The 126,165-nt window shown below is 40.9% G+C and overlaps 1 protein-coding gene and 1 pseudogene across 2 annotated transcripts; one reads left to right on the top strand and one right to left on the bottom strand.

The window, feature by feature from the left end:
- The first annotated feature begins 3,407 nt into the window (after nt 1-3,407).
- On the top strand, nt 3,408-3,522 carry LOC136852045 (5S ribosomal RNA; annotated as a pseudogene).
- Nucleotides 3,523-26,862: 23,340 nt separating this feature from the next.
- Nucleotides 26,863-108,086, bottom strand: Atg13 (Autophagy-related 13). 2 transcript variants are annotated; one of them, XM_067126485.1, is made up of 10 exons: nt 107,954-108,086; nt 93,989-94,445; nt 78,478-78,696; nt 66,363-66,492; nt 61,529-61,721; nt 55,681-55,794; nt 48,247-48,460; nt 38,356-38,499; nt 29,196-29,449; nt 26,863-28,670 (listed from the first exon to the last, which is right to left on the bottom strand). In XM_067126485.1, exons 2-9 carry the CDS (start codon nt 94,139-94,141, stop codon nt 29,234-29,236), a joined length of 1,383 nt encoding a protein of 460 aa, XP_066982586.1. In that variant the 5' UTR covers nt 94,142-94,445; nt 107,954-108,086; the 3' UTR covers nt 26,863-28,670; nt 29,196-29,233. The 2 variants fall into 2 exon arrangements, with proteins under 2 accessions (XP_066982586.1, XP_066982585.1); XM_067126484.1 differs by having other exon boundaries at nt 26,863-29,449.
- Between the last annotated feature and the right edge of the window lie 18,079 nt (nt 108,087-126,165).

Below are 126,165 nucleotides of genomic sequence, written 5' to 3'. Positions count from 1 at the left end.
ATGTCACGGTTTTCACATTCTATTATCCGGCTACAGTTGCCTCAAGGATAACTCCTCTGTTGAATGGGTAACTAGCATGAAAATTGTGGTTAGATTTTGCGACCCTCTGCCATGTACTTTGATGCATGACAGGAACCACGTAGTTCATGGGACTATGAAATAAATTCTCAACATTGTCTATAAACTTATGAAAGAATTCCTAATAATCTAGGATATGTTTATTTGTACTTTAAACTGCCCAAAACTATGGATATGTTAATTTAAATATTAAACCTGTCCACAACCATGGATATGTGTAGTTAAACATTAAACTGTCCAAACTATTAATTACAAATGAATTGTTTTAGTTGCAATAAACTGTCCAAACTATTAATTAAAAATGAATTGTTTTAGTTGCAATGCTGTCGGTGCTCCCCTTAAATAGGATTCTTATATGTAATTACTCAGAAGTAAATATTAGTCATGTGTTATGCTTTCAAGCATAGTTGTATCAAGATCAGTGGGGGTAAGTGATTGTATTGATACCACCTAATATGGGTGTCATTCTTAGTTCTTGAAGTTTGGGTTAAAGAGAGGTAGTGTTAGACTGTGTGTGAAGTTTTAATGGCAAGACTGTTCAGAACCAGTCAACGTTAAAAATATAGTGACTTCTGAGATTTATACTGAAAATAATGACAATTATTCAGGGCCCCATTAAATATTTTTTTTACATATTATGATAGAGTGGCTGGTTCCTCTCAATTTTCATAAGAATAATCCATATAGTGTACTTTGCTAAAATCTGAGAGTTGGATGACTGTATTTAAGAAAAAACTGGAAATTTAAAGGATTATGAAAAAGCAATAAGAAATTTAATTTGTTCATGCAACTTACCTGTCAGATATATATATAGCTGTATTCTCCGAAGTCCGACAGAATTCCAAAAACTCGCGGCACACGCAGTGGGGCCAGGTGGTTAATACCCATTCCCGCCGCTGGGAGGCGGTATCAGGAACCATTCCCATTTTCTATTCAGATTTTCTCTGTCGCGGTACTGTCAACAACTGTTTTCAGTACCTCCGTCTTTGGATTTCAGAAACTCGTTATTTTCCACTTAAGTATTCTATTTGACTTTTGGTTTTGTCTTTGGATTGTGGATTGGCATACGCTTTTGTGGAATTTGCTTTTGATTGCTCTTTGGATGATGTCTGGATCTAGTTATGCTAGCTTCAGAGTATGTTGTGTGAATGAGTTTAAGGTGAGGCTACCAAAGCTTTGTAGATCCTCACAATATATGCATGAGGTGTAGAGGGCAGGTTTGCTTGATAAATGATCGCTTACTCTGCCTCCCACCCTGCTAATTTATTAGTTCAGGATTTCATTCTCGCACTAATAGTGCTCCTTTTGCATCTGGAAGATGGCTAACAAATATTATCTATTGAAGGTGCATAGATTGAGCGAGTCTAGCGATAATAAAGAAGAAACAATAGTAACGCTGGGTCAGTCAAAGTGCACGTCGTGAAAACGGACTCGTAAAGCGGGCGCTGAAGAGGATATGTCCAATAAAGTTTTCGTAACTATGTTGTTACAACAAAATCAAACACTTATGGAGTTATTAAAGGAAATGTAAGGTTTGTTTTTGGAGATAGTCTACCGAGCAGCGGGACTAGAGTGACGTCACGTAGGCAAATGGCTGCCTCCTAGTAAAAAAGTAAACAAACGCTTTCATGAGTTCAAAGTAACACGGTAAACGTTAAAGATGCCATAATTTACTCAGGTCGGTATCAAACATTAGTTTTTAGTCAGGGTGAGGAGATAACCTACCATAATTTTAGTTAAAACGACGAGAATAGGTTTTATCTCGCCTAGACTGATTTAAATCTACCTGCCTAACGTAGGCGAGCCAAATTCTAGTACTCGTAGGCTAAACGGGAGTTGAGACTTCCCAAGTAGGTAGCCTATTTCACAATATATTGACTGGGGGGCCTTTCTGTCAAGCATGCTTCGTCTCCCAGTCGTGTTCACCGCTCGCTGGTTCGCCATCGTGACGCTCTGCTGCAGCGTGACGCTCCGCAAGCAGCTATTCTGGACGCTTCTGTAGCTGCTCGTCAGGACGCTCCTCTCGCTGCCTTGCAGGACGCTCGGCTGGACCGCCATCGTGACGCTCCGCAAGCAGCTATCCTGGTCGCTTCTGTTGCTTCGTCAGGGCGCTCCTCTCGCTGCCATGCAGGGCGCTCGGCTGGACCGCCATCGTGGCGTTCGCATGCAGCTATCCTGGGCGCTTCTGTAGCTTCTCGTCAGGGCGCTCCTCTCGCTGCCATGCAGGGCGCTCGGCTGGACCGCCATCGTGACGCTCCGCCAGCAGCTATCCTGGGCGCTTCTGTAGCTGCTCTTCAGGGCGCTCCTCGCTGCCGTGCAGGGCGCTTCGGCTGGACCACCAGCGTGGCGCTCCGCAGCAGCTATCCTGGGCGCTTCTGTAGCTGCTCGTCAGGGCGCTTCTCGCTGCCGTGCAGGGCGCTCAGCTGGACCGCCATCTTGGCGCTCCACAAGCAGCTATCCTGGGCGCTTCTGTAGCTGCTCGTCAGGGCGCTCCTCTCGCTGCCGTGCAGGGCGCCGGATGGACTCTCGGGAGGGCGCCTCTTTGGTTGCTCGAAGTGAAGCTTCAGAGCAATCAAAGTCTGGGAAAGCGTAGATCCCATCTGCGTGTTGGACCGCAAGGCCTTCGTTTCTCCCATTGAAGAGGAGAAGTCTCTTGTGAGTCGGAGCCTGCAGTCCTTGAGCAGCCTCCCCCTTCTCGTCTACGGACTACCAGGTGTTAGCCGGCCTTTCTTAAGGACTTGTTTGGCGACAAGTTTCAAACCCTCGGCCACTCTCTCTCCTCCTTCGCAGTTTGCTTCGTCCTAGACGAGGAGAGCGCGGGGTTTGTCAAGATGACTTCGTCTCTGGCGACGAAGAAGCCTTCAAGAAGGTTAACACTTGGATGGAGGAAGGAAGACCCAAGGCAAGACTTCTTTTGCCCTGCCTCCGTACAAGCTGAGCGGCAAGGCAGGTATGTGGTAAGAGACCGGGAGGACGTTGGCTCAAGAGTTCCTTCGTTGTCCCAGGAGACTTCGCTAGCTTGGTCGACGCGCCTAGAAGGTCCCTCCTGTCGGCTGCCAAAGTGTCCTGGACTATGTCGGAGACGGATCACCATTTGAAAGGACTGTTTCCGAACCATGGAGGTCTTCAATTTCCTGGACTGGTGTTTGGGGGCTCTAGACGTCAGGATTAGGAGACCCGACTCGATCTGCCTGGGGGAGCTGTCCAGCGTGTTGAACTGCATGGACAAGGCAGTCAGGGATGGCTCAGAGGAACTGGCTTCCCTCTTTTATGGGGCCTCTTGAAGAAGAGGGCCTTGTACTGTAACTTTACAGCCTTTGGCCCTACCAGCCAACGGCCATACCACGTTAAGCACCGCTTCGTGCGATCAGCGAAGTTAAGCAACGTTGGGTCTGGTCAGTACTTGGATGGGTGACCGCCTGGGAACACCAGATGCCTTTGGCGTCATACTTTTGCAAAGTCAGTTTCTCCGTCGCAGAGGGCAGAATTGCTGTTCTCCCCGTTTTCGAGCCATCTCTTCCCCCCAGTCCTTGTTCAAGGATCTCTCCTCCAGCTTGAAGGAGGCCACTCAAGACCTCTTGGCCCACTCGTCAAGACGCCCGGCAGTCCCTTTGATGTCGTTGTCGGGTCAGACCTCCAGGAAGTAGAAGCCCTTTCGTGGAGGAGCTTCTTCCTCTAGATCTTCTCCCCGAGGTAGAGGTCTTTTCAGAGGCGGAGCCCGCGCTAAACCTTTGGGGCAGGAAGTGATTTGCAGCGCCTCCAGACACCTGTAGGAGCCAGGCTTCTTTCGTTTGCGAGAGCCTGGAGAGTAAGAGGGGCAGACACCTGGTCCCTTGAAGTTATCGAGAGAGGATACAAGATCCCCTTTCTCGACTCACCACTTCTGTGCACGTCGCCCAGGGATCTGTCGTCCTCATTCCTTCAAGAGAAGCAACAGATCCTTTTCGAGCTATTAGAGCAAATGCTCGAGCCAGAGCTGTGGAGCAAGTCCTGGAGCTGGACTCCCCAGGATTCTACAACCGACTGTTCCTAGTTCCGAAGCAGTCGGGAGGATTGAGACCAGTCCTTGATGTCAGTAGACTGAACCGCTTCATGGTGAAGGAGAAGTTCACGATGGAGACGTCCCAGTCTGTTTTAGGAGCTTTAAGACCAGGAGATTCGATGGTCGCTCTGGACTTACAGGACGCTTACTTTCATGTTCCCATACATCCCCAGTCGAGCAAGTATTTGAGGTTTGTACTAGGGGGACGAGTGTTTCAATGCAGAGCTCTTTGCTTCGGGCTAAGCACAGCTCCCATGATCTTCACGTTTATCATGAGAAATGTGGCGAGATGGCTTCACTTGGCGGGTATTCGTATCTCGCTTTACCTGGCCGATTGGCTCATCCGAGCCTCTTCACAGTCAAGGTGTCTGGAGGACCTGAATGCGAATTTAGAGTTGACAAAGTCCCTAGGACTTCTAGTGAACGAAGAAAAGTCCCATCTGATCCCGACGCAGTCCATCGTCTATCTGGGGATTCAGATGGATTCAGTGGCTTTCAAGCTTTTCCATCCCAGGAACGTCAGTAGCAATGCTTAGAAAAAGTCTCATCCTTCCTAAGGAAGGAAATATGCTCGGTGAGGGAATGGACGAGTTTGCTGGGGACCATTTCCTCTCTGGAGAAGTTTGTTTCCCTGGGAAGACTTCATCTCAGGCCGCTCCAGTTTTTCCTGGCGGAAAACTGAATAGACAAGGAGAATCTAGAGGAGACCCTGAAGATCTCTCCCGTTTTCAAGATTCACCTGAGGTAGTGGCTCGACCCCTCGAGGTTGGCGGAAGGGGTTTCTCTATGCCTTCAGAGCCCCGACCTGGTGTTGTTTTCCTACGCTCCCAGGGAGGGATGGGGAGCAACACTAGGAGGGGAGAAAGTGTCAGGCATCTGGAGAGGGTAACAGGTGTCCTGGCACATCAATCTCAAGGAATTAGGGCGATCCTTCTGGCCCTTCAATCCTTCCGAGAGCCAAGTGTCAGGCCGAGTCGTACAAGTAAATTCAGACAACTCCACAGCCCTGGCATTCCTCAAGAAACAGGGAGGAACTGCGTTCCGGGTCCCTGTTCGCCCTGGCGAAGGAGATCCTGCTTTGGGCCCATGCGCGGGATCACGATCCTTGCGAGGTTCGTTGCAGGAGTGGAGAATATCCGCGGGACCTTCTCGGTCGACAGCGGCAGCTTCTACCGACCGAGTGGACCCTTCATGAGGAAGTATGTCAGGAGCTGTGGAGGTTATGGGGCGTCCTTGGTAGATCTGCTCAGGCAGCCCCATTTCAAAGGTACCTCAAAACTTCCCCGCTCTGAGTCTAACTGCATTCAGACTATCAGCCGACAACAAGGATCTTCACGATCTCTTGAGATCCTTTGAGACTGTCAAGGTACCTCATTCCAGGACGCCTCCCTGGAACCTGGATGTCGTCCTAAATTTTTATATGTCAAATACCTTGAGCCTCTTTCTTGGCGTCTCAAGAATGTGACGAGGAAGGTTTTTTTTTCTAACTGCTCTGCCTACGGCGAAGTGAGTTAGTGAACTTCCAGGCTATCAATAATCATGTAGGTTTTAGAGGCCATAATGCAGTATGTTCTCTAAGCCGTATGTTCTTGCTAAAACGAGAACCCGTCTACCCCTTGGCCCAGGACCTTCGAGATTAAGGGTATGATGGAAATTCTCGGACATGAACCAGAAAGAGTCATGTGTCCTGTCAGGGCTCTCAAATTTTATTTGCAGAAGACTGGAAAGTCGAGGTCCTTCGGACAGTCTGTGGTGCTCTGTCAAGAGGCCGGTTTGCCTCTTTCTACGAATGCACTGGCGTTCTTTTTAGAAGCACCATTTTAGACGACTTTCCGACGTTCAAGACAGTGACATGAGTCTTTTGAAGTTAAGGCTCACGAAGTTAGAGCCATTGCAACCTCGGTGGCTTTCCAGAAGAACATGTCCCTTTGCGATCTTCTGGGTACCACCTTCTGGCGAAGCAATTCGGTGTTAAACTTCACATTACTTGCGGGGACGTGAAGACGACATACGAAGACTGCTATTAGCTAGGACCATACGTTTCCGCACTCCAGGTCGGCCCCATAACTCTTCTAGGCCTGGACCTCTGTCGGACTCCCAGGACCAGGGAGAGGGCAAGTCGAAAGCCACAGGAGGGTTACGGGGCTTCCCACCGATCTGGCGTCCCTTCGGCAGGACCTGTTGTCGCTTCTGCAGACACAGTGTTGCGGGCAGGAGCGATACTCATCCTATCCTTTAGAGGTTAGGAAGTATATTTTAATCTTGATTTTGTTTTTTTTTACATCAGATCGGTCCCATAACGCTTCTAGGCCTCCCGATCTGGCGTCCCTTCGGCAGGACCTGTTGACGCTCTAGGTTCGTTGCTCCTTTTGCCCTCACAGTATGGCCTTATGGTCTAGTCCCATTGTGGTCACGCCCCCGTGGACAGATCATCTAGAACTCACCAGCTATATAGGTCACTACCTTGCTGGAGACTCTAGTAAAGCAGAAGCAGGCTTGGGTGACAGTAATCACGAAGTCAGCTATGCTAACATAGGCCTGGACCTCTGTCGGACTCCCAGGACCAGGGAGAGGGCATGTCGAAAGCTGTAAGTTGGTTACGGGGACTTCCCACCGATCTGGCGTCCCTTCGGCAGTTGATGCTCTCGGTCAGGTGGTTGGTCGTTGCTCCTTTTGCTCTCACAGTATGGTCTTATGATCTAGTCCCATTGTGGTCATGCCCCCGTGGACAGATCATCTAGAACTCACCAGCTATATAGGTCACTACCTTGCTGGAGACTGTAGTAAAGCAGAAGCAGGCTTCGGTGACTGTAATCACGAAGTCAGCTATGCTAACAAGTAAGGAACCAAGGCGTCAATCGTCTACATATATTTGTTTCCTAAATCCTATTCTGTCTCTTCCCACCTCCAATGGTGGGATTCAGCTATATATATATCTGACAGGTAAGTTGCATGAACAAAATGATATTTTAATGATAAAATAAAGTTTGTTCATACTTACCTGGCAGATATATATAATCATAGTGCCCACCCTCCTCCCCTCAGGAGACAGTGGCACTAGAAAATCTGAATAGAAAATGGGAATGGTTCCTGATACCCGCCTCCCAGCGGCGGGAATGGGTATTAACCACCTGGCCCCACTGCGTGTGCATGAGTTTTGGAATTCTGTCGGACTTCGGAGAATACAGCTATATATATATCTGCCAGGTAAGTATGAACAAACTTTATTTTATCATTAAAATATCATATTCTTGTAAGGTCTTTTACTTTGGTTGTCTCATTTTTCACAACATTGGTATAAGTTAAGGTACAGTGTTATTTTTGCGAGTATGTTTTATGTAGAAAATTCAGGATGGAGTGCAATGCATGTATGTATAAGTTGTGCGTGTGAAGCAAACATTCTTCCTTGTCTTATGTAAAATAAGTGTATTATTTACAGAAGTAAAGTACCTCAGGTTTTATAGTGAAATACTGTGATTATGATGAGGTGAGCTGTAGAAGACTAAATGAGCATCAGTTCTAGATCCAGTTCTTTGAAGGTAATATTTTTGAAAAACAGCCACTGCAAACATCAGTACATAAGTTACTAAGACTGATAATATGTCACCACCATGTAGGTTGGGCAATGAATATTTTGTTTGTTATTGCTCATTGCAAGAGTTGGGTAGAAGTGATCAGTAGAAGAAGGAAAAATCTTATTCTTAGGGTTTAAATGCAGATTGTTTGTATTACGATTGTGCTCATTAAATAACAAGCAATTCCAGATATGATATATCATGTTCTGCTACCCTTGAGCAAACAGATGTATTTTAATGTTATGTTGTATGTGTGGTAAGTAATATCATGGCTAGACAAAATAGTATTAGCATTACAAAGTTCTCCATGTATCAAGAAAGTTATACGTAAAGGTAGCAATGACAGTTCAGGATGTGTATTAAATTTAAACTTGGACATAAGCGGAGACAGCAAAATTCTTTGCAGTACAGTAAACCCCCCGTATTCGCGGGAGATGCGTACCGCATCCCCCTGAATAGCTAAAATCCGCGAATACTTAAAACCCCTCTAAAAACACTCAGAACTGCCTATTTTGATAGTTTAAACACAAGAAAAACCCTCTAAAAATGCTTATACCTGAGTATTTTAGTAGTTTTATCCCAAAAAGTGCATTTAAGTCATGAAAATATGAAAATACAGTAATTAGTGAATATTTCTCTGTGAAAGATACTGCGAATGGGCGAATTTTCCGGGAATAATGGGTAGATACATTCCACAGAGAAATCCGCGAATATGTCAGTCCGCGAGTACGTGAGTCCGCGAATCGTGAGGCCGCGAATACGGGAGGTTTACTCTACAGAGCTGATTTTCTGTTTAAAAAGAAGGCTTTGAATGCTTCCTTATTGCTTCCTGACTTGCATATTTTTAAAAGTAAAGTTGTTGATTTGAATTACTCTTTGTATTTGCCTGGAAGATTTAAAAACTGTTTGGTCCATATGGTGATATTTTTGTGTTTTCTGAATTTGGATTTGTACTTTGTTTTATTAGTTTAAATTTGGTAGCATTTAACTGAAGTATCTGTTTTGATGAATTTTTGATGTATGAGTATATTTTATGTATGTATTTGTGAAAGAATCTGTAGATGGCATCCCATGTGCCATTTTTTTAAAAAGTAGTGACACACAGCCATACATGGAACTGTCAGACACACAGATAAGTTGATTATAAAAACAGTTGGATATTTGATTTTTGCCAGCAGAAACTGGCTCTTAGACAGTGAATAAACAAAATTTCATGCAACTGCCATGGTGTTTATAAGTTGTTTTTTTGTAGTAGCGTAAAAATTTTGTCTAACATGATTGCAGTATTCTTTGTGATCCAGAGTCTAAGATGTTGTGTGGCTGGGTTAGTGGTATTTTATGTGGACCTTTTCAGTAACGGGTATATTTTCACAAAATAGCATTCAGATATTTCTGTTGAATTGAAGACTTATGTCTGTTTATCGTTTTGTATTTTAATATTGTGGTATATAGTACACTGTGGTATGTTCTTGTTTGGATTCTATATGAGGGTTTATTGTTTGCTGTTGCATTTTCTCTTTGGTTCCTAGTGAGTCCTTTTGCCTTTACAGGCAGTCCCTGGTTAACTGCGGGCTCGGTTAACAGTGATCTGGTTTTATGGCGCTTGTCTAACAACGAAAATCAGCATTTTTGGCGCCAAAAATCGCCGATTTCCGCTTGTCGGTGCCGATAATTGGGTATTGGCACCAATACATACCTAACAGAGGTGCCGATAACAGAAAATTGGCGCTTTTTGGCGCCGATAACTCCTGAAAATCGCCAAAATCGCCGATTTTCAGTTAGTGGCGATTTTCGGTTATCATCACACCCTCAGAAACGGAACCCCGCCGATAACCGGGGACTGCCTGTATTGTGTTTTTACCTTTTCCATGGTGTAATGAATTGATATTTATTTTAAAAAAATGGAAACAACGTCAGATGAAAATCACCACTGCTTGTGAGTGTCACTAAGATCCCTACTTGGTGAATTGTTAACCCACATGTTGTTTGCTTCTAACAAGAAGAGTTGGGAGGTGTTGATTTCTTCTCCCATTTCTGTCTTGTGCGTTATCAAAGTCCGTATCTAAAGAATGGATAAATGAATTTGATGAAACCTGGTGCAAAGATTTATTAGGTGACTTCCTCCAGAATTAACTCATTGAGTAGTGATGAATTCTTGTTGATTTGCCAGTGGGGAAACCTTGTCTCTCAATATAAAGTCTCTAGACGTATTAAGCATACTGTAGGTTTATGTGGATATTGTTTTGTCATTCTGTTCGGTTAATGTCATTAGAGAAGCAGTGGAATAATATCAGTGAGGATATTGAATATTTACGTGATCAAAAGGTGAGTTGTCAGCTTCAACATTCTCTCTCTCTCTCTGTTTATGGCAAGGGGTGTTGTGTGGCTCAGGGAAAGTATGCTCTCTCCTTAGTGCCCGTTATATTTGCAGTTAGACACTCAGTCTCGTGGATTTCACGAGATTTAATAGTGGTAGTAAGATTAATAGGTTGTAATGTAAGTGAAAACACTGAAAGAACTTGCTGGCCCTTTGTATTGATAGTAATACTGAACTGTCCTGGTGTGTTCGTATGTGTGTGTGCATCCATAGGTGGGTAGCTGAATGATTCAAGACTTAATAGACAAAGCAGCTTCACCCAGTGCATTTCTGCTCAAGTGGGCGGTGATGGATTGAAGCCTTTACAACAAAATTGAATGCTTGTTTGAATGCATTGCCACTCAAAGTTGGATCTTAAGAACTTTTGTGCATGCTAAACCCTTTCATTTTTAACATTGCAAAAGTGTTTTTTCATTATCTTGTAAAAGAGAAAAATCAAGCTTATTCACTATGAAAATGTAGCCATGCTGTTATGTACACATTTTGTGCTTTGCATACATTTACAGTCTTTGCAAGTTTACACTTTGTTCAATGAGCCAGATTATTAAGATGAATAATGGTTCTCTGAGGCAAGTGACCACAATGTCCTGCTTAGTGTAAATGAACTAACATAACTTCCAACTTTACAAATGTAATGCACTCTTGTTTATGTATATTCTTTAAAATTTGGTATGCTGATTAACCACATTAAGCTAATGAGCTTTGTAAGGTTATTTTTCAGATTTTTAAAAGTTTTTAGAACATTTGTTTAGCATCTGGTATGCTTATTTATAATTGTTTACTCTGTTAAGTTTTGCTTATGTCTCCATTGTCATCACTTGCTTGGTTAATGGACCATCATATATGTTCTGAGATTTTGCTGAGGTACTCTCCACATAATATTTTAGAATCTAATTAGCCCCTGTTCCAATAAACATCTTAAGTTATTCATTTTCATAGAAGTTTAGAAATGAAGCCAAATCCATGAGGCCATTTGTATTTCAACTGAGCGCTGAAATAATTGGTCTGGTTATACAGTATTAATAGTACTGCAAGGAAAAATTTTCAGGTAGCAAGATCCGCCTGCAGTCCTTTACTGCATTATCTTATTTTTGGCCTCTTAAACATTGTTTTCTTTCTGTGGGGAAATTAATGTGTTTCCAATGCAACCATTGCACTAGTCCTGAAACTCGTAAATATTGAAGTTGTGTAAGGTTTCTAAGGGATTTTGTGTAAAGTGAGTGTGAACGAAAAAATAAAAGTTTTTGCATTTCGGGACGTTTATACTCAGAGATTTGCCGAAAATTTTAAAATTTAAATGTTACTGTATTTAATGTTAAACATTGTTAATTGAATACTTAATGAAAGTGTCTCGTAGGTGACATCATACCTTAGAAAAAGTATGTATCCGGAGCATTCAGTACTTATCATAACCACGTCAACCCCGATTCAAGTGCCTCAGCTTTAATTTGTTTAGGTGAAGAAGTCTAAATATTAAGAAACATTATTGTTGTAGTGGCAGGTGCGCCTTAGTACATGCTGTGTTGAGAAACTTCCTCGTTTGTCAGATAGTAACCTCGTGTTGATCTCATAAAATTTTTATGGTGCACTAGTGCATTTTGTCATCTTGGCTTATCTTGTGTATGGAAAATTTTGCTGCAAGGAATATGTTCTTGTGATATATTATTTGATGGAATGAGGAAGGGTTATGTGACTTTGAGATTCAGTGATCTCAGCCAGATTGCTGATAAAGGTTTAGCATTATTGATGTTAGGTTTGCAACACTGTGGTAATAGATGCATTATTTGTAGTAGGTTCTTTCATATCTTCTCAGAAAATTTTGGGAAGAGTTAATTTTTACATGCCTGTCGGTAAGGTTTGGGAATCTATCACCCAGGGTCAAGTTTAGAGACCTTTGGATTATGCTTTTGATTATACTTTTGAATCTTTTATCTCTTGCTTAGTCATATTCTGTCACTGGGATTTCTTTTGAGTAGATGTAGAAGGAATTACAGGTTGACTAAGATATTTTTCTTTCATGTGTGGTTTAGTATTTTTTTTTTCATTTGAAAGGCCTATTGCCCATGAATTCTGAATATTACTTTATGCATGTAGTGTTTCCAAAATGTTGGCACCAAAAATAGGAAATTGAGTACAAGAAACTGAAAACTACTAGCTGTAAAATATATTTGTAAAGGTATAGAATGTTGATTATAGAGTTTTTGTATTTAATTTTTTAAAGTAAAGTTGTAATAATTAAAAGAAATAAGTACAGGAAACTGCTTTTTGAAAATGTTTTGGGATGCTGGTAATTATTAAGTTTTAAGGCATTTTTTATTTCTTAGTCTAATTGGTTATAGTTGTCTGACCTACATATATTTGAAGAATAGCCTACTGTACAACCCAGTCCAGCAACAAGGGTTAAACATATTTTATGGAAATGTCCTAATAAAGATAAAATTATTTATGGTAATAATATTTTGATGCCCAAACTTCAGCCAACAATTGAATGTCAAGGTTTGGAAACAGTCAAGGAAATTTGTTAGAATTTTCATTGTTTTCAGTTTAAATATGCAAAAAATGTCTAAATTTCAGTCATAAGAACAAACTTCAGCTGGTGTAAAGCTATTTGATGATAATAGTATCCAATAATTACATTTTTAAAGAGCTTCAATTTCTTAAATAACCCCTGAGTTCAGCCCCATGAGAGTTAAGAATTTCAACTTGGTGGTCAAGTTAGACTGCCTAGTACAGTAATGTGTGACAAGTTATAAATGTTACTTGTCTTAAGCAGGCTGCCTTAGAAATCCTGTCTGTTAAAGAAATATTAACTGAGTGTAGTTGCTTCTTGTTCTCTCTTTTTGTGTCCTTCATTTTCCCATGTTCCCTTCTTTTAGTGTGAACTTGCATTGTTTTTATCAGAAATCTCCCAGTTGGTTTGTTTTTGTCGACTGTCTACAGTCTAGATCATGGGTGCATCTATTTCCTTTTGCTAATGGGTTTATGTGCTGACATATTTAAGGAAATTTATCCACAGTTTTGTGAATTGTGTTGGCATGCTTGTTTGGGATTTGAAGTTACAGACAATTTACTTTTTCCATGCTTTTAAAACACTTCTTAAGTATTGCTGCTAATGGGTTAAATTTGACTAATTTCAAGAATGGTAGGTAACTCAAAACTTTCTGGGCAGTTTTTTTGTAATTAAAGGTCAGTATGGAGAGGAAATGCTTCTATTATGATGTAAGTTATTGTATGTATGTATGCTCACTTATAAAAATTTAAAGCACCCTGTGTCATGAGTGAAAAATGTTTTTGGAGCATTTCAGTTTGATAACAGTAATGACTGGCATTCATGATTTTAGACTTTTTAAATGTAAAGTAAACCCGTAATCAGATATTCAGTATTGTATATCATTTTGCTTCAGATTTTGATGGGTAAATTTTGTTATTGTTGAATATTCCTAAGAACAGAATATCATTTCCATGTGCATTATTTTCAGAATGTGTTGAAAAGGAGAGAAAAGCGTACTCCATTGTGAATTTTTTTTAATCTTAATTTTTAAAGGTAATTTTGAGACAATAATTGTGTACAAATGTTTAAAACGAGCCTCACATAGTTTTACCTTGAATACCATTTGAAACCAAGAACTTGTATGTAAATTGTGAGGAACTTGTATCTCCTTGGACTAATCTTTATTCCCTTAAAAAATTAGTCATTTTATAGTGATTTAAAATGAAAAATTGCTAATAATATGGTTTTATGAGAAATATAACTTACATGTGATGCCAGTCAGTGTACTGTAGAATTGGTGGTTTGGAAAATTTGATTTGAGTCCAATTAGAAATTTTGCTTGTACACTAGAAGCTTTTATGTTATACATCAGAAAAACTGTTAACTCATGGTATAATGAATGAGCCAGAAATTGAGGGTTTATGGTTGACTGTTATGTACACAAGTGAATATTCAAATTAAATATTTTGAAGTGATCTTCATTTTGCTATTTGTTAGATTTTTAGTTTTTCTTTTTGAAGTCCAGTTAATGTGTGGACTTGGAGATATAGTAGTTGGCACCTCGCGCTAGACGATTTCTACATTTCCACTTTTTACAATAATTGACGTTGTGAAGTATTTGACATAAATACGCTGATATGCATGGCCTAACCATAAAAAGTATTGTGACGTGATCATTTATAGACATGAGCCTTTGTCATTAGTTGCATATGGCTCATCAGTACATTTTTATGGTGTGGTGTATGTGACGTAGCTAAAATGTATAAGAGTGCATTGCTGTTACTGTATTTGACTTTCATCTTAATGTCAACTATTTATTAATATATTTATCATTTATTTACGTTGTAATGTATGTAGAATTGTTGCCATTCTTATATAGTAGTAAGTTTGAAAAGGTTTATGTACTTAGAAATATTGATATACATACTGTAGTGTGGTTAGTACAGTAACCAGTTTAAACATTGTACGTGAGATAGCCTTAAGTTTCTTTGCAGATTTTGTTCGGTTGATTTGAGCTTTCGATTCAGACTCATTTACTGGAGTTATTGGTTCGCCACATGGTTTTTAATTTGGTCACTCATACTTATGCCTATCTCAGGAGTGCAATGGCTGTAGCTTAGATAGACCTAAGACACGTAGCGGTAACTTTCTGATAGTGTTCTAAAAATGCTAATTGTACTGTGAAGCTTTGGATTCTGGTATTATTGCAACATTGCATCTTAGGATATCAGTGCTTACAACATCTTTCTCTTGTGTGTAGTATGGTTATTGTTAGGTTAATGAGTTGTTTTATATATTTTAGAGTTATATGGGCTTGAATATTATATTTTTAGGTTAACCTGAAAACGAGATGCGAAGGCATTATAGCATAGAATATTCCAGGGCTGTTGCATATTAATACCCTATTTTCTTCACTTCAAATAGTATCAGGAATAAAGTGTTAAAGATTGCTTGTTTTAGAAGTATATTCAATTGCCATATGTACTTGTAGTGAGGTTTCGTAGTAATAATCATTAGTTATATATTCGTGCATATTGTATTTATTTCCCAGTAATAATTTTGTCTTCTCTAGTAGTAGCATTAGTAGGAGGCTAGAAACATGCATAGTGTCCTCTCATCGAAGTTTGCGGGTGTTGGTGTTGGCTGTAGCATGGGTTGATGTTCATAATAATGTTTGGTATTTGTGCTGTCATATCAAATGACAGTAATGTTTGAAAATTTGATGTCCCCATTACAGGGACCTTAATTTGATTTTCATATGTATCATATATTCAGACAATTTCTTGAGTAACCTTTGCCTGAATGCTTTTGCATATTGACTGGTACAAAAGTTAATTGTGATTTTCTTATCTCTCCCGTGAGGTGGATGTGATATGAAATAAGTCACCACCCAGTCTGTTTCCCCACTCCACTCACCTGGAAACTACAATACATTCACTATATATTTAAATCACTTTTAATCTCAGTTTCTTGTAGGTACTGTGACATTATGCCCTGTTTTCAGTTAATGTTTGCCAAATCTAAATGCCGATGCAGGTATATGATGTAATCATGGCAGTTAAACATTAATAGTATTTGTTTTGCAAAGTTTTTGTTTTCATTATTATGGTATTGGTTAATTGGTGAAAGATTCGGCTTTTAAGTTTTATAGATGACTGTGTCTAGAATTGCCGGATGAGACGAGTCATTCCCCGTGTATCAGTGAACTTGAGAATCAGTTACATTTCAGTTCTTTTAACGGTGATTTATACCTGTGTGTGACGTGCAGGTGAAGTATCCTAATTTGTGCCTGCTTGTAGTTTTTCCCTTGAGAACTTAAATGAGATGCTAGAGAAATGTCCACAAAAATCTCTTGCTTTCATCTTCCCATGTAGATATTCTTAGCAAAGATTTAATGTACTTTAAGTAGTTCTATGGTCATTTTTTACTCTTCATAAACGAACTTGTTTTCTAATGAAAGTACTTGAATGTTTGCCTTGTCATTTTATTATTGTTTACTTTATTGATGGTATTAGGCATTGTACTTAAGATTTATATAAGAATTTTTATAGGAAAATGCAGATCTTGGTTACCTGGTACTGTATATTTAAAGAAGGGGTTTCTCTGTTGTATCGCATTCATTATGACCTAACAGCAAAATATTGAGTGTAGGTGAGCTTAATGGGTGTTGAATTAAAGTATATTATAAATCCTGTTGTTGAAGTATTGTTTACTATTCTTTAAATAGTGGTTTTTTCACATCATCAATCTATAAGGGTTTTTCATGTGATTTCTTCTTCATGAGGTTAGACACGAAATGAGTTCCCTCCGCTTGTCATGCACTTTTTCTACTTGAATTTCCATTGCTTAGATCTTTATATGCCCTTTTCCCAAGTGTATTTACTGGTCTTACTTTCGTAGTTTCCCTATGCACTGCATTTCTGTCAAACTTCTTTGTTAGTGGTCATGCCCTGGCTGCATGTAATAGTAAAGGTTTTATCCCCTTCACAAAGGTATGCTGTTCGCTAATGGGATATTCTCATTTACTAGAAGTCTAGAAATTTATGTCCTCTGTATCTATGCTTTCAGTATTTCTTTCACAGCCCTCTCAATACCTAACCTACGGTCTCCAAGACGACACAGGTGTTTTACCACACCTAGGCTTTACCCTTCCAGCACAGCTTGTTGCTGCTCCTCATTTTCTTCTCTGTCGTCTCCCCTTAATCATTTGGCCATCAATATATCGTACTCCATGTATCTTTCAATCCTCTTAAATTTTTAAGTTGGAAATTATCAAATATCCTTAGGGGCAGCTGTAGAATTAGGAATGTTAGTTCAGTAGTCTGGTTAAAATATTTTATTAATGATAACAGTCATAATATTATTACTGTTCTAAATTATTGTGGTTAATAAGACTCCTAAAGTCCCCTACGGACATGTAAGGCGCTCCCAAAGGATTTTTTTAAGTGGTGGTTGAAAACTGGACTAAGATAAAGTTGAAAGAAGTTGGAAACAGGAGATCTGAGGAATGGGAAGAAAATAAGTAGGACCAAAGGGATTCTGCAAAGATCCTTAGTACCGTCAAGTGTATACTGAAGGCACTCTTTATTCGATACATATTTCTTGGCTCACCCTAACCTCTCCCACAGCATCCATTTAGCCACTTGACTAATTTACTTGCTTCCCTTTGAATTACTGTATGCCCTGGTTTTCCTAGTGATTTTCTATTCTTTCTATTCTGCTTCTCCACCTTTAAAACTGGTTTTGTCAAACCTCTTCCTTGCTAACAGCTTTAGTTAACATCAGGTTTAATGGGCTGTCATTTGCTTTTTCCCAAGTTCATTATTGAATGTTTAAAAATTACTTTGCACCATAATTCCATTCGTAAATTTCAAACAGATACGTAGGTAATCATTATAGTATTTTGATTCTTTGGTAATTTTCATTGATTTTAAATGTTTTTCATTACTTTATTACTGCCAAAACTTAAGCTTCAGAAATATCATAACATTTGATATTCATCTTGTTAAGTTGTAAGTATTATTTGTCTTTCAAGTATAGCTGGAAAAATTAGTTTAATGTAATGGAATTTATTTTTAGTGTAATTTTTTATCAGGTATTTTCAGTGATTGTCCAATCTTTTACCAACAGTGTATATCAACTTTTGTAAAAAAAAATCCTTATAAGAAATTTTTCAATCTTCATCATTTCCAGTTTATTTCATTGTTAAAATAAATAAGATCCAGTATATTCATTAGCTACAAACCCTTTAGTTTGTTTTTGCCAACTGTGAACAGTGGCTAAATTTTGCCTAATTGGTATTTGTAGTGTTGGATTTTTGTGATGAGTATTCTGGGAGCCAGTGTTCCTAAACCAGTTAATCAAGATTTGTCATTGTATGTTTAAATGTGTACATGTGTATTTTATTTACTTTACATTTACTGTGGCTTGTTAGTTTCCCTCGTTTTATGCATATTAAGCCGAGTCATAGGCCATATGCTTCATATAAGAGATTGCATCTTACTGCTGTGTATTTCGACAGAGCAATGGCATGATTTGTTAGGATTTTATCAGGGAGCATCAACCTAAACCATCCAGTGTGTTTTTCCCATGTAGTTTCTTAAAATGAAGATATAAAGTCAGTCTTCATATACAGTAACTGTTTTTTTTTTTCTTAATGTATCTTTGCTTAATAGATATTAAAAAGTTAGTTTTTGTGGAGGAATATTTGACCACCTTAGAGAGGTTACAAGGTTTTTTTTTTTTTTTAAATACTCGAGGTAATTTTGCAATAGTAGTCTTTGCATCTAGGCTATTTTGATAGATTGACACGTGCCTCATGCTTAGGGAAACTTTCGTCATGTTAGGTACAAATTTTTTTATGTCAACATAAAAATAGACTGTTATCGATATAGAAACCATCTACTCACGTAATGTTATGAAAAAATTAACGTTTTTAAATTAATAATTGATACTGAACATTTCAGGTATATTTCCTCCCCTCTGTTTATTATCTCGAGCGCTGTATTTCTGTGTTTATTCTCGTAGGTTTGCTGCATATGTATAGTTCATTATGTAGTTATGGTATTGTTAGGCAGCAATGGATTCTATAGCATCAAAAGTGACTTACTGACAGCATAATTTTCATTAATGTGAATGGAAGGTTATTATAAGTTAGAATTTTGAGCCTTAAAGATTATAACAGACATTTAATTCCAGATCATAAAGTTTTGTCTATCCTTTTAAGTTGGAGCAAGTGGTATGATAATTGAATTTCAGTACTGCAGACACATTACCACACCATGTCATGTGATGGAGATTATGCTGTGGTAAGAATTCCTAGTGCATGGTAGGATAGGCAACACAGCTCAAGGGTAGACATAGTAGAATACCTTTGGTAGATGTTGCAGTGTAGTTCATATATTTTGGATAATAAATATTAGTATATTTTCCTGGTTTTTAATAATCTTTACCTAATTTGGAAGTATTTTTTACAAGTATTGTATGAAAATCTGAAAAGATATTTTACAAGATAAGTCTGCCTTCTGCAGTAAAAGGCTCGCCAAAATGGACTAGCCTTACAATTACAGTTTCTTAAAATGATGGGAGGCATAAAACAAAGATGGATAAATGAAAAGAGGTGCATACTGTACAGGTTTATTTCAAAATTACCTGATCACTTTTGATACATTTTAATTCCAACCATACCAGCACAATTTCTGTACACAATTAAGATTTCATGAACACTTTCAAATGAGAAAATTTCAAGATCAGCCTACATACCATAAAATTTCAAAATTGGAAGGAAGATAAGCAGGACTGATAATTATAGAAGGAACCTCATATACCATCCTCTAATCAAATCTAAGAGATGCCTGAATAACAAAACATGTTTCCAATCAAATATGAAAACTGAAAAAGTTAGCAGTACTATAGTTGTCTTTCCTTGTATATACACCAATTTGGCTAACACCACATACGCAACAAATTTTGGAATTAAAAATGTTATATTCTGAACACCCACTTATGTTCATGCTTCAGGTAACCTAGACATCCATTGCAGTTATGTTCAGAACCTTGTAAGTGAAACTGCCAAAGGACTATTTCACATAAGATAATAAGCTACCCTGTGATGCTTACTGTGACCATTCACACTGGATAATTTACAAGCTATGCTTTCAGTAGCTTAGTTTTATTGTGTCTGAGAGGACTGAAACCAGTAAATGTGCACAATAAATGAAGAGAAACCAGTAAATGTGCACAATACATGACGAGTGAAGGATATTGTAATTTGGTGAAGCTTCAAGGTTATTATATATGCATGCATAATACACCACACTGACAATATGAAATGTTTGGGTAACTTCATGGAAAACAAATAATCGTACCGAGACTGGAGATGTACACGTGTTAGCATATATAAGATTACACTGAACACTGGCATATTATATTCATGGTTTAGATACGATTCAGTCTACTGTATATGATTCTGAATCTGGGTGCATTCCACCAACCTTTTAATCTTTATTTAGTCAAGTTTTGGGAAAAGCTTTGAAAAACTTTCTTCAATGTTCTCTTGCATTCTGATGTGTGGAACAGCTACTCTTTATTAAGCATTTTCATGACATGAATCAACTAAAGGTGATGTGACAATAAGTAACAATCACTTTCACTTCTAACAGCTTTTTTCACTGCAGAGGCTGACAGGCAACTTTGAAAGAAAACAAGGTAATGAACAGAGAGGGATCTAACCTCAAAGCATTATTACAAATAAAGTCTGTGTAGACAAAACTGCTTCTCTAAAGATACGTTACTAAATAAAACCTGCCCCTTTAAAGATGTTAGGTTATACTTAGCATACAAACTGATATTAAGGAGAGAATTTGAAAGTCTCGCAGAGGGGAAGAAAGTTTCCAAATATTTGCAATCTAAGATTTTGCCCCAGAGTAAATGTAACCAGAGGTGGCCTGATGATATTACAAGAGAAAAGAGACTTTCTCCTTTAGCATTACAGAAACTGCAATGTTATTTTACACTGTCAGAAGTAGAGGCTTCAGAGAAATTGTTCAGGTGGGGTTATTGGTGTCGACTATGTTGCCTCTTAATACAGTACTGAACTAGTTAACAAAGGAAGTGACTAAACAATTCAAAGTATTTCAAACAGGGGGTACAAAAGGTTTAAGAAACAAAGACTGATTTATACTGTTTCTCAAAATACTTCACCGAATTCAAATAATATGCAGATCCTACAATGTCTAGAAAAAAAAAATGACATTTTTTTAAGTAATTTGTATTTTTCCTAACATACAAACCAGAGGTCTTTACATATGGAATTTACTTTCAGCGCAAGCTGGAACAAGCAATTTAACTAAAAAGGTGGTTATTGGTAGCTGGCTGCCGACAGTAGGGGAGGAAGCCCCGCCATCCAGTCGGTATGCATTCACTTTACCTTTTAGCACAGGTAGCAGAATAAGGGGTGGCTAGACGTGGGCAATTTATGTAAAGACCTCGGGTTTGTATGTTAGGAAAAGTACAAAATATTTTACAAATTTGTCATGTGCTCCTCACATATACAAACCTTCGGTCTTTACATATGGGAGTCTTACTTCTTGATGGGAGGACTCTAAGCAAATCTTTGAACTGACTGGTAGTTCGCCTCACTTGGGCCCTTTCTTCTTGGTCATGTATGAGCAAAGGAAGGAGACCCATGCCTCTAATCTGTTGAACATGTGTGATTTTCAACTGCCAGAATTGTGGGCCTTTCGAATCAATGGGATGTGGTATCACTGACTTAAAGAAAGGCTTGGATGAACCCATACTGTTGGGGACAAAGCTGAACACAACCAACAGGTTTATCCATTGTCAGTCCCACTCTCCCCTTGCTAGAGAGAAGGTAGGACTTTCATCTATTCATCCAAATTGAGCTAGATTATAGATAAGATACTCAGTCACCTACAACACCTGCATGCACACCTGTCCAGCCCGTGATGGCTTGCTAGCTGTCCCTCCGCACACTGGGAAAGGAAAGGTATAAAAGAGAAAGGTAGGAGGCCAGTCCCACACACACACCTCTCTTTTGCAGCTATATACCTTAGGCGAAATACCACCTGTCCCTCAAGGGGAGCTGGGTGAACTACATGACTGCTGATCAGCCACCACAGAACCCAAGGAAAACCATTCCAAAGGTAAAAGCTGAGTGTGCTACTGCCCACCTGTGCTCCTGCACTATCAATCTGATGAGATGAAAGGACTCTAGCCCCTTTCTACTTGACTATGGAACTACCTTGGTATCACTGCTTATCAACACCATGCAGCCACTATCCTCAGCTCCTGAGGCTTTTGAAGAGGTAAGAAATTCCAGGATACTGAAGTGCAGGTTAGGTTTAGTTAGGCTAGGTTCAGTTAGGCTGGGTTAGGTTGGGTTAGGCACCCAACCTAACCTGCTGAAGTGCAAGGACACTCCAAGGGAGATACCTGTTGTCTAACTAAGGTATACTTAACTTTTTTAACTAACCATTAGGCTAAGTCCTGTCTCTATCTGAGAGAGGAAGGTAAGGAACGGGGAGTTGACCAAGACCCCTTCAATCTGCACTGAAGGGAATGAAGGAGAAGCTGCCCCATTAAGAACTGGCCTCCCCGGTGATGACAGGTGACCAAGAACAGCTTGCAACTGCTGACCTGGCTGCCCCTGTCGAGACAAGAACAACTTTACTGCTGTATCTGTTAGCCTCGCAGATACTAATTCTTGCTTGGGTGTGAGTTCGGACTACTCAAGTACATGCAACTCTCAGGCTGTGACCAAATCTGAGAAGTTGGTCCAGTCCTAGAGACACTGCACTTGGGAGTTCACCAGGACCAATCGATCGTCGATATACAGCAGGAGACATACCCTGAACGAACATGCCCTAGTCGAAGCCAAGGTGAGAAGTCATGTGAATATTTGGGGAGAGATTGGAAGCTCACAACAAGGATAGTCATGGAGCTGTCTGCTCTGAAGGGGTACAGTCTCCTGGGAAATGCTCACCCATCATTCCTACCACAAGTCTCTCAAACCCAATGAAAGAATCAAGTCAGACTCCCTGATGGTTGCAAGTACGGGGCGAGTCGTTTCTATCTTGAACAGAGTCTGATGAAATGCGTCAGGGAAGAAAGATCTGTGACTGGTTTCCAATTACTCATCACTTTCTCTTCAAGAGAGGGACGGCTGAAGAAATTGGGAACCGGATTTCCACAGCGAATTCATTCAGCATCGCCTTCAATTTCCCCACAGGAAGATTCTTCAGCAAGCTGGAACGAATTTGTGGACGTTGACCGGATGGTTGATAAGGAGTGGTAGGAACTTGAAGGGAAGTTGACATCCTACTGAAAGACATCTACTACTCAGGTTTCAGCCACCGTAATATTTTGTTTAAGGCTACGGGCAATCCCCAACCAGTGGCCGCACGTGGGGGGAAAAGCTGTGTTAGCATTTTATACCTTCCTCTTACCCTTACTTCCTCTTCCAAGAAATGAAGGGGGGTTTGAAAGAGGCACCTTCGATTACTTCTGTGGTCCCAAAGGAACTGAAGAACTTCGTCGACATCTCTTGAACCTATTGAAAAACTTGGTTGTATGCATGGCCAGTGGCTAAGACCAATCCCAGTATGTATCATACTGAGGGTGACTTGAAAGAGATGACGATTGGTCCTGGCTCTGAGGTTTCTGTTTCTACCTGGCACACTCTTGGTTCCCTGTGTATCCCCCATAAATGGATCGGTACTGACAAGTCTCAAACATTGGCACCATACCCTCCAACGACTCCAGTCGATGTTACAACTGAGTCATCGAGAGAGGTCAAGGGAACCAGAGAGGGGGGGGCATAGTATACTTTCCAGCTGATCCGAAGGCTGAAGACTCAATGGTAGAAGAAGGCTACAGACGATCTGTGGAAAGAGGAGACGACCCCTGTACAGGTCCTGGGAACAGTCGTATTCACACGGCCATGAGCAGTGATGCTACGAGAGAAGCAGGCGGCCAGGGGTCATCTCTTATCCGAAAGGAACGGTCCCAATCACACAAGGGTAGCCGGGGCTGCCCCTCAAACACAGTGTCGTCTCCCCTAAGGCCACCGATCCGTCTTCTTCCCGGCTGTGGCCTCAATCTTCATCCTATGAAGAGCACCTGCAGAAGAAGACGCTGCAACTGCATGCTCTCGGGGAAAGAAGTCTGATTGTGGAAGTTGGTTATCAACAAAACACCACAAGATGCACAGCCATGGGGCCTGCACCAAAATGACGCACACACACCCGAACCAAAGTCGACTGGCTGAGTGCGGCCGTTGGCTACCCAATCCGATGGTGTGTTGTCTTCCCTACAGTACTGTGTACCCTTCCTCATGACAGTGGCCTACCCAACATCTCTTGAAAGGACAAGGAAGATGAAGAGACTGTGAAACAGCGTATGATGATGAAGGATGCGAAGGGGGCAATGAAAAACTTCAAGAATAGCTGTCCTGGGACTTCTCATCATCCAGAACAGGAATGGGGGGGGGGAAGCGTAGAAAGGGCTCCCCTGGAGACGGAGTAAGAACCGTGGACAGAACTGGTCTTGGAAAACAACTTGCTGGAACCAGTAAACTCTGTCTAAGGGTCCTGCAACATCAACTTCCACTTCCTCCTTGTACCGAGGGAGAGGGGATTCCATGCCCGAAGGCAAGCAGTGGCTCTCATAAGATGGGTTACGACACCACTACACTGTAGTAACAGAACCCACCTCTGTCTCATGCCTCTCAAGCTCTACAACATCTGAATGACTAAAATATTACAACATTCCAAGCACTTGTGTAGTAAAAAAAAAAAAAAAAAAAAAAAAAAAAAAAAAAAAAGCTGCTTGTTTCAGAGAGAAAACACTTCAGAGAAGAGCTGTAGAACAAGGATGTTCCGTAAAACGAGGTTGAGAAGGGGTCTAAAGATAAAAATGATGATTGGAGGCAAGAGGCAGTCCTTCTCCCTTGGATGTGTGATAGAAATAAATAAAACAATAAAAGAACAAACACCAAGGCTAAGACAAGAGTTGGGTTTGCATTATATTAAAGGTAAAACAAGCGAGAGAGAAAATATCAAAGAGAAAGGCTCCTATGGGCTAAAGCAAGTTGATAACTACACAGCATAACTGTGTAGGAACAACTATGCAGAAAGAAAGAGCGAATAAAACAATATGCAAACATAGAGTGAACATGATGTGAGATTGCAGTACCCGGTTATCGGCTGGGGCTGTGTTCCCGATGGCGTGACGATAACCGAAAATCGCCGACAACAGGAAACTGACGAATATCGGAGCTCATCGGCGCCTCTGTTAGGTGGGTATCGGCACATACCAACACTGAAAATCCAGTTATTGTCGTCGCTAGACAAGCGCCGTAAAACCAGATTGCCGATAACCTGGGACTGCCTGTATTCCCGAAATATTTCAAAACAACAATTATACTCAAAAGCAAAAAGAATTAAGAAGAATGGCAGGCAGCAGAAGATACATGTCTGTCTCAGATTGTGGCCAACAGAAAAGTGAATGCATACCGACTGGATGGCGGGGCTTCCTCCCCTACTGTCAGTAGCCAACTACCAATAACCACCTTGTTTTTAGTTAAACAGCTGGTTCCAGCTTGCAGTGAAAGTAAATCCCATATGTAAAGACTGAAGGTTTGTATATGTGTAGGAACAACTGCTGTTTATGTCGGTGAAATTTGCAATAAGTAATTGTATCTAGTATGTACCTAGTATGTTAAGTCCCACTGGATAACAGGGAAACAGTTATTTCCTCCAATGACATAGCTTCTACAGTATCCAAGTGTGATCACACCTTTACATATCTGATGACATAGCTTCTATATACCCAAGTGTGAACAGACCTTTATGTACAAAGTTTTGCATTAATGCTGCATAATTTAATGATATTTATATATGCTATGTCTGAACATTTTTAAATGCAATTTTCTAAATCTGCATTTCAGTACCAGTCTGTCCTCAAATTCAGGGTAGGTAAAAAACATATTTAAAAATGAACAGTTGGGGCAGTAAAAAGTTCAAATAAAGTTAGGATTACCATTACAGTGTTAAACAAGGTTATCATTCTAAAAATAGACATAAATAAAACATTTAAAAATAATTAGTCATGTATGGCTGTGGACAAAAGCTATATAAATTGATTTTTATATAAATTAGTTTTTTTATATAAAAAAACTGTTCCTTAAAAAGTAATATAGCATTAAAAGATGAACCAATTCAAGCATGTGCTGAAAATCTGCTGCAGACCAATTATTAAAATAGCAGTATCCTTCAATGAACATTTCATCTGCATAACTTTGCAGCAAAGTACAAGTAATACTTGGCCGTAAATATTAACAATTTCTGTTGGAAAATTCTCAAACTCCACATAGAAAAGAACACCAATGCAATAACGAAATGGTTATCATTTACCTGGAAAGCATAAATAACATAAAAGTAGAAAGAAACATTCATGCTACATATGTACCTAAGCAAATTTACTCCTCTGAGATACACTTTTGTTTTCTTTAGACAGAAATTCTGTGTGCACCAGTGTTCCAGGACTTTGATGCATCAAGATAAAAATTACGAAAATTTCTAAATTAAAGATAAGCAAGTAGATGAAATAGCTGCAGCAATTTTAAAACTGGCCAGAGATTTATAACAATTACAAAAATAATTCCATTTACACTGCAACAAAACACTGTCTCTGGCAGACAATTTTATAATTCCTTCCATTTAACGATCTTGTTTTCTTTAACCAGAGATCTCATGAGTGACAGCGTCTTTCGACCTTGAGTCCCTGAGAGCCAGCATCTACAATATAGCCTTAACTCCTTCTAACCTTACAATTCCCATGTTATTCAGGTTGCCTTGATCACATTCCATATGCACTTACGGTGCACGAACAGATGACGTTCGTCAGACTATAAGGTGGAAAATAAAAAAAAATTACCAGTCCAACTAGATTTTACCTTCTGGTCTAAACAAACAGCAGATTCCTAATCATGGAAAACCTTTATCCATCGAAAACAAATAAAACTGCACTACGAAAACTAAAGCTTCACAGCCATAAAGCTAGGGAATCTGAATGTTTTGTATGCAAACATGGGTGGCAACTATCTCCTTTCTTAAGGTACGGGCATGAATGACTCCATCAAAAATTCTTTACTTCTGCAAAGCCAAATGTGTCATTCAGCAACTAAATGTTTTAATTCATGCTAAAAGCAGGTGTCTAAAAACTCATAATAGACAGTGGTCTGAAATAGTTGATACGAATAGTCAGAAAATGTTCAATTTCTTACCGAATTGACTTCAACCTAAGCCAAGGCCAGTTAAAAAAACTAAAATAAAAGATGAGGTGAGAATTAATATACAGTATCTGACCACCCATGTGCATCTTAGCAATTAGTCTGAAAAAACAGGTATTAATGTATGTAGTCTAAGAAATCTCACACTTGCATACAGATTTACATACAAATATTAACATCTTTCAGTATAGCCCAATAGCCCAACCATAATCATCAAGACTAAAGGAAGGTAAACTCTACCACAACCAGTCAAGCCTCGACAGACATATTACAAATATCTCAATTTACATTTATACACATCTACACAAACTTCAGAGTGGAAGCGAATAATTATAATCAAACCATAGGCAGAGAAAGTAGCCTGGCAAAGTGATCAGTGCAATGTACAATGTGCATCTATAACTGATTGTATGTGGTTGTACCCTCAATTCTAATATAAGTATCTACCGCGCTTTAGACTAAATTAATATTCATACTTTGAGGACCTGCCAACTAGTTTTGCTCACTGCTGAGTAAGGAATATGAAATACTGGATGGAATACAATGTGTTTTTGTTTACAATTCTCATACAAATATAAATTCCACAAGTACTGCTTGGAGAATTGAGGGTTTACACACAACAAAATCCTCGGTACCTACTTCTTCATTGTAGAAATATAGAATGTCAGAGAAGAAGTAATTCGTAAGCGACTGTGCATCACTGAGAATAAATAAAAAATGCAATAATTTTCTAGAATTCAAGTTGCCATTCAATCTACTGATGTCTCAGCTATCAAAAAATCCTAAAGTAACTTTCACTATTTACAACCTAGTACACTTTAAATAAAGACACTCTGGCAGAACACAAGAGGTATGAAGCAATATGTGAAACGTAAAATGTGAATGAGAAAAGGATGTGGTTAATCCCACAACTTTTAAATAACTGTATTTTACACATTATATCCTAAATATTCAAACACTCTAAGGAAGGATACACATTGTTGTGAAACCATCATCCCACCACAATACAATGGAGGATGTTCTACTTTACTACGAGACATATAATGACAAGTTGATGCCCTTTATACAACTAAGAACATCAACTCTAAACAGAAAAATGCTGTACTTGCCGGACTAAATTAAGGAACTCTATTAAGAATCTGACCTTGCATTACTATAAGGAACTCTTAGGCAGCTTTTCTCTAAAAAGAGTAAAATAAAATGCAGGGAAGAAACAGATCATCTTGCTTTCAGACAGCAAAATACTTCAAGTTCTAGAATAAACGAAATACGACAGCACTGTCAGTGTCAGAATGAAGTACTGAATCATGCCAATAGCATGGACTGTTGCTACTTTCAGACAAAAAATTACTCACAAAGTTCATGTTATCCCATTGTTATGTCGACCCAAATCCAAAGATGCAGATTATGAAAATCTAAAAAAACAATTACTATAACTGACCTGAGTTATCTAGTGGCAATAACCTACAAAAGAGCGTTCTACTGCCAAGTCGCATGAAAATTTACACAAAAAAGAAAACTTTTGCCCCCAAAACACATGTGAACTCACTGAAGCAGGTAGCATATAGTATTCCACCTAACACCATTAAAATTACTATATTCACTTCTCAACTAGATTATGGCAAAGAACACTTGAAAATTTATGTTCCTCCTGATCAGGATAAAAAATAGAAGACACTTATTATTTTTACTGATATGACTGAAATTGTTTCCATACCAATGGAAATGGTTTTCATCTTCCCGTCTAGTAATGCGCTGGAAAACTGTTGATGGATGAACTGACTCAAAACTAAGACCTGAGAAATACATAAACTGTAACTAGGATAAGCCTTGACCTCAGTTCAAGAAGACCAATAAAATCCTACCAAATTACCTGGCAAAATTATAGATTATCTTGGAAAATTAAACAGGCCTCAAGACTACTCTTACTGTTTCTTGTTTATGAGCAAGATGTCTTATCCCAATATCTGTCTACAGTGATACTCCTCTATGGAATCTTCATAGAAGACTTCATAGAAGACTATATAAGTTCCACAGTTGCAACTAGTACATGACAAGCCAGATTAAAAAATATCAAAGCACACTTTATTACAAACTTTTACACATTACTGTAATTTCATACAAATTGCAATTTCATTACTCAAATTAGCTATAAAACCTTGGAAAAAATATATGCCAATAAACCAGAAAATATTCTGATGCCCTGGTTTGTTCCCAATATACATAGCACTTTATACAGACCAAAATGAAAAAGGCCAATCCTTATACATCCTAATGACAAATATTACTAGTTTAGTTAAATTAGAAAAATTAGTTCTTACCTGCTATATTTATGTAAATGAACTTAGCTTATGACTATTCAGTCAGGACTATTTGGACTGTCAGAATGTAAAGACTTCACTAGTTCGTTGTACTCCTCCACATTTGCTTCAAAACTCAATAGCTGCTCTGTGAGATCACTAATTTCATCTTCGGGAGTGTCAGCAAACATTCGAAGAGGTGGAGCACTTTGGCACTCTCGATAAAAAGCACCGAGATCATTTTCAGTATCACATGGCTGAACAAAAGGTGTTTTCTGTAAAAAAAAAAATGATACCTTAAAGCTTTCTGAAATACATACCCTAAAAGCCCCCAATTTAACCAGATTAGGCTATTGTATTGGCTACCTAAAGCACACTGAATACAAGTAATACTTTGCTCAGCAAGTTACTAGTATACACTAGTTTTTAATATAAAAATATCTTATACAATAAAACAGCTGAATATTGTGTATTGAGCTGCATTCTGGGAGACATCCTTGTGTATGTCAGACTAGTACAGTATTCATATTGCCTTTGAATTAATAATAAGCACGGAAACTGAGCTGACATCAATTTGCTATTACAACAGGATACCAAATGACATACGTATGATGTGACCAAGCATGTACAAAGTTAGTCATGTGTACTGGAATAAAGTTAACTATGAGAAGCCAGTAATAAATAAGGAACCTATCATCACATACGTGCAAATGGGGCCGGAAAGGTAGTTGATTAACTCATGAAACTTTGCAGGCAATCCATACATAGCAACATGTGAATGTGTTGAGCTAAAGGTAAAGATGTAGTAAAAACAAAAGTTTCTGCAAATCTTTAAAACCTAACAAGAAGGAAGGACCACGTGCCACTTACATTTATATGATAATCTATCATCCTTACATTTCCTCCAGCTAAATTACATGGACCAATACTAATGCCTGTCCCAGATAAACTTGGGCCAGAAAATGTATTAAAAAAATAATAATTTCTGCATCAAAACATTACCAATTACAAGTCAATCTGAATAGCATTTCCAGTCACCAAAGGGTATGCCATCACTTTCAAGGCAAAGAAATTTATCTTACAGTACTCTGAAAAACATTGACACAATCTTTATAACATAAGACATTATTTTCATATATATATGATATTTTCATCATAAAATTAAGTTTCATACATACTTACCAAGTAATTACATAGCAATAGTTTCTAACTCGCACAGGTAGCCTCTATTTAAAAAAAAAAAAAAAAAATCGCGGTAGCACTTTGATAGTTTAGTGTAGGTGACAAGCCCTGCCACTAACGGGAGTACTGTACTGGAAACGACTTAGCAGAAAACCTCATTCTGTTTGTGCCTTTATGCTCATGAGAGGGGAGGAGGGCAGACTCTGATTCTGTAATTACTTGGTAAGTATATATGAAACTTCATTCTATTATGAAAATATCATTTTCATATAAGTAACTAACCAAGTAATTACATATCTGAATCTCACACTGAATGGGGGTTGGACACATGGACATATTCTATTCCAAAACATTACAGCACGGTAATGACTCGGAAAGAGAAAAGTTGCTAGTGCTGAAACAATGCTTGTCGTTTCCTTACGTGGTAAGAGAGCTACTGCAGGTGAATACTGCCTTTGGTTGGTGCTCATTTTAACCTGTAGTGGCGTGGTGGCTGAGCCATGGGTCGCCTCTACTCAAGTAGGAGCTCTGCAGCAGAGGATAGGCCTGATCGGTGGCAAAGCATACCCAATTGACCTGGGCACAGTATCATATAAAAAACAACCAGACAACGCTTTCACCTACGCTGAAAACACCACAACCCATCTACTGAGAGAGGTGGATACTCCAGGTACACTGTATCCCCTGGCTCAAAAAAAATTTGACACCTTACTTCTAGGCGAAGAGATAGTATGAGAAAAACAGAGATTCCCATGCTTCCTTCCCCAATACTGTACAATGCCAGCCACTGATAATGGCCCCAAGGTACTGCAATTTTCAAACACTGTTTCAACTTCTTTCAAAAAGTGAGATACGAAGATCGGTTCACACTTCCAGAAGGCTGACTGCAGAATGGAAGTGAGGGACATATGTGCATGAAAGCTAATAAGGTAGAGACTGCCCTGATGTCAAGAGCTCTCACTTTAAAAGTAGGCCAAATGTCCTCCTGAATCTGAGAGTGCGACTCAAAAATTAAGTCTTTGACGAAGACGGACAATGTGTTCTTAGTCAGAGGGCGAGACGGGTTCTTGACAGAGCACCAGAGGTTACTGGATGGTCCTCTGATCTTCTCGGTCCTGCTCAGGAAATACTTAAGGCCCTGGCAGGACAAAGAGCTCTCTCTTCTTCCTCAGAGCCAAGGTATCTGTTAAGGTCTTAATGGAGGAATAACAGGCCAGAGCTTGGAAGGGTCCTCGTTCTTGGCTAACAACCAAGAGTAAAGTAGCAAACTGAGTCTCCTTGTGAAAACAAGACACTTACCCTTTATCAATGGCCTGGAACTTGCTAATATTTTAGTAGTAGCCAGGGCCATGAGTCTTCCAAGTAAGGCATCTCCAAAAAGAGGAAGAGGTTCAAAAGGACATCTTCCAAGACCAATCTTCCTTTCTTTGCTTCCAAAAAGAGGAAGAGGTTCAAAAGAGGGACGTGTCAGCCTCTTTGACACTACGTCCAGGTTCCATGAGACCAATCTTCCTTTCTTTGCTTCCAAAAAGAGGAAGAGGTTCAAAAGAGGGACGTGTCAGCCTCTTTGACACTACGTCCAGGTTCCATGAGACCAATCTTCCTTTCTTTGCTTCCAAAAAGAGGAAGAGGTTCAAAAGAGGGACGTGTCAGCCTCTTTGACACTACGTCCAGGTTCCATGAGACCAATCTCCCTTTCTTTGCTTACACGTATCAAATTACTTGACACAGCCATTAAGATCAGGGATTGACACAAGATTCTGGACCCTTCTGTTTAAACACTGAGCTAAACACAGCTCGATACCCCCTTAATGGTGAGGACGAGAGATTCCTAGATCTCCTCGGATAAAGAAGGAAATCTGCAATTTGGGTTACAGACGTCACAGAAGAGGAAACATTCAGTCTGAGACACCAGCTTTGAAAAATAGCCCACCTAGCTTGGAAGAAGCAGCTAGGAAATCGACGCCCGCATCTTGCAATAGCCTATGCAGTGTGTCTTGAAAACCCTTATGCTCTGACAGGCTTCTGGACAGTCTGAAGCCTGTCAGGGCAAGAATGGATCACCCTTTGGTATCTCTAAAAGTGACTAGACACAGTTTTTAGGGGAAGGAGTCTCAGAAAGTCAACCCACCCACAACCGTAGCAGGTCCTGGAACCATTCTTTCATGAGCCAGAATGGGGCTGAGTGTCATCGTAACGTTGTGATGAGCCCAAGAATTGGAGGGTGGTGAGGCATAGTGGTCCAAGTGGGACTAATCTTGCAGTATGGCATCTGTTGCCCATGCTAGAGGGTCAGGGCCTGAGAACAAAAGAGAGGAAGGGCAATGGTTCCTTGAGGTGGCAAACAGGTCCAATATCGGCCTGCCCCATAGTATCGCACATTCCGATAGACCAGGGGATCCAAGGTCCACTTGGTGGGAAGGACCTACTTTTTGGCGGCTCATTTCGTCCACCAGAATACTTAGTTTTCCCTGACTAAATCGAGTGACTAGACTCACTCGATTTGATCTGTCCACAGTAGAAGGTCTCTTGCTGTCTGGCAGAGAGAAAATGAGTGAGTGCCACCTTGTTTTTCATATGTATGTTAGGGCTGTGGTATTGTCTGAATGGACAACACAATCTTGTTGTCAACTAGGGTCGAGAAGCACGGAAGCTTAGTGAACTGCTTTCAGCTTTCTGACATTGATGTGAAGGTTCTGTTCTTCTGGCGAACACGTCCCAGAAACATCTTGGTTCCCCAAGAGTACTCCCCAACCTAGAACCAAGGAGTCTGAATGGAAGTCTAGGTCTGGGCTCTTAGGATGAAGGGTTTTCCTTCCAAAAGTTTACGTTCGGACAGCCACTATGCCGGTCTGACTTGATCTTCGGGTTGATGGGAAACGCGTGGGTGTGTTTCCCTGTGCCAGCTGGCCTTGAGGAAGAATTGACACTCTCATGTGAAATTTGCCTAACTTGACGAACGTCAAGATGGACGACAGAGTCCCCAGTACGCTCATCCACTGATGGGTCAAGCAAGATGAAGGGCTAGAAACTTGTGGACCGTCTGAAGGCAGCTAGCAGTTCTCTTGGCAGAGAGAAAAGTCCGAAAAGTCAGAGAGTTGAGACTCATCCCCAAATAGAAGAACTCTTGTGATGAGGCCAACTGGGACTTCTGAAGGTAGATGCTATTCCCAGTTCCTGAGGGAGGAGATGTTCAAGTCCTTTGCGCACTTTTCCCTCGAAGGGGATCAAAGAGGCAAGTCGTCCTGATATAGACTGATGTTTATGCCTCTTAAATAGACATTTAGCTGTAGGAGTGAGGACCCGAGTGAACACTTGAGGTGCCATAGAGAGGCTGAAGCAAAGAGCCTGAAACTGGAAGATTTAGCTGGCGCAGGGTGCTTGGGCTGCACCAGGCGCTCCGAGAGGAGACAGGCATTTAGATGCCTGAGAGAGTGTCCTGGAAGATGAACCTTAGATACTTCCTGTAGTCTGGATGGAGGGGAAGTGAAAACATGCATCCTGCATATCCAAGGTTATCATCCAATCACCCTGGTGAAGGATGAACGGACTGACTGGTTCGTCTCCATCTGAACTTCGTCTGTCGGATGAAGAGAATGAGGGCACTTACGTTGAGGACTGTTCTGCAAACCCTGATGATTGGGGACCACAAACAGATGGTAGTAGAAGCCCTCTGACTTGATGTCCTCGACTTCTTCTATGGCTCTCTTTTGAAGGATGAGGAGACCTCCGAAAGGGCCAAAAGTCTTTCCAAACCTCTTGAATGGAATGGAGTAGCCCTCCCTCAGAACCTTGACAATCCATTGTTCTGTCCTTCTGTTATTCCACTTGTCCCAAAATTCATGAAGACTGGCTCCCATTTGTGCATGGAGGACTTCTTGGACTTCATCATTTCCTGTGCAAGGACTTGAGCTCCTCTCAATAGTTCTGGCCGAGAAGCGGACATTGGACCAGGTCCAAGACTGGACTTGGGCTTACTCCTACAAAAGGGATGTTGCTGGAGAGGAGAGACTGCCTTAGGAACAAACATGGATGAATCCTTGGGGGGTCTGAAAGAATGCGCCAGAATATCCACGTCGACTTCTATTGGAGGTCCGACTTATGGGCCTGAGTGACCCCTTTAGTGGAACAGAAGCACAAAAAATTCTCTTTTCTTCTAAACCCCCAAAGAGAAAAGAGCCGCAAGTTCAAGAAAGCCATCCCTGATGGTCTTGTCTGCACAAGAAAGGACTCCTAGCCAGTCCGAGGTGAAGTCTCCAACTAAATCATGCAATCTTCAATCTTCTTGGCTAGCGCTCTCACCATCCAGTCCAAGAAACTGCAAGCTTCAAACTCAAAAAGGTCTTTGACAAGGTGGTCAAGTTCTGTCAACGAAAAACATAATTTTCGCCAACGAAAACGCCGAGCGTTGGGAAGGAGCAGCTTCCCTGGTGGTGTAGGAAAGAAACCTCCTACGGATTAAGCACTAGGGAATAAAGACGAAGGAAGCCTTACCTTGCTCCCCCTTAGCAGAAAATCAAACTGCAATCTCCTTGAGTGCCTTCCTAGAAGATGAGGAAAGCACCAATGTGGGGAGCCCAGGTCTGTCATCTGGATGGCTCCTCATCAGGAAGGTTGAGGTAGGAGAGACCAGGGGCTAGCTGGAGCCAAAAAGGGATGGAAAGCTCACCCGCAAATACTGAAGGACAGCTGCATAGGCTAAGAGATCCGCAGTCGGAAACAGGTGCTTGGCGCTCCGAGCAGATGATACTGAAGAATTGGCGCGGGGCGCTTGGGAGCTGGTGCAGGACTGTGACCTTGGTCTAGGAGAACTGACGGGACGATGTAGTAGGCTAAATACATTTGATTTTTTTTATTTGTTAGTATGATTGAACTTTTGTTTTTATTGTGCTTTATGTTGACAGTAGATGATTTAAATGTTAATTAATAGTTGTTTTTTTCTTTTTCTACTTGCAGTTTGCTTGAGAGTGGTAGGATAGAGTGGACTCCCCTTCACCTGGATGCCCATAGTTGAATGCTTGCCCTGCTTCGCAGCAAGTATTGTCTGTAGATTGCTGTTATGTGGTCATTAACTGGGTAATGGGACACATGCTGAAAACTGATGTTCTGTCTAACATTTCTGTTGGAAATATGGAAAACTCAGTGTGCAACTCAGTTGTGTGAACTGTATTATAAATTGTTTTAAAATCAGTTTTGGGAACAGGAGGTCTGATTTATTCTAATTCAGGAATTGATAATAAAAAACATTTTCAAGTGTTTGTTGAAAGAGATATATTCCAAGGAAATCAAAACCATTGTGAGATGAATCAAAGTGTGAATCAGGCTGACAATGAAATTGTATACTAAATCAATGGTGGACAGTTCCAAGTAGGTTAGGTAAATATTTATCTTTCAAGTGTGCATATTAAGGTTCATATTTTGCACCAGACCATTAATCTAATATCTTTTGTGTCAACATTATTTGGTTGACACTGTATTCAGTTGAAGTATTTTGCTGTTTTTTCTGTAGGATTAAGACTGAAGTAGAATAAGTTTTGAAGAGCAATAGTATTAAGTTAGGCTAAGTTAGTTTAGGTTGTTAGGTAGAGCTAAGGTTGAAGGTCATAGACCTCTGTAATATTAAGGCAATAAATTAGGTTAAGGAAAATCAGGGTTTTATTTGAGAACCTTCAAATTTGTTCCAACATCCTGATCTAACTGTAACTATTAAAAGCCCCTACAGCGAGCAGTCACTTCCCCCACCTGCACAACACTACCACTTGCAGAAAGTGACGCTGTCTGAATACGTTCTCCTATAAACGCCTTCAGTGACACTAGTATGATAATTTTCTTGTGAAACCTAAACTCTAGGCTGGCAATGGCACTGGGTTTGGAAGGAAGGGAGCCAGGCGCGGGAGTAGGTGGATTAAAAGTAGGAGGGCTAGTAGCAGGAGAAAAATTAGGAAGAAGGGAAGAACGAATAGCAGCTGTCCTCTAACCTAGGCTAGAGTAGAATACTAGGCTAAGGGAAGCTCGTTTCTAGGCTCTAGAGGCCGCTTTCCTTTTTCTATCCCTCTCTAACTTGTCTAGCTGAGATTAAGTACCTACTACTCTTGCTAATCATTACATTTAGCACAAGTTTTCTTCCTACCATATCTCTGCCCACTACATTTACTGCAAATTGTATGAGAATCATATTTAGATTTGGTTAATCTAGTTTGCAACTTTTGCTATGATAGCGAAACTAGGTGAGCTTGAATCAGACATAATAATAACCAAAGAACTATAAAAAATGATCCTGAAAGCTATTAAAGGTTGAAGGCTACTCAAATAAGCAATAATACTTCACTGAAATCCAGCCATACAACTGAAAATCAGTAAACAAAAGCTGCAGCAAACCCTCGATGTTACCCGAGAGCCGGCAGAAACAGAATGAGGTTTTCTGCTAAATCGTTTCCAGTACTCCCATTAGTGGGTGGGGATTGTCACCTACACTAAACTACCAAAGTGTGACCGCAATTTTTTTTTTTTTTTCAAATAAAGGCTGCCGCACGAGTTAGAAGCTATAGCTATGTAATTACTTCGTAAGTTACTTATATGAAACCATTAATTATAGCATGCCTTATTTTGTGTCCTGGAAATCTCAGGTTCATCAACTTACATCAAAAACAGAAGCACAATTCTCCACTGTGCAGGTACAGTATATACTATAAGTGCTGGTATGTACACAAACCCAGCTTATTTTCTATAACATCAATGGGGAAGAATACAGTCCATGGGTACGGGTAGGGCACTCACTACGTGATTAATGCCTTGTCAGAGTAGGACCTTCTAATAGTGGGAGGGGCCCCCTGAACAATGGGAATTAATTTCCATGTTCATGTCTAAAAGTCCCCTCCACTAGAATAAAGTGTTGGTTTGAATGGCAAGGAGTGTTCCACTTTCATCATAGTTGGGATTGGGGTAAATGTTTGAAAATAATAATAGGAATTGTGATGGAAGTGTCTACCATCTGCGAATATTAAGATCTGAGATATATTAATTTGACTTGTCATATTGATACTTTGAAGGAAGAATACCTTAAAGTAGTAGTATAGTATTTTGGCCAAAGGCCAAGCACTGGGACCTATGAGGTCATTCAGTGCTGAAAGGGAAACGGAGAGTTGAAAGGTTTGAAAGATGTTACAGGAGGAAAACCTCACAGTTGCACTATGAAACAATCCTTAGGAGAAGGTGGAAAGTAAGATGGAAGGAACAGAATATGAACAGAGGTACAGTAAAAGGAATGAAAGAGGTTGCGGCTAAGGGCCGAAGGGACACTGCAAAGAACCTTAAGTAATGCCTACACTGCACTGCATGAGGTGCACTGATGGGACTAACTCCCTATGGAGGAATTACCTTAAAGGTCAGACTGTACATTCAGGGTCAGTTAGACAACAGACTGACACCAAAAGCAACCTAAAGCAAAACTTAGGAGAAAACAACTACTACTCCCTCTCTCCATCTGGTTCTAATAATAAAAGATTGGAACTATAAGATTATAACAAGAAGAATAAATATGAAAAAACTCCTTGGGTCTTTGTACCTGATTCCCATAATCAATACTTGAACCTGAACTTGAGTACTTTTTTTGACTTGCAAAGTAATGAAAAAAATTAACAAGGAGGAACTAACATATCTATTAATATATATCATAATAGTTCTCATGACACTGACTGTGTGGTTTTACACTGCACTGCAACTCTTTAACCCCAATTACAGGTGCAATAGGTGAAAGTGTTACACCAGAAAACCTTGTTTCCACAAATATTATTATGAGGCATTTTCTGTACTATGAATTCCTAAGGCTTTCAGATCAAGCTTTATCTATGAAATTTGAAGATGGCTGGTTTGACGGTAGGAGAGTAATGGGAACAGATGGGAAGTAAAATGTATAAAACACCTGCTCCAAGGAGTAGCAGAAAAACTGTCAGACAAAGCACACTCTAGACTGTAACCCTACCCCAAACTGAAGACTTACCAGCTCAACCATTACAAAGTCAGCCTCGTCTTTCAACTGAGCAGAGGTTGTTGATTTATGGGAACCATCAGAGGCTGTCATAACCACCTTTTCTCCTGTGTCTGGATGTGGGTTCCCACTTGCTACGCCTCCAAGAATTTTGTCCTGAAAAATAAGAAAACAATTTAACATTGGCAAGATTTAAATTGGAACCTTTATGAATCAAAACAAAATGCAATGAAGCTTAATGCACCTATCAAATGAATAAATTTATACCTAAATACAATGTCTTTACAAAAATAAAACTATTTACCATATAAGCCTATTAATCATGAAATACCATTCAAATGTGCATAACACATCTAGATGCACGAAGAATTTAAAAGAAAACAGTTCCAGTGTAAATACCTAATCAGCTTCTGGATCCTTGTGGGATACTCTACTAATACTTATTTTAATGTGCCAGGCTCCACCAAAAAAGAGAGGGGAAGGAGGGAAGGAGTACACTAGCATTTATGATTAATGAGTTTGTATAAAAAACTGCAGATTGTTAGTGTGAACCCATTAATCGCAGAACAGCCTCAAACACCATTTAGGGAGGGGGATGAAGCACATGGAGTTGAGAGAGAAATACACAGCTACTAGAAGTCCAGTCCCAGGAATAAAATGGTGGGGAGTTGGCCTGAGCAAGACACAGGAGAGCTTCTACAAATAATGAGGTTGCAGTGGAGGATTTTCCTGGAAATGGGCACTTCCGTAAGTAATGGGCTTACAGTGAAAGAGCCCAAAGAAGTGCGCTTACCACACACGAAGTGTAAAGGAAGGTACACCCAGAAATACAGAAATATATACCTCCAACACATCAGACCACTGAGTTATGAATTGCGAGGATGAAGAAAAGATTGATTTAACCTCTTTCCCCCTGAAAGTACAAAACATAATACAAAGATGGGTCCCAGTGTATATAAATCGATGCATTATAAGTGACATCACAAAGATAGAACTTGGCACGTTTTGATGATGCTCTAAGTATGGCAAGAGATCCAATTGTACTTATAAGTCAGAAAAGATGAAAGGGCACAGACTTCACGGATTTAAATTTTGACCATGACAATGACTTCCTGTGATTGTAGAGTAAGTCCTTGTTATAGCCAATAAGAAATAGAAGTTTTGGATAGAGGTTGATCTTGACAGTGCATGCACAGAAACAAACAAGACAGAGATGGATGAACAAACTCTACATTGATGATAAGATTGAAGAGCCCTTACAGGGCATTGAAGAGCCCTTACAGGGCATAAAAGACTGTTCTCTGAGTTGTGGAAGGCAAAGCAAGAATATCACAGGGACCAGAAAAGGATCATCCCTGCTGGAATACTGAGTCTTGGCTACGAAATCTGGGGTAAAAGATAGACCAACTGAGGAAGTGATTGGAGTGCAAAAATTTACCTGAGCTCATTGACATGCTTAGAGGAGGCCAAGGTATGCAAAAAAAGTTTCAAGGGTCAAATCTAAGAGATGTTACTGACAGGATCTCAATGTGATCTAGTACAGCTGCCCAGAACTAATACCATGTCCCAATTTTTTTTTTTTTTATTTGGGACATAACTTTCTCAAAAAGTGAAGACAAGGTAGCAATAACCTTTAATAGCTGAGAAAGTGAAAGCTTTCTGTCATTCAACAAATTAATGGAAAAGTCAGCTAGGACAGAAATACAGGCTTCAAGAGAGTGAGAACCCCACTTTTCATACACATGCCACAAATCTTGCCTATTATTTCTGGTGAACAGTTGTGGATAAAAAACTGCTTTGGAGTGGTAATGGCACATTACTCTGCACCTCATCCTTCACAGAAGCCAGAAAAAATCCAACCTCCAGATGGTAAAGATGACACAAGTCTTGATGATACATCAAAGGCTATTGGGACAAGAATCCTGGTGAAGACCTGACAGGCGGTACACAGAGGGCCAGAATTGGGGCACACAGCTCCACCCAACAAAGCAATGGTACTTCCTGGAAAGTGGGAGAATGGGGATACGGAAATATACATCTCTCGGGTGTTTGGAAGCAAACAGACCATTGTACAGGCTTCACAGTCTCCATACTTAGGGTTGTCAGGCCTTACAATTATCCTGAAGACAGCCCCTGACTGAAGAGAGGACAGGGAACTACAGACCACCTATGGCCACCATTGGCAAGATGAATGAAAGGTGATAAAGAACTACTTGGCCGTAAAGAAACCTGATTTTGGTGGTTTCATGAAATGAGGCTGCTGCCTGGAAGATCAGCACTGGTGATAAGAACACTGAGCCAAGAAACAGTGCAAGCAAACAATGAGGATGAAGCAGCAGCAGCCCCTAAATTAATGATTATGGCTCCGTTTCCAAAAGAAGTTAACTTGTCTTCCAATGCTTGAACCAACTCCTCCAAGATGATGTCAGGAGCTATGGGGTCTGAAACACAGGAAACTTAACTAAGACAGCAAGCTGTAAAGGATCAGCTTGAGGATGCTCTTTAGCCTCACTGAGACTGAGGAGGGCCACAAGACAAAGGGCTCTCACAAACAATAAGTACAACTTGAGAGGACTTGACAGCATACCCAAGAGAAGCTGAGGTTGGGGAGCAACCAAGCTGGGACTCAGGGACAGATGCATCATCAGAAAGACATTAAGCACAGCAGGTGAAAGTACTGGTCAGGCATTAACCAGAGCAGAAGCATGAGATGCAGGCAAGAAAGGGGGAAGGGTAAAGGAAAGCCTGGTCAGTAAGGGAACAAAGAATGGATACATCAGAGTGGAATGAATGGCTGAGGCCAGGGATGCTGCACTACTTAAGGTCATGGGATCACATATATAAGGAGGAATGCAGTTGAGTGCACAGCCACACTGTCATGTGCCAAAGAGTAAGAAAACAGGAGCAACTGAAGAGATTGAATACACTGAAGAGGCCAAGGCCATGAGACTGGAAAACATTACTAACAAAAGTGGCAATAAAAGTGGGAAAAAAAAGGACACGAGACTGGGGGTACAGTGATACCAGAAAAAGCAGCCAATTCTTGAACCTTGGAGTCAATGTTGCTCACATTATCCCTGAAGATCATGGACTTGAGGCTGTCATCTTGTAAAGAAGACCTCACCTGTGGGACTGAAAGTGGAAGGTGGGGGAAGAATGTCCGACTTGAACACGTGGAGAAAGATAAAAGGATGAGTGGCATAAAGGTAAAGGTAACATGAACAGTAGATAATGAACCTGGAAGATCCTTACCAGAGGTATTAAGGAAGCCATCAGGCGAGGAAGACATTACAGTGCCCGCCCTGTTTTTACATGTTTCACATTTTCACGTTTCATTTTGTTGCAGATTTTTGTGGAACACATTATTTACTTGTCTGCGGGTGAATTTTCACTAATTCGCAATTTTTTTCATAGAGCAATACAGTATTCACTAATATACATGACTTCATACATTTTTATGATAACAAATGATGTACTTACTTTCAAATGTTAATAGTAATTAATCTCTCTAAACACAGCAAAATATCTATAACATGTTTACAGTAATACAAATTAAATAAATCTTTAATAAAAATCGTAAACTATTTAAGCTTATTCTAGGGCCCAAGCCAAAATGATAGGTGGGCCCCAGAATGAGCTTAACAAGATATCTCTCTCTCTCTTTAGGGTAATGTAAGATGTATTTGAAATTATATTACTGTACTGTAAAGTGTTTCTGGATGATTGAGCATATTGTACAGTATCTGAAATATTCGCTTATTATTTTAATTTTATTTTCCAGTCTGCTTTTATTGAAATGCAAAAACCTGTACAGTAATTATGCATGGAAAATATGAAAAAATGAATAAGAGTAACATCACATTTATCTATAAAACTATACTGTTCAAAACAAATAAACATACATGCATAAAAAGTCAATCTTTCTCTTATCTGAGAGAGAGAGAGAGAGAGAGAGAGAGAGAGAGAGAGAGAGAGAGAGAGAGAGAGAGAGAGAGAGAGAGAGAGAGAGAGAGAGAGAGAGCTAGCTTTAGTGTTAACATCAGATCACAGTAACTTGCTGGTGATGAGGCTTCACAATGGTTGGGAGGGGAGTAAGAATGTTGAGTGATGCCTACGTGTGAAATTCAGATTTTAAATATTTTTACGGTGAGTAGAGATGAAATATCAACAGTGATAAAATATTCTCTTGTGTACTGTTATAATATGTGATAATCATAGTCAACTAAACTTGTAATGAAATAAGGTACAATAAATCAGACAAAGCAAAAAATATGTTAACACTACCTTCGTCGATCTGTCATGAACTTCCTGGATTTGATTATTTTTGTTTTTTTTAATGTTTATGTATGAAATTCGAATTCTAAATATTTTGATCGTGATTAGATCAATGCAGTATAAATAGATTCTGTGAGTTAAATGTGTTAAAAAATACGTACCTGTACAGTAAATATTTCAAAATCATCTTACAACACAGATGAAAATATCAATATACATAAAATGTATGCCCAGACGATGTGCAGTTACACAGGACAAAGAAAATGTGCGAATCTGAATGATAGGGGATACTTAAGAGTAATACTTGTAGGCTGGTACTTAATTTTGCAACATGACTTTGAAATGATATTAGGGTGTTCTGGGATGATAGTCTGAAGTACATTTTTGTTTGAACTGTCAAAATACAAGAGTACTGTAATGAAAGGTTACTCTGGTGTTTTGGAATGATGGTTTGGGGTGTATATTTTCTTTGAAACGACACTAAATTGTTTAGTATGATAACTTAGGGTAAATTTTTGTTTGAAATGTCAAATTAAGCAGTGAAATGGTAAAAATAGTCAGTTATAAACATTTTAGTTTCAGGGGTACAAGGTATTTGGCAGTTACAAGCATTTTTAGAGGGGATTTTTGCATTTCCGCAGATTTTGCATTTCTGCGGTAGGTTTCTGGAACCCATCCCCGTGTAAAAATGGGGGCCACTGTAATAGGGATGTGATGTGTATTCACCTGGAGGGTAAAGTCAGAGTAAAAACAGGAAATGGTCTACTATAAGTGTCACTTGACTATTGCAGTTGCAGAGTGACAAGCTGAACCTGATAATTCACCAGCTAAGGAAGAAGAGCATAGCTTATACACCATGACACCACCTAAATAAAACCTTTGTTCTATAGACCAATCCTTGCAAACTATGCATACAAACCCCCTTGGCCCCCCTACAGGAAGGGCACTGCAAATAGGGGTCCTTCTCCAAGGACAGCAAAAAAAGGGCTACAGGACTTACCATCCCATCCTGCACAAGTATATTAAGGCAAATGACACTGGGAATTGAATGACGAAAAACAATGAACATAATTGTGGAGCATCACTATATTGTGATCGAAAATAATGAGTAAAAAGCCACAATAATATAATTGATAAATTGTATATTTTCAGACACAAAAATATACAAAAAGGGGATAAAAACGAGGGGAGCTTTCGACCGTTTGCTCAACAGTCCTCTTCAGCCAACTGAATCAAAATACTAGTTTTTCTTAAAAGACACGTTGAAAGAATTTTGGTGATAAATCCAGGAAAACATCGATGTTTTCCTGGATTGACTATCACCAAAATTCTTTCAACGATCCAGGAAAAAAACTATTTTGATTCAGTTTTCCTGGATTGACTATCCCCTTTGTTATTTTTGTGTCTTAAAATATACAATTTATCAATTATATTATTGTGGCTTTTCATTAATGAACATAATATTAAACTAAAACAAAATCACATAATAGGTTGAGAAAATATAAAGAAACAAAGGTAATAGTTACTTTGATAGAGGCAACCAAGAAGGGAATGTCCTAAGCATACATTACTATCCAAACAGTGAACCTATCAAGAACAGGCTGGGGGAAATGGTCATGTTAATAACTGCCCCCTAGCTAAAAAGTAACTCACTAAAAATTCATGAAATATGAGAAGAAAACACACTGAAAATTACATCCTGTAAAGGGTGAAACACTGAGTGCAGTACTAAACCCAGTATAAGATGCTAAGTTCTGGAGAGAAGGTGGGGATATGGGAGTTGGTGACATAAGCACACTAGAACAGTTTTCTCTGAAATGCTTTTCTTTGTGCATGTGGATACCTTATGCTCAGTTAAAGGCTATTTCATCATCAATGGGGTTGTATTAAAAAATTACATTCAAAGTTCAGAAAAAACAAAAACATGCAGTTTTTAAAATAGGGTACAAAATTTTTTCAGTGAATATTTTACATTATTTCTGAAGACACAACAGATGCATCTCAGGACAACTCAAATTAAAACTCTACTTCAATTTCATTAATATTCAATTATTTAAACAATTATTATCAGATCACTTTAATCAAATCACTGAGGTCAGGTTCATCACTATTTACTGGGCATCTACAACTATGACAAATTTTTAAAGCAATTTGTATTTTTCAGAGCTATACAAACCTGACGTCTTTACATGAGGAAGACTGCTTCAGCATAGGTGGAGACTGGCCGTTTAGCTTTAAACAAGGTGGTATATACGTAGTTAACTATCTACTGTGGGTGGGAGTCCTGCTCACCCAGTTGGTATGCATTCACTTTGCCTTTTGGCCCAGGGAGCAGAATGAGGGATGGCTTGAGGTGGGCAATAAATGTAAAGACCTCAGGTTTGTATAGTTAGGAAAAATACAAATTACTTCAAAAATTTGTCATTTGTTCCTACACAATATACAAACCATCAGTCTTTACATTGAGAAGACTACTTCCTCGGCGGGAGGGTTCCGAGTACGCTTCTGAACTGACTGGTAGTTCGCCTCACCTGGGCCTCCTTCCTGGTCATGTAAGAGCAAAGGAAAGAGACCATGCCTCTGACATGTTGAACAAAAGTGTGAATCATTGTGTGTTTAACTGTCAGACATCTGGACCTTTCGAATTAATGGGGTGGAACACTGCTTCGAAAAAGGCTTGGATGAACCTAAGGTGTCGGAGACAACAAAACTAGAGATAACCAACAGGTCGTTTTATCATTAGCCCCTATCTCCCCTTCCTAGGGAGAGGGGAGGACTTGCACCTATTAATTTATCTAAGATTATAGACAGGGTACTCAGTTATGTAGGCTCACCTGCATGACCCACCGACCAGCAAGTGATGGATGGCTACTCACCTCTCTCTCTGCAAGAGAGGAAAGATTAACAGGGAAGGCAGGGAGCCAGTCCCCCACTCACATTCACTCTTTGCCACCGGACACCTTAGGTGAGATGCAAACTGTCTGCTATGGGAGCTGGGCGAGCTACACAACTTGAGCCAACAAGATCCAGGGAAAAGAAGTCCCCTGAAGGTAGAAAAACATGAGAATGGACAGCCTACACCACTTTCTGTCCTAATACCTGTAAAACCGACAGGTTCTTCCGGAGTGGGAGGGATGGACCAATGTCCCCTTCCTTGTGAGGTGCTCGGAACAAACTCCTGGCTGCATGTTGGGCGTAGAATCCGCTTTTGATAGCCTCACGAGGCTAAAAAGGAATTGTGTTCTTGAACACTTCTTTCTTAGTCAAGCCAGAACTAATGAAGGGTTGTCAGCACTCAGGCCTGAGATGTCAAGTCCTCTGAAGATAGTACCGTAGCACTCTAACTGGACACAGTAGTATCTTGTTACGCTCACTACCAACCAGTTCCAAGATGGGGATGAACATGACTCAAAAGTCTTTGCTACGAGTTCTGGAACAAACTTGAGCATGACAGAACCTCATCTCCTAGAGTGGTGTAGTCTTCCTCGAGGCCTAGGCCTCTACAGACTAGAAGACTAAATAGCAGACCTCCTTCTCCAGATGAGCTTACCTGTGGGTCTGCATCACCTTTCTGGGACCCTGGCAGTTCCCATGCTAGATGGTGCACAGGGTGAGGCCTCCAGTGTGCTGGGCCTCCACTCTCGTAAAGTGGGGCCTGGGTCCGTAGACTGGGGGACCTTACTGGTGTCAAGGGAGTCCATGGGACTCTGTGCACAGGCTTAAGTACCTTACCTACCCGGGGAATTGATCCCGGGGCCAATATTGGTGACATGGGGGTCTATTGGAGCCCCATGCACCCCTGGTGACACAGGTGTCCATGGAGAACCATGCACCTCCAGTGACACGTGTATCCTTAGAACTCGTGCACCTGTAATTTCCGTGGCAAGGGGTTCTCTGGAACCCAGTGCAACAGTTGCTACTGATACACAGGGGTCAGAGGAGCTCTGTGCAGTGATGGAAGATTCTTCAATGGTCCAGGAAGGTGACTTCTGGGGACCGGTGTCAAGTGGTATGGGTGTCTGTGGAGACCTGTGCCTCTGTTGCTCCTGTGGGACAGGGACCCAAAGAGCCCCATACAATGGTCCCTGTGTATGTAGATAGAGGATAGCAATTGCGAGATCCCTTTGTCTCTTCTGAGGCCTCAAGATTGTTCCATGGGTGCTGGGAGATGTTTCTACCAATGACCATGGAAGTGGAACGATGGAAAAGCACACTGACAGTTTCTGTTGGGTTGATCTATCGTTGGGAGGTTCCAAAGATTGGGAAATCTTGCGTAATGTCTGGGCGTAAGGGCCAAATCCCTGTCACCTGACACAGGTGATTGAGCTTATTTGCTATTACGTTCCAGTTCCCTGGAATATAACTGGCTAACAGCTCTACTGAGTGTGCAACAGATGATAGGTGAGCCGGTAAACGTGAGCGCCAAACTATCAAATAAATCCTTCTGAGAATGCACTGAATTCAAACCAGAAGATGGTTGAGAGACGTGGCAAAGGGCACAGACCTTGGTCCTGAGACATGCCATGGTTTCCTGTCTTCAGAGAAGACCAATGGACCCAGGGCAGTCCAGAGGGCGGGCTACAGACATAGCAAGGCTCCAACACCTCTCTTGCAGGGGAAACAAAAAAAGGTTGGTCAATATGGGGGGGGGTGCCATCTTCATCCTAAACCTGAACCACAAAGGGAGCATATGAAGGCAGAGCAGAAGGAGTGAGAGAGGAATTAACCTAGGCTAGGCTACCAGGCAATGGAGAAGGAGAAGCAATACCGGAAGAAAAAGGGAAAGACTGAGTAGGCTTATGGCATGTCCTAAGGAACTGTCTACGATATGTATTGACCTCTTGCATCTTCCAATACTTCACAAAACTATTCATCCTCTCATTAGATCATTCCTTATTTTCTTCATAACAAGAAGAAAATGACACTCGTGCCTCAACAGCTAGGGTGACACACACATGGCCATCATGCACAACCTAAACATTCGGTTTAAACAAACTCTTTCTTATACAGGCCAATGCTTTCAACTCTGCTTGCTGTAGATGACATAATGCAAAAACGGAAACCACAATACCTTACAGGAGAAAATCAGTCAGAAATAGTAAAAATTATTAATAATGCCAATTCACACCATCTGCACAAGGACACGGCATGAAGAATTCTAACAAAAACATAAACATTCCAATGCCACCTGGTGGGAAACAGGTGATTACAGAGACAGTCCTAGTGGGTTAGCCAAGCATTATTTTGTTTTATTTTGAATGTCAATCGCACCTAATGGCATGAAGATATAAGCTAACTTTAACAATGGGCAAGATTCATTCCAAATAATATGATCTCCACTCATATGCATATATGCATGATATTCTACCTTTCTGCAAAGTCTGACTGACATCCTTTATGCTGGGTAACAGAAAAGCCCAGGGGAAAACTACAGCCTCCAACTTTGTTGGTAGAGGGATCATAATAATACAAACAACAATAAGAGTAGTAAATACTATATAACATGGTCAAATGGTAATAATATACGCACAATATGTACAGTACCCAATTCCACAGATGATTTTATCTGCAAATGTATGATGAGCTGAGCTAAAGGATTTCTTAGATAAAAAAACTTGCATAACTGACCTGTGCATTTTTATCCTGAGGGGTCAGAGTAGCATCTTGTTTATCCAATTTTTTTTCCTGAGGAACTTCAATGGCAGATGCAAGTAAATTTGAAAAGGGTATTTCAGGCATAAAAAAGTCATCAGGCTTCGGGGGTTTAGCATCTACAAACGCCACTGACACCTTTCGTTCCGGCTGTTGCTGTTGCTGGACATAACCGCGACAACTGCTGTCACTGAAGAATAAAAAAATTCACAATCTTAATTTCTCCTACACAAACACTTAAAACATACAATGAGGTTTTTAAATGTAAGAATGAACTTTACAATGTGGGCAAAACAATTAAATTCCCAAAGACATGGTTGAATGATGTGAAGAGCTATCACACTCAAACCCAAATTAAAATCAACACAGGAAACCTCGACATAAAAACTAATAAGTGATGCTCATCACTGCTTTGTGATAAGTTTCATTTCTCACCCCAAACGACACAGTGTTCCTCTATTTTTACAACAGTTATAGATTATGAATAAAATAGAGAAAGCACACTTTCAAATACAAGATAAGGAACCCATCACACATGAGGAATTCATGCATTAATGGAAAGTCAATAGTTTTTACAAAATGAATATTAGAAATACATCAAGCATGAGCTAGATAACCCATAAATGAAAGTGAACTATGAAAACGTTTGAAATGCTATTTGATCAGACACATTTTGAAAATTCACTTCTCCACTTAATGGCATGTAAATTTCTATCCTTTTAATCTGATACATGTAGAAGAAAAATATAAAAAATTAAATTTTTTTAATAAAGTTTTATATATCCTTACCAAGTAATTACATAGCTATACAGTTAACCCCCCAAATTTGTGTTCTCACGATTTGCGGATTCACTGATTCACGGATTTCTCTAAGGAACATATATATATACACGTTATTTGCAGAAAATTCGCGGATTCGCTGTGTTTTTCACTGAGAAATACTCACTAATTTTTGAATTTTCATATAATTTTCATGACTGAATGCACTTTTTGTGATAAAACTATTAAATTACTTAGGTATAAGCATTTTTAGAGTTTTTTGTGTTTGAACTATCAAAATAGGCAGTTCTAAGTGTTTTTAGAAGGGTTTTAAGTATTCATGAATTTTAGCTATTTCCAGGGGGGGTGAGGTACGTGAATATGGGGGTTTACTGTAGTTTCCTCTTGCATGGCCGCTTAAATTAAAAAATTCGCGGGTAACGCTTCAAAGTTTAGTGCAGGTGACTGGTCCCGCCCACTAACAGGAATACCAGGGACTACTTAGCAGACAACCTAACTCTGTTTACGCCATATGTCCATCGGAGGGGAGGAGGGAGGGCTCTAATCATGTGATTACTTGCTAAGTAAATATAAAACTTTATTTTATTATAAAAATTTAATTTTTATATAAGTAACTTTGCAAGTAATTGCATAGCTGATTCTCACATTGACAGGAGGTAGGATTCATGGACATATTCTACTCAAAAACATTAAGTCATATAATGAATCTGAAATTGACAAAGTTGCTAGCATTGAATACAATGCTTGTACAGGCAGCCCCCAGTTGTCGGTGGAGGTTCCGTTCTGATGGCACGATGATAACCGAAAATTGGCAATTTTCGGAGCGCTTTTTAGGAGATTTTTGGCAGTTACTGGCACTGAAAATCACGGACTTTCGGTTATCAGCGCCTCTGTTAGGTGTGTATCGGTGCCAATACCCGATTATCAGCGCCGATCAGCAGAAATTGGCGATTTTTGGCGCCGAAAATTGCCGACTTTCGTCGCTAGACAAGCGCAGTAAAACCGGATTGCCAGTGACCGAGCCCACCAATAACTGGGGACTGCTTGTAGTTCCTTATTAGTTAAGAGAGCCTGAAGTAGAAAATTGCCTCTGGGTGGTGCTCAACTTAACCTGTAGTGGCATGGTGGTAAAGCTGTGAAGAGCCTCTACCTAACTGGGAGCCTTGTAGCCATGGAGTAGTCCTGTGGCTATCAAAGCATAACTGAAGCTTCAAAAAAGTTCCCTTGCCCTGGGTGCAGTACCACAATAAAAAACAACCATATAACACTGTCACCTGCACTGAAATAAAGACTACGACCCATCCACAAAGAGTGGTGGGTGCTCCAGGTAAATTGAACTCCCTGGCTCTCACAAAACTCAGCACCTTACTACAAGGTGATGAGACTAGAAAATCTTATGCTTCTTTCTGCGATGCTAAGCCAGTTACTAATAATCGCAAGGCACTGCAAAAAATTTTAATACTGTTTAAACTTCTCTGAAGAGGTGAGAAGCGAAAATCGATTACACTTCCAGTAGGTCGATCGAAGGCTAATCAGGTAGAAGTTGTTCTGACATCTTTAGTTTTCACTTAAAAGTAGGCCCAATGCTCTCCTGAAACTAAGAATGGTCTCATAGACCAAGTCCATACATGAAGAACAATGCGTTCTTAGACAGAGGGTGAAAAAGGGTCCTTGTCAGAACACTAAAAGTTATGAATGGCCCTCTGTCCTTAAAATCCAGCTCAGGTAATACCTGAAAACTCCAACAGAATAGAGATCTTCCTACTCTTCCCCAGAGGCAAGGATGTGGGGAGATTTGGTGCCAGACGATCGGAAGCTGGCAGCAGGCGCTGGGTGTACTGAGCTGGCACCAGGATGTAGATGATGCCAGCTGAGCTGGCCGCCAATAACTAATCGGTTGGGGGCTGTCGGGCACTCCTAGAAGCTTGGGGCAGAGCTGGCACCAGGCTGTAGCTAGCACCGTACGAGCTGAAAGTCAGGCGAGGTAAAGGCTTGGGCTGGAGGATGCTCCTGGGAACCCAAAGCACTGTTTCTGGCTGGCTGTCAAAACTTTCTTCTCTCCCATTTAGTTCTTGAGAGAGAGAGAGAGACTGGATCCAGGCCATGGAAGGGTCCTCGTTCTAGGTTAAAAAACCCCCAGGGTAAATGAGCAAACAGCGTTACTGAGCCAGACGTAGCTCGATACCCCTGAAAAGGAGCATGAGAGATTCTATACTCTCTGTGATAAAAAAGGCAATGCTGCCATTGAGTCAGAAGTGTCTCAGAAGAAGAAACTTAAGAGTCTGAGACACCTGATTCACAACATCATTCACTTGGATTGATAGACTGAGCTAGCAGATGATGTCTGCATATTTCAAATGTCTCTTGCAGCACCTCTGAAAAAACCCCTCCATCCTGCCAAGCACCCAGACAGCTCAAAGCCTGTCCGCGCAAGAGTGTACCACCCTTGCTGGTGTCTCTTGAAGTGAGGTTGTTCGAGAAGAAACGAATAGCAATTCAGGAACCATTAACTATGGTTCAGAACGGGCTACGAGGAACGTCATAACATTCTGACTAGCCTTAAAAAGTTCAGCCCTTCCTTGACCATGTCCAACGGTGGAAGAGCTTACAGATCCAGGATGGAACGATCTTGCAGTACGGTGTCTGTTGCCCATACTATTAGATTCCATTAAGGTGGCAGACGGTCAAGGTCGGCCTACCCCATACAAGCACATAACCCGACAGTTCAGGGGATTCAGGGTCCACTCGGGAGTACGAGTGAGTTTCTGACGGCTCTATTCATCCACCAGAAATTCCAGTTGGACTAGAAAAAACTCGATTTATCATCCACAGGAAAACCCTCTTGTCGCTTAGTGGCGAGAGCTAATGAAAAAGGTAAGGACTGTAGTCTTGTCTAAAGGAATACCGCAGTCTAGCAGTGAGCGAGGGTCGAGAAGAACTGAAGCCTTAAGCAAAAGGCTTTCAGCTCTCTGGCACATTTGTGAAGGTTCGTTCCCTTGAGGAGAATCCCAGAAATATCCTGGTTCCTCAAGCGGGCTCCCCCTACTAGAACCAGGAGTGAGAAGCAGTCTAAGACTAGTCTCATGATGAGGGACTACTTCTGAAAGACTCAATTAGGACAGATACTAACATAGGTCCGACTGAAAACCTGGTCTTTAGGAAAAAAACAGCAGAGTCTGGTTATGATTCCTAGTTCCTACCGGCTGAAGTTTATGGTCAGAAAAGAAGACCAAAGAAAGCGGAGCGAGGACTCAGGAGAAGACTTTTGCCATAGATGTCGAAGTCTAAATTCCTGCACTGGAAGACCCTGTCTCATAGGATGGGTCTGAGATATCTTTCAGTCTGCATGTGGACATGAAATGAAGAATCCTACAAGTCCAGGAACACCCAATCGCCCTGGAGAATGGACAACAGGAGTGTTCAGTTGGTCACTGAAGCAAACAAACTTGCAGAAACTTGTGCAGACTCACAGGTTACTAAGTGGACTAGTTGCCAACACTACTGACACTTGAAAGCCATGGACACATGGCCATCAGGGCAGGATCGGCTTCCTAATGCGTTAACGCCTTACGTGGACTCGATGACATCTCATACAGACTGACATGTGCGGAACTGTAATTGGCTAAAAACTAATATCTGACATGCTTATAGGAACTTGGAAAGTCCATAAGATATGCAAAAGCCTGGCCATGGGAAAACAATGGTCTTGAACAAAACCTGGCGTGACAAGTATTGCTCCAGTCAAACCTCTAAAAGAAAAAATCCATGAAAAAGAATTAGGCGTTCAGTGGCGGGAGCCTAGTGTGGTTAGATAGTGCCAAGCGCTCTGGGACAGGAGTCGGGCACTTGGGATTTGGCGCCAGGTGCCAGAAAGCTGGTGCCAGGAGCTCTGAAACTGATTCAGGTGCTCTGGAACAGGCGTCGCTAGTGAGAGAGTTCATGGCGCTTCTCTTCTGCTTGGAGCCCAAGAAAAATCTTTCAACAAAAGAATGCTCATGAGGGAAGATAGGGAAGATATCGTCATTCCAAAGGAAAAACAGATCGAGGATTAGATATATGCCGTCTGAAAGTAACTGTGATTCTCTTGGTAGATGGCTGAAGATGAAGAAAAGGGGGTTGATAGCGACTGTGTGTTTCTCCCAGTAGAAAAAAAAGAGCCCAAAAAGCTTCCTTCTTGCAATCCCAATGAAGGAGTGGAAAACTCAAAAAACTAACTCAACTGTCCTTATCTGCATAGGACAGGACTAAGAGATCAGCCAAAGCGACGTCTCTCGGTAACACTTGAGAGTCTCCTATCTTGTTACCTCCTGCACCTGATGTCAATCAAGAAAGACCTTTACTTCAAAAATTTGACAAGAACTTCAGCCAGGAGAACTAAGTCTGTCTAAGCACTGAGGGAGGAAAAGACAATAAACACTTGTCTTGCTCCCTTAAAACCAAAGTCAGACTCCTAACTCCCTGTAGAGGTGATAGCTTTCTTCAACAAGCTCATAAATTCGTACATAAAAGCTCCTGTCTGCAAAAGACAGTGCTCTGAGGCACTAACTGATGTCACAAAGGAGCAATTCGGCTCGTCTGGAACTTCTAGGCAAAGGTGGAACAGACATCTGGTGATCAGAGATTAGTGTCGGTCACTTGAGAACCAGAGCTAGGCATTCAACTGGAAATTGTGCTCACAAAAAACAACAGTATGTTCTTAGAAGAGACATGCACCGAGCTAAAGAGAGACTGACACCAGACACTAGTAAACTGGCACCAGAAGCATGAGAGCTGGTGCTGGAAGCTCTATATGTGCTATTGGGCACTCAGGTGCTAATGGGTGCTATTGGCTGCTCAGGCGCTATTTGGGCACTCGGGTGCTAATGGGTGCTGTCAGGGGCTATTGGACTAGAACAAAGATGATCACTTGGACACTGGTGATCTATTTGATGCCAAATACTGTCATTCCACAACCTGAAGTTCAGGGGACAAAACGCTCAAGACTGTCCCAGAAGTTACAGGAAGACTGTGGACTACACTCCTGCTCCCTGAGACGTTTACAGGAGAGACGCGATGCGCAAAATCATCTGCCAGTGCCTCTTCAACGGCTGAGATTCACCACTGGAGTATCACTAGGGATGCACATACCTATGGACGCCTTTCCAATGGCTGTCCGTCGATACCTGCAGACAACAGGCTCGACTGAGGCGCAGCTATTCAGGGCAAAGCCCCTTTGGACTCCCAAGGACCGACAGTATGCCTCCTCCCAGGTTTAGGGAGTCTGACAGAGACTGGGTTTGGGAGATCCGAAGGAGTCAGATAGCCACCCTCCTCACTACACATCCAGTAAGACGCCTTTCCAGTAGCTGTCTGTCAACACCTGGGACAGGCAACAGGCTCGACTGAGGTGGCGACTACCCGGGGAACTTTCCACCAGCCTCCATTGGACTTTCAATATGACTTCTCCCAGGTTTAGGGGAGTATGACAATGACTTAGGTCTTGGAGAACTGGTGGGCTGGATAATCACCTCCTCTATTGCACACACTTCACATTCACAGGATTAATTTCCGTTAACCCATACACAAGACTGGCAAAACACAGGAAGGAAGCAAGGGAGCAAGCAGAGAAAAAATAACAAGGGCCAGTAGAAGGAGAGAAAATTGATGTGGGGAGAGAGTTGGCACCAGGAGCTGGGAGCTCTCAGCTGTCGCCAGTTTGCAGTTGGTGCCAGACTAGCTGGGTGCCAGGAAAGGTAGTAACTCGGGAGCTTAAGAACTCAAGTGCTGATGAACACTCTGGTCGCTCGGAGCATGGTTTCCGTCTGTCAAGAGCGGCTACTCTCCTCAAAAGAGCAAGTAAAATTAAAGCACAATTTCTCTCCTTACTATGTATTGCCCTTACACTTTCCCGTTCTCTGCAAAGAAAAGTGTAAACTGTTGTTCAATTAATCCTTTACTGACGAAAGTTTGAAGTACACAGAGTACCATTAACCAGGCATATCTCAATTCCTACCACACATTATTCGGAACTTGCAGATATGCACATCATTACCAAAAATATTGGTCAGGAGGTGAATGCAATATTAACGTTTATTATGCTACTCGGAAAAGGAAAGTTAACCTTTACCGACAGTAGCAGAAGTACAAAGAGTACCTTTATACAGACATATCTCAATTCCTATCAAACATTATTTGAGACTTGTAAATATGCATTTCATTACCAAAACTACTGGTTCGGTAGAGAACGCAATATATATGTTTATTACACTAATCGGTAAAGGTAGTCGCAAATGCAAAGTTTATGTTTAATCAGTAAATTATACTGATCCTGAAAGCTGTAGGCTTGAAGGCTACCCGAGATCAGCGATAATACCTCACCGAAATCCGATATTCAACCGGCAAATGTAAGAACATAGCAGCTATCAAAACTCGGTGTTTACTCGAGCGCCGGCTGAAACAGAATGAGGCTGTCTGCTAAGTAGTTCCTGGTATTCCTGTTAGTGGGTGGGTCCAGTCACCTAAAATAAACTCTGAAGCGTTACCCACGAATTTTTTAATTTAAGCTGCCATGCAAGAGGAAATCTTGCAAACTACAGCTTTGTAATTACTTGGTAAGTTACTTATATAAAATGTAGATATTATATGACATACCTGCTAGTTCTAGATCGTGGAGTTGATGGCTGATCAAGGGGAGAAGCTGTGAAGAATCTATTTGCATCCTGACTATCATCTGAGGTTTGTGTTGCCTCACTACTATCGTTACCCCTGAAAAAGAAAAAAATAGTTATGAAAATAAACTTGATTCTCTAGCATAAATACCATTTGGGTAGCCTGTCAAGCTTCCTTTATGAAAATGATATACAGAACTCTCAAGATCATTTTCAAAGTGCCCAACTAAAACTTCATATTATGAGGCTTTCATTTTCAAGACAAAAGCAGTGTTCCGGTGCATATAAAACCATATTTTACCATCATTCAAAACTAGAATAAATAACAAATACTTTCTCCTTTTCCATGGACTTTTTGTTTATGAGTATTTTTCTCAATTTTAAAAAATATTTAGATAAAATATTAATCAATAAAGAAATTTATATATAATTGTTGGCTGCACGCATGGACAGACATGTCACCTATGGGTAATCATTTTTATGGAAATAACATGGGCTTATTTTTAAGAAAATATATCATATACATTACTGTACTTTACCAAAAATTTAAAATCATAAACATAAAGAAAATAAGAGACACAAACTCTGTCAACACTACTTACCCAGCAACATTAACAACTTGTAAGTGTTGTCATTGCATTAAGTACCACAGAGCACTACAAATTTGTCAGTTTTAAGAGAATACTAAATTTCTGGTAAATATATTGTACAGCAAACAGTACTGCAGCTTATATGGCATTGTACTGACAATAAAAAACATGAGAAAGATATTTGTGCCTTGGGCACAAATATTTGGGCAAACCTACTAGAATGCCTGAGAGTCTATCCCCAGAACCAGACCCCCTGGAATCCATGGTCCAGCCCTGCAGAACAGTTCTGCCTTTGAGGTATCAATCTGATGTCTCTCAGGTCTGAACATTATTGGGTAGTTGATGGTCGTCCTACCACAGTTCCACTACAGGCAGTCCCCGGTTATCGGCGGGGGTTCCGTTCCCGGCAGCGTGACGATAACTGAAAATCGCCGATAACCGGAAATCAGTGATAAAAGCGCCGATCCCCAGCTATCAGCACCGCCGATACATGAAGATCAGCGCCGGATAACAGGAGATTGGTGTCAAAAAAATCCAGTTATCATCATCACTAGACAAGTGCCTTAAAACCGGATCACCAATAACCAGGGACTGCCCGTATTTAGCTTCGGATATAAACCCAATCCCAGCCATGATATCTTTTCCTATTTATCAGGTCCAATAAATTTGACGAAAAGTGGAAAATTCCACATAGTTCAAAGAATTATATAACAATATATGAGACTCTTGGACTTAAACCCGGGAACACATTCCTGGGGTTCACGAGGCCCCCTCACCACCTCAAGGTGGTCCCACATCGAGGGGGGGGGAAGGAAAGGCGTGTGGATTTGCCTTTTTAATGAGACACTACAATCACTCTCAGCCCTTGTAGGGAGAGTGGTTAGTTTGTGCTAGGGTGTAGGAGAATCGGACCCTCTGGGACATTTGCCGTGATTTGTAGGTAAACCTTAAGTGCTTGAACCGGGCATAATGTCTTGTCTGCTAAATTGAGTTTTCTTATCAGAATGGGAAATTTCCTTCTTAAAAGATCCTCATTCTTAGCCAGGAATGATGGGTCACGGGACAATAATTGATGGTCAGCTGTTTGCGTGATGTATCATCCCCGTCTAAGAGAGCCCAGTTCACTCATACGAGTTCCTGATGCTAATGCAATCAAGAAGATAGCCTTTTGTAGCGTGTGAGCCGTGATTGTGTTGGGTCTGCAGAATTGGGGAGTTGATAGAAGTCTAAGCACCTTGTTCAGGGACAAATTAATTAGAAGCTTTTCGGGAGCAGGTCTTTGTAAAGCAAAAGACCGCAGAAGGGAAGTGACTACTTCTATACTAGAGTCAACCCCGAATCCATAAAGCAAGGGTTCTGTTAATGCTGCCTTGTATGCCATAATTGTTGTAACAGCAAGGCATTTGTCTTCAAAAAGGTACAAAAGAAAATTTAAGTGTTTCCATAAAAATCTCAACTGGGCTCTCAGTATGGATATAATCTAACCATATCTTCCATAAGGGCTGGTACTGCCAGATAGGTGATGTCTGTAATTATTACATTTGGTACCTAGCAATGTTGGGTGAGTAATTTTCATGGTAGATATTTAAAAAATCCATAAGTGAAGGTCTTGGCTCAGAAAGGAGGATGAGTGGATGACTTTCTCTCCTACTGTCTGGGATAGAACAGTGGATGGTAGTGGAATTGATCTCTTCGCCTGTTGTTGGCCAATTTGGGGATATTAAGTAAGCTGTTCCTTTTGAAGGTCAGAAATTTGCTCAAAACCTTCGAAATCTGGGAATGGAAGAAAAAGATATATTGTCCTCCATTTCTTCCAGTCTTGTAGGAAGGCATCTCTTGCTATTGCTTGACTATCCAAGTTTGGAGACACATACACAGTACTGGGAGTTTGTGATTCTCGTATGTGGCAAACAGATCTACTTCCGATTGTGGAAGCATGTTGGCTATTAGTTGAAAAGAGTGGTTGTCCAACATCCACTCTGTTGAGGCTGTCATTTTCCTTGGTAGAGTGTCCACTATTGCTCTGACAGACCCTGTGAGGTGAATTGCAGACAAGTACCATTTCCCTTCTTGCACCATCTAGCATTATCATATTGAGAGGAGGTGACTGTGATCTCAACCTCTTGATACAAGACATTGTGCACATGGCTAGACCCACAAAATGTGTCTCTCTTCTGGATGTCTGAGTTTTTTGAGAGACAAAAAGACAGCCATCAGCTCCAGGAAATTGACATAACAATTCCTCAGAGTAACTGACCACCTCCCTGCCACCTGATGATCCTCCCAATGTCCTCCCAACCTGCCAACGAGGCATCTGTGTGTAGTGTCACATACAGACGGAGGGAGGATTCAGGGTAACCTGCTTCACCAGAGATTCCTTCCAGGTCCAAGGCCAAAGTATCTCCCCAACTTTTTTAATCTTTTGATGAGGTCAGTCTTGCATCTTTTTTCTTGCATGCGATAGCAAGAATTTGTTCACAATTTTTAGATGCAATCTGAGTATTGGTTCTATTACTGATGCAAACTGCAGCAGGCCCATCATATAATTGTTGTCTGGAAACTCTGGGCTGTGCAAGGAACCTTTTGAGGACTTGCCTTATTCTGTTTTGAGCATGATGGGGAGAGACAAAAGGCTGTGAAGAGTATTCCAACACAGTCCCTGCCACTGAAAGCATCTGCTGACGTGACTATACAAAACAGTAACTCACTAATGTGTAACCTTATAGCTAGACTATCACTTACTCTATGCCACTGCCTAATCCCAATTATTTATTTCACACTTAATGGTGTGGGTTGCATAAAACGCAATTACCCTAGTATGTAGCCTTAAAGCTAGGCTATCATCTCATCCAGCACCGATTACTATTTCATCTAGTCCTAGTTTACATGGTCTAGGCTAATGATTTAGTCCAATAATGGAATGTTTCATAAAAAGTTATCACTTAACTTAATATAGGTGCTGCCTATATTAAGGCAGTAGTGTACTTAAGGCTTAAGTGTACAGGCTTATATGAAAGGAAAAAATTTTACTAATATGTAGCCTTACAGCTAGGCTACCGATATATTTTGCCCAGATATTGTTATCATCTGATCCTATGGTCCTTGGTCTAAGCTAGGCCACTTTAGGATACATGATCCTAGGTTATAGGCAACAGACAACATCCACTACTAATCTAGTCTAAATTATTCTCACGTACTGCCTAGATTATTGTAGACATCATATAATCTGAAAGGATTTTCTATATTAATGATAAGTTGTCGAACATTTTGTTTTAGTTAAAACATTCTTGAAACAACTTGCATTTTACGAAATTAGCAGAGTAAGAGCCGACCACTGATGGCAAGAAATGTTGGGTTCTGCCTTTGACACGCAAGTTGATTATTAATTCCAAAGGTTTAAAACTAAAACTTTAACTGGAACTTAATATTAACAACTTATCTTGCTATTTTTATGTTTCCATGATCCTTGCCAATGAAATTGGAAAAAAATTTCGAATTTTTTCAGAGCATTGGTAACAATAAACTTCACTGTGTTGACCAAAAAGAGTAATGGGTCTTGGTCTCCACGACGGGCCTGTTGTTGACACTACAGCAGACTGCGCATACGTATTAATCACTTCCTCTTTTAAGCAGGTTTTGATGATGGAAGAACTTGGGTATACATACAGCATCGCTGTAAAGATTTGGGAAAGTGTCCCCTTATCTTTGAGTCCATTATATGCTCCATCAAGTGTTATGGTGTTTATCACTACGACACAATACCCAGCCGTGATACCAGCTTTAAGAGAATTCTCTGACATTAGTTTAGTCACCCATGGAGCTCTGGTAGACCATGGAGGATAACTCCTCGAGGACGAAACAAGTGACCATGCTATCAAAAATAATTATTATTAATAATACAAATATGTCAATACCAAGGACTGGTGACAAGGCATTATCTTGATGAAGCCCTCTCCATTGTGGACTCGTTAATATTCACTTCTAACAGGTTTTGAAGGATCGATGACAAGAGGTATTTGATTTCAACCTTGTGTAGGCTGTCAATAAAACTTAGACTCCCTCAAAAAAGCACCCTATTTTAAAGCATTATTTCTTTTAATCTCAAACTGATGTTTTAACCAGAATTGAAGCAGTTTCCATAAAGCTACAGTATACATATTGAGATATTCTTGGATGTTCCATAATTTCAATTTTTATTTTCTGTTTTCCATAAACTGAAGAACTTTTGGCTACAATTTCTTTTTATATATTAAAAAGCTCATATCTAAAGCTGGACTTAATGGCTTTTCCATATTAGCCTTTACTATTAGCACTGCAAGTCTAATTTAAATTGAACAATAAAAGCTGAGAAATTTAAAGTTTTATCCAAAAAATATTAGTGTTTTGAGATACATGCTTTTAAAGTTTATAAAGCAAGTTGCCAACCAACGTGTACATTACTTGTGTATATCATTTCCACAAGCTACATACTTAAACACCTTTTACGAAGACATCATTTTGGCAACTTCAAAGTTTCTTACTACACAAAACAACTGCTGACCATCCCCTTCCCACCTGGACAGGGCATTGCCATCTCATGGGAGGGTGTCAAACCTGCCCACACTTTGCAATGCTGCCAGGTTATTTTCAGTTCAAGGTACCTTCTGTAGCCTTTGTATTTCTTATTTAATTTTGCATTTTCTTTATGCAGGAAAGCCACCTAAGCTTGGTGAAGCTCTAAACACCAATTCAACGAAATCTGTTCTTAGGGTATAAAAAGTTGTAGTTGAGCACTAATGTTTTTGTAATAAAAATGAGCCGTTTCTTTCCCCAAAACTTTTATCTCCTTGCGATGGGAGACATTTTTGAGTGAAAGCTATCACTGGCATTTTTTAATGAACCCTTTACATACCTTACATAATATTTTTTGGTGGAGATATTTTCATATATTTTCCAACCTTTTATTTTCTCCTTATTTAAGTGATTTTTCCTGTACAAAATTTATATAATTTAGGCTCTTAGAAAATAAACCTCCAATTTCAATCCACCTAGACTATCCAGGATTCCAGATTTGGCATTAACTATGTTAATCTGCATATCTCTAAGTTTAAAATTTCTTCAACACTAAACCCTTTCCCATAAACTGGAGAAAGGTCTAGCAGAGGAAGAGGCTTTCAATAGAAATGGTTGGTGAAGAAGCAACAGGGTAACCAACTCCTTACATTAGGGATAGCAGTGGGGATGAAGCAGAAGAGACCTTACCTATCTGTTCCTCTTCGACAATGTCTGGGGGACACCTCTGGTTTGAAGTGATCACTTTTGAGCATGATGGCATCCTGAGCAGGGCTGCAATTGGGTGGGCTAAATGTAATTTTTGTACGGTAATTGACGCTTAACAACATGGTTGATTCAGGAGTTGTAACCTGGCCTAATCGTGCACGTACTGGATTATCCCCTGAAAGAGAAGGGAAACTAATATAATACATTTCCTTTAACTTGTGTCTAACTTACTTTAACTGAGAAAGCTTTTAAAATACACAATACTCAAAGACCATGCAAAAATATCTGGAATCTTCAGTTGGCTGTAAAATTATGAAATTTCTAAGCGCAAATGACGTACAGCAACATGTCAGAGTCTAAAGACATACCTCAATAAAAGCATCCGTAATACTAATGTTGTGAGCTTAACCTACCCATAAAGGATAAAACTTCTTGACATTACATACTATACTAGTTCACTGGAATAATACATTCACAATGTACACCATTAATCTGATCTAAGGTTGCAAGAAAAGAATGGTATTACTTTCAGAAAAAAAATTAAATTGACTCTTCATAAACCCAACAATTACCTATAATCTAGTTCAATTTTGAGGTCAACAAAATCGTAAAAGCGTAAGTCTCATTAATAAAAAAAAACAAGCCTTGATTCCTCAGTACCTATGACTCATTCACACTCACACAGATCCCAAAAATTTGCCAACTGATTTTCAAAAACTGTTTCCATTTGATTATCAAATTAAGGCATTAATCCTTGATGAAAAACTAATGTTAATGCTTGATTAGTTTATTTGAGTAGAGCAAGCCACTTTTGTTCAGATCTAACTCTCTGGATATTTTGGTAATTTAGAATTTAGCTGCTATTTGGTGGTGTTAAAAGCAGTGGGCTAGTTAATTTTTTAAAGTAATTATTGTTTGATGATAACTTTAGGTTTAGTGTATATAACTTAAAATAAGTTTAAGCTTTGGTGATCTGAATAACTTACCTGTACTCTCCACATTATCTTCTTACTTTGTCTTGGCTTTGGGTGTTATTGACTAGTTCCCATTTACTCAATGAGGAAATGTAGCAGGCCTTCAAAACTTTGGCCCAGAGAAGTCTAACAAACTGCTCATAACCTTCAAACCTTTAACCTCTTCTTTGAGAGACTATGCTTCCCCTCATATAATATTAAAGAATTTCCTGTAATCCTAGAAAGGCAGCCCTCAACAAGCTTGGCTCACAGATCCAGAAGATGGACAAACTGGCTAGAGAGCTACATTTGAGAACCTTGAGAAGGACTTCGCAAAGACAGCACCAAAACAACAATACAATCGAAAGACTGTTAAAGAAATAAACAGTGCAAGGTAATGATTCCTCTCAGGAAAGTAAGAAACGGAACCACACTAAGACATTCATGCACAGTACAGCACACTAAGATATTGATACATGGCACAGAGTGCCGTACAAAGATGGTTACAGTATTACTATGCCTATTCAGTAGATGAAACCTATTCATATGGGACAAGCCTACAGGGGTCATCTGACTTTAAATTCAAGCTTCCAAAGAATATGAGGTTCATTAGGAAGAAGTAAGAGGAAGTAAAGTGAAATACAGAAAGAGCAGATTCCACTTATTAAAGAAGAAAAAAATAAATAAATAGATAAAATGTATTAAAATACAAGAAGAATAGTATTAGGGTAGTAATGCATTGCATTTTTTATTGAACTTCTGAAGTTCCAACTGCACAACATCCTCTGGACGGCTGTTCCACAGTCCAATGTTGTGAGGAATAAAGGACCTCTGTAACTGAGACGTTCGACAGCGAGGCACAATTACTGCACATCAGTGCTGCTGTTCAGCAAATCTGATCGCTCTCAGCAGACAAAGGGGATCAGGGATCAATTGTGAATGTGAAAGATCTCTGTTGGAATAGAACTTATGAAGAGACCTACCACCACAAACCACTCTATCTAAAAGAGATAAATCACTGGCAGAAGCAGACATCCTCACTGGAGAACATATTCCAGTAAAGGAAGTACAAATAACCTAAAACAGGTTAAACTGATTTTATCACTGTTATAACCATATGAGGCCTTATGAACAATACCTAACTTTTGTGCGGCATTTGCCGAAACTTTCATTACATATTTCTCAAAAGTAAGATGTGAGTCAAAAGTTACACCTAGACTAGTTGAAGCTTCACATTCATTCAACAAATTTCCATCCACCTGAAGGGAGGGATAGGGTGGGAAATCTGTACAAGATCTGCTAATCAACAGTTTTTTCATTTTACAGGAGTTCAGCCTAATACCCCACCTACTACACCATTCCCTGATCCAGTCCATGTTCCAACTGAGGCTAAGGGCAGCTTCATTTCTTATGAGTGGAGACTTTGCTACACCCACAAGTGTTGCATCATTGGCATACTGAACAATCTTGTCTTCCAGGCCAACAACCATATCACTTGTGTACATTAAAAATGACAGTGGACCAAGAACACTGCCCTGTGAAACTCCAGACAAAATGGGTCTTGGTTCACTAAAGATCCCATCCACAGCAACTCACTGCTGCATACCTGTAAGGAAATCTTCACATGATCCTAAAACATATCCACCCACTCCAAGATTATGAAGTTTATAAATAAGTGACTTGTGATTTATTAAATCGAAAGCAGCACTAACATCTATTTGAATTACTCTGCACTTGAAACCCTTATCAAGGTTCCCTCACAAATGTCATGTCAAGACTAAAAGAACATCACAGGTACCTAACTGCTTCCTGTATGCATATTGACTATCAGCTAACAATCCTTTAGATTCCACATATACTTATATAGTGGCTTAAAATTTAGTTTTTCAGCAACTTTGGAGAGCACCGGAAGAATAGAGATTGGCCTGTAATTACTGTAGTCTGCAGGTATGCCACTCTTTGGAGCAGGCACTGTATTACTAAGCTTGCACTCACCCGCAAAGGTAAGTACTGCGTCGGCATAAAAATCTGTAGAATCTAGTAATCTTGGAATAAACACACTAGAAACTTTTTAAAAAAACAAAGGGAAGAAACCATCAGGATCTTCCCCACCCCAGTGATCAAGATTATCCAGAATTTTCTTAACATCCCTAGAGCAAAATGCAAATTTTGTAAGAATAGGCTCAGGATGACAAATATCAGGAAGAGGGACATCCTCAGCTAATTGCTTAGCTTCAAAACCTCGATGAAGCAGGCCTTTTTCCTAGGGCCAGTGACCAATCTACCATTGTCTGTTAATAGTGGTGGAGTGGAAGACAAGCCTGACCCAAAGATAGATGATGACAATTTAGTCCATCACGGATGAGGCTGAGCAATTCCTTCAAGTTTCCTCTCCAAAGAATTATCATAATTTCTCTCAGCTGTATGGTAAGCTCTATTCACAGTACGGCGAAACTCAACAAAAATGTGTAATTTTCATTTGAATGATTTTGTTTACATGCGTTGAATTTGGTCTGTGTCATGGTAGGCTCGTCTACGTGTATCATCAAACCATGACTGGCCAATTGTCCTAAATTTGATGACCTTTCTATGGACATATCTTATTGAAACAGCCATCAGCATTTCATTTAGCTTCTCCTTGGGAAGTTCCTCGCTGGGTGAGCGAGTTCCGTTCTCAACTACCACTCTGTTGGTCGAGAGTTCGAATCTCCGACCGGCCAGTGAAGAACAAGAGGAATTTGTTTCTGGTGACAGAAATTCATTTCTCGCTAAAATGTGGTTCAGATTCCACAATAAGCTGTAGGTCCCGTTGCTAGGTAACCAATTGGTTCTTAGCCACGCAAAAATAAATCTAATCCTTCGGGCCAGCCCTACGAGAACTGTTAATCAGCTCAGTGGTCTGGTTAAACTAAGATATACTTAACTTCTCCTTGGGATCAGGATCTAATATAGCAAATGAAATATTAAGTGCTTGACAAGCTTCAATAATGCAATCCCAATTGGCTCTGGATTTCAGCTAGCCCATTTTTCCAATGGTGGAATTAGGAACATACTGATTGACAATTATGTCCATCTCAATAGTGCAATGATCAGAAGTGCCTATATATTCACAGACCTTCGACTACACAACAGCTGGAACATTTGTGAACATGAGGTCTAATCTATTACCAGAAGTGTGCATGGGTTCCTCAATTAGCTGGACAAAATCAGAGGATACACAGAAATCAAGAGGAGACCAGCCTTGTTGATCTGTGGAATTTGAATTTAGCCACTCACTCTGCTTTGCATTACAGTCTCCACAAATAATGAATGAAGCTTTTGTAACGTAATGGTTTTAATACAATGATGACAGGTAGTGTAAAGAAAAAAAAAAAGGCAAAATATACAAAGATACTGAGACATTAATATGGAAGTTGAAGACTGTTACAATGATGAAACATGGCAAAAGTAGAACCAGGATGAAAATAAAAGCAACAAGGGCTAAGATAATGATGTCAAGTACATAGCTCGAAAAACAAGTGTCAGCAATACTAAAATAATGAAACAGTGAAGAATACTACAATAACAATCAAAGGCAAAGAACAATAAAACACGAAAAAGAACTAGCGCCAAGATGAACGTAAATGGCAATAAATGATCACATGCTTATGAGCAATCATGAACAGCATTAGTCATCACATATGGGCTCCTCACAAAATGAGATGCCAAACTAGCACCTAGGCACCTTAATGAAACAATATGACATTTAGATAACTTACTGAAAGCATAGTACTGTATAGTCATACTCACACAAAAAATTCTCTATGGTTAGCACCAATTATTCATAAAATGAAAATGAAACTGCAGGGAAAACATGCTCTTACCTAAACATTCATAATTAGGTTCCCCAAGGTAAACCCTGTAGCATATTATGAAGGAATCTGCTCCTTGTCTAAATGAGAGCTTGTAAGCAGGTGTGATTCTTGTCACTGCAATCAAAGACTTCAGCAGCACCTGTTGAAAATGGAGTAAAACGCAATGGATAAGAAATGTGCAGCAAACAATGTTCAACAACGAAGAAACTTTTTACTTCCAGGTCTTGTTTCTTGCTCTATTTACAGCAGCAGCTTCTGATAAAAAGCTCCTATGTCAGCACTGACATGTAGTAAGTATTTTCTACCAGGTAGTTTCAGTGTTATTGAAAGCTGAATATGAAATTTTTAAAATAATTTGTATTTTTCATAACATACAAGCCTGAGGTCTTTACATATGGGAATAACTTTCAGTGAGCTGGAAATCCAGCCATTAAACTTTTGCAAGGTGGTTATGGTAATAGTTAACGGTGGTAGGGGCGGAAGTACCACCCACCAAGTCGGTGAGCATTCAGTTCTACACAGTCTACCTTTTGGCCCAAGTAAGAGAATGGGGGGTGGTATAAGTGGGCCCTTTATATAAAGACCTCAAGTTTGTATGTTAGGAAAAATACAAATTACTTTAAAAATTTGTCATTTGTTCATACATGAATACAAACCCTCGGTCTTTACATATGGGAGACTTACTTTTGGAGGGAGGATTCTGAGTAAATCTCTGAACTGACTGGTAGTTCAGCTCATTTGGGTACTCTCTTCCTGTTCATGAAAGAGCAAAGAAAGGAGACCATACCTCTGATCTATTGAACAAGAGAGATGTTCAACCATCAGACTTCTGGGCATTTCAAATTAATGGAATGTAATATCCTGGATTCGATAAGGTTTGGATGAACCCAGTGTTGGAAACTGTAAAGCTAAGAATGACCAATTGGTTTGCTCATAGTCAGCTCTCCTCTCCCCTTGCTAGAGAGAAGGAAGGATTTGCATCTACTAATCCAAATAGAGCTAGATTATAGATAGGATATTCTGTCATCTAGATCACCTGGATGCACGCCAGTCCAGCACGACAGCTCGTTCACTGTTCCTCTGCCCACTGGCAGAGGAGGAAGACTGGAGAAAGGGGGGAGGCCAGTCCCACAAACACCTTCTCCTTGCAGCTGCACACCTCAGGTGAGATGCAACCTGTCCCTCAAGAGCTGGGTGAACGTCATTGAGCATCCACCATAGGATCCAAGGAAAAGAGTCTGAGGATCTATGGGCAACATCCCAAGGTAAAAGGAGATGAATATGATCTGCACACAATTACATTCCATCCTAATACTTGACTGACAGGTTCTTCCTGAATGTGATGGACAGACTGATGCCTCTGACTTCGAAAGATTTGGCCCTAAACGTACTAATGTCCACCAGGAAGTTGCGGGGTACACTCGTCTAATCCTCCCACCAGTCAGAGAAATTACTTTCTGAACACTGTTTCTCAGCAAACTCAGAGCTAACGAACAAGTCGTTGGCATTGGGTTGAAAGTATAGTCCTTATGGAGGCAACATAAACATCATACTGTCACTGGCACCGCAGGACCATACAAGTGGGATAATCCATCTCACTGATCACCTTTTAAACATGTAGAATGACAAAAGGCGTAAGCTTCCAGATATAAATGGGTACCAAAGTTGTCTTACTTTATTCAAAGGTGCGAGAAGACAACAGAACAGCCCCAACTTCAGTAAGTCAAGAAATGGACTATGATCAAGCTTCTTCAGAGGCTGAACGAATTCCCAGAAGTCAAGGTGCCAAGATCAACTGTCCATATCTCCTGACTTCAGCGAATAACTGTTGTAATTATATCCATCTTGCTTGGGATGTATGGTTAGACACTGTACTGAATGTTCTTCTGTCTGCTTGCGTACCTGCACTGCAACAGAGTAGATGAAAGGACACTAGGACCTTTTGTTGACAATGGCACTACCGTGGTGTCGTTGATATCACACCAAGGGGTGTCTATTTTGGATCTTGAGACTCTTGAAAGTCTAAAAAGAACTGAGCCTAAGTTACAAGAAAAGAAGTATAGGAGCCTGCCATCCTGGTCAATGTTCCAATGAATGAAAAACCTCTGGAGGAGGACGGTGGAACCATGGCACTATTTTGGTGGTGTTGCTATCAAAGAAGTTCCTATTCGGACATTGAGACTCCTGAAACTGCCTTAAGATCCACATAATATTCTCTCCTCGGGTTGTGGATCAACTGGTAACTGCAGCAGCAGCAGCTACTGCTTACAATTCCCACTCCTCACAGGAGGAGTGTAACCACATCAAGTCAAAAGAATTGGAGCTCCCAGACACCCCTTCTTGACTGAGTAGGAACCAAAAACAAGTTGTCTGAACTTAGTTTGGAAATTAGTTTGGGGGTGTTGATGATCTCCCGAAGAATCAGGCAAAATGAAAGGAAATTGCATGCCCAAGACTTGACTCATGGATGCAAAAGATGCCTCCTGAGAGCCAACAGCATCTGAAGTTTCTAGGAGGTCACTTATCCAAGTACTGACTAGTCCTAACACTTCTAAACATGGACGTGATAGACGTCTCCTAGATGTCAACAGAATCCAGTGCTCCAAGAGGTCACCTATCCGAGTATGGAACTGACCGAAACATTGCTAACTTCGTTGATCGTCCGATCAGAGGTATTTTCAATGTGGCCTGGTCGATGGCTGTTATGCCCATGGTCCACAGAGACAGCGCTGAATAGTACAGTAAAGCCCCTGTACTCGCAGTCTCACGATTCGAGGACTCACCTATTCGTGGATTTCTCTATGGAACATATATACGCATTATTTGCTGAAAATTCACCCATTTGCAGTATTTTTCACTGAGAAATATTCACTAATTACTGAATTTTCATGACTAAATGCACTTTTTGTGATAAAACTATCAAAATGTTCAGGTACCTAGGTAGTGCTCAAGTTATGATAATTCACCTTACAATAATTCAATGGGGGTAAGCAATTACAGTAAAGCCCCCGTATTCACGTTCTCACGATTCGCGGACTCACGTATTAACGGGTTTCTCTGTGGAACATATCTATCCATTATTCGCGGAAAATTCGCCCATTCGCGGTATTTTTCACTGAGAAATATTCACTAATTACTGTATTTTCCTATAACTTTTATGAATAAATGCACTTCTCTTGTGTTTAAACTATCAGAATGGGCAGCTCTAAGTGTTTTTAGAAGGTTTTAAGTATTTGCGGATTTTAGCTCTTCGCGGGGGGGATATGCATCCCCCGCGAATACGGGGGGTTTCACTGTAATATAGATACAACAATATTTACAAAATATTTTTAAATTTCCTGCGGGCGCAGGCAGCAGCGTACAATCAGGCAGTGACAGAGACCAAATTACAATAGACCACCTTCTTTTCATCCATCTCTTTATCCCATCCTCTAGTTAAAAAGGTAAAAGAGAATGATAAAAGTATTGTTAGTAACGTTATACTCTTGCATAAATGCGTACAGCCATAAACAACCGAATGAGAAACTGTTGTTTTGCTTATAACCAAATCAGATAACAACAGCCGCTTTGCTTGTATTTCAATCATCATATGGTAATAAAAAATTACCGTAGTTATAGTATAAATGAAGTTAAGTAGAATAGGACTGATATATTTTTACATTATACCCTTATTCGGTATGGATAAAAGATCGATGAGGAAATATACTGCTTAATTTAAGCTGCAAGTTGTAGCTGAAGCTGAGAAAACAATGTTCAAGCTGCTAATGACTATAAATTATCATGCATCAGAAACATGGATGAAACTTGACCGTAATTAAAATTGGAAAGAAAGCATTTTAATCAAAACTACTGGGCATGAAAGAAATCATATTGCTTCTATTTTTACGCAGATAAAAGATAAATACATAAGCTCGTATTATGATGAAATCAAGCGAAAATAGCGAATGTAACCTTGATTCTTTTTTACACAAAACAAAAATGCTCCCAAATGGCCAACGTCATCTATTAACGAAAAAAATAGCTAACTTAATTTCACAACGAGATGTGTTTAAGTTATAATTTGACTTCAAAACACTTTGTGTAACGAAAAATAACCTTGTCCCATACAAATAAAGTATCTAGAGATTCATTTACGCTAACTAGAAAAGCACTCTAAACTGAGTTAAATGCGGCAAAATAAACTTATGCATAATCGATTTCCAAACCAAAACATTGATCGCTATGATCGCATTTATAATACAAATTGCAATATAAGAATATATATACAATATTATTGGATACAGTGAGTTAAAGCATAACATTTTAAAAGATCCACGGAAAAGATGCATACAGTATTCGTTTTGTTGATGTTTGCATACAGTAGTACGATACAATATGAATATTGAGTAAAGTATAATGTAGGCTATGCTACAGTATATGTATACAATATACCCTAGTGTAGGTTAAGCTAATTCTTATTTGTTATTCAATTTCTCTTTGTACAGGCAGTCCCCGGTTATCGGTGGGGGTTCTGTTCTGAGGGTGTGATGATAACCGAAGCTGTCGAAAACTGAAAATCAGCGATTTTCGGGGCTTATTGGTGCTGAAAAGCGCTGATTTTCAGTTGTCGGCGCCTGTTAAATATGTATCGGCGCCAATAAGCAGAAACCGGTGATATTTGGCGCCGAAAATTGCAGATTTTCGTCACTAGAAAAGTCCCATAAAATCGGATCACCATTAACCGAGGACTGCCTGTATTGAATTATCATAAGTCACTGTGCATGAACCTACAGAATTAGCTAATATTAATAATTGCTATACCGTGTACATATAGAGTATACTTTATAGAGTAGGCTAGGCTATCATGTATGTATAGATGGTACTGAATACCCTAGTGTAAGCTAGGCTATATTTGAGATACGATTTTTCCAACAAACGATGGGTTTTTTGGAACCTAACCCCATCGTAAGTAGTTTTTTTTGCGTGCTTGAACTATCAAAATAGGCAGTTCTAAGTGTTTTTAGAAGGGTTCTAAGTATTCGCAGATTTTAGCTATTCACAGGGGGGTGTGGTACGCATCCCCTGCGAATATGGGGGGTTTACAGTGTAATATCGCAGGTACAGTGGTGCACCAAGATAATGGACCATGGTATATTGTACTTCCAGATATATCAGTGCGAAATGGAAATATCAATTTGAGGGTTTTTGCCTCTGGATCGAGCGCTGAACTGTTTTTTCAAATGCGGAGCCAAAAGGAATGCTGGGAGTTTGAGTGAGGGAGAAAGCACATCACCCACACATGAATACATGTTTATGCTTACAGTACACAGTAATTTCACTTTACAATGCAGTGGACCCCAGTATAAAAGCTTAGGTACCACAACCCCATGAATTTGAGGCAGTCCCCGGTTTACTGACGGGGTTCCGTTTGCCATCGAAAATCGTCAAAAATCATAAGAAAACATGAATGCTTTGGGTGCATTGAAAACGAAAACTGCATTATTATTGAGTTTTACATCAAAATAACCTTCAAATTATGATTATTCTGCCGTTTTGGGGCCATATTTCTTCCGTCGGATCGGCGTCTGTCCAACTCGAACATGCGCCGTAAGCCAGGAAATAATTTCTGATGAATATATTTGAAAAGCGCCATCGAACGTCGTAAACCGCAGTAAACCGGGGACTGCCTGTATATGGAACCTCTCTAAAACACTTATAGCTTCGTATTTTAATAGCTGGAACATCAATTATGCCTCTAAAAACACTTGTAACTGCTTATTTTTATGCTATTTTTGTAACTAAAAACATTTTTTATGATAAAAAGTGTATTTAGTCACACAAAAAAACATGAAAATACAGTAATTGGTGATTATTTTTTGACGAAAACATCCGCGAATTACCAAATTTTCTGCGATTTATTGAAAAATTGCGCCACAGAAAAAACCCTGAATAACTGAATCCGCGATTGCTGAACTGCAAATATGTGGGGGTCCACTGTACTGTATTGTATACTGTCCTGCAGTTCATATTAACCTGTTAAGCGTAATTATGAGAGATGTTGCTCCCGTATCATCGCATTTCCTAGCTAGCAAAGCAGTCAGTTGGTCTATGCTAATTTTTATGCCTTTTTATGTGTTCTTTTTTATATTGATATTGACTTTGGTATAAAGATTTTAGGATAATAATAACGTAGAATAAGAAAAGACGAAAGAATTTATTTTGCATTTTTATATCCTAAAGATTATAAGCATGAAATATCAAAAGGAAAAAATGACAACTTTTGAATACCATTCCCTGAAACACAGAGCCAGCAGATTAATGAATTGTTTAATTTCATTTTCATTTGTTTCATACCATTTTAGCGCACTTGATATTGTAGGCAAACTTTCTTGATATTCATCTAGAAACTGGATGGAAAATCTGTTCGTTACTGCTAGCTACGTGCTCCACATCTTTGTCATCAAAAAACTTCTAAAAAAAAAAAACTCCACACAGTTTCCCTTATCCTGAACACTAAATTTCACACCTTTGGCCTTTGGGTGAACAAAGAGTAAAGAGAACTCCACTGGGTTTCCTTTATCTTGAACAAAAAGTTTGTGGAATCTGCAGCAGAGAGATCTGCAGAGAGAGAGAGAGAGAGAGAGAGAGAGAGAGAGAGAGAGAGAGAGAGAGAGATTTTTGTGCTGATTATGGAAAAGGCATCATTATATCCTTTTATCGTAGTCATCATCATTCTCTGCAGTGAGTAGTGATAATATCTCTTCAGGCAAAAGATTTTTCTTTTGCTTTAGATCACTCAGTATGGGGGTATAAATAGGATCAAACAAAAAGAAATCAGTTGTTTATCAATGAACACCAGAAGTGTAGTGGGAGGTGGAGGTCATTCTCCTCTTGTCAGACTGTCAAGACTGTCTTTCCCTTAAAAAAAAGTTGCCATTTACCACTAATTTAGCTCATAGTTTTATCAATTGATGTTCCTACAATTTGTATAAGAGGGAAGAGCATTTCAGACCAAATTTAGTAGCACACCAACCTTGATAAACGTAGGGTGTGTTACTCCGTTGAAGGCGGTGTGACTGGGATGCAGCTGATCAAGATATGCCGTCAGTGATGCTTAACAGGTTAATAATAAGGCTTTTATCTTACTTTACGGGTACTGTTTGTTTGTATAAATATACTTTATAGCAAAAAAAAAAGAAAACGGAACGACTGCAACACTATGAGAAAAACAATTAACTTGATTAGTTGTCACACTTCTGTAAGACATTTATTTGTTTTGTATTAAAGATTGATTTAATTTGTATTTGCTGTGTTTATGCTAATATAAATATTTTAAAATTAGTAAATCATTGTTATAAGCACTTTAGGGGTGTATATACTTAAGAGTAACAGTTTTAGGAGGGTACTGTAAGACCATTTTGGGTGTTTTTGGATGATGGTTTGGGACGTATTTTTGTTTGAAATGATATAAAATTGTTTTAATATAATAATTTAAAGTATATTTTTCTTTGAACTATTAAATTAGGCAGTGAACTGTTAAAATAAGCAGTTATAAGCATTTTACAGTAGTTTAAGGAGTACAGGGTATAAATATACCTGTACTTTACAGCAAAACTCGAATTCACTTATATATACAATATATTGGAGTTTCTTTTATAGCAGTGTAGGCTCTGATGCTTCAATCCATTATCTCGGTGAGCTACTGGATTGCTAGCGAGAGAACCTGTATTTCCCGAGTCCCTCCAGCTCTACAATATCTGAAAAGCTCAAAACATTACAAATTTCATGTTCTAATAATTTTCAGAATATATCAGCCTTCCCTAGCACTGTGAAGGAATAAAACGCTCTGAAAAAGACGAAGCAGTGTTGTAGAGTCATAAGTGGAGGTGAGAAACCAGTTTAAGTGCATTGCCTTGGCAATGTAAAAACCAGTTTGACCACTCTCAAGGTTAATAAAATTGCAGGGGTGCGTTACATCAGAATGAACAACTATACCAGAAAACTGAATATGCAACACACAAAGGTGAAATGACAAATTTTACAAGCAATTTGTATTTTTCCTAACTATACAGCACAAACCTGAGGTCTTAATAATATAATAGGAATTACCTTGAGTGCAGCCATTTAACTTTAAACCAGACCGGGGAGCAGAGTCTCCAGTGCTGGTTTGGGGTACTCGAGGTTTCTGTGAAACCCGAGTACCCGAAGAGGCTCGATCCTGCTTGGAGGTTTGAGCACTTGAAACCCCTAAATCACATCCAGGACGGTCATCGGGAGCACCCTCTACCCACATGTCCGAAGAGACACGGGAAGAGGTAGACACAGCACCAGTCTTGGAAGAAGACTTCCCAGAACTGGTTTTGAGTGCACGGGTCTTGTAGACTTGGGTATTCGAGGTCCCCGAGACATGAGACCTCAGCAAGGTCCGTGATATGGCCCCCAAATTCAGACGGGAGAGCCAACTAGAGATCCCTCTGCCTACCCTGTGAAGGGAGGCAGCCCCTTAAAAGCCGCGAGGCGGGACTTCCTCGCTCAGGGAAGGAGGAGAAAGCAACCTCCTTCTTCCACTGGCAAGCATCAGAAGAAGATGGAGAGGTGGCGGCAGCAGATGAAGACGAAGACAGAGACAAAGATGACACCTTGTGACTCCTCTGGGAAAACTCCGGAGCCACCCTGTGTTCTCTCTACCACTCGAGTGTACAACTGGTTTGGTCCACAGATCAAATCCAGAGTATATTCTTCTGTGGTTGGGAAAGAATGGAAGCGTGAATGTTTCCAGTCTTGAACCCACAACTATCTGATACCCAGTGGGTGGTCATCAATTCTATTGATGACAGCCATAGGGGTCAGGGAGAGTGAACATAATCACATGAATGTGAAGGTAGCTATCCCTGGGTGAGCCAGTCTGTTCTTATGAATGTGAACGAGGGATGTCGTGGGAAGAGCAATCGTTCACACACAGGTGTGGACTCTACTAACCTGGCGACATGCTAAACTGTATAGTCTTCTTCGAAGTTGTTCATGGTCTCTTCCCCAAGATCATTGAGCTGAGAGATCAACCACACAATCTTTGGGTAGTAAGGTTAGAGCGATCATCAGTTGCTGTGTATCAGGTGACTGTGTCCTGAATACAAGTACCCTCTCCCTTCAGGTCGCGGTACCCTCACCTACACCAGTCCGTGGAACTCCCTGATACTGGCAAAGATAACTCGTGGTTTCTAAGAGACCAAATACGCAGGTCTCTGGAAGACTGCACACCTGAAGCTCCTGAATCATGAATCCATCATACATCAGTTGCTTCTACTACCCGAGAATTCAAGGAACTTGAGCAGAGGTGTGCTCTATACCAGCCCTCAGAATGATCCATGGCATTGGTAAAGGGTAGCTTCAGATTTCAAAGAAACCAGAGTACCCAAGGTAATGCGAGTCCTGCTCGAGACTCATGTACCTGAAGCTCCCGAGTCACAATTAGATTGATCGTCAGTTGCTTTCTCTACTTGCGTGTCCGAAGAAACTCAAACAGAAGATGGATTATACCAGTCTGTGGAGGTATCCCCAAGATGCTGGTAAATGTAACTCAGGGTTTCAAGGAAATCCGAGTACCCACGGTGATGTGAGTTCCATTTGAGACTCGCGCACCTGGAGCTCCCGATTCACGACTAGATCGATCATCAGTTGCTCTCTCTACACGAGTGTCCGAGGAAACTTGAGCAGAGGCAGGATTATACAGCCTGTGGAGGTAATACTGGTAAGGTAACGAAACCCGAGTACCCATGGTGACGCGAGCCCCATTCAAGACTTGCACCCCTGGAGCTCCTGATTCACAGATCGATCTTCGGTTGCTTCCTCTTCCCAAGTGTCTGAAGAAACACAGGCGGAAGTGCATACTAGTCTGGGAAAGAGACTTCCTGGAACTAGTACAGGTGCCCCAGTTTACCTCTGCAATGTGTCACATCTGAGGAAACCCACACACCTGGTGCTCCCATGTTGCAGGGTCTTGCAAGACCCAATTCATGGTCTGAGTCAAGCCATGGGTTCAGAGAAAACCCGAGCAACAGATGCTTGCATACCTGTGATGAATCAGAATGAGCAATCAACAACATACAGTACAATGTAATACAGTAGGTATTGCTAGCAAGAGGACCTGTATTTCCCTAGTCCCTGGAGCTCTACAATATCTGAAAAACCAAAACACGTCTCTCTCTCTCTCTCCATGGCCATAAGCAAAGTGCAGTGTATACCTACTGGTGGGCGGGGCTCCCACCTGTAGTCGGTAGTTACCTACATACTCCATCACCTTGTTTAAAAAATTGGCCAGTCTCCAGTTGTGCTGGAGGTAATTCCTATTATAAAAACTGAAAGGATTGAATTTTGTGTAGGAATAAATAAGGGTTGGATTTACATTATACCATATAAGAGCATATTCTCCAGATATAATCAAATACTACTGTAACACTAATGTATATCATGAAAACATAACATAAACAAACGAATCAGTCGAACGGCACGAACAGACAGAAGAGCGACATGTCTCTCACACTCCACGGAAAAAAGCAAAATGAATGCATACCGACTGGGTGGGCGGGACTCCCACCCGTAGGTGGTAGTCAACTACATATTTAACTATCTTGTTTAAAGTTAAATGGGCCGTCTCCAGCTGAGCTGAAGCATATTCCTATGTAAAGACCAATGGTTTGTATTTTGTGTAGGAAAAAAAAGTTTAATACTGCCTGGCAACTGTTATGCTGTGTCTGAGATTTTAGACAATACAAAATGAATCATGTCGCCCCAGACTTGAGCATGAATGTACCAGCTGTAAACAGGAGCATTAATATCTTCATGTTTTGATTGTTTTATCCTTTCCTTCTTACCTTTAAACTTGCCTGTTGTACTCCAAGATTGGTTTTTCCATATTCTTCACATAATAAGGAAACTTACATTTTGCTTTCTGTTGTATTGTAAAACACCAACATCTTGCTCGTGAACTCCTCACATAAAAGGTGCATTGAAAGATTCCTTGCAATCCCTTCCAGTATTTTCAGCTTAGGACTGATGCTTACCACTTTAATAACATAAAGTAAATACAAAAAGCCCCACAATGTCTACCCACTGGCTGAAAAGCTAGAACCACCAGGCCAGGTCACCTAATTTCTTTATACAGAGGGCCATTCTATAAGTATTATAAACAATAACAAAACTGGACAAGATGAATATTCATATAAATGTGTGAAGATCAGAAACCAAGACTAAGGAAGCTATGTAGTGAAAACCTCTAACATAAACTTAACTGAATTACAAGGATGATACTGGATCACAGGATGATGCTGTGGGATTTGTTGCTTGTGGTATTAATAATAGTTATAACAAAAATAAGATTACTAGTGTGTACAGGCAGTCCCCAGTTATCAGAAGGGGTTCCATCCCCGGCCGAGCACCGCTAGCCGAAAAGTGTCCATAAACCACTTACCGACACCGATAAGCTGCTTTACAGCGCTGCTAACCAGGTATTGGTGCCGATAAACTGTTTACCGACTCTGAAAAACTGCCTACCGAAGCCGATAAACCAATTACCAGCCCCGAAAATTGCTTACCAACGCTGAAAATCTGGTTAACAACATTGCCAGCCAAGCGCTGTAACACCAAAACATCAATAACCGATGCTACCGATAAGTGGGGACTGTCTGTATTGTTACCTTGTAAATTTGTTACTCATTACTTTAGTTACTAATGACTTGATTAATTGGAGGTCTTATGAGGTTAATTTACTAGCACCACATCATCAAACCCACTAATTGCTAGAAGCACAGCCTACCATAACCTAAGGGCTGGTTGACTGCAACTTTCTTGGAGACCAAATAAGGGGATAATGTAGATGTAACAGATTTTTTAATTTATACTCTGTATGCTGAGTTTCCTATGTTCGCATGCAAAGACACCAGAAGCTTCCCATTTTTTTTGTAATTCTTTTGAGTGGGGACTCAGTGTCTGGATTTTCACTGATCGTGCAAATAGGCTCAGTAAAGAACATATGAAAAAAAAATTCATTAATTGTGAATCCCATATTTTTTATAATGCTGAAAAAAAAAACACATGTTCTCTATGAATCAAAAGATAAATTACAACTATAACACATGATATCACATACTGTCATTCTGTTATAAATAGTAGGATTGACTCTTGCAGGGGAAGTGTCACACGCATCTATAATTGCGAGCGTCCATATTTCCAAGACAAGGCTCTCAGATTCTGGTGTTCTTAGCAAAATCTCAACAACAAGGGGTTTTCCTACATCAGGTAGGTGGCCTCCTAAGCCCTTCTTGGTCTCTGACTGGATGTCGGGAATGTCTTCTATACCCAAGTTGAACTGAAACAAGAATATAACATTAACACATGCCATGCAAGATTGTAAAACAAAAAATAATGCTTTTACAATAAAATCAATGTTTTAGGTACTTACCCTCTATCATTAGCTTTATCTGCGGCTATAAGCGCGGGTTCAACAAGTGTTAAAATTGAAACAATCGTTAACGAACGCTCCTAATAGTTACCCCCTCCCACCCTTTGTAGGGTGGAGGGTCAAACAGCGATTGTTATGGTTCATTCTACTTTTAATCTCTTAAGAGGGGAGGAGGGAGGGTTTTTTAATGATATAGAGGATAAGTACCTAAAAAAATTATTTTATCATAAAAATAATTATTTTTCAGGTGAAATTTACCCTCTATCATTAGCAGACTCCAACATTACGTGCCGGAGGCAGGCAGGAGATTTCCTATGACCAAATTATCAGATACCATTATAAATAACCTCATCACTGCTTCCTTGACGAATTTGATCCCATGGCAAGTACTTGTCAGATGAGGATCATCATCAGGGGAGGTCCACTATCTTAGGAGGTGGAACGTGAATCCCAAATGTGGTCATTGATTGATGATGTGCAATGCACAATGGCAATTTATTGGCCCCTGTGCCCTAGGCCTGCAGAGCTGTTGTGGGAGCTAAAAACAAAACTAAATCATGACCCCTCAAGAGTTACCACCTATCTAATGGAGTTACTGTTGCACCTCACACCCAAAAACAATAAGACCAATTTTAGAAGAAAGTGTTACCTAATCAACACAGCGTAGCTTTCTCCAAAGAGGAGTAATGGTCCTGCAACATACAATAACACAATTTACTCCAAAACAAAAAAAAAAAAAAAAAAAGACCTTGTTTGCCCTCATCTGAGACCAAACAAGGCCAGGACAATTACAGTATACAAATTGATCTAAACAAATAAAGTGGAATAAAATACCATGCACGAAATCAAACAAATATGGTTCCCCTCTACCCGGGAAGGAGATCGATAGAGAGCGGACCTTTACTTGTTCCTAACACAAAGGGAAGACTTGGAGATAATCTCCCCTGCCGAAACCAGAGGTGCTGGTGTATGGCAGTCTTCGTACTGGATCTCTCTATGTCCATCAAGTAGTTGGAAGCGATTACAGAACTGCACCTCCCCTGTGCTGCCAAGACTAGTCGGTCTAGAGGGAGGTGTTGGTGAAAACGAATAGATGTGGCCATTGCTACGACATTGTGTGGTTTCACCTTCAAAAGGGGACAAACCTCTGGAGAGACTGCACGATGTGCCTCTAGAATTAAAGACAATCAAGAAAGCCATGGCATTCTTAGACATAGGAACCTCAGGCTACCTGACCAAGTAAAATAGGTTCCTACATTGCTTCCATAAAGGTTAAGGATGGGATGTAAAATATTTCAGAACCCTAACAGGGCATAAAAACAGCTCTCCTCACTCAGGAGTTACTGTAGAGTTTTTAAGATGTCATAACAAGACCATATCCATTGAGAGTTTTTTTTTTTCAGTTGAAATGAGTAAACAGCGTCAATTAAGACAAACATCCTAGAAAAATCCAATCCAGTATGCCTTAAAAGAGAAGCCAGCATGGATTTACAACTTTTGATGGAGGCCACAGGTAAACCACTAGCATATCTTAAGAAGTGCAGAAACTTGATTACATTATCAATGCTGGTGCGAAGACATGAAATGCCTCTGGACTTGCACCATGAACTATAAAGCTCCCACTATCTCTGGTATAATGTGTTGGTGGACTTTCTCCTTGCAACAAGGATAGAGAGTCCCTGGATGACTTGAAAAACCTCTGGCTCCGAGGAGCTTGTCGACAGTTTCTCAACAGTTAGATGAAGCATGCTGATATTTCCGTGCAGCCTCCCTATCCTGACAGTCAAAGTAGATTTGTCCAAAATGGTAATTGTCTGGGAACTTCTATTTACATTCTAGAAGGTCTGTGAGCCAATGCCTCCTCGGCCACCAAGGAGCGAATTGAATCATGGTGGTGCTCCGAGATTCCCTCAATTCGTGAGCTCTTCCTTCAACAGTGGAAATGGATGGAATGCATATACAAATAGGTCTGCCCAGTCTAAAGCCAAATCAACTACTGCCCAGGCTAGCACGTTCAGAACTGGTGAGACATACAATAGGAAATTATGACTCATCTTTGTTGCAGAGAGATCGATGGGAGGTTGGCCAAACTCCCTCCAAATTGCCTTGCACACTGTTGGGAATAACGTCCATTGGTGGCAGAGTACCTGTCCCGGACAACCTAGCATGTCCGCCAGAACCTAGAGTTGACTGGGTACACAGTGGGACATTAGGACAATGTTCCTCCTCTCCTTCCAGGGGGTAAATCCACGGTGATGGCTGGCTACTATGGTTCTGATTTTGTGCCCCTTTGCTACTTAGATACACCAGAGACGATACGTCGTCCAAGAAGATACACTACTTTGTTGGTCGCTGCATGTTCCAGCTCTGCAGCCCCTTCTGGATAGCCCACAAATCCTTGCAGTCAACAAGCAGATTTTTTTCGACTGGTGGCCATACTCCAGAAGCTACCCGATTCCCCATTACCATCCCCCAGCCCTCACCCAAGGCGTCTGAATACACTGAGAGGACTGGGCCCGGGAACTCTGGAGATTTCCCTGCAAGCAGAAGTTCTACAGACATCCACCAACAAAGATAAAGAAACAGGACTCGGTTCCAAGGCATTAACTAGTGGATTGGCTGTGACTTTCTGTGCCTGTGCATCATCAAGTGCAACTGAATGGTCTCAACCATAGTCGAACACCTAGGACTAACTTGCCAGGGGAGACCTGTGACCTAACAGAGACAGACAGCATTTGGCTGGCATGCTTCTGAGGAGGCAAAGTCACTTGTGATTTATAAGAGACTGACTACTTGATCACGTCGGAAAAAACCTAGAAAGAACAGAATCTACTGTATCACCATGCCCAGGTAGGTCACTCTTTGAGATGGTTCCAGAGAACACTTCACTGCATTAATAAGTAACAATAGGGGTTTTTGCTATGCCCAGAAACAGCTCTCTTGCCCTCAGGCAAACCTTGCTGGACTTTGGAATGATAATCAAACTAAGTACAAAAGTATCTTCACTCCTAGCAAGTGAAGCCATTTGCAAAGGGGATAAGACCTTGGTGAAAACCTGAGGAGTGGAACTTAGTCCAAAACAAAGAGCTCGAAATTGGTAAGTCTTTAACAAAGAGCTCAAAATTGTTAAGTCTTTCCCCCAAAAACAAAGCGTAGGAACTTCCTGAACGTTGGTGAATGGGAACATGAAAGTATGTGCCTTTCATTTCCACCGTAAACATCCATGCCCCTTTCTCTAAGGTGGCTAAGACTGTGGAGGCCGAATCCAAGGATAAAAGGGGGGACAGATGGACATAGAGGCAGAGCTTGATTCTAAGACAGGCCTCCAACCTACTGTTGTCTTTGGAACCAGGAAAAGCCTGTATAAAACCTGGCAATGTAGCTGGTATTTCTTATATTACTGCCTTCTCTAACAGTGAAGAGACTTCCTGGCTCAAGATCCTTCTCTTCTCTAAGTTGCCTCTGTAAGTCCAAAAAGCTATGGGTTGGTTGATAAAGGGAGCGAAGTTTGAAAGGAATGCAATAGCCTTCCAAAAGCACTTTCACTGCCCAAGCGTCCACCCCTAATCGTTTCCACACTTGAGTGAAGAGACCTAACCTGCTCTCCCCCTTACCTGGTACCTGAGGGCTCAAGGTGCTAAGCTTTATCAGACTTAGGAGTCTTGCTCTAAGAGGGAGAGATAAATTTCCCTCTCTTTGCAGAACGGGATCTGGAACAGCTGCTGAAAGGATACTTTCTTCCTTCCTGCACTTGGACAGGAAGACCTAGAAAAGCAGATAGCCTGGTCTTTAGGACACCTAAAACAAGAGGAAGGTGGAGGAGACTTCCCTTTCAGAGGCTTGGGACCGATGGAAAAAATAAACCTCTCTCTGTCTTCTCAGTTCTGCAGCTATAAACACTGACAGTGTCTTGTCTATAATTTTCCCAAAAGGATTTGCTGAAAATAACGACTGTTTACCAAGGAGGGAGACTGAAGGAACCAGAAGAGATAAGACCTGGTGCTAAAATTATCAAAATCCACTCTGGCAAATAGCCTAGGCTACTTGAACTAGGAGAGGTCTTTCTCCAGGCCCAATGGAGAAACCCAGCTGACACGGGGGGGGGGGGACAATTTTAACCACGACTTACCTTCCAACAATGGAGAAACATGACTTGTTTCCTTGCTGCCACTATGAACCCGTTCGTGTGCACTTAACTCCTCACTCCTCTTACTATTCAAAGACTCAAACGTCATCAACACTAACTGCTGTCCCAAAGAAACTCTATAACCTACTGTCTCTTGAGAAACAGCAGACTCTTCTCTGGATTGGCTGAGGTGGTGTGCAGCCTCACCGAGGGAGCGTGTGGCCTCGCTGAGGTGGCTTGCAGTCTAGCTGAGGCAGCTTGAGGCCCAGCTGAGGTGGCTTGCGGCCTAGCGGAGGTGTCATGCGGACTCAATGAAGCTTCCCGTGACCTAAAATATGCCTGGCGCGGCCTCGACGAAGGTGCATGCGGGAGCTCAACCACTCAATGCTTGCTGTGGACTTTTGGACGAACATGAATATTTGACATGCTTAGTCTTTACTTGGGAAAGACAGCCCATACAAACCTCAAGAGCCTCGGAAGCAGACATAATTGAGACTTTGATGAATCAAAACTTGGACCGTCGTCAACGAGAGGAAGTCGTGGCATGAACATTTACTAACAGAATGCCTAACTAAGGATGCTGGACTTCTTGAGGCAGGTGCAATCGTAGCAGCATAGTTCACTATGGAATGCAACAGTTACCAAGCGAATCGCTAGAATAATCATGGGACAATGGGTCAAACACAAGATCTAGACCTATAATAACTGTCCTACGCGACTGCAATCTAACTCTGCCTGTGGAGGACCAAAATGCAAAGGAAGGAGACAGACGGCACAGTCCTAGAACATCCTGGGATGTTAGTCCTCATCTGGAAACACCCAGGACTACCAGGCCTGTCAGCAGGGATGCAGGGGGGGGGGGCACAGAGTGGCCAAGTAACAAGGGGACACTGTCCCTGCCAATGCATTGGACACATATGATGCAAGCGACTCAAAAAGATACAATTCAATACTAGATTTAACCGAATCAAACAAATTCCAAAAAATCTAGCCTACTACACTGTAGCTGATATTTGGGTGTGGAAGGATCTATATTTACTAAGGAAGAAACTATAAACGTATCTCTACCTTCTTGACCAGGTAATGATTCTAAAGAAATCCTTGATTCAAGACTGTTCTTATACTCAGGTCCTATGTCTATCTTTCTCTTCTAATTCAGCAACTATTCTCTCTATCTCTCCCAAAGAACAATCCTGCAATGATCACGAAGGCTGTCAGAATCACAAGTCATCACTCGATGATCCTTGCAAGTTAGTGCGTGTGTACGTCAATTACTCAATACGCACGTCAGTTACTCAATCTGGTCTATAACTTACCTGACAAAATCTAATAGATTTTGATAGGGAAGATAGAGACGAAGAATCCATATTGCCAAATACGGTCAAAAAACCATACGATCCAATCGTTAACTCAGAAAACAAACAAAATTTTTAGAGCACTTGTCTACACTACCAGCCGCGTTGACCGACAATGAACAACCATAACGTTCGCTGTCTGACCTTCCACCCTACAAAGGGTGGGGGAGTAACTACTGTATTGGGAGCGTTCGTTAAAGATTGTTTCAATTTTAACACTTGTTGAACTTGCACCAAGTAGCTGCAGATAAAGCTAATGATAGAGGGTAAGTTTCACCTCAAAAATATACATTGGACATGTACAATTTCAAATGATAAAATGAGAAACTGAGCATTCTAAATTCATACTCTCTAGCAAAACAATGAAAACCACAATCACACTTCTATATTAATATAAGGTTTTGTTCTGCAAAAGAATTAAAACAAAAATCAGGAACCATTATATACACTTTACAAGTATGGTTATATGAAACTGTACTTCTATTAAATCTATTAAATTAATATCAGTTTTTTCCCACAGCCGCATAATATTTCTCTTTAGTACAGCAATGCATTCACGAGCTGTAAAGCATAGTTTAATAAATAAACAGTATGTCATTAATCATTCAAAGAGTAGGTCACTAAACATTCACTTAGCTATGGGAGAGATCTTTCCCATAGCCACATCATATTTCTCTTTAGTACAGCAATGCATTCATTAGCTGTACAATGACATTTTCATGACAAAATTAAATTTTCATAATAAAATTAAGTTTCATACATACCGTATTTGACGGCGTATAAGACGCACTTTTTTAATCAAAAAATGGCCTAAAAAATCCCCCTGCGTCCTATGTACATAATGTAGGCTCAAAATTTACGAATTTTGGCCGAAATTATACATGAAACGTCATGTAGATGTTGTAGCCTAGCATAACATTCGGTGTTATCCTAATAACCTATTAAAAACAAAGTTTATTATAATTATTTATCATTATCACACTTACCATCACCGCAATTACTACTGCTAGTATTATAATCAATATCTACGTTGTTGTTATCGATATTTTCATTAAAATGTGTTAATATCATTATCGTCGTCTACAGCGGATCGCCACATTCCACATTTACAGACTTACAGTGCGTGTGCTGCCACCTATTGGTGATTATCTCGAGAGCTTTACGGATAACAAGGCTTCGTTCAGTTGGTAGTTGGCAGTTCCTGCTAACATTCTCTACGCATAACAACATGGCTTCGATCAATTGGTTGTTTCAATTGGTTGTTGATAATTCCTGCTACCATTCTCTTTAGGCATAATAACAAGGCTTCGTTGAGTTGATACTTCGTAACTCGTGCTAGCATTCTCTTTTAAGAATAATAACATGGCTTTGTTCAGTTATGAGGTAGCTTTCAGCAGCAGACGAAACATTCGATCGTAGTAAATGGCTGATTGTATAATACATATTTTGATAAATATAAATATGGTAAATACTTCTTTATTAATGTTTTTGTTGATTCTGTTGGTAAGAAACAATATGCAGCTGATAACCTAATACTACCGTTTTTACTTTCCAAAATCATATGAGCACAGGCTAGGAAACCTTATTTTTTTCCCCCTCAATGTCCTGCTGATATTGGGGTGCGTCCTATGCAGACATGCGTCTTATAAGCCATCAAATACGGTACTTACCAAGTAATTACATAGCTATAGTTTCTAACTTGCACAGCAGCATTTATTTAAAAAATTGCAGTGGCACTTCAGTAGTTTAGTGTAGGTGACAAGCCCCGCCCACTAACGGGAGTACTGGAAACGACTTAGAAGAAAACCTCATTCTGTTTGTGCACTTATGTTCATGAGAGGAGAGGAAGATGGGCTCTGATTCTGTAATTACTTGGTAAGCATATATAAAGCTTAATTTTATTATGAAAAATGATATTTTTATGATAAATTAAAGTTATATACCGTATATACTTACCAAGTGATCACACAGCTACAAGCTTCCTACCAAGGCAATCTAAAAATTCAAATGTTGCGGTGGCGCTACCATTGCTTGTGTAGGTGATCAGGTCCCGCCCACATTCGGGGCTGACAGATACAACGCAGCAAAGAGCTTTAATTCATTTTAGCCCTGATGACCATATGAGGGGAGGAGGGAGGGCTCCAATTATGTAATTACTTGCTAAGTATATATAAAACTTTCTTTTATCATAAAAATAGCAAAAAAGGGTGACTTTGCCTTGGTCAACGACCAGAATAAAAAACAATGCTGTCACCTACACTGGAATAAAAAAACCACACCCTGACCACTAAAAATTGGTGGGTACTCCAGGTATAATGGGCCCCCAGACTTCCCTTAAACTCAACACCTTACAACAAGGCGAGAGGATAGTACTGGGACAGAGAGCCCCCTATGCTTCCTCTCCCAACACCATGCCAGCCACAGATAAAGGTCCTAGTGTACTACACTTTTCAAAAACAGTTTCGATGTCCTTGAGGTAATGTGAGGCAAATACTGACTTGGACCTCCAAAAGGTTGATTGCAGGATAGTTGCTATAGACAAATTAAGTCGAAAGGCTAGAGGCGTGGCAACAGCTCAAACCTCGTGAGCCCTTACTCGAAAAGATGGTAAGACATCCAGATTCTAGACCAGATTGTCCTTCCTCTGTTTTGTCGTATCAAAGGGCTTTAACAGGTCACTAATATCTGAGTTTGACGAGAGATCTATGCCCTTTAATGGTGGAGGACCAGTTTTTAGAGTTCCTCAGATAAAAGAGGAAATCAACAATCTGAGTTACAAAGGTCTCAGAAGAAGAGACATTGAGGTTGTGTCACCACTGATGGAAGACAGTCCACTTGGCCTGGTAGACTCGACTAGAAGATTTTTGCCTGCACAGTGCAAAAGCCTGTGCAGCTCCCCTTGAAAAACCTTTCGTTCTGACAAGCTTCCAGACAGTCTGAAGCCTGTCAGGGCAAGAACAGACAACCCTTGGTAGTGTTATCTAAGTAAAGATGGTTTTTGGGGAAGGAATCTTGGATAGTCTACTAACAGCTGAAGAAGGTCCAGGAACCACTCCCTCAAGGGCCAAAATGGGGCTATGAGGGTCACAGTTGTGTTGTGGTGTGACTGGAACTTGTTCAACACCTCCCTGATCATGCTGAAGGGTGGGAAAGCGTACAGATCCAGATTGGACCAATCTTGCAGCATGGCATCTGTTGCCCATACAAGAGGATCTGGGGCTGGAGAGCAAAATAGAGGAAGACAATGGTTCTTGCAAGTGGCAAACAGGTCTATCGTTGGCCTGCCCCACAACTTCCAAAGATCCAAACAAACCAGGGGATCCAGGGTCCTTTTGGTGAGAAGGACCTGCTTCTGATGACTCAGCTCATCCGCCATAACATTTAACTTCCCCTGGCTAAATTGGGTGACTAGAGTCATTTGATTTTGTTCCTTCCACAGAATATCTCTTGCTGCCTGACAAAGAGAAGAAGAATGGGTGCCGACTTGTTTTCGGATATACAGTATGTCAAGGCCGTGGTACTGTCCGCATTCACCACTACTGTCTTGTTCCAGACTATGGTCGAAAAACAATGAATGCCTAGGTGAACTGCTTTCAGTTCTCTCACACTTATATGAAGGCTTTGCTGATCCAGGGTCCATGTACCAGATACTTCCCGATTCCCCATTCCCCAATTGGGCTCCCCAGCCTATGTCGGAGGCATCTGAATAAAAGTCTAGGTCAGGGCTCACAGGTTGAAGGGACTTCCCTTCTGACAGTCTTTCTTTGGACAGCCACCACTGCAGGTTCGATTTGATCTCCAGGGTGATTGGAAACACATAAGTGTCCAGCTGTGTTTTCCTGTTCCAGTTGACCTTCAGAAAGAACTGCAGAACTCATGTGGAGTCTGCCTAGTCTGACAAACATATGGATGCCAGATACCCCAGTAGGCTCATCCACTGTTGAGCTGAGCAAGATGAAAAGGGCTAGAAAACTCTGGACTGTCTGAAGGCAGCTGGAAATTCTCTTGGGAGATGGAAAAGCCTGAAAAATCTGAGAGTTCAGAATCATCCCCAAATAGAGGATCTCTTGCAACGGGGTCAACTGGGACTTTTGGAGATTGATAAGAAGGCCCAGTTCCTTAGTAAGAAGAAGAATCTTGTGTAAGTCCTTCACGCACTTTTCCTTCGACGGGGATTGAAGTAGCCAGTTGTCTAGATAAAGGCTGACATTGATCCCTATTAAGTGGAGCCATTTTGAGAGAGGAGCGAGGACTCACATAAATACTTGAGGGGCTGTAGAAAGGCCGAAGCAAAGGGCCTGAAACTGATACACCTTGTCCTGGAAGACGAACCTTAGATATTTACTGGACTTTGGGTCGAAGAGTCGGTTGTAAAACCCGTGCTGATGTTCTCAACTTCCTCTATGGTCCTCTTCTGGATGAGAGAGGAAACTTCCTCCAGAAGGGCCGAATGTCTCTCGGAGTCTTGAGCCTTTCAAGTATGCTGTCAATGTGATGGGAGAAGTGGCTAATGGGGGGGCTCTCCAGGAACGGGACAACATAGCCCCCTTCAAAACTTAAACAATCCAAGGCTCCGTTCCTCTTATAGTCCACTTTTCCCAAAACTCTAAAATTATGGCCCCTATGGGTGAATGAAGGACCCCTATGGGTGAATGAAGGACTTCCTTCTCACTTTTTTGGCACTGTCTTGGCAGAGTTCTTCTTAATGGACCTGGTCGTGAATCAGACATTTGCACAGGTCCTGAACTGTTGTCTAGGCTTACCTCCATGAAAGGGCCGCTGCTGGAGGGGTGAGGAAGCCCTGGTCTGAAACGCGGACAAATCCTTAGGACACTTGGACGACTGGGCTGACAACTCTTGCGTAAACTTTTTCTGTAAATCTGATGCAATTCCCTTTACTGTCCTGAGGGAACAGGTGGTGCTGGTCCAGAGGCGAGAACAAAAGGGCTGATTTCTGAGTCTGGGTGACTCCCTTAGAAGTAAAGGAGCACCAGAGCTCTCTTTTCTACAGAACACAAAATATAAATAGAGTGGAAAGCTCTAGAGAGCCATCTCTAATGCCTTTGTTACACAAGACAGAACTCCGAGCCAGTCCGAGGTGATATCTCCCGTTGAGTCCTGGTAGTTTTCTTAACGAGTGCAACCACCATCCAGTCCAGAAAACTAAGGACTTCAACCCCTTAAAAACATCCTTAACTAAATGGTCAAGTTCTGCAGAAGAGAACATTTTCTTAGTCACTGAAAACGCAGAACGGCAGAAGAGTTGACGAGGCCAGAGAAGTTCCCTTGGGAGGAGGCAGCGACTCCCAAAGAAGGGGCTTCACCGGTCACGTAGAAAAGTACCTCCTGCGGATCAAGCAAGAGGGAGGAAAAGTGAGAGACGCTTTGCCTTGCTCCCTTTTGGCCAAAAGCCAATCAATCTCCCCTCTCCTTGAAGAACTTCTTGGAGGATGAAGAAAGAACCATCTTGAGAAGTCTTGGCCTGTTGTCCAGATGATTCCTCATTAAAAAGGTCGAAGCAGGTGAGACTGGGGCAGCTGGGGAGAAAAAGGTGGGAAAACTCACCAAAAGATACTTCAATAAAGCTGCACAGGCTGAATGAGGAGCAGGTTCTTGGTCAACCTCTTCCTCGTCGGAGGAGACTGGGGACAGGATAGCATCCTGAGAAGTCTTGGGAGTGGAGGGAGCTTTCTTTAGTAAGTCCATGATTACAGCTAATTGCCGCTTAACCCCTTCGCCACCGGGACGTACAGATGTACGTCTTTTACGGTACAGTAATAAAAGACCGCGACGTACGCCTATACGTCTTTCATCCCTCCTCGAAAAGCAAAGCTGTTTTCTTCAGCTTGGATGGGTTTCAGGCGTAGTATTGTGTACGAGAGAGGTGCAAAAGCCCCACCCACTATTCATTCTAGCCAATGAGTGTCCGATGATCGTCGTGACGTCATATTCATATGGGATATTATAAGGAGTATCGTCCAGCAGCACATGCCAGTGCGCCTCAAGCTGTTATGTATGAAACATTGACACAATCTTCTGAGTAAACCATTTGGATTCGAATGCTAAACTTTTTTCCCTTTTGATTGCAGTTATTTTATTTTTTTTAATTTTTTTTTTTTTTTTTTTAGTATCATCATGTCGGATTATAGTATTTCAGATTCTGGGGCTGAATACCTGCCAGATCTGTCAGATGATTATAGTGATAGTGGTGATAGTTGCTTAGAGGATGGCAGCGACACCGAGTATTTAGAAGACATTGAACCCATTGTCGATGAAGGTTGGCGGTTCATAACAGATCCATTTTGTGACGTGCGCCCAGACCAACCCCCCGATTTCACGAAGGGTGACAATGGGATCTATGTTTGCACACCAGACTTCACCTGCCCACGAGATGCATTTTGTTTCTTTTTTTGTGATGATGTTATTGACAGACTGTGTGAATGGAAGAATGCTCGGGCAGAGGAGTATTTTCGGTCAACAGGAAAGTGGAAGGTAAATGGACTTCTGTGGAGGGCTGTCACTCGTGATGAGATGTATGTTTTTCAGAGCTTGCTGATGATAATGGGGGTGAATAAAATGCCCATTATGTATATGTATTGGTCACGAGATGCCATGGTTGGGGGTCAAGGATCTTTTGTAAAGAAGTGATGTCTCGAGCAAGATTTCTTTGCTTGCTGAAATTCCTGTTGAATTTTTTTATTATTATTATTGTTATTATCTTTATTATTATTATTATTATTTTATTATTATTATTATTATTATTATTACTATTATTATTATTATTATTACTATTATTATTATTACCAATGCCATAAACATTCATTGATGTATATATATATGCTGTTTCCGTATGAACCTAGACTAACTGTTTCCGTAAGAAAACTAGTATATACTGCTATTACTACTAGTACTATTTTACTAATACTTTACTACTTTTTCTGCTACTTTACTACTATTTCTACCCCTTTATAGCTGTTTCTATTTCTGCAATTACTTTTTCCACTAAATATTCCTCTTTTTTTCTTTATATATATATATATATATATATATATATATATATATATATATATATATATATATATATATATATATATATATATATATATATATATATATATATATATATATATATATATATATATATATATATATATATATATATATATATATATATATATATATATATATATATATATATACATATATATATATATATATATATATATATATATATATATATATATATATATATATATATATATATATATATATATATATATATATATATATATATATATATATATATATATATATATATATATATATATATATATATATATATATATATATATATATATATATATATATATATATATATATATATATATATATATATATATATATATATATATATATATATATATATATATATATATAATATATATAATATATATAATATATATAATATATATAATATATATAATATATATATATATATATATATATATATATATATATATATATATATATATATATATATATATATATATATATATATATATATATATATATATGGTAAAAAATATTCATTGATATATACACAATGTTTTCACATAAGAATATAAACGAAAAATATGAATACCAGAAAATTTAGTGGGAGCAAATGATGACTGATATACTCGCGGTCGATGGGGGTCTCATGCGGTATGCAAGCATTATCGGCAGTGCAACAGGCCGGTGGCGAAGGGGTTAATAGGAGCCAGAGTCGGCTCGTCATTATCCAAAGGCAAAGGTGAAGGAAACCTCAGTCTCTGAGTAGACTGACGAGGCGAACGCCAGGGAGTAGGTGCTTGGTGCTCAGAGGTTGGCTCTGGGTGGGTATTCAGGAGCTGGTGCAGGGAGCTCGGGAACAGGCGCCGGGTGCTCAGGAAGTGGCGCCAGACGTTTGGCAGCAGACGTCGGGCGCTTATGAGTCATCACTGTGCACTTGGGAGCCACGTGAGGGCACTCAGCCATTGGCTGTTCAAGAGATAAGGCCTCTGGACTGTCCCATGTAGACGAAAGTGGACGTTGATGGACACTGGCAGGGACAGAATGGTTCACAGTATAACTACTGGTACTAGGCTTCTTATATCGCTTAGCGGGAAGTGGATCTGGATGGCGACAACATCCTCGGAAGGGCGCTTAAGCAGTCGGGAAGAGTCTAGGGTACAGTACCGTTTTTGGCGTCTCCTGTCCACGCCAGAGGCTTCGGAAGAGCTTGAAGATAACTGACGCACCTCCAAAGACAAACCTTTCTCATGGCTGTCAGCCAACACCTGGGATTGTGCAACAGGAGCAGCTCAGGGGCGGCTAACCGTGGGCAAACCCCAACAACCTCCCTTGGACTTCCGGTATGTCTTCTCCCAGGTTCAGGGGAGCAGGACAGTGAACTTGGTCTAGTAGAACCGGTGGGATGGATAGCCACCTCCTCCACTTGCACTGCACTCTCACTTGTCGCTTTCTCCACAAATACTTTATCCATTATCACTTTGAGTGACGCCCCTAACTCTGCCACTGTATTTACCACACGGTTCATCTTTTTACCACACCTGGATTCGAGACTGGTATTAGGGTCGGAAGCAAGGGAGCCAGGCATGGGAGTAGGAGGTTCAATAGCAGAAGGGCAAGGAATAGGAGGAAAAGTAGGAAAAGGAGTAGAAGGGAGAGCAATAGGGATAGCCTCTAAACTAGGTTTGGGGGTAATTTCCAGACTATGAGAACATCTCTCGGCTCTAAAAGCCCCTTTCCTTTCCCTATCACTCTCTAATTTGTCTATGTGAGACTTTAGGGTTTTCCACTGCTAACTGTCCCATGAGGAACATTCATTACAAGTTTTCTCCGTTACTACACTCTTGCCCCCTACATTTGGTACAGATGGAATGAGAATCATAACAAGCCTTTGTTAGCCTAGTCTTACACCCTTTGCCGCAATAGCGAATACTCAAATTGCTAGAATTGGACATACTATAATTCACCAAAAAACTAGGGAACTAACACAAAAATTGATAATAAACTATCCAAAGCTTGCTGGCTACCAAAATAAAGTAATTGTTCAACGAAAACTGCAAAGACAACTGAATAAACCATAAAATAAGGTGTTGCAAATGGCACCGATGTGTGCAGTAGAGCTGGCAAGGACAAACTGAGCCTACCTGCTGGTTTGTTTCCCGTGTTCCTTGATAGTGGGCGGCACCTATACCTACACAAAACAGTAAGCTCTACTGTGAATTTTTAAAAAAGCTGCCGTGCAAGGTAGAAACATTAGCTATGTAATTACTTGGTAAGTTACTTATATGAAAGTTTAGTTTAATAAATAAAGAGCATGTCATTAATCATTCAGAGTAGGTCACTAAACATTAACTTAGCTTTGGGAGAGTTTTTTCCCATAGCCACATAATATTTCTCTTTAGTACAAAATGCATTCACGAGCTGTAAAGTTAGTTTAATAAATAAAGAGTATGTCATTAATCATTCAAAGAGTAGGTCACTAAACATTCACTTAGCTATGGGGGAGCTCCTTTTCCCCCCTGCCCAACTTTTTTATGGATGATCAAAAACTCATACTAATTATAAATGAATGCTGTATTATAGGAAACTTACTTAAACCTGAGCCAAATGAAAAAATAAATTACAGTACCTATCATGTGCAAAATAAAAGAGGAAAAATCTCACTGACCCATTCTGAACCTTGAGCTGGTGTCTTGGATTTTGTGAATGCTTTTTCTCCAAGGCGGCTCTGTACCACCACTTGAACAATTTTCTGTGACAAGATTTTTGTGAGACGAGCAAGTTCACGTCGGTCTTCTGAGCTGAGATGACGGCCAGACATCTTTAGGCTTACTCCCAACACTTCATTCTTTTGTTATTTAAGACCTATTCAATGCTTGAAGGATGAAAAGATTGTCTTACTAAGCCTAGGGATCTTAGGTAATTCTGAAACCTAAATCACTCACAAACAAATTTTTCAAGTACAGTTTTAAAACACTGGTTGCTCATTTCTGCTCTGTGCTCTCAAATGAGTGGCATAGAACTATTACAGCAGCAACCTAATGACCTTTTTTTCTAGAATTTTGACAGCAGAAATCCACATCCACACTGCACTGATCCACGATTTGCCCAACATGATGCCAAGACTGAAATTAAAAATATGCATTAATACTACTAATCAACTGAAATTCAAAGAATGTAATGGTCTCATGAATGTAATTCATATTAAAAGTCTTCCGAAAATGATTACTTTGACATGAAAAAGACCAAATTTCCATACCCTTATGAGTATACCTGAAAATTACTTCAAAAGCCAAAGGAGCAGGCAATCTGATACCCTTTTCTTGCCCAGGCGTCACAATATTTAGGTTATTGATGCCGTAATAAATTTAAATGGAAAACTTAAAATAAATAAGTTTAAAAAGAATTTCATATAAAAATATCTAAAAAAAATATGTACATAATCAAACTATCAATACTTACATATACTTTATATGTATAATTTAAATTTTGTTGAGGAGGCCCGCCTCCCACATAAAGCTACAACTGCCCTATTTCACAATGGATTGTATCTACAATAAAATGACCTTCTCTGTCACAACCCCAGGGCAGGAACCTACATTTCAAATTCCCAAGGCTGGGACTCCCAACCAGCAAATGTCTTACAGTCAAGGCACGATAGTCATCGCAAAATGGAGGATTTTCACGGGACATCAAGAACCCATGAGTGAGTCTTGTATGTCCAATCCTCATTCTGCATAACATAGTTTCTTGTCTCCTTAGCATATCCAGATATGACCAAGGAGACACTGATAACGCAATACACGTATTCGTTTACATTACACGTAATTATATTTTTCTTTGACCTGTGGAATACTCAGTTATTCACAAAAAACATGACTTTTTCTCATAAGCAAATGGTGGAACTCTTTTCAGTTCTGTGATAGGATCTATTGGCTTTGGTTGAGATTTTACTATTACAGTACACGCAGTCCCTGGTTAATGGAGGGCTTAGTTAATGGCAATCTGGTTTTATGGGGCTTGTCAAGTGGCAATTTTCGAAAATCAGCACAGATTTTCGGTTAACATCACACCCCCAGAACAGAACCCCCGCCGATAACCGAGGACTGCCTGTATTGAGGTGCCTCATCTTGTCTTCACTGAATTGGTTGAGGAGGTTGATGCTTCCACCAAAATGGTCAAGGGCGGGCATTCAACACAGACTCTCATAGATTACAAGTGATTCAGAGCGTGTCTGTGAACATAGGACACAGGTTTGTGTTCATCATCTGCCAATACCAAGACTACTGGTGCAGCCCTTAAACACTGACCTTGACTATACAATAGTTCCAAGTTGAGAACAGGGAGTTATACCCAGCCAAGAGGCCCTTAAAACCAAATAAGCAAGAACGCATGGCTCACCTAAAAAATTCTCCCATAGTGTCAAGGAGCATCAGTGTGCAGACTCCAGTCCAAGTTGATCACGAATTATCACTGCATATTAATATACGTAGAATCATCTCAAGAATGCTCTCGTACAAATACATCTCAATGACATCAAGTCTGCTGAGTCTTGATAGACTAATTGATTTCTCATGAAAGAAAAACTGACGCACTAGTCTGCCCTGGTGGGTGCTCTCGGACGGTGAACACAATCGAACTTAGCAGTACCGTTCACCAAAAATTACAATTTGAACTTGATTCGTAACTACTCAAAATCATGGTCCACATTCCTGTAGAGTTATGGATAGAAGATCATGTGTACTATCATGCATGTGCACAATGGAAGACATTGATGAATCAGGAACTTCCCAAGAATTTACACAATCACGTGCAATTGGCTTGATAAGATACTCTGAAGTAACTTAGTACTACAAACTTCTGCACATGAACCCTCTGCTGTTTATGTTTAATCTGAGGATTGTGTACATGCATATTAGGAATTCAGGAATTCAGGCACCACCTAAGCGCCTGCACAATCAAGCGTAATACTGACTGTCATAATACCCTGCAGTATCATACTTGGGCAACCTGCTGCCTATACAGTACTGGGGGAAACAGCAGCGCTGACTGTTCTCTGAGTACCTCAGCAGAAGTACAACAGGGGACGAGTCTGGGATAGTCTCATGTTTCAGAGCCAGGTGTCAACCCTACCTACAGCAGACATCCCACCTGCATGTGAGCAAATGCTGTCACGAATTCCTGAAGAAGGAAGGCAGTCACTGAAAGCCCAATGGAACTTCTTGTGAGAGGGCTTCCTAGATCTCTTCTACTTCCCACAGATAGAAGAAGAGGCTGAAAAAGATGTGAAAAAGATGCGTTTCTTCACCTTACTCCATCCACTAATCTTACTCTTCTTGGGTACAGCAGAAGACACGTCAAGGTACGAAGTGTTACATGCAGTATAGCCTGTGCTTCACTGAAAGATTCAACACTGTTAACTAACCCTCCAAGGGAAATGTCAGCTTCCAGCATTACAGCTTTGATTCACTAGCAATCTTGCAAGCTGATTCAGGAGTCTCACAGGTACATAAGAAGTTTCCCACACAGAAACTCAACTTTATCAAGTGTGGTACTGAATTAACTTGTTCACCAGAGTTGATACCCTTGATCCTGAAAGTCTGTAGCCTGTAAAGCTGGGCGTGATATGCCACAAGAAATGCAGACAATCACAATGGGCCTAATTAATGTTGATCTTCAGGAGGGCCTTGTTGATAACACCCTGTTCTAAATGTTAGCAGCATTGTTGCACAGCTTTAATAAATGGTTTAGGGCCCTTGTGTAGAAAATTGTTCAATGACCTTCCTCACTTCCTTTCCTTACTATACTGGAATGTCCTTGTACACTGGGAAACACGAGACAATTATAGCCAACCCAACAGTTCACAGTACTGTACTTCACTTCCTCAATGAAGCCAGGAGTGAAGTGCTCCTGAAGGATAGAGCCATAATGCTGCCACAGCATTGACTTTTCTTTAAACATTTTTTTTCAATGACTGTAACACAATCACAGCTCCCTGGTATCAATCTGGAACTGCTGCTCTACAATGTATGTCATGCTTGTGGACAATGGTACCATTCAATAACTCAGCTGCATGCACCTTGACATGTGATGTTTCCTGGGGGAAACTGCCAATGATGCCTAGAGTCCTCATGTTGGATATGCTTGTCTCCTCAAAGATTAACTGATAAGCACATACAACGAACCTGATGCGTAACACTGATTGCTCCCTGTCAGCCCTAATAACATCCTTGCACGTTCAGAGTGGAGGATAACAGTTAATGCTATGAGAAACAATGGATATTTGATAACACAGGCCCCATGAGTTGTTTACAGCCTGATTAATAAATGTATTATTTGTAGAATGTTACGACGGACTACAGAAAAAAAGAGGATAGAATGAAAAAAGTACCACCATTCATCTAAGTACCAACAGATTATTTCAGTCCTTGGACAGTAAAGAAAAAGACGGGGAGTGATATTTACCTTGCTAGCATCAAGACCTATCCATCTAGAAACTGCTGCATCATTGGATAACTTCCTTTATCAATGCACTACAAAGATTCCAGGCTATCCTTGGAACTTTCAGGATCTTATGGTCAGAACAAGAAACCTAGAGTACTCTGTGGGAGCATGAAGAGAACTTGCTGCAGATGGGTAAGTTGCATCCTAAGGAAGTTAATATCTACCCAATCAAAGCTGTGATGTTTTCGTGTCTGTCACAAATCCCCCTTAAATCATTTAAGTGGATCCTGGAACTGTCACATACAAACAATAAGATCAGTATTAAAATGTTCTACATCTATATACAGGACTGCAACTTGATGATGAAGGAGTAAGAGCATCGATGACAGAAGTGTCTGCTACTGTCAACACTTGCTCTCAGGAATCTAGATGATCCCACTTCAACACTGCCAAATTCTAACCCCCTTATTACTATGAAATCTCAAGTTCTGATGACTCTACCAGGAAAGTTTGTCAGAGCAGATTTATATGTCACGAGGTAATGGAGAAGAATACAGTGGATAGAAAATCTGTCCTAGCAATGCTGGACAAAAGAATATTTGCAACAGTTGTAATTTAGAAAGAAATGGATGAAGATAGACATTTAAAGAAAGGACATATATTTTTGCTTAAAGGTGACAGTGTTCATCAATCTGCATGGAACTTTGAGAGAAACAGGTCTGTCTCTCTCAGAGAAAATGATCTAGTACAAAGTGCAGAGTTAGAAGCAGAAACCCTGACACCAAGGAAAATTCAGAGAACAACTGTAAACTCTGGAATGCCAAGCCACTAAACATGTACTGTTTTAGAGTATGAAGAGGACTGAAGTTGGGAACTCCACTGTCAAGGAGCTTTATTATGGGAATGTTGTACAGTAAAATTAATGTAACTTCACCTACAACAGGGCATTCTGTTCACAATGTTACTTTTGTTTAATATTAGTTTACTAGAGTTTTACTGTAATGTTGTAGTTAAAATATTACGCCACAAGTATCAGTCAATTTTTGTTAGTTTGGGAGTTATTTGTTCAGTGTCCTTTTGATAGATATGGTTATAGCACTGTTTGTCGTTTATATTTGGTGTTGTGTATATTATTATTTAGTGTTCTATTTAGTGTCTACTATGAATGTTATTCACAATTCATAGCATGTCTTATGTTGACTTAGTAATATATTTTTCATAATGAACTTTATTATTTGGGTGCTTACCCACTGTTAACCTCTTATCCACCAGGTGTGTTTCGAATGTTTAGCTCGTCAGAATTCTCCTTGACAGCCCACTAAATTGTGGGGAGGCTGGGTGCAGTCTACTTTAACAGTAGGTACGTAACTAGCTGCACTACCCACCATCCTCTTCTCAATGCGGGACTCAGCTAATAATATAAATAAAATAAATTTTTGATAATGAAATTTATTATTTGTAGACAAAATCCTCTCAGCCAGTCGAGCTACAGGTTTCTTGCAAGAAACCCAAAACATTCTTAGTTGATCTGGAATCCTTTCTGGATCTTACCGCCACCAGATGTTGGATTCCATTCAGGGAACAAGGCTCTCTCATGCGCATGCAGCGAAGAGCAGCCTTGTGGAGAAGACCACTTCAATTCGGCCTGAATGAAACCAAAGCAGCGTGAGGGAACCCCTGTGCCTGCGTCCGAACTCCCTATAAAATGACAGTCGCTAAAAATAAATACCTTTCTGATATAGAGGTACGCTCCTATACAATATACAGTGGACCCCCGCTTTTATGCATTTCACTTTTTTACGCTTCACTTTGTCGTGGATTTTTGTGGGACATATCTTTCAATTTTACACGGGAACTTTCACCAATTCGCAAATTTTTTCATAGAGCAATATTCACTAATTACTGTATTTTCATGACTAAATACATTTTTATGATAAAAAATGATTTACTAATTTTCAAATACTGATATTAATGTAAACATAGCAAAATATCTATAAAACATTTAATACAAATTAAATCAATCTTTGATACAAATTAAATGCATCTGTCTTACAGAACGTCTGACCACTAATTCTGACAGATAAGAGAGAGATTGATATTTTATCATGTATGTTTACTGTATTTGCTTTGTACAGTAAAGTTTTATAGATAAATGTGATGTTACTTTGTCATTCATTTTTTCATATTATCCATGCTATAATTACAGGCAGTCCATGGTTAATAGCGGGCTTGGTTAACAGTGGTCCAGTTTTATGGGGCTTGTTGAGCGACAAAAATCGGCAATTTTTTGGCGCTGAAAATCTCAGGTTTCCGCTTAACGGCGCTGATAATTGAGTATTGGTGCCGATACATACCTAACAGAGGCGCCGATAACCGAAAATCGGCGGTTTTTGGCGCCGATAAGCCCTGAATATTCAGTTATCGGAGATTTTCGGTTATCATCACACCCTCAGAACGGAACCCCCGCCGATAACAGGGACTTCCTGTATACAACTTTTTGAATTTCAATAAAAGCAGACTAGAAAATAAAATCAAAATAATTAGCAAATCATCGTACGTAAATCTGTTAAGCTCATTCCCGGGTGAGGAGCCTCAGCATGAGCTTCACAAGTTTCCGATGACTCACTGATTATTTTCATTTTATTTTCCAGTCTGCTTTTATTGAAATGCAGAGTTGTATAATTATAGCATGGAAAATATGAAAAAATGAACGACAAAGTAACATCTCATTCATCTATAAAACTATGCTGTACAAAACAAATAAACATACATGCATAAAAAATCAATCTCTCTCTTATCTCAGAGAGAGAGAGAGAGAGAAAAAGAGAGAGAAACAAAAATACATATACACATTAAAAATATTTAATACACTAGTGACAGTAATTGTTTTTACCAAAGTAAAAGGAAAAAGACTTCAATACTATGAGAGAAAATGGTAACTTGATTAGTGGTCAAACTTTCTGCAAGACGATTTAATTTATATTAAAGATTTAATTTGTATTAAAAGTTTTATAGATATTTTGCTGTATTTACATTAATATTTGAAAATTAATAAATCATTGTTACAAGCATTTTAGGGGTGTATATACTCGGGAACATTTGTACGGGGGTAATCTAAGATGACTTTGGGTGTTTTGGGGTTATGGTTTGGGGTGTATTTTTTGTTTGAAATGATATAAAATTGTTTTAGTATGATAATTTAAGGTATATTTTTTTTGAACTATTAAATCTGGCATTGAACTGTTAAAATCACAATTTTTTAAAAGTAAATCTTATTCTTCCTCACTATACAAACCTGAGGTCCTTTACATTAGGAATTACTCATAGCGAAGCTGGAAACAGCCGCTGAACTTTCAAACAAGGTAGTTAGGCAGTTAACTACTGTCCGGCAGGCGGGAGTCCCGCCTGCTCGGATGTAAACATTCTAATTTGCCTTTTGGCCCATGTGTCAGAATGAGGGGTGGCATGAGGGGGGCATAAAATGTAATGTAAAGGACTCAGGTTTGTATAGTTAGGAAGAATACAATTTACTTTTAAAAATTGTGATTTGTTCCCACACAATACACAAACCATCGGTCCTTTATATTAGGAAGACTCACTGGTTGGAGGGAGGAATCTGAGTTAGTCTCCTGAATTGACTGGAGTTCACCACACCTGGGATTCTCTTCCTGGTCGACAGAGCAAGGAAGGGAAACCTGCCTCTGACGAACTGATCGGGGTGTGGTAACACATGATCAACTGTCAGACTTCTGGGCCTTTTTGTAAGAGGGAGGTAAATGTAACTTCATACAGAAATGGGCTAGGATGAACCTTAAAAGTTGGAGACAGTAAAGCAAGCACAAGCACTGGGTTTGTCTTATTATCAGGATCTCCTTCCTCCCCTTGCTAGAGGAAGGAGCAGGTTTGCTTCTATATTCCTGGAAGGGAAAAATAGAACAGAAACGGAAGCTCGATGTATAGGCTTACCTGCATTGACCGCCTGATCCACTTGTAACGGCTCCAGTCCACTCTGTGCCCGAAGGGGAGACAAAGGATGAGAGGGAGAAGAAGGAAAGGCCAGTCACTCCTGCATTCATTCTCACATCCACAGCCGAACATCTTAGGCGAGAAGCAACCCTGTCCTGTTAGAGAAGCCAGGTAAGCTTAACAACTTGTTGAGCAGCCATCACAGGTCCCAAGGAAAAAGTGTTCCAAGGACTTGTGGGCAATATCCCAAAGGCAGAACGAGGTGACAGCAGTCTGTCGAGACAACACCCCTGCTTTCAATACCTGAGAAACTGACAGGTTCTTCCGGAATGCAAGGGTCGGACCAATGTCCCTGACTTCGTGAGCTCTCTGGCGGAAGGTACTGGTGTCGTCTCCGCCAGCAACTGTGTACGCTCTCCTGATTGTTTCACGAAGCCAGAAAGAAATCATGTTCTTGGACACTTCTTTCTTGGACGAGCCAGTGCTAACGAAGAGTCGTCGACACTCAGGCCGGAGATGACAAGTCTTCTTCAGATAGCGCCGCACAATGCTAAGGGGACAAAGTAGCATTTCGTTTAGGTCATTATCTACAAAGTCCTCTAGGGAGGGAACCATGAAGGACTTGAATCTAGTGTCAGGGACCAATGGGTTATGAGTCTTCGCTACGAAATCCGGGACGAAATCGAGCATAACCGATCGCCATTCCCTCGAGTGTTTAACGTTGAAGGAAAGTCCATGCAGTTCTCCTATTCTCTTCACCAATGCTAGGGCAAGCAGAAAGACAGGATTGAGGGTCAGCTCTCTGTCTGATGACTCTCGTAAAGGCTTGAACGGTGCACGAGTCAGGCTCCTCAAAACGAGTCACATCCCACACAGGGGGCCTGAGGTCCCTGGGTAGGCAAGACCTTTCGAAGCTTCTCATCAGTAGCGAAATCTTGAGGAAAGATGAGATGTCTACACCTTTTAGCCGCAAGGCTAGACCGAGTGCACCCCTACAGCCTTTTACAGCTGAAACAGAGAGAAGCTTCTCTCAGTGAAGGAAGATGAGGAAGTCCGCAACCTGCTGAACAGAAGCTCCAACCGGAGAGAGACCCCGTCTACAACACTAACCACAAAAGATGGCCCACTATCCCTGGTATACAGCTGCAGAGGACTGTCTGAAGTATCCAGCCATCTCTGTTGCTGTGTGGCACGAAAAGCCTCTCACTAGCAAGAGATGCTGGATAACCAGCCGTGAAGACACAGGGACTGCACTGCCACATGGTACTGCTCTACATGGGGTTGACACAGCAGGTTGGGCCAGGGAGGAATCTCTCTCAGTGCCTCGGACAGCAGAGCTAGCAGGTCAGGATACCAGATGGCCAGAATCATCCTGAGATTCAGGGTGACCAACACCTGGTGGATCACTCTGCGAATCAGACAAAGCAGAGGGAAGGTGCAGACGTTGAGGTTGTCCCACGGGTGCTGAAAAGCGTCCTTCGCAGCGGCCCATGTGTTCGGCAGGACTGAACAGAAGACCCAAAGTTTTCTGTTGTGCTGGGTGGTGAACAGATCTATGATTAGATGCCCCCACAGATCGAACCACCTCCCCGTGATGTCTGAGTGCGTGCCGGGGGACCACTCTGTCCCTATCACTTGATTCTGGCGGCTGAGCTTGTCTGCCACTACATTCCTCTTGCCTGGAACTTATCTGGCTGACAGCCCCACTGAGTGAGCCACTGCCCACTCATGCATCTGCATTGTCACTAAAGAAGCGGAAAGATATGAGACCCCGTTTGTTGACATATGCCACTACCATGGTGTTGTCGCTCAAGAAAACCATGGAGTGTCCCATCACTTGATCCTGAAACTCTTGGAGGGCCAGGAAGGCCGCCTTGAGTTCCAGGATGTTGATGTGAAGGCGCTTATTGTCTCAGTTTCACACTCCTGAAGTCAGCAACTACTCCAGGTGTGCAGCCCATCCCTTGGTCGATGCGTCTGAGAACAGAAGCCTGTCCAGAGGGGGAGTAAGCAGGCATACTCCTATTAAGAGGTCCTGTCGTCCAACCACCAGTCTAGATCCTCTCTCACTTCCCCCGAGAGAGGAATGAGAAAGGATTGAAGGCCTTGAGACTGGGACCAGTACAGTACTCCTTCAGTCTCCACTGAGAGGGAACGAAGGTGAAGATGCCCATGAGGGACCAACTTCTCCAACGACAACAGGTGACCGATAATGACTTGCCATTGTCGAGCTGGCTGCTCCCGTTGAGACAGGAACAGCTCTGCTGCCTTCTGAAAGTGCTGACATGAGAGTCCGAGGGAAAGACTCTTGCTACTACTGTATCTATCAGCATGCCCAGGTACCTTATCATCTGCTTGGGGGTGACATCGGACTGCTCGAGATTTATCACAATCCCCAGATCATGGCAAAACTCGAGGGGTTGATCCCTGTCCTGAAACGAAGGCGAGCGGGAGCTCGTTAGGACAAGCCAAACTCTGAGATACCTCAACAGAAGTATCCTGAACCATAACCACTTAAAAACACCAATACTCAACCATAACCAAAAGACTGGAGGGTACTCCAAGTACGTAGTACTCCCAAGCTCTCCAAAACTCAGCACCTTAAGCAAGGCGAAGAGCTTAAAGAAAGGACATCGCTTTCTATGTTTCCTTCCCCAACACCACTCCAGCTGCATAAAACGGACCCAAAGTACTGCGCTGATCGTACGTCGTCTTGATATCCCTTAAATAATGCGATGCAAACACCAACTTGCACTTCCAAGATGTCACTTGTACAACTGACGTAAGGGATAGATTGTGCTTCAACGCCAAAGATGTAGCGACTGCTCTTATCTCATAGGGTTTTACCTTTTAAGATGAGTGATTCTTCATTCACCATGGAATGTGCTTCGGAAATCAGATCCCTCAGAAAAAATGCCAGGGCATTCTTAGACAGGGGTCTAGAGGGATATTTCACAGAACACCAAAGGTTTCTTGAAGTACCACGAATGTCCTCTGTTCTGTAAAGATAAAACTTAAAGGTCCCTACTGGACAGAGAGTTCTTTCTTCTTCAGATGGACCCACTATCTCGGATAAGTTCTTGATCATAAAAGAACGATGCCATGGATTCCATGGCGATTCGTTCTTAGCCCGAAAGTCTAGGGAAAGGGAGCAAACTGCATTCCCCTGAGAAAATCCTATGTTTCTGTCTAAAGCATGGATTTCACTGGACCTCTTAGCAGTGGCCAAGGTGACCAAAAAAAGTTTTCCTGGTTAGATCCCTTAAAGAGATAGATTGCATGGGCTCAAAACGTGAACTGGAAAGCCACTTAAGGACCACGTCTAAGTTCCAGGACAGCAAAGGTTTTCCTTTAGGCTTTCCAGTGTCAAAGGACTTAATAAGGTCGGACAAATCCTGATTCAATGATAAGTCCATTCCTTTATGGCGGAAAACTGAGCTAAGCATAGCTCTGTATCCTTTAATGGTAGAGGTGGAAAGTCCTTTAGCAGAGCGTAGGAGCAGATCATGTACGAGTGCCCAAAGGGAAACTCCAGAGAGGCCAGGATATCTAGCACCAATGGAGAAAGGTATCCAGTATCCAGACATCACTGTTGCTCTGCCTTCACAATGCTCGCTGTCAACCTGAAGAATAAAGCAAAGACAATTAGTAGAGGGAGACTCCTCTCATTCTGAAGGAGGATTGTCCATTGAAACGAGAGGAGGCTCCTGCGAGAAGTATGTCTCGAGCGGCCCCCTCCCATGATGATCTTCACCCGATGGCGAGTGAAGGTGACAAAGGGGAGAACTCCCCCAAGGGGGAGCAAGAGGCAGCTCACAAGGGGGAGAACTAAGGAGGAATCACAAGCAAGAGCGCCGTCGGAGGCATAAATCCAACTTCCGACATCTCTGCGGCTCCCCCCTCCCCACCATTCTCCCAGTATGCAGCCTAGGCGACCAAGAACAAAACAGCAGTCAGGACAAGGAGCATGATCGCATGTCTGCACAGCATGATGGCCGAAAGCAAATTGAAATTTTTACATCCAGGCAGGCAGGACTCCCGTCTACCAGATGGTAGTTACTGTCTAACCACCTTGTTCAAGAGTTTTTAACGGCCGTTTCCAGCTTCACTGTAAGTAATTCCTAATGTAAAGGACCGATGGTTTGTATATCATCTAGGAACAATGAAGTTTTGTCACCAATCTTTAATGGTATTACATTTTATACAGGTAAATGTATAATGGAAATTTTACCCTTCAAATATCATCAAAGTTTAATATCAAATTAATTACATATTAAAGTAAAATAACAAAATAACTTTATATACTGGTTGTAACAGGAACCTGTGACAAAACAGTTGCCTTGTCTCTTTTATTTTCATTTCTAAATTTTTATGCATATTACACTCATTCCTATTTGTGCCCCACCTTAACAAAGCCTACACATTTGCCTGTTTATTGATTCTAGCAAGCACACACTTAAAAGATATAATGGAGTCCTATTCCCAAAACATCCTTGTTTAAATTCCCACATCTAATTTCCTTTAAAATCTCTTTAAATGGAATACAAAAGCAAGTCTCGTGCACTGCCTAAAGAAATGACAGACACTAACCCCTTCAGGAAGTTAAGACCCTTCCTGTTATTTTTGACATGCCTGACAAATACAAGGCAAGGGGCATGAAACCATAAAAATTGCACTGGCATACTGGTTCTGGTATGCAGTAACCTCCAGTATTACAAGTCTAAGTATTGAGGTCTGCTCCAAAAGGCTCTCCTTCCTCCAATGAAACATTGTAACTGGTGGCTACCCAAACATATTTTATTAAAACATAATTGGGACTTCATGCCCACTGCAAAGCTGCCACATTGTCATCATGAAGAAAATTATTACTGAAGCACTAACAACTTCCGTACCTTTGTCTAGCAGCAATCATTCCATGCTAATATCTTACGGTGATGAACAAGAATAAATACCATCTCTGTTACCAAAGGTTACATACTCTTCAAATCCCCCAAAAAGGTTTGCAGTTGCTGTTTCAACAATGGTACAGCCTATCACTGACCTTATGACTTGTCCTCATTTTATACTCACCATGGTTACACAAGTCTGGGGCCTGGTACATCTAGGGGTAGATCTAAGTACTAGCCCCGCGGCGGCGATTTCCTTCTAACTTGACCTTTTCTACAGTTTTTTGGTCGCTGATTATGGATTTACCTTCAATTTATGTCGCACGAATTTAATTAACCTGTAATTAACCCCTGAAGTCCATCCAACAGGGGGTTTCCATACGTGATCTTCACAAGACAGAGCACGGGTACGTCTGTTTGGAATGATTCATATCCCGTCTGGCAAGTGCAATAACTCGTTAATGTATGGGTAACCCCCCCGGGCCAGTACTATACTTGGCGAAGGGACATTCCATCCCCCCGATGCCAGTACTAAACACGGCGAAATGCATTTAACTCCCTGCTGTTGGCCAACGGCTCCCTCTCGTTTTTCCCCTCCGGAGGGCGCCTCCTCAACGTAAACATGTCCGCTCCATTTCTGTGTTCTCCCCCACCCAAAACCCCGACTTCCCACAGTCCCCCTTTACTGCTGAGTAGAGTTAGGGGGCAAATAGCAGTTTAATCAAACAAACCCACCGCTAGTACCCCTAAAAGTGTCATAAATATCACCTAGGATAACAGTACATCAATTTTAATCCAACCAATCATAAATATCAATGAAAAACGGCGATGCCAAAGCCTAGGATAGCCTAAGCCCAGACCTACTGTAACCTTCTGGCAACAGGCACCTGACCAAAAAAGGTCCCTCAAAATCTATACGAGGACGACATAAGGCCACGAGTCACTAAACCTCACCACTCTCAAGGATAGATGGAGGCTGCGTTGCCCTGGCTAATGGGTGGAAGTTTCATTCTGGGCAAGGCCTACCCGTTGCAGTGGGCAAACAATTAATCCGGCTCACAATCCAACGACAATTCACGGGGCAGCACAACAATCAAGTCGGTAGTTTTCCCGTCGTAAGAAAAACGTAAGAACGAGGGAGTCGAACTGCTCCCACCTGCGCTGCCATATTATTCACGTCCACAAATCACAACCACAAGTGGCGGTATAGGGATTCGCACTCGCTGGCGATCTGCACGTGACCCTAATGAAATCCCGAACAGAAACACCCGAAAAGAAAGATGGGAAACGCCTCGTTAATGGGAAAATCACTATGACGGAGTGGCCACCCGACTCACCATTTGTTTACATCTCCGAACTCGAGTCGGTCGGTTAGTTTACCAGAACCGTCGACCAGCGACGACGATCGTCGGGGAGTGCTCGACAAATGTTCCACGGTTTTGACTAGTTTCTTGTGCCTGAAAACACTCCAGTGCCTTTGTTTTCATCACAAACTCGCTCATTTGGGTTAACGAAAAGTCAAAATCATCTGTCTCGTTTAAAATTTTCACGCCCGTCATAACTGAAAGGGGGTCATTGAGATGCTATCAGCCAGGGGACGGGCTATGATACACTGATATACACAATCGTCGCTTATCTAAGAGAATAAAACTTATTGACAAGTTTCTTGTTATGACTCCCAAACTCACCAATAAGTCTTTTGTCTCGTTTAAGATTTTCACGCCCGTCATAAAACTCTATCAGCCAGGGGACAGGCTTGAACACTGATAACACAATCGGGTTAAAAGTTTCTTGTTAAATAAAACTCACTTAATTGGGTTAAAGAATAAGTCAAAATCATTTGTCTCGTTTCAAATTTGTACGTCCGTCATAACTGAAAAGACGGCTCATTAAGATGCTATCAGCCAGGGGACAGGCTATGATACACTGATATACACAATCGTCGCTTATCTCAGAAAATAAAACTTATGATCATTTTGCGAGGTTGTTTTAAATATTGATTCATGCTATAACATAACTGAAAACATCACATTTTACAACGTAGTTACCAGCATATTTGTGTATTCTAAACTGTTTGAGATAGCAAATCATCGTCGAAGTGCTAAGACTGTTTTTATATTTTTATTTTTGTTGGGGATTCATACACACATTCATACGTACACGATCTTTCTTCACAATACTGATCACACCAACAAAGTTAGCACGCAAATTAATCAAAGAAAATTGCACTATCACTTACGTCGATACAGTACGTAAAAAACTGAAACATTCCATTATATTTATACTTATAAGTACACACACAGTGTGTGTGTGTGTGTGTGTGTAGCTTTTTGTTGGAGGGGGATGTGGTTGTTGAAATGAATTGAATTGAATATAGAATTTAGGCCAAAGTCTAGCACTGAGACCAATGAGGTCATTCAGCCCTGAAACCAAAGTTGACAGTAAAAGTTTGAAAGGCGTAACAGGAAGAAAACCTCAAAGCAGTTGCGCTACGAATCAGTTGTTAGGAGAGGGTGGAAAGTAAGATAGAGGAAAGAGAATATGAAAGAGAACGATACAGTTTCCCAAGAAGAATATTAACAAGCACATTTGGGAGAGAGAAAAAGGGTGATGAAAAGGGTTTTATTTTATTATGTATTTGTAGCGTACACTGTGGATATAACTGCGAGTAGAGGAGTGGATCGTATAGTGAGCGAGATGTTGTGAGAAATGAGACTTAAAAATTCGGGGCTTAGACGGTAGGCTACATACTTTTGCCTAACATCAAGCGATGTAGAAAATGAAACTGAGCGAGATCAACTGTGACATTAAGAAACGTGGGGAAATGAAACAGCCTCAGTACAAAATTTGGCGGGCAACATAAGACAAATTAATGTGATCTGTTTGTACTGCGGCTCGGAAGGTCTTGCTGGGAACGCCCGCAAGCCTCGTAAGATCACCCTTTTCTCCAACGGTCAGACATTCAGACTTATCTTCCGTTACTTTCAACTGTTGTGTTTCCAAACTTTTCTTAACGTCACCCGTGATCTCACTCAATTTCTCCTGTGTATTTTCTACATTGCTTGATGTTAGGTAAAAGTATGTGCCGTCTAAGTCTCGAATTTCTAATATTTCATTTCTTACACCCTATCCACAGCACGATCAACGCCTCTGCCCACAATTATATCCGTTAACTTGATCTTCCATCCACTCTTTTTCATCGCCCTTTTCTTTTTCCCAGCTATACTTACGAATATTCTTTAATTAAGCGGTGGGATATCACCAGAGGGACTAACTGTATTTATAAAGAAATATTCAGACGAGCAATCTGTCAACATGCTCACTTATAACCACGTCATCAGCGGATTAGATTGTTGCAATTCGATTGTAATTTCAGTGAGAATGAGAGACTGAAAACATCCACATTAAGTGACTGCTCCACTAATGAAAAGGGATTAGTGACTCAGAATAAATCTATATGAGTGTAGTTTCTTCGAGAATGGTCCTGAAGAGCCGAGAATAAAGAAAACAAACAACATGAGAGGTTGGAGACATATCTGATTATTAGCCTGTTCAGTCTTAACTTCCTGAACGGAAGCTGAGACTGAGTGAAATTTAAGCTGGGGAGAAAGGAGTGGAAATGTGGCCGTGAATTTATTGAGGACGAGTGAATTTAAAAATAATGTTGTAAGAGTATATAAGGAGACAATGAGTGAACTGTGAATTAAGATTAGAGACCCGAAGGTGAAAGGTCAGCTGAGGAATTTTCAAAATTCCACAATATGGTCATTTGGACGGGTGGGAAAGCATGTGTGATTTGATGGTTTTGCAGGAATGGGAAAAAAGAGAATACTCACTCTTTTGTATAAATGTGAACGTTATATAAGAGAATGTAAGGATTATAGGGGCATAAAGTTTTGTTAGAGGCAGAAGGAAACCAGTCGGACACTCCAGTGCTTTATTACACGTCCAATCAGTACAGAGGCGTGACTGCAAGTAAGGTGCAGACGCGCGGGAAACATTAGCGCCAATTCCACTCTCCTCCTGACAACATACATCACACACAATCAACCATCCTACATCCCCTAAGATTATGGCATGGCAGAATGGCAAAATATTAAATGAAAATAATAAGTAAACATGTATTAAATGCATATATATAGACAAAGAAAGCTGTAAAAGGAAGATCCCATAGGACAAAAGCAATGGTTAACACTGAGTGTCACAACATACAAGGACATGCATGGCAACAATATATAGTACATGCATAAAATATGTTTGCACAACAGAATTTCTATCCAGTTCAGCTTACTGAAAACAAAAGATAAAATGAGCATAAGGGACAACAAAATGTAATTGTACAAGGTGACACAAGCACAAGCATGGGTTAACGCTCGATATCACCATGACATACTCGCCCATCCATGAGGGTTGCACTGTGCGCCTTTTTGGACGAGGTGGAGCAGGTTCCAGGCTTGGGGGAATGGCTGAGGACGTTGGGGGTTGCCGTTTTAACACTTTCAGGTGCTTCCTGTTTCTAAGTGACACCCGACCGCTTCCATCCAACCTAATGAGATACTGTCGGTGGCCCTTAGACTCCACTACCAACCCAGATCGGTCCCAGGTTTTGGTTACAGGATCCTGCACTCTTACCCTGCAGCCTACAACCAGGGGTAGAAGCTCCCTGGTACCAGTATATGGTGGGGTCTCCTCTTGGGACTCTGCCATTCGTAGCTCCCTCCGCTGAATTATCTCATCCCAGTGTCTCTCCACCTTGTAATGCTGTCTGGGTGTTGGCACTCCATCTCTGAGCTGCCTGCCGATAGCGAGCTGTGCTGGGGACTTGTCAAACCCCTTAGGGGGTGTATTGAGGTACTGAAGAATTGCCAGGGATGCCTTGTTGCAATCGAGGCTGCCTCCTTTGCCTATGTTAGACCTGATGATCCTCTTGGCAGTCTTGACTGCTGCTTCGGCCCTTCCGTTAGACGTGGGGTAATGGGCTGACGACAGGCGTACCGTAACCCCCCATTTTCTGAAGAATGATGTGGTCTCTTCACTAATGAGGTTTGTGCCCCCATCTGTCGAGATTAGCGCTGGTGCTCCCCATCTTGTGAAGTATGTCCTCAAGACTGATATAATTCTTGATGACGTTGTGCCATGTGGAAGTGTGCCACTTCCAGCCACCCGTGAGCCTGTCTGCATAGGCCATGTACATATGGCCCTCCAACTGTAGCATGTCCACCACTGTCGACTGGAATGGGTATTCTGGGGGTGGTGTGAGTACTAATGGTTCAGCAGGTTGTGATGGAGCATGTACATCACAAGAGGCACATCCATCCCTGTGGCTCTGCAGGTCGCCTTCCATCCCTGGCCAGTAAACTGATTGTCTAGCCCTGCGGAGCATGGAGTCTACCCCCTGATGTCCTGCATGAAGGCCTGTAATGACTTGACGGCGAAGTTCCTCTGGGATGAGCAGACGTGGGCATCCTTGTTCGTAAAGTGTAGACTATCAGGTCTTCTACCATAGATAACCTGTCCCTAACTGAGTAAAACTGACGTAGGCAGGCCACCTCCTGTGCCTTCTGCGGGCACCAGTCATTTACTGCAACTTTAGCTGCCAGCAGTTGGTACACAGGGTCTTTAGAGGCTGCTTCTTTGACCCTCTCCTCATCCAGTATGAGGCATTCTTGCTCAAGGGCGGTGGCCGAAGCAGCGACAAGGGCAGCAGTCATATCCTCTTCAAGTTCAGAATCCTTGTCATCTGGTTCGCAACGGAGAGCAGGGAAGCGTGATAAGAAGTCAGCAGCGCAATTCCTCTTTCCTGGCAAGTATCTTACTTGGAACCTGTATTGTAGGGTCTTCTCCTTGAGACGGAAGAGTCTTGGGTTTAGTATATCCTTCAGCTCTCTATCACCCAGGAGCTTGACCAGCGGGTGGTGATCAGTCACGATCAGTAAGTTGGGGCAGCCCAACAGGAGTAGCCTGGCCTTCTTGAGACACCATGTGACAGCTAAGGCTTCTCCCTCAACAGCAGCATACCCAGCTTCAGCCTGCGACAAATGGCGGCTCCCACATAAGGCAATACGCCACCCACCCTTGCAGCAAAATGGGGCATCAGCCGAGGCACAAGCACAGTACTGCTGCAGGATGACAAACCCAATCCCATCCCTGCTCCAATCTGTTAGGGCCGCTGTAGGTCGGGATTTGTCATAGTATACCAGCCCATCCTTGGCCAGCTTGCATATGGCCTCCTGTGCTTGGCGGAATCTCTCTTGTAGGTTGCTATCCCAGTACACATTCTTGCTTGTAGACTTCTTCAGGAGGTCTCTAAAGGGTTCCATCAGCGGGGCAGTGGCGAGGAAGGGTGCCAACTGGTTGACAAAGCCATACCATGACCTGATGTCAGTGACAGAGGGGTTGTCTGGCATAGGGAATCTCCGTATGGCAGCTAGACTCTCCTCTGTGGGCCTGTAGGAATCCCATCCCAGCTGGAACTGACGAAGTTCACTTCTCTTCGGCAGAAACTGAATTTCTCTGGCTTGAGGTTATGCCCTTTTTAGCACACGTGTCCAAGAAATTATAGGTGTGCCAGAAGGCCTCCTCGACGCTGTTGTCATACAGAAGAGTATCGTCCACACATTTGTGTTTTTGGGGATGTCCTTGATGGCGTCATCAAACCTCTTGGTGTAGGCATCTGAAGCTGAACAGTGTCCCATGGGTGTTCTGTACCGTAACGCCCCAGGGTGTGATAAAGGTTGTGAGTCTGCGGCTCTCTTCATCTAACTCCACCTGGTGGAAGCCCCAATGCGCATCTGCCACTGTCTTGAAGGAATGTAAAGGCACCCCAGAGATCATGTCGAAAGGAGCAGGGTGTGATGCGTCTCTCTCCTGCAGGAGGCATTAAGGCGTTGAAAGTCCACAGTGCGGCGGGGCTGACCTGACTTCTTGGCAACAATGACCATCCTCGCACACCATTCTGTTGCTTCACCAGTGGGTACCTCCTCAATGATGCCCTTCTTGATGTCCTGGTCCAACTGCTTCTTCACTTCTGACTCCCAATGCTTTGGCACTGATGCTGGGGTGTGGCATGCATAGGGGTTGCCCCGGCAGTAGGTGAATATGGTGCGGCTTGCCCTCCATGACTGGGAGAGGCTCCCTCTCTGTATTGAAAGTTGATGATGAAAAATGGCGCAAGAGCCACTGCTCCAACTTTGGGACGTTCTCCTCCACTGGTGGAAAGGGCATGGATGAGGGCTTGGGCAGGGATGGCCCAATGGGTGTGGGGACCTCATGCTCCAGTGCGAGGCTCGCTGACACTGGTAGGTGGTGGGGAAAGGACTGGGGCACGAGGCCAAGGTCCTTACAAGCAGCCAATGAAAGGAAGCAAGACCTTGCAGACTTGATAAAATACACTTCTTGGACGGTTGTCCTGGCACCGTTCTAAATGCGAATGGGGCAGTCCCCATACACTCCAATCGAACATTGGCAACATCACGTAGGCCCCTGCGGTTTTGTGAAAGGGCAGGTCTTTCAATGAGGGTCGACAGCAAAGTGGGGCCTGCAACACACACACTGGGCCCCGTGTCTACCACAGCCTGTACAGGCTTGTGACCCTTAGGCCTAGGCCCATGCACTGATGAGGACACTATCACTTGTATAGTAGGCTGCACACTGGGTTGTACCCAGCGGTGACCGCTCCCAGTGTTACTGACGAAGCAGGGGCATCACTCACCATCTTCTTCTTGCTCCTACAGAACCGTTTCAAGTGGCCAATTTTTTTGACAGCCATGACAAACACTATTTCTCGCCGGGCACAAGACCTTCCTTGGCTCATGCTGCACTCCACAGTTCCCACACATACGAGCATTGATGGAAACTGAGGACCTCTCACCACTCTTCACCGCTGCACACTCAGGGGCTGGGGTCTGTCTCCCACATCGGCCGCACGTGTGGCTCTTGATGCCATGTGTCATGCTGGGGCATGGAAGCATCTTTGCGGGCTGCCTCATATGTCGCACACACTGCCCTTAAGGCATCTACACTACAAATGGAATCACACGACCTATAGAGGTCTCTTTTCAATATCTCATCCCTTAGACCTACCATAAGCTTCCTAATAAGCATATATTCGGACAAATCGCTATGACAGCTAGGACACTGGAAGCCACAATCCATGGCTTTTTGAGAGCACTTTTGCAAAATATTCACTAATTGACTCCTCACGTCCTTGCATATACACAAAAAACTCAGCCCAGTGCACGGCCTGGTTCAAAGCACGCAGAACCATGGCCCCTATAGCATCCAAAGCCCCTTCTGGAGACAAATTAGCCCACTGTGCATCACTATACCTGGCATCCAGTGTACGTTGCAACTCTGGGGTGCAGTGAAGCCTAATATGTTGAACTGCATCCGTTGGTTGAAGCTTATATAGCCTAAGCCACTGTGTCATGGACCGTTTCCAAGTCCTGAAGGAGGCCGACGACATTTCCAAAGCACACTTCTCTGGTAGTGGTGGGGCTGGGGCCCTGGGACTGCTCTGTAGACACAAGCCACTCGCCATTGTAGCCAAGCGGTCATTAAGGGCTTGCAACGCATCTCGCCCTTCGGCAACCACATGCTGAAGAGCTGGTGATCTTGGCGCTACTCCAACGGGAGTACTGTGGGCACCCTGGAGGATCGTCGTGCCCTCCTTGTCGTGAAAGACGGTCTCCTGGTGTAGACATCCTTATCCTTTTACAACATCCTACTCACTGCGCCATGTTAGAGGCAGAAGGAAACCAGTCGGACACTCCAGTGCTTTATTACACGTCAATCAGTACAGAGGCGTGACTGCAAGTAAGGTGCAGACGCGCGGGAAACATTGGCGCCAATTCCACTCTCCTCCTGACAACATACATCACACACAATCAACCATCCTACAAGTTTCTTAGTATAATTATCAATGATGGTGTATGGTAGAATTTTGACTAAGAAAGTAAGACAGATGTCACAGTGGCGCCGCTTTGTTGGGGTTCTCGTCATGTGCTTGGCACCCCCCAGCTGAAATTCCCTTCGTAGCTAAACTGTAACCCTTTGGTGGTCAAAAGCAGAATTATAGTTGTAGGTTTTTAACACAAATGACATGTTTGTTCATGATATTTTGATCCAACTTAATGTTATCAACTTATATAGAGAGATGAAGAAGAGGATATAGGATAGGTTGAAATTTTGAAGAGATTTTGGAGGGTCATAAGTCTTTTGTTTTATTGATGATATGTGCTATCTTGATATATATTTACACGACAAAGATATTATACTGCAGTTGAAAATTAAAACTTGATAATAGAAATTAGGCTTGTGCTGAATAAGGTTGTGAGGAAATTCACCTTACAGCATTTGATACATTTGCATATAGTAAGAGTTGAAAATTAATTGAAAATTGAGCTCAATAATTTTGATTACCGGTTTACTAATTACTAATGCTATTATTTTCCTTCATTCACATGGGTATATACTTTCGAGGAATAGTATACTTTACTAACTACAAAATAGGTACATTAGTTTCGTATAATTTTCTTTGGCACCCCCCAAAAATATCTTGGTCCCACCTAGGCCCCTAGGTGGTTTAGACATGGGCCATGTTAGTGTTTGTTAAAAGACAATTATGAGAGAGATTTGTAAAAAGGAAAAACGTGTATATGGCATACACAGACCTTGAACACTAGCGGATCCATGGGGGGGGGACCACCTGGGCACGTGGCCCCCCCTGGAAAAATAATGACAAAATAATAATATTGAAGATTTAGATAATATTAATAATAACAAATGAGAAATATAAAAATAGAAAGAAAAATAAAAAATCCCATAGAAATATATACATACATATATATATACATATATATATATATATATATATATATATATATATATATATATATATATATATACATATATACGAGTATATATTCATGCATATATATAGAAATAATCAACACACATGCATATATATAGAAATAATCAACAAATAATCACAATCACGTGTGGAGAACAGAAATAAATTTCTCTGACTCACATCAGGATCAGATAAAAGAAGTTGGAACCCAGGTCTTTCAAGTGAAAAATAAATTTCTGACTCACATCAGGATCGAACCCAGGTCTTTCAAGTGAAAGGCAAGGGCGCTGCCCACGAGGCCATACAGGTCATAAAAGAAGTTGGAACCCGAGGGCAACGGAAATAATCGACACACAATCACGTGTGGAACAGAAATAAATTTCTGACTCACATCAGGATCGAACCTAACTTCTTTTATGTCTTGTATGGCCTGGTGGGCAGCGCCCTTGCCTTTCAATTGAAAGACCTGGGTTCGATCCTGTTGTGAGTCAGAAATTTATTTCTGTTCCACACGTGATTGTGTGTTGATTATTTCTATATATATGTAGTTCCTCGTTGGATGAGCGGCTTCCGTTCTCAACTACCACTCTGTTGGTCGTGAGTTCGAATCTCCGACCGGCCGGTGAAGAACAAGAGGAATTTGTTTCTGGTGATAGAAATTCATTTCTCGCTATAATGTGGTTCGGATTCCACAATAAGCTGTAGGTCCCGTTGCTAGGTAACCAACTGGTTCTTAGCCACGTAAAAATAAATCTAATCCTTCGGGCCAGCCCTAGGAGAGCTGTTAATCAGCTCAGTGGTCTGGTTAAACTAAGATATACTTAACTTTTTCTATATATATGTATGAATATATGACACTGAGGCGCCAAGCCGAACATCGGGGGCAATTTGGCCACTCAGTGCTCAAGACACTGAAAAGAGGGAGTTGGAGTGGTTGGACAGCAAGATCAAGAGATCCAGAAAACAGAGGGGATGAAGTACAAAGATCTAAAAGTGGAACAGGAAGAAAACCTCACAGTTTCACTTAGAAATAACAGTTAGAGGAGTTTGACAGCAAGACTGAAGCGAGGAAGTGGGAAAGGAGGTAAAGTAATTGGCTCTAAGGTGAGTGTATCTAGGGGTTCTGAAGGGACGGCACAAAAATCTTTTAGCAATGCTCACAGTGCACCATTAAGGATATGCTTATACACACTAAGGCTATGAGAGGAAATAAAAACCAAGAAATTGGAGCAACGAATGTTAATATGGATGATGAAAGTATGGAAGCGGTTGATTTCTACAAGTGGTTTCTGCACTTGGGGTTCGCCCAACAATCAGAAGTTAAAATATTCATGTGTCAATAACCACCGTGTCGTTCTTTCTTTTCTCTCTCTCTCTCTCTCTCTCTCTCTCTCTCTGCAGCCTTTCCCTGTTGGGAGAAGCGTTTTAATGCTGAAGATTACACACACACACACACACACACACACAATGTCTGTGGAAATGAATGACAAGATGATATACCAATGAATATCAGTACGGATGGTAGAAGAATGTAGGCTATTTGTTTGATTCATATGCCGTTTAGGAGTTAACGTAACTTATGATGGCAGGATGAAAGAAGAGATGAATCATCAAAGAGATGAAGCAAGGAAGGTCGAAGAGCTCTGTAAAAGGTTTGGAAGGGAAGAGAATTGTTAATAAGGACCAAAATTGGGGTGCATGAAAAGGATTATTGAGCTAACTCTCTTTTACGAAATGTAGTGTGGATGCAAATGACAGAATTAGGGTGGAAACTGTTGAGATTCATTGGCTGCATAGCATATGCACAGGCAGAAGGACTGCATCGGTAAAAAAACATAAACGAGGATTTGGTAAAAATAGTAGCCTATGTAAGAATGTGGATCAGAGTATTTCGAGGTGGTTTGGTCAGATGGAGGGAATGGAAGATAAAAAGGTTGCTGTAAAGTGCAAATAATTCAAAATTTTCATGGAAGGGTGCAAAAAAGAGACCAAATAAGTGCTGGCTAGACAGGTTGCAAGAGGAGCTTCAATGGTAAAGTATTAAAATGTAAGAAGTGCAAGAATGTGCCTAAGACAGAGGTGGCAAGTCGGTAGAGTTGTCGGCTAGCACTCTGCTAGGACCGAGTTCGAGTCTCCGGCCGCCCAATGAAGAATCAGAAGAATTCATTTCTGATGATAGAAATTCATTTCTCGGTATAATGCTAGGTAACCAATTGGTTCTTAGCCACGTAAAATAAGTCTAATCCTTCGGGCCAACCCTCTCTAGGAGAGCCGTTAATCAGCTCAGTGGTCTGGTTAAACTAAGGTATACTTAATGGCAGCTCAATCCTGTTGAGTGTTCTTTGTAAGTATCTGAAAGGGCTGATGTTTTGGATGAACATGCCAGTGACTGATTCCTTGTTTCGTATGGAACCACCTCCTTATTGGCAGAACGGAATCAAAAGGCGTAATTCTTGGATAACAGTGGTGTTTAGACACGATGAACGTACTAAACTGGTGTTCATTTAGGCTTGTTATCTTTTGATCTTCCGAGGTGTACACAACAGTGCTTACATGAACTGATGTACAACCAGAAAATTTATATAAGTATGTATATATATATATATATATATATATATATATATATATATATATATATATATATATATATATATATATATAAAATATTTGTTGTTAGAACAGAACGCCATAAAATAAAGGTTGCATAAAAACACGAGAGAGGGTAACCCTTTTAGCGTTACATTTCGGAAACTACTATTTCCCTCAACGGACAGGCAATGGATTAAGAGGTACAGATCAGTGGTATTTACATAGCTGAAGGAATGAAGACGCAGTCGACAGGAGTGATGCAGCGGCCGACTTGTGGAACTTTCCCTCAGCTGTATAAAATACTAATGATCCGGTAGCTTTGAATCCATTACCTGTCCGTCGGGGCAAACAGTAGTTCCGAAATATAACGCTGGAAAATCTACTCGTTCGTGTTTTTATGGGCAACCTTTATATATATGTGTGTGTGTGTGATTTATGAAATGAGAGAAAGAGAGATTGAGAACGGGGGTGGTGGGGGGATCCTGAAGCTGTCATAAGGACCATTTGAGCGGCTGACTCTCTCTGATCTATAGGAAGCGTCACAGCTGAACTTGTGTCCATTGCGTGTGGTGAGTTTGACTGGCATTTATCTACAGATGCAGCGAGAGACAGCGGCTTGGAATAAAATATGAACCAATAAAAGCAGGTAAATTTTACGAATGTATGACAGAATTTGTATGCATGAAATATAGAAACTCTCGCGTCAAAAGTGTGGTTAAAACACCATATAAAATAGAGAAGAGTATGGCTAAAACATTGTTAGATCACCAGACAGTTACACGAAATGATTATAAAAAGAAACACCGTGGATGAAACGTTAATGTAACAGACTTTTGAAAAATGAAGCTCTGCAGTTGGCAGTGCAACAGCAAATTGGTCTGCCCGTCGTTCTTCTGATGCACCTTCCTATCTATACACTTTCTGGCTGTGAAAAACACTCTGATCTTCCCTGCAACACTGAAACAAATGGCAAAAGGAACTTTCATGTGTTTATGGCAAAGATTTATTCACGTGTTTACTGGTTTTGTATATCTGGTTGGTTAAATCAGAAATAACAGGTGTATTACATGTCACATGACGCTGTGAGTGTCGTCCTGAAAAAATCAGTTATCACTTCTTTGTGCCACAGCAATTATTTTTATCACTGTACTGAACGTATGATTAAATTAGAATCACAATGACAATAAACGGGAATGGAGGTCTTTGTACTCTATCAAAGTGCTGAGGTATTAACCATTAACACACACACACATGATATATATATATATATATATATATATATATATATATATATATATATATATATATATATATATATATATATAGAACCTCCTTTTTACCAGATGCGTATGAAGAGAGTATAGCACATCAAACTATTTCAGCATTGCATAATTCATGAATAAAACCATATTTGCACATAAGAGCCATACAGTGACATGAAACACTTCTTCAATGTCCATTCTGGCAGAGAAATACATAAGAGAGCAACAGAAGACGTTATGAAAAGCGTCTAAGTGGTGCGATTTCTCCTTCAGTTTGCGATGCAAGTATGAAATTTGGCACGATGCTCATTTCAACCCCCTCTTTTGAAAACTCTGGTGTCCACGCAAAATTTCAATATGGCCGCTGGTTGTTTCGATTTCTGACACTTTGAGTAAATCATTGTTGAAACAAATACTTCAATCATTATTCAGATAATGTCTTCCTGGGTTGAAGAGTTAATTGAAGATATCACCAGAGCTCCTACTACTATATTTAACATTGTGATAAAGATGGCGTACAAAATGGCCGCCATGAAACATTTTGCTTGACAACTCTGCAACTAAGACAGATAAAGACATGAAATTTTTATCTATGTCTACTTTTATGAGGCCAGAGAATCTGTTTCTAGCATATATATTGGGCTATTTCAATATTACATCTTGGAAAGGGACCCCATAATGCTACTGAAAAATATACAAGCACAAGACTATAATGGATTATGATAACAAAGTATCTTATCTATGTTCGTTCACTGTCTCGACGTCTTTTTTTAAGCCTGAAATGAACGCCAGATTTTAAAGATGCATGGTGTCACCCTGTAGTGTGATGAAATTCTCATTCAGATGTTACAGTATCTGAAGCATCATTTGCAACATTAGAGTTACACCTCACATTTGCAGCTACACAAAGCTGTGCATGTAAGCCCAAGCCTGTAGCATTTTTGGACTTGAAGGAAGCCGAGGGGGATATTGGGGATATTTGTGAAGGAGTCAGGTTGCTCTGGTACAGATTATACCTTTTCTGGCCCAAACCATACTGGCTAAAGCTCTTTCCCTGGTTTTCTTTCGCAGGGTGCTGGAATACTGAAATGCTGGTCCCACGAAAAGAGGTAGTAGCCATAGTTGCTGAAGGGTTGTGATCGGTGTTGTCCATGACTGCAGTGGTAAGCAACCCCTTTCTCAAGACAGGTGGACAAACTGCACCTCTTCCACATACTTGGTGACAGTGGCATTTCCCAGTCGGCCTGATATCTCCAACACCCTGTCACAAGAAATGCTCATGCCGCGATCATGAAGCATTTCTACCAGGTTTCTCTTCCTGGTTTTGGCATAGATGTCCATGCCCATGAACAATGGAAAAGGAGTTTCCCTATCCTTTGAGTGTCGATGTACACTTGCTCCTTCCTTCTGTTCTGAGCAAGAGCCAGGTCTGACTTTGACTCTTAGCTGTGAGGAGCAGACTGAGCAACCTGGACTGGTGATCCAGAATATGCTTCCAGATCTGACTTTGTGTATCTGAGTAGTAAGATGCCTGAAATCTCTTTCTGCAAGGCAAGTGTGATTTCTTTATTTTTGGAGCAATCTTGATGTATTTATTGTGGGTGAGGCAATGCCCAATTGTACCAGACGCTGCTGGTATAACTGGGATATGTCTGCAAGAGGAAATATAGCAGGACCACCTGAACCTGATAGAACAAGTGGATATACATCTGTCTTCACTGTGACATTGTCCTTTCTCAAGATTTCTGATGGGACTCTCCCTATTGTAAAGAAGTGAGACTTTCATCACCTGCACCTAGTTTTGACCATCATTAAGTGTATGAGCGCACTCAGAGTCTCCTGTTGAGATTCATGGTCATTACTTGTCGGAGATCTGATAAGGGGGCCACATTTTTCACAAAAATGCATGCTTCATTGTCATGACTCATTCGACGCTGTTTAGCATGCTTTTCCTGTGGTTCACTACCTTCAACAGTAGATCTTCTCTTACTTGCATGATCAAGTTTTGCATTATTAAACATGGTCCTACAGCTCTTGTGGTATTTTGCCATGTTTTGTCGCAGTGGTGCCTCTGTGCCACTGCCTTCATCCAGCCTTGCTGGGTCAAAGTTAAGCGGCATTTCACCAATCTCCTGGAACAATGGCACATTGCTTGAAATCGTTATGCACCCATCATGTTCAGATTATGATGTACAGAGGCCAAGGGTGACGTTAGACCTTCATTTTTCTTGTTGTCCTGGAAAAGACAACATTTGCTCCAGCTGGTCTTCCTTTTGCCTGTGATTGAATTTACACTTGCCATTATGAGCTCCTGACTAAGACCGAGGGCCTCACCTTTTACCACCTTCATCTGATGTGCACATTGATGTATGGGATACAACTAGGTTCGGTCACCCTACACATAGCCCGATCATTCATCCTGTGCCATTTAAGTCCCATCTGATCTGTACAACATCCAGGTAAGTACGTGAGCAAGCCATGTAGAGCCCCACTTATCCTTAAGTTAAGTATACCTTAGTTTTACCAGACCACTGAGCTGATTAACAGCTCTCCTAGGGCTGGCCCGAAGGATTAGAACTATTTTACGTGGCTAAGAACCAATTGGTTACTTAGCAACGGGACCTCCAGCTTATTGGGGAATCCTTGGCTCGACTTTCTCGCGCTGGCACCTCCTGTCAGTTCAGGCGTGGCTGACTAACTAGGTCTACCAGCTATATATATATACTTACTACCAGCTAATTGATATGGGGCTATTAGACAGCATTTGGGACACTAAGCTACTAAACTACACTAAAGCAAAGCTAGGTACAGGATAAGTAAAGTAAGATTAGCTGACACTGAACCCCATGCTGAGTTACACAGCGGTGAAGTCGCCAATGTGCCCTGGTTGTGATCTAACATTCACTCTTTTAAACTAAAACTAAAGATAAAACCACCATCTAAATTATATATAGACTTGCAAACTGTTATATTGAACAGGAAGACATTTTTCCACGCCTGCTGAATCCTGAGATGCGATTATTTAAGGTTTTTGGCTGCCATATTGGATGCCATATTTCTCTACATATGCTATATGAAATCTTTAACAGAAATACATTTTAATTTTGCTTGGTGACTCCGCCTAAAATGTGTGTAACCAAAACAAATTAATAAAAACATGACCAGAGGCACATGAGTCCCGTGTTAAAACCTTGACCAAGCGGCCATCTTGAAAAAAGGCATCCCCTTTGGAATTTTGAGAGGACATCCAGTAATTCTCAAAAAGTGGCCTGTGGAGAAGATACGTACCAAATTTCGCACTTGTATCATTAACTGAAGTGTTTTAGTGAGAAAAAATGATTTTATCTGCTCCACTAAAGCAACTCAGCTGTACGATTCAAGGTCTAGCTAGACCTTTGTCCGCCTGACGCAACGCTTGGCGGAATAAACAAGTAGGCAAGGAAAAAATATACGGCTGGAAGTGAAAAGACAAATCCGTCTTACGATAAACATTACCTGCTCGGTGGAAGTATTATAAATCGCCACCTTAACACACAACCTTGAAAGTGCATTTGGCAGAACGCAGCTGTACTTTACAGGCAAGATGAGGTTTTCGTAATAAAGCCTGAATTACGATTTCCTGAGCATATATCTCCTCTGCCACCAAAGAATGTGGAGAGACTGCCCCAGAGTATCTAAACCATGAAAAAATGAAGGAATGCACGGAAAGGAACGCCTCGTAAGTAGAGCAGAGAAAAATGGAAAAATATTGAAAATATGAAATTTTGAAAGAATACGAAAAACAATCATGAGAAATGTTAGTTCTTACAAAATTTCTAGAGGGAAAGAAAACACACACACACACACACACACACATATATATATATATATATATATATATATATATATATATATATATATATATATATATATATATATATATATATATATACGTGTGTCAGAATGAAAATGAGACGCTACCTATATACGTCACACCTACTCGTGCGTTAAAAGTATTCAAACCATATGATACAACCACTTACCTAAAGATTTCCAACTTTCCAGTTAGGATTTCTTAACAAAACTTCAGTGGCGTGGCAGCTGGGATTAGTGAGAACTTCGGCTGATAATTCCTTTTTCTCTTCTTCTTCAGAAAGTAAACCACAAACAGCCTAAGGCTAAGTCATCTCGGGAATTCGGTATCCTCAAATGGTGTTCGAATTTTCTCTTCTGAATTCTCAACAAAATTTATTACTATTATTATTATAGGACTTAAGAAATCTGTACTATCACCGAATGCTTTTTTAAACACTCATACCTGGTCTACGGCAACACTCCCGCCTTAACCTTGACCGACATTTAATACTCCTGTTTATCCCAGGACGAATAACGTATCGTTAATGTGACTTTTCCCTATTGCAGCGGCCATTTACTTTTAAGGAAAGAATAAAAGTCAGAAACTTTGCCTTTATACGACCAGAATAAACGGGAATGTTAATCAGCTGTTTCAGTGGGTGGGATGGCTATGGGTTAGGGGGAGGAGTGATTAGTCATAGGCGAGTTCAGTAGTATAACTCGGCAACGGTTTTCCGCTCTGGGTGAATACCGTGCGCATCGGATGCTATGAAACGCCTCCCTCTGAGAGATAAATCTAATTTCACGTAACACCACTTTTGTTTTGTTCATTTATTTCGCAAATGGTAGACGAAAGAGTTTATGGATCAATGAATGGTATACATAAACTCTGAAGGAATTCATTAATATTATAACACGTCGAGTGAAGAATACACTCTCACTGGAGCATAGGATCGTTCAAAGTTCACCCAGTTTCAAGGGCAGAGAAATGGTATCTGATTTTACCACAGTTTATGCTCGAGGGAAACAGAACTTCGTGCATTTGTAGTAAAAGATGCAATTTCCTGTTTTTAATCATTTTAATGTTTGCAAAGGCGGTGTCACCAAGACGATTTTTACTGGTTCATGGTGTCATGCCGCAAGTAATGGCACATAAATAGTGCTCATTGTGTCACACGGACCGGATCGTTTCTACGCTAAAGGCATTTTCCTCAATCCAGGGAGTTGTCAATTTGCTGTAACCAAGTAATATTATTAATACTATCCGCTTTGTGAATAAGTTTATCGATTGAAACGCTATCCTTATTGGATAATTGCAAGTTTTTATATTTTTGGCCTAAACACTGTAGGCCTAACCTTTGCTAAACCTCATATCTATTGTCCTAGATGTTTTGTTGAAGGATAAATATCATCCATTCTCAGCGATTATAAATTTAACTCTAACAGCCCTAGTTAATCACGCTTCGATTTTAATCACATTTCTGTCGGATGGGGACATGTTGGTGACCGAGAGGATTTATTACCGCGCAAAGGTAACGCTCTTCGGCTGTAAGGTGACGCAAACAGACGTCTTCACATTCAGGATTAATAGAGTACTCTATTAATCCTGTTCACATTATCGGCTTATCGCCACTATTGGCTTAACTGTCTTTATGCTACGACGTAGGATTAAGGCAATGGCAGGCATCGTGCTTATCCCCATACAAATGGGAAAAAAGCACGTTAAAAGAAGAAGAAGAATCAGGACGGTTTGAATCCGCTGTCTTGTACTGCGTCCTGTGACCTAAGTATCTGACAGGCACGAATCATTGCAAATGAATTTTGTATCTTTCTACATCTATTTTTTCGAGTTTTCTGGTTTAAGTTTTCGAGACGCACATGAACCAAGTTATGTTTTTCAAGCGGACGAATTGCAGCTATGCATCAACTTGATCTTGGCTAACAAACCGAGTTGTGTGTCATGACAAAATCATAATAAATAAAAATTAATTACAATTGGATAAATAAAAAATTA

Source organism: Macrobrachium rosenbergii, chromosome 24, assembly GCF_040412425.1.
Source record: "Macrobrachium rosenbergii isolate ZJJX-2024 chromosome 24, ASM4041242v1, whole genome shotgun sequence".
Lineage (NCBI taxonomy): Eukaryota > Metazoa > Arthropoda > Malacostraca > Decapoda > Palaemonidae > Macrobrachium > Macrobrachium rosenbergii.
Note: the sequence above shows the minus strand (reverse complement) of the source record. Positions and strands in the feature narration are given on the sequence as shown.

Coding starts and splice junctions, on each gene's coding strand:
- Atg13 (XM_067126484.1), bottom strand. CDS start 94,141: ATGTCTGGCCGTCATCTCAGCTCAGAAGACCGACGTGAACTTGCTCGT. Junction 38,500..48,246: donor CTCAGGATAAAAATGCACAG/GTCAGTTATGCA, acceptor CTTATTTTTCAG/GACAAAATTCTTGGAGGCGT. Junction 29,450..38,355: donor ACTTTGTAATGGTTGAGCTG/GTAAGTCTTCAG, acceptor TTTTTTTTACAG/AAAACACCTTTTGTTCAGCC.